The 129,843-nt window shown below is 44.4% G+C and overlaps 3 protein-coding genes and 1 long non-coding RNA gene across 4 annotated transcripts; all 4 read right to left on the bottom strand.

Annotated features, from left to right (window-relative positions):
• Positions 1-18,723: 18,723 nt before the first annotated feature.
• Positions 18,724-21,736, bottom strand: LOC115175942 (uncharacterized). The gene is made up of 2 exons (XR_003872123.1): positions 21,530-21,736; positions 18,724-21,491 (listed from the first exon to the last, which is right to left on the bottom strand). It is a non-coding gene; the product is annotated as an uncharacterized LOC115175942 (long non-coding RNA).
• Positions 21,737-22,348: 612 nt separating this feature from the next.
• Positions 22,349-42,372, bottom strand: LOC115175941 (glycogen synthase kinase-3 beta-like). Its single transcript, XM_029735602.1, has 10 exons — positions 41,961-42,372; positions 28,585-28,772; positions 28,024-28,107; positions 27,715-27,825; positions 27,354-27,484; positions 24,056-24,260; positions 23,756-23,851; positions 23,450-23,636; positions 23,058-23,129; positions 22,349-22,468 (listed from the first exon to the last, which is right to left on the bottom strand). Exons 1-10 carry the CDS (start codon positions 42,133-42,135, stop codon positions 22,401-22,403), a joined length of 1,317 nt encoding a protein of 438 aa, XP_029591462.1. The 5' UTR covers positions 42,136-42,372; the 3' UTR covers positions 22,349-22,400.
• Positions 42,373-43,436: 1,064 nt separating this feature from the next.
• LOC115175940 (protein capicua homolog) lies at positions 43,437-76,464 on the bottom strand. The gene is made up of 19 exons (XM_029735600.1): positions 72,644-76,464; positions 63,501-63,632; positions 62,841-63,009; positions 61,246-61,345; positions 60,665-60,847; positions 58,938-59,070; positions 58,230-58,405; positions 57,790-57,928; positions 56,762-56,844; positions 56,026-56,485; positions 55,058-55,194; positions 54,729-54,889; positions 52,624-53,186; positions 51,165-51,388; positions 50,837-50,982; positions 47,665-47,816; positions 46,682-46,825; positions 46,214-46,339; positions 43,437-46,036 (listed from the first exon to the last, which is right to left on the bottom strand). Exons 1-19 carry the CDS (start codon positions 75,324-75,326, stop codon positions 45,750-45,752), a joined length of 6,198 nt encoding a protein of 2,065 aa, XP_029591460.1. The 5' UTR covers positions 75,327-76,464; the 3' UTR covers positions 43,437-45,749.
• Positions 76,465-91,799: 15,335 nt separating this feature from the next.
• Positions 91,800-120,812, bottom strand: LOC115175939 (ETS domain-containing transcription factor ERF). Its single transcript, XM_029735599.1, has 5 exons — positions 120,130-120,812; positions 99,187-99,421; positions 97,276-97,388; positions 95,404-96,290; positions 91,800-95,295 (listed from the first exon to the last, which is right to left on the bottom strand). Exons 1-5 carry the CDS (start codon positions 120,149-120,151, stop codon positions 94,738-94,740), a joined length of 1,815 nt encoding a protein of 604 aa, XP_029591459.1. The 5' UTR covers positions 120,152-120,812; the 3' UTR covers positions 91,800-94,737.
• Positions 120,813-129,843: the final 9,031 nt, after the last annotated feature.

The raw sequence follows: 129,843 nt of genomic DNA, 5'->3' as shown, positions 1-129,843 counted from the left end.
AGGATGAGCAATGTCGGTGTCCGGAGTATAAATATACAGTGCCTTCGGAAACTATTCAGACCCCTTGACTTTTTCCACATTTTGTTACGTTACAGCCTTATTCTAAAATGGATAAAAAATGTAATAAAATCTCATCAATCGATATACAATGACCCATAATGACCAAGTAAAAACATTTTTTATTTTTCTTTGCTAATTTACTCAAAATAAAAAACAGAAATACCTTATTTACATACTTATTCAGACCCTTTGCTATGAGACTCGAAATTGAGCTGAAGTGCATCCTGTTTCCATTGATCATCCTTGAGATGTTTCTACAACTTGATTGGAGTCCACCTGTGGTAAATTCAATTGATTGGACATGATTTGGAAAGGCACAAACCTGTCTATATAAGGTCCCACAGTTGGCAGTGCATGTCAGAGCAAAAAGGTAGGAGGAATTGTCTGTAGAACTCTGAGACAGGGTTGTGTTGAGGCACAGATCAGGGGAAGGGTACCAAAAAATGTCTGCAGCATTGAAGGTCCCCAAGAACACAGTGGTCTCCATCATTCTTAAATGGGAGAACGTTGGAACCACCAAGACTCTTCCTAGAGCTGGCTAAACTGAGCAATCGGGGGGAGAAAGGCCTTGGTCAGGCAGGTGACCAAAAACCCGATGACCACTCTGACAGAGCTCCAGAATTCCTCTGTGGAGATGGGACAACCTTCCAGAAGGACAACCATCTCTGCAGAACTCCACCAATCAGTCCTTTATGGTACAGTGGCCAGACGGAAGCCACTGTACGGAGTTTGCCAAAAGGCACCTAATGGACTCTCAGACCATGAGAAACAAGATTCTCTGGTCTGATGAAACCAATATCGGAGGAAACCTGGCAACATCCCTACGGTGAAGCATGGTAGTGGTAGCATTATGCTGTGGGGATGTTTTTCAGCGGAAGGGACTGGGAGATTAGTCAGGATTGAGGGAAAGATGTACAAAGATCTGACAGAGCTTGAGAGGATCTGCAGAGAAGAATGGGGGAAACTCCACAAATACAAGTGTTCTAAGCTTGTAGTGTCATACCCAAGAAGACTCGAGGCTGTAATCGCTGCCAAAAGTGCTTCAACAAAGTACTGAGTAAAGAGTTGTCATGGAATATTTCTAACCAAAGGAGAGAGACGTTTAGATTTAAAACTTCATTATTAATTATTGCAATAATGGAGCTGGTCAACAATCACCCGGAGGCGATTGCTGAGAACCCACGAGCAGATTTGGGTTACAGCTCTTTATAGCAAAGTACATCCTCCTGAATGTTCATGACAAACAACAGATGTGTAGAATTACACAAAGGTACATCAAGCAACAGACAGCAAAATGTACATTGTGCCAGGTTTCTGTTTGTAGGTCATTTACTGTTTGTTGATACAGGGTTATCTTCTCAGTTTCGCACTCCTTAACACACAGATACTAATGCAACATGGAACACTGGGTCCACAATTTCTGAAGTCCAGTGTTTATCTACATGTGGGAGAGAAACTGGAGGGAAGGTTCACCTGGCCCTGGCAGACAGGCCAGCATTTCAGACAGGAATCATTCAATGGAATGCAGACTGTAGGTTTTATCACTAAGCCATCATAAATCAACTGCCAGCGTTAAGCTCCAGAGGCCCAACTCAGTCACACAGACACAGATGAGAGAGTACTAATCAAAGCTATTCGATGCATAAACAGTGTTAAAACATAAGCTTGTCATTTTCTATCTTAGGGTCTGAATACTTATGTTATTGTGATATTGAATTTCTTTATACGTTTGCAAAAAATACATAAAAAAAAGGAGGTATTGTGTGTAGAGTGATGAGGAAAACAAACAATTTAATCAATTTTAGAATAAGGCTGTCACGTAACAAAGTGTGGAGAAAGTCAAGGGGTCTAAATACTTTCTGAATACACTGTATACATGGCATGTTTTTGTTTTTGCACCATAGGTTAGGTTTATTGGTGTACCTAAAGATTGTAGCTAAAACGTGAACCCTTGACAATGATCAAAACAAGCACTGTATCTTTAGTCAGGTGACAGGATTCTTGAAAACACCCACACATCTATAAACTATGCACATGATTCTGTGTACATTTCCATTCAACTGACTTGTATCAAACATAACATACAAATTCATAAACTATGCACAGTATTCTGTATGTGTACGGTGTCCTACACAAATGCAAACATTCCCATTTAACCCCCCCAAACATGACACTGTAATATGATTTAGGCAGCTCTTGATTGGATATTGCAATTCAACCCAATTTCACAATATACTATTACACAACCCCAAATGTATGCACACACAAGCTCATATAACTGATCAACTTGGACAAGTTTTTGTGGAAAAGGTGGAAAAACTTTTGTTATCCATCAATAATGATAAGCCACCTAGCTGGGAAACTATTGAGAATGGGAGCAGACTGTATTGCCACCCCTATTTACCATGTCTTTAACCAAAGCCTAAAGGAGTGTGTGTGTCCACAGGTGAGGAAGGAAGTTAGTCATTCCACTACCTAAAATAGCTAACAGCGGCCCAATCATTTTGCTGTCTATTCTTAGTAAACTGATGGAGAGAATTGTTAAAGAACAAGTTACCTACTGACTTTCAGCATGCATATAGGGAAGGGTACTCAACTTGTACTGCGCTGACTCAGATGACTGATGATTGGCTAGAAGAAATGGAAAATAAGATGATAGTTGGAGCTGTGTTGTTAGATTTCAGTGCAGCCTATGATGTTGTTGATCCTAATTTGTTATTAAAAAAAACTCACTTGTTATGGCTTTACATCACCTGCCATTACATGGTTGGAGAATTACTTGTCCAATAGAACTCAGAGATTATTCTTTAATGGAAGCTACTCTAACATCAGATATGTACAGTGCGGTATCCCTGAGGGCAGTTATCTTGGGCCTTTATTCTTCTCCATTTTATCAAATTATACATCTGTCTTACAAGAAGCTAAAATGGCTACTCATGGGGACGATTGCACACTCTACAAATCAGCACCTACAGCCAGTGAGCTCACTGAGACTCTTAGCAAGGAGTTATAGTCAGTATCAGAATGGGTCATTAACAAATACATCTCATATACATCTAAAACCAAAAGCATTGTATTTAGTTCAAAGCATTCTCTTAGACCTAAACCTCAACTGGAGTTGGGACCATTGAACAAGCTGAAGAAGTTGAACTCCTAGGAGTAACATTGGATGGTCAGTTATCATGGTCAAGTCATATTGACAGAGTTGTTGTGAAGACGGGGAGAGGTCTGTAATAAAAATATGCTCTGTTTTTGACACAAAGATCAACTGAACTAGTTGTTCAGACTCTGGTCTTGTCCCATCTTACTATTTGGTAATATGGTCAAGTGCAGCAAAGAAAGACCTAGCAAAGCTGCAGCTGGCTCAAAACAGAGCAGCACGCCTTGCCCTTAACTGCACACACACAACTAACATCAACAACATGCATGATAGTCTTTCATGGTTGAGGGTTAAGTAGAAATTTACTACTTATTTTCCAGTCTTTTTAAGAAACATTTGTGTGTTGAAAATGCCAAACCACTTGTATAAGCTATTTGCATACACTTCAAACATACATACATACATACATACATACATACATACATACATACATACATACCCCACCAGATATGCCATCAATGTGGCCAAACCAAAAACAGATTTAATACATTGCTCAGTTATGTATAGAGTCATGTCATAGTGGAATGCTCTGCCACCAGAGGTTACTTAGGCAAAAAGCAAGTTTAGCTTTATAAAACAGATAATTTTGAACTGTACTGTATATATGAATATTGTGTAAACAGTATTTTAGTTGTCTCTTGGTGTCTTTCCAATATATAACTCTTATTTTGTATTATTATTTGTTATTTAATGTAATACCTTATGTAGTTATTGTCTATAACTGTTCTATACTTCGTCATGTGTTTGTATGTTTTAAGTGGACCCCAGAAAGAGTGGCTGCTGCATGTGCGGTGACTAATCAGGATTCGTATAAACTAACATATACATACAGTCTGATACTGTTTGTCCTAATCTAATTCATTCTTATTTTATCAACATGTGTCTTGTGAAAGGCCACGGGAACTTACAAAAACACTGGTGATCATTAGCCTGATTTATTGGTTGTTGATAGGAATGATTGTGTTGGGGAGAGGGGGGTACTAGCGGGTTCAAACCTGGGTTCCCAATGTGCCAGAAGAGAACATACTGTAAGTCCACTAACCTGAAGCCTACTGAGGTCTCAGGCAAGGTAACTCATCATGCAAGGGTGGTTACCAAACTACCTACATTACATCCTACAGAATGTTGTGCTTTATGGATGTGTGTGTTAGATAAGTGGGTTGCCTATTGTAAAACGTCTTGGGCTGCGTTTACACAGGCAGCCCAATTCAGATATCTTTTCACTAATTGGTCTTTTGACAAATATCTGCTGTGAAAAGATCTGATGTGATTGGTCAAATGACCAATTAGTGGAAAAAAAGATCAGAATAGGGCTGCCTGTGTAAACGCAGCCTTGGGGTATCAGAAAAGTGCTAGTGTTAAACAGTAGTATGTGTTACTTATTATTCGAATCATTATTATAAGTAGAAATCGGCACGGTTGAATGTACTACACACAGAATCATGTGCATAGTTTATGGATGTGTATGTGTGGGTGATGTTGTAAGGGATTCTGTCACCTGACTAAAGATAAAGTGCTTGTTTTGATTCGATTTTTTTTATTTTACCTTTATTTAACTAGGCAAGTCAGTTAAGAACAAATTCTTGTTTACAATGACGGCCTAGGAACAGTGGGTTAACGGCCTTGTTCAGGGGCAGAATGACAGATTTTTACCTTGTCAGCTCGGGGATTCAATCGAGCAACCTTTCAGTTACTGGCCCAACGCTCTAACCACTAGGCTACCCTGCCACCCCAAAACATATGTTCCCTGACCGGGAATCGAACCCGGGCCGTGGCGGTGAGAGCGCCGAATCCTAACCACTAGACAGTGCAGTATGTGATCTTTATTGCTATTCAATCATAATCTAGCAGCCGGCGAGGAAATAAAATCTACAATAATTGGTGTAATTAAAGATTGTAGCTAAAGATAGTGCTTGTTTTGACAATGATCAAAACAAGCACTGTATCTTTAGTCAGGTGACAGGATTCCTGAAAACACCCACACATACACATCTATAAACTATGCACATGATTCTGTACATTTCCATTCAACTGACTTGTATCGAACAACACAAACTGTGCACATGATGTATCGGTGTATGCATTCCCATTCAACCCACCTCTAATCCCTAAAGCTAATTCATTTGTTTTAGAACTCCCAAACACGACACTGTGTAACATGATTTAGGCAGCTCTTGATTGGATATTGCAATTCAACCTAATTTCACAAAGATTAAAGAGATGACTAAAGATAAAGTGCTTGTTTTTATCTTTATTGATATTCCATCCTGATCTGGCAGACAGCGAGGAACAATTCCAAAATAACAAATCAAGGGCTCACCTTTTAATCTATGGTGCAGGGGAAAAACATGCCAAAAATATACAATATCAAGTAAAATAAAAAAATGTCTGATCGTTTCCTTGTGGCCATGTGACCTAACAGTATAAAAGTGCTCTTCTTTCTCCAGCTGAACAGAACCCGGAGAACTAACTTGTGATTCACTGTAATGGGTAAGTCCTCTTCTCACCCTCACACTCTGTGTTGCTGTTTTGATCTCCTTTTCAGTGAGTTCTTTCTCAGAAATGTATTTTAATCTTTTGTTTTGAGAAGCCCATCGTCCTCATCATGGCAATGTTGACCATATCTCTGCTGCTCTGTGCTGCCGTTGCTCTGAGTGGCGCAGCAGGTAAGACACACATCATGCTTACTCCACTTGAGTTTACAAAATAGACACTTTTCTTCAGACAGATCCATTGATGATGTTTTATGTTATCCAGGAGTTGAGGCCCTACCTTCATTCTTTTTTTTGTGTGACAGTTCTTGTTGCAGAACCTTTATCGGAGGGAAACATGGAGCAAACCCCCCCTGTCGGTGTGTGTACATAAGTCTAGATTGTCCTGCAGACATTATTGAAAGTCATCTTTTACATAAGTGCCATGTTTATTCATACCTATCCTTTTACGGAGCCCTTTCTGGAGACTAACATGGAACAGATTCCTCTAGGTGAGTGTTATTTATCAGACAATACCTAGTAGTGGCAGAATGGACATAATGAGCTTCCCATGTCTTTCCCTCCATATGAAACATATTTCAGTGAGGATATGGATGATGAGGGAAACACCTTGAAACAGAACCCACCTCTTGGTAAGTCTTTACCAGGAACACTCCCTTCACTAGATGCTTCCAGTAAGATGTGTTGTGTTAAAAGAGGAGTAGCGATCAAACAAAAAGGCTGTGTAAATATTGCTACGACAGCTTTGATTGAATGCATCCCCTTGTGTTTCACTGTAGAAGCCCTTGAGGAGGTGGACTTTGAGCAGACACTGCCTCTGGGTACGTTAGCGGATATTAATGTTTGACAGTGAAACATGTCGATAGTCGTTTTGTTTTGCTTGTGACCCCCAGCAGTGAGTCAGTCACTGCTATTTGAAACATGCACTTAGAGATATTCGTTTATCTCTGTCTTAAACCATGTCCTGTGGGTTCCAATATACTGGAAGCCTGACTCCACACATGAAAGAAATATTCCAAGCTAATAGAAAATGTAAATTAAACAATAAGGGGAGGTTTAGTATTTTACATGAGGCATGCAGTGCCTGTTAAAAAACGCCAACCACTTATAAGGTAACGTCAAACCAAGTAAGTTGATTTCAATTGAACTTCCCCTTTAATTCATAGTAGAGGATGAGCATGATACCTCTGCTAGGAGCCATGTCCTTGTATTATCGACAAACATGATGCAGCGTGAACCAAATTGGAAGCAGCCTGTGGGGCATTGGCTCCTGCTTTCTGCCTCCTTAGCTCCTGGAAGGACAGACAGACAGGAATTCAAATGGACCAGTCGCAGCAACGTTGTTCACAATCAACTGCCCCCACACACACACTTCTTATTTCGATAAGTGAAGCATCTTCTTATGAGGGGTGTCTACCTAGAAGCACTGCAGATTAATCTACTGACATAGATTTTATCATATGTTACACTTACCCAGATGCAAAGCCTGCTCAGTCTACTAGACTTGGTAAGTGCACACTTGGTAAATGCACACACCAAGTCAAGGGGTTGTGGTTTTCTCCAGCAAAGGCTTTGAAATAAGACCTAACCAAAATAAAGTAAAGGGGGGGGGGGGGGGTGCTGGGGGGGCTCATCATCTAAACAACCAAAATATTCAATAATTGTTTACATTGCGAAGTAATCATCAAGTCTATATTATTGGTTTGCTATGTGTCTTGTCTGCTGCACCACTCAGACTAAAGGCAGCAGAGAGCAGAAGAGAAAAGGTTAACATCGCCATGGGGATGATGGGGTCCTAAATACTAGATAGACAGTCAGAGGAAAATAATGCCAGGAACAATCAGAATTCATTGAAAAAAATTTAATAACAGCAAAGTAAATGTATTATTTACTGAGTAGAGGACTTACCGGTTACATTACGTCACTACATGACACTCACTCGATCGTCATTACTCAAAAAAATCCCCTACATGACACACCCAAAGTCTGCAGTCCGCAGAGAGACCCTTCTCCAAAAATAGCGCAGCAAACCAGGTGAGAAATCAATTTTAATTGATAAGCTCGATTTACACACTTGAAATATGTACTTATTTCTTTATTGGATCTGAAATTGGTTTATTCGGTTGATAGAGCATCCCATGTAGATCGCTAGCTTGGTATTATGGCACCCTATTACCTTTGAAGGTTTTGTGTAATCATATCTCGTAGCACATTCAAGTAAGTGTCAGTTTTAACAAAAGACATTTAAATCACTTGCTGTAGCATTTGTTGCCAAGTTATTCCTATCAGTGGAGGCTCCTCAAAGGAGGAAGGGCAGGACCATCCTCCTCAGTGAATTTCATAAAAATGGTAAAACATTGAAAAACTATGCTAAATATATTCACGTCACCAAATAATTGATTAAAACACACTGTTTTGCAATGAAGGTCTACAGTAGCCTCAGCAGCACTCTGTAGGGTAGCACCATGGTGTAGCCGGAGGACCGCTAGCTTCCGTCCTCCTCTGGGTACATTGACTTCAATACAAAACCTTGGAGGCTCATGGTTCTCGCCCACTTCCATAGACTTACACAGTAATTATGACAACTTCCGGAGGACGTTCTCCAACCTATCAGAGCTCTTGCAGCATGAACTGTCATGCTGTCCACCCAATCAAAGGATCAGAGAATGAATCTAGTACTTAAAGCATAAGCTACAGCTAGCTAGCACTGCAATATGGTGAGTAGTTGACTCAAAGAGAGAGAAAGACAATAGTTTTCAACAAATTTATTTATTAAAAAATGAATGAGAAGCAAGAGAGAGAGATTGTCATTTCTTTTCACTTTCAGTTACACTTACTTAGCTAGCAAATGCATCTAGCTAGTTTAGCCTACTCAAACACCCGGCTCAAACAGAGGGATGCTATGTTAGCTAGCTGGCTATGATTATCCAACACAACGCTGGAACTCTTTCAAGTTAAGGTAAGCTTTTGGTTTTATTAATTTATGGCCACTGGTGTAACTGCTTACTGACTACACACTTTAACGTTACAGCATGATTGTAGAGGGTTTACTAACACGTTAGTTCTATTAGCTATGTTGCCCATTACGTTACTTTAGCTAATATGGTGACAACGATGTAGGCTGTGTGTAGCGGCTATGACATGGTTTGGCTTGGAAAGGTTTTTTCACCTAGTCACATGATGTGTTGTTAATTGAAGTCCACAAACGAAGGGAAAAGGTGAGAGGAGGAGAGTGCAAAGAGGCTAGAATGAATACAATGTGGCTGCTATGATCAGGGGTGCATTCATTCCGCCGATTCTGTTGAAAAATGTTCCTGAAAACGGAAGCAAATGAAACGGGGATAAAAATACTGGAATTTATCCAATAAAAACTCTCGTTTGCAACTGTTGGACTAATGATTACACTCTAGATAAGCTAGATGCAGGCAAGACTGTGCAAGGCGTTATTGAATGCGTCACTGTCTGTCATCTAATTTTTTTCTCTCGACCTGTGTGCACCTACGTTGTAAACGTTCATTCATAGGCTAGGTTGTAGCAACCTCATGATGGGTACAGGGAAAATTAGAGTATCATGTAGTAGCCTAAACCCATCAATTTTACATAGAACTGGGTGAATGGAATATGAATGACAGTCATCCAATATGCTGTAATAGAAAATAAGGCCATGCTCATGAGAAATAAAAATGGTCCTCCATCATTTAAACGGCACCGACCCGCACTGATTCCGATAATATGAGTAATGGAACAGCAGCATGAGAAAGCAGCACTAAGTCACTTGGAATGACTTGTGGGTACATTTGTTTTTTGTTGCCTCATGTTACTGTCTGTGTGGAAGGTGAGGTGCCTTAATTAATAAGCACCTCTCCAAACCAATTTTATGACAGAGTAAAGGTCATTTCCAATTATAGTAAAACAATATATGGACTTTTCTTACTGAGTAAATACACATTTGAACTTAAATGGTAAGGCACTTCATTAAAATGAACAAACACTCCCATTTTCATGTTTGCCTCCCATACACAACATGCGACAGGAACTCACACCCTGTCTTGAGGAGGGATTGTGTTATGTGCGTGGTGATGTGTCAATAGACCATGAGAAGAATGATTCTTTCCTATGTGAGTGATTATTATTTCCTATGCAAACTAGTATTGTGTTGGGTTGGGTTTAACTTGTTAAAAGCTTCAGAGAAGTCTTTACCATTGGCTTCCATGATTTGATGAGCTCATCGTCAGCCAGTCATTGTTTAGTTTATCAGGATCCCCATTAGTTACAGCACATGCAGCAGCTACACTTCCTGGGGCCCACATAAAACATACAAACACATGACAAATTATAGAACAGATATAGACAATAACAACATAAGATATTACATTAAATAAAAAATAGTAATACAAAATAAGAGTTATATATTGGAAAGATACCAAGAGACAACTAAAATACTGTTTACACCATATTCATATACTGTACATATTCATAAATACAGTACAGTTAAATTACCTGTTTTCTAAAGCTAAACTTGCTTTTTGCCTGAGTAATCTCTGGTGGCAGAGCATTCCACTATGACATGACTCTATACATAACTGAGCAACGTATTAAATCTGTTTTTGGTTTGGCCACATTGACGAAACCCATAATGGCGTGTCTGGTGGGGTATGTATGTATGTATGTATGTATGTATGTATGTATGTATGTATGTATGTATGTATGTATGTATGTATGTAGTGCATGCAACTAGATTATACAAGTGGTTTGGCATTTTCAACACACAAATGTTTCTTAAAAAGATCAGAGCCTGAACGAGTACAGTTGACCTTTGTGTCAAAAACGCAGAACATATTTTTACAACAGACAGGCCTCGCCCCTTCTTCTCAACAATTTCAGGGAAGAACCTCCACACACATTCACTACATGCGGCCACATACACATAACACACAAGTAGACCAACACAAAACAAACACACATACATACACATTACACCAGGGGCGTAACTTTCACTGGAGATGGGGGGGCATGGCATCCCCCCCCCAGTTTTATAATTGCACTGTCCCTTACAAAAAAGATAGCGGCCAGAGTGCAGTATAACTGCAGTATGCTGCAAATACTGTATCCAAAATATATATTTTTTTACTGCAATTAGAGTGCAGTATAACTGCAGTTCAACTGTAGTACCACTGTAATACCAACTGTAATACCACAGTCGAATGTACAGTTGAAGTCGGAAGTTTACATACACTTAGGTTGGATTCATTAATTAAAACTCTTTTTTTCAACCACTACACAAATTTCTTGTTAACAAACAATAGTTTTGGCAAGTCGGTTAGGACATCTACTTTGTGCATGACACAAGTAATTTTTCCAACAATTGTTTACAGACATTATTTCACTTATAATAACTGTATGTTTAGAGGAAAAAGGGGGAGGCTTGCAAACCGAAGAACACCATCCCAACCATGAAGCACGGGGTGGCAGCATCATGTTGTGGGGGTGCTTTGCTGCAGGAGGGACTGGTGCACTTCACAAACTAGATGGCATCATGAGGAAGGGAAATTATATGGATATATTGAAGCAACATCTCAAGATATCAGTCAGGAAGTTAAAGCTTGGTCGCAAACGGGTCTTCCAAATGGACAATGACCCCAAGCATACTTCCAAAGTTGTGGCAAAATGGCTTAAGGATAACAAAGTCAAGGTATTGGAGTGGCCATCACAAAGCCCTGACCTCAATCCCATAGAACATTTGTGGGCAGAACTGAAAAAGCGTGTGCAAGCAAGGAGGCCTACAAACCTGACTCAGTTACACCAGCTCTGTCAGGAGGAATGTGCCAAAATTCACCCAACTTAATGTGGGAAGCTTGTGGAAGGCTACCCAAAACGTTTGACCCAAGTTAAACAATTTAAAGGCAATGCTACTAAATACTAATTGAATGTATGTACATTTCTGACCCACTGGGAATGTGATGGATGAAATAAAAGCTGAAATAAATCATTCTCTCTACTATTATTCTGACATTTCACATTCTTAAAATAAAGTGGTGATCCTAACTGACCTAAGACAGGGAATCTTTACTAGGATTAAATGTCAGGAATTGTGAAAAAGCTGAATTTAAATGTATTTGGCTGAGGTGTATGTAAACTTCCGACTTCGACTGTAGCTACTGCACTTTTACTGCAGTTTCAAAATGGCGGGGTGATACAAACATGGCACAGCTGTGCTTTAGGACCATGTGGACGCCTCACAGCAGTCGGGAAGGCTGTTTTCCGATTTCATCCGGCTGGATTTCGGACCACACAGAGTGGTGTGTGGACAGGCTGTGTGAAGGGAAAGCTTCTGAAGTGCTGGTCCTATACGCCAGCCTGGGAGAGATCTACAGAGGCAGCTGCTGTCTGTGGTGCGTTTTGTCTCTGAGTTGTAAAAACGAGCAGAGCAGAAACTGGCTACTCTTTAGTTGACTGATCTAGCTGGCAAGGAAACTGCTGATTGAAAGTTACTGTTAGCTAATGTTTTCATCCCCTCTCAAATGAAGTGAATGAACTACTAGCAGTTAGTTAGCTAGCTAGTAGCTACCACAGCCAGTTCAGCTCTAGCTAGCTATCTGTCAGGTAGCTGTATCTAACAGCTGTTGTGTGTACGGAAATGTTTTGTAGCCTTTTTTCACCTCCCATTTCAACATAATTCAGTTTGATGATGTACCATTGTACCATTACCTAGAGCTAGCCAAAAGTTGGCTAACGTTAGCTAGCTCACTAACTTTAGCTATTATTTTTGCCTCAATCACACTAGACCTGAATCAAATGATGAAACTAGTGGCCAAACAATTGAAGTCCGATATTCTGACATTTTTCAGGGCAATGTGTGTTGATTAGTTAGTATAGCAATGTAACGTTATTGATCTGTCAGTTTCCCTAGTTAATTACCTACTTTTTACACTGACACATTTTAAACAGCACTACAGGCTTCACTGTCATGGTGTACAGTCAGTACACAACACTATGCTCATCATGTCTTAGCAGGATCAGATGGTGACAGGTCTCCCTGCAGGGTCAGGCAGCCAGGGAAGACCAGTCTGTGACGGCGCAGAAGTGAACTTTTGCAGATACAACACTTTATTCTCTACTGTGCAGCAAACACTGGACAAGCAAGAAACGTCCAAGATTGAACTTATTTTAAGGCAGTATGACAAACCTCTAAAGTTGACTACCAAACTGTATCAAGGGTTATTAGAGGCTTTTCCCAATGACACAAAACAGACCTGGGAGACACTATTGATGATGATGAATGGACACAGATAGACTATGTAAACAAAGGTATGTGGACACCCCATCAAATTAACGGAGTCGGCTATATCAGCCACACCCGTTGCTGACAGGTGTATAAAATCGAGCACACAGCCATGCAATTTCTGTAGACAAACATTTGCAGTGGAATGGCCTTACTGAAGAGCTCAGTGACTTTCAACATTGCACTGTCATAGCATGACACCTTTCCAACAAGTAAGTTAATCAAATTTCTGCCCTGGTCAACTGTAAGTGCTGTTATTGTGAAATGGAAACACGTCTAGGATCAACAACAGCTCAGCCACGAAGTGGTAGGCCACACAAGTTCACAAAACGGGACTGCCGAGTGCTGAAGTGCGTAGCGCATAAAAATCGTCTGTCCTCGGTTGCAACACTCACTACCGAGTTCCAAACTGCCTCTGGAAGTAACGTCAGCACAAGAACTGTTCATCGGGAGCTTCATGAAATGGGTTTCCATGGCCGAGCAGCCGCACACAAGCATAAGATCACCATGCGCAATGCCAAGCGTCGGCTAGAGTGGTGTAAAGCTCGCCACCATTGTACTCTGGAGCAGTGGAAACGTGTTCTCTGGAGTGATGAACCCTGCATCACCATCTGGCAGTCCGACAGACTAATTTGTGTTTGGCGGATGGCAGGAGAACGCTACCTGCCCCAATGAATAGTGCCAACTGTAAAGTTGGGTGGAAGAGGAATAATGGTCTGGAGCTGTTTTTCATGGTTCGGGCTAGGCCCCTTAGTTCCAGTGAAGGAGAATCTTAACGCTAAAGCATACAATGACATTCTAGACAATTCTGTGCTTCCAACTTTGTGGCAACAGTTTGGGGAAGGCCCTTTCCTGTTTCCGCATGACAATGCCCAGGTGCACAAAGCAAGGTCCATACTGAAATGGTTTGTCAAGATCGATGTGTAAGGACTTGACTGGCCTGCACAGAGCCCTGACCTCAACCCCATCGAACACCAATGGGATGAATTGGAACGCCGACTGCAAGCCAGGCCTAATCGCCCAACATCAGTGCTCGACCTCACTAATGCTCTTGTGGCTGAATGGAAGCAAGTCTTCGCAGGAATGTTCCAAGGTCTAGTAGAAAGTCTTCCCAGAAGAGTGGAGGCTGTTATAGCAGCAAAGAGGGGAACAACTCCATATTATTGCCCATGATTTTGAATTAGATATTTGACAAGCAGGTGTCCACATACTTTTGGTCATGTAGCATGTGTTAGAATGCTCTGTCACGTTCATATAATCTCAGACATAAATTACTGCAGTTTAAGACCATCTATAGAACAAACTATATGCCAGTGAAACTGAATATCATACACTCAGAAATGTAATTATTCTGCTGGATGTGTAAAACACAAAAGGGAACATATTTTCATATGTTATGGTCTTGTGAAGGCTGGCTGAATTCTGGCAAAGAGTATGTTATTTTATCTCTGCATGGCTACAGATTCTCCCTTCTCCCTATTTTTGATTGCGTGGAAGTGTTGATACTGGAGACTTACCAGAAGAAACTGTGTAACCTAGCATTTATAGTGGCTAAGAAATGCATTGACATTAATTGGAAGGTTGGTTATCCTCTCACAATAGATGGCAGAAATGTCAAGTTATGTATCACTAGATATGATTTATTACAAGATTAAGGGTATACTGTGCAACTGTTATAACGTCTGGATGCCTTATATGGAATACAGTACGACAAAAGGAGACTGTATTGAAAACATGCCCACTTCAGGGGAGATACCTATTTAGGCAATCTGCCGTACAGTTGGTTGTCACTCTGGCCTTGGCCCAACACCTGAAACCAATAATGAATGACTCACTAAGATTCTAAAGCTGAGTGGGGTGTGTTGGGGCACTGCAGGGCTGTGGACTCTTAGGGACAGGACGGGGTGATCCAGCTATATTGTGTGCAAATAAAAAGAGCTCTACAGTAGGCCTATGATGTGAATTATATGGAGGATGTACTGTTTCTGTGTGTTAATGTGTAAGTGTTTTTATAAAACTTTTGTTTTCCAAACCTTTGAGACAAAAAAAAAAAAAAGATGGGAAGGAAGTTGTGTTGGGGAGAGAGTTGAGTTATTGACTAGACTGGTGGGGGTTGTGTGTGCAGGCGGCTCGGACTGGTTGGGAAGGAAGTTGTGTTGGGGAGAGAGTTGAGTTATTGACTAGACTGGTGGGGGTTGTGTGTGCAGGCAGCTCGGACTGGTTGGGAAGGAAGTTGTGTTGGGGAGAGAGTTGAGTTATTGACTAGACTGGTGGGGGTTGTGTGTGCAGGCAGCTCGGACTGGTTGGGAAGGAAGTTGTGTTGGGGAGAGAGTTGAGTTATTGACTAGACTGGTGGGGGTTGTGTGTGCAGGCGGCTCGGACTGGTTGGGAAGGAAGTTGTGTTGGGGAGAGAGTTGAGTTATTGACTAGACTGGTGGGGGTTGTGTGTGCAGGCAGCTCGGACTGGTTGGGAAGGAAGTTGTGTTGGGGAGAGAGTTGAGTTATTGACTAGACTGGTGGGGGTTGTGTGTGCAGGCGGCTCGGACTGGTTGGGAAGGAAGTTGTGTTGGGGAGAGAGTTGAGTTATTGACTAGACTGGTGGGGGTTGTGTGTGCAGGCGGCTCGGACTGGTTGGGAAGGAAGTTGTGTTGGGGAGAGAGTTGAGTTATTGACTAGACTGGTGGGGGTTGTGTGTGCAGGCGGCTCGGACTGGTTGGGAAGGAAGTTGTGTTGGGGAGAGAGTTGAGTTATTGACTAGACTGGTGGGGGTTGTGTGTGCAGGCGGCTCGGACTGGTTGGGAAGGAAGTTGTGTTGGGGAGAGAGTTGAGTTATTGACTAGACTGGTGGGGGTTGTGTGTGCAGGCGGCTCGGACTGGTTGGGAAGGAAGTTGTGTTGGGGAGAGAGTTGAGTTATTGACTAGACTGGTGGGGGTTGTGTGTGCAGGCGGCTCGGACTGGTTGGGAAGGAAGTTGTGTTGGGGAGAGAGTTGAGTTATTGACTAGACTGGTGGGGGTTGTGTGTGCAGGCAGCTCGGACTGGTTGGGAAGGAAGTTGTGTTGGGGAGAGAGTTGAGTTATTGACTAGACTGGTGGGGGTTGTGTGTGCAGGCAGCTCGGACTGGTTGGGAAGGAAGTTGTGTTGGGGAGAGAGTTGAGTTATTGACTAGACTGGTGGGGGTTGTGTGTGCAGGCGGCTCGGACTGGTTGGGAAGGAAGTTGTGTTGGGGAGAGAGTTGAGTTATTGACTAGACTGGTGGGGGTTGTGTGTGCAGGCGGCTCGGACTGGTTGGGAAGGAAGTTGTGTTGGGGAGAGAGTTGAGTTATTGACTAGACTGGTGGGGGTTGTGTGTGCAGGCGGCTCGGACTGGTTGGGAAGGAAGTTGTGTTGGGGAGAGAGTTGAGTTATTGACTAGACTGGTGGGGGTTGTGTGTGCAGGCGGCTCGGACTGGTTGGGAAGGAAGTTGTGTTGGGGAGAGAGTTGAGTTATTGACTAGACTGGTGGGGGTTGTGTGTGCAGGCGGCTCGGACTGGTTGGGAAGGAAGTTGTGTTGGGGAGAGAGTTGAGTTATTGACTAGACTGGTGGGGGTTGTGTGTGCAGGCGGCTCGGACTGGTTGGGAAGGAAGTTGTGTTGGGGAGAGAGTTGAGTTATTGACTAGACTGGTGGGGGTTGTGTGTGCAGGCGGCTCGGACTGGTTGGGAAGGAAGTTGTGTTGGGGAGAGAGTTGAGTTATTGACTAGACTGGTGGGGGTTGTGTGTGCAGGCGGCTCGGACTGGTTGGGAAGGAAGTTGTGTTGGGGAGAGAGTTGAGTTATTGACTAGACTGGTGGGGGTTGTGTGTGCAGGCGGCTCGGACTGGTTGGGAAGGAAGTTGTGTTGGGGAGAGAGTTGAGTTATTGACTAGACTGGTGGGGGTTGTGTGTGCAGGCGGCTCGGACTGGTTGGGAAGGAAGTTGTGTTGGGGAGAGAGTTGAGTTATTGACTAGACTGGTGGGGGTTGTGTGTGCAGGCGGCTCGGACTGGTTGGGAAGGAAGTTGTGTTGGGGAGAGAGTTGAGTTATTGACTAGACTGGTGGGGGTTGTGTGTGCAGGCAGCTCGGACTGGTTGGGAAGGAAGTTGTGTTGGGGAGAGAGTTGAGTTATTGACTAGACTGGTGGGGGTTGTGTGTGCAGGCGGCTCGGACTGGTTGGGAAGGAAGTTGTGTTGGGGAGAGAGTTGAGTTATTGACTAGACTGGTGGGGGTTGTGTGTGCAGGCAGCTCGGACTGGTTGGGAAGGAAGTTGTGTTGGGGAGAGAGTTGAGTTATTGACTAGACTGGTGGGGGTTGTGTGTGCAGGCAGCTCGGACTGGTTGGGAAGGAAGTTGTGTTGGGGAGAGAGTTGAGTTATTGACTAGACTGGTGGGGGTTGTGTGTGCAGGCAGCTCGGACTGGTTGAAATTTGATATGTTTTAAAGACAATCAAAGTTAAGTCTTATTACTTCATTTGTTAGGCTATTGGTTAAAGGTGCGACACAATATTGATTATTGAATTATCATTCATCTAGTTCACTTACCACTTAAACATTTAATAACGATCTCTTAACTAGCTTAATGACTTAAATACTTTGTTCTAAATAGAGACAGCTACCAAGGGCCATATTAGATTGTGTAGAAATGCAGGAAATTAGCTTTAGATGCCCCCAAAAAAATGGGAGGACCCCCAACCCCCCCCCCCCCCGCCAAGTTATGTCCTGCTCACTTCTAAAACCAAAGTCGCGCCCCTGCTTTACACACTTTTACACTCAATTTGCTGTTGCTACTCTGTTCTTTATTTTACTCTTATCTATCCTGATGCCTAGTAACTTTACCCTGCCTTCATGTACATAACTACATCAAACACATTGATTTGGTACTGGTACCTCCTGTATATAGCGCCATTGTGTATTTAATGTGATTCTTCGTGTTACTATTTAAATTGGCTATATCAGTGTTTCCCAACCCTGGTCCTCGAGTACCCCCAACAGTACACAGTTTCCTTGACAAACTGTACTGTTGGGGGTCCTCCAGGACCAGGGTTGGGAAACACTGATATAGCCAACAATTGTGAAGACATGATCAATACAAGTGGATGTCACAGATCCAACACTATTGGTACACACTAGTTGGTTGAGAGATAACCTGGGTCATGTTAGAGTCTCACACAGTAGAAGCTTCATCTTGAGAGTACAATCAGTCAATGTTCAGGTCACTGAGAAAACACATGTCTGTTAGCGTCAGAGACCTTAACCTCACACACGTTTTCCAGATACTGACAGTTTGCACTTGGTGGCCTATAGCAGCACCCTAAGAGGTTTCAGATGAAGCGGGTGAACCTGCAATCACAGCACTTCTACTTCATTTATAATGAGATCCTGAGCTTTACAAAAACACGGCTTTGAATATATACAGCAACACCTTCCCATAGACATTTCTGTATTTTCTAGAATGTTATATCCTTGTATTGCTACTGCTGTATCATCAAAAATGATGTTTTGAGTCTCAATGTGTTCGATTAACAGATAAGACAGTCATCTAATTGTTCCTCAGAAAGCAATGTCCAACTGATCGCCCCGTTCCCCCTATAACAAGTCTCCTGACATTACAACGGCACACCACTTCACCACAGGCTTTCCCCATCATTTAAAATCAATTTTGAATAATGAAAAAGTATATTAAATGCAGAAAAATACCACGCACAAACCAGAAAGTCATTAGATTTTTCACTTTATTAAATGAGACCATTTCATACAGACCGTTTGGTTCTCTCCCTCCTTCACTCTCCTCCCTCATCCCAAAAACACACCAGTTCTCCTGGCCAGGATGACGCAATAGAAACAGGATTGGAATGAAAAATGCCTGATCCACGTCACAGAACAGTAGAAGTGACCTCACTTGGGTTGCTATACATACACATGTTGATACACACACGGTACTTATAGGATAGACACTAGTAGCCTGATACTGCTGAGATTTAGTTATGAAACCAGCAGCTTAGGCAGGTACATAAACACACACTTCCACACACGCTCACGGAAGCACACACAGAAGGGGAGGGGGTTGGTAACTGGCTCGTCGTACTGCAGTCACTGAATTTTGTCCATGGCTGCCATTTTGAAAGCAGTAGAGGTCAGAATTGTCCGTGATGGGCTCAGGCATTGTCAAGGGCGGGAGGCTGGCTGCATCAACCGACTTGTGTCGCCATCATGGCCCTCAGGTTTACCCTTCACATTACACTGGGTAAAAAAAAAGGTATTATGGCTCCTCTGCATCCCAACATGGCACTTTCACACACTTGAAATCTTTTTAGGTACCCATTGTAATGAATGGGGGCAAGTCATTGGCCGAATGGTTGTCTGTTAAACTCAAAACAGCCCACACTCAAATTTCCCTGTCGTAGGTCAGTACATATGTGAAACGGGAAATTATTTAGTTGGAATCGTACCAGAGAGTGATTAAATCTTGATATGTCCAACCAAACACCTTTTCCCCATTCAAAAAAGTAACTTGCTTTAAAATTCCAATGTGTGGGTGCCAAGTACAGTACATTTGACATAATGCCCACAAAACAGTTAGGTGCCTCAACCTGTCCCTACATGAGAGAACACCAAGTGAGCAATAAATAAAGCAGCGAGATACAGTACAATCATCAACCCCCATGTTGATGGGGGTGCACAACCAGAGAGATGGAGAGAGAGAGACATCAACAAATAGGGAGAAGAAAAAAAAAAAAAAATTTTTAGGGGGGTATTTACATCTTAAATCAGGACATCGAAAAGAAATTGTATTTACAGACTTTTGAATGGAAATAAGACCAGTCAGTTACGGACGGCTTCAACAGGTAATGAAAAATAAACGCGAATAAAAATAACGAGGAAAATGAAGAAAAAAAGTGGGTGATATTTACAGATGTGCAATAAGATGAGGGGGGGGGGGGGGGCATGGGTTAGGTAGAGAAGCAAATGGAATCCAAAACGATATGCTACATTTCAAGCAAATCAGTTGGGATTCTGGGCTAGGAAGCAGATGGCTTCAAACGGATAAAGGGAGGGAAAATGAGTTATTTAAAATCAATGTCAGCACATGAGGGTTGTTCATACAAGGGGGTGGCAGAGGTTGTACAATAGCATAACACACCTGCAATAGAAAGCATTCAAGTGGTCATTACTGAGAACTGAGCTAAACCTACAACACTGGCTTTTTAAAAATGGTGCCCCTTTAACTTGGCGGGTACAATTATTCACATGAACACACAAACTCAGCTATTCCCCCACCCTTCAATGTCTCACTTATTCTCATGAACTCCCACAAGCACACAGCAAAGTACAAGCCTGTAGGAATACTATAAACTAGCTATCTGCCCTTCTACACCAGTAACAGAGTACGTCTTCACACAGACCCACCTTGACTCCCATTTCAGAGAATTTATTATAAGGAACTGGGATCATGGTCTGCTTCACAGTCCAAACTGGAATCAACTACTCCATATAGTATTTATTTATGTCCATATGGACGAACCCCCATAGTTGATAATCCCTTCGTTCTCTACAAACTAGATGGGTGACAAAGATTCTTACAAGTGTGCTGCGAAAAGTCCACTTTCTTCACTGCAAATTTCAAATGAACATCTCAAAACACAGCCCGGTTTGTAAATACTTTCAGAAAGCTCCCTCTTTCAAAATCAGGAGTTCTGAAGAGTTCATGCTATGAATGGAAAACAAGCGCCAAATGAACCAAAACCAGATTCTTTTTTTGATCAAACATGTAACCTCACCGTAGAATATATTGATGGTATGCCATTTATTGAAGCCAATAGGAAGGTGACAATTGACTACCGCAGCAGTCTTAAATCATCCATAGCACCTTGATTGTCTTCCCATGGACAGTAAAAGGGGGCTCAGTTTGGGATTGTCAGTGGGAGAGATGCTGCTACATAGATGTGAATCCTGGATCTCTCAGTCACCACAAACACCACCACCCTCAACTTTTCCTTCAGGTCCTCAACACACAAAATGGGAAATTGCTAGCAAGTACGGCTACCAATTATAACTTGCACTCCCGTTTCAATGTAAAAATTCACAGTGCCTTTTCCGAAGCAAATTAAAAAATAAATACATTTACAAGTAAAAGAAAAAAGCAGCTGTCATTTAATCTCTTTTTAAATATCATTTAAAAGTATAAAACAAACACAGCCTCTTCATCACTCTATCTTGCAACCAGCACCATTTTATCCCATTAGAATCATTTGGTCGCATCGTAGACTAACTGGGGAAACACCTCAATTGGCTTCTAGAGACAAACTCCTGTTTACTTTGTGTGTGGTGGTGGCAGGAACTCTTCATGAAGTTTTCAGTCAAATAAATAAAACAGAATAAAAATAAAAAAATACCTTGATTAAAAAAAAAAAAAAAAAATTAATTATACAGAGGACCTGCCCCACCTACTGGAGCTTTAAATGCCACCCCCAACACCAGGAACCTACTGGAGCTTTAAATGCCACCCCCAACATCAGGAACCTACTGGAGCTTTAAATGCCACCCCCAACATCAGGAACCTACTGGAGCTTTAAATGCCACCCCCAACATCAGGAACCTACTGGAGCTTTAAATGCCACCCCCAACATCAGGAACCTACTGGAGCTTTAAATGCCACCCCCAACATCAGGAACCTACTGGAGCTTTAAATGCCACCCCCAACATCAGGAACCTACTGGAGCTTTAAACATCAGGAACCTACTGGAGCTTTAAATGCCACCCCCAACATCAGGAACCTACTGGAGCTTTAAACATCAGGAACCTACTGGAGCTTTAAATGCCACCCCCAACAGCAGGAACCTACTGGAGCTTTAAATGCCACCCCCAACAGCAGGAACCTACTGGAGCTTTAAATGCCACCCCCAACAGCAGGAACCTACTGGAGCTTTAAATGCCACCCCCAACAGCAGGAACCTACTGGAGCTTTAAATGCCACCCCCAACATCAGGAACATGAGTGTTATAAACAGCCGGAGAGAAAGAGAGCTGGGCCAAAGGAGATGCAGCCAGGGAGTGGGATAACACTTAAGGTGTCAGTACATGAGAAAGTGTGTATGTGTCTCCAACTCTTAGCCTGTAGTGCTGATCACATTTCAACTTCATGTAACAAAACTACCTTGTCAGCTAATGATATCCTCATCCACTATGAATGGTTTGTTCAATGTATGTACAGTACAAAAAGGTATGTTTGTAACCAATGGGGGAAAAATAACAAGCAGCAAGGAAGAACGAAGCAATACAGTGTGTGTGTGTGTGTGCGTGTTTAGGCTGGCAGACAGGTGTGTGTGTGTGTGTGTGTGTGTGTGTGTGTGTGTGTCGGGCTGGCAGACAAACAGAGGGTTTGCAGGGACATTTCAGGTGCTGTTGTTTAGTGATCCGGGTACAGAGCTGTGCTGAGAGGAGCCGTCTAACCCAGAGCCATCTACAAAGGGATAGGGGAAGGGAAGTGGTAGAGAAATAGTGTTAGGTATATTGAGTGGATATAATACATTGATTTTGCTCGTCAGGAATACACTGGAAACATAAGCAACTGCACAGCTAATTGTAGTAAGAGGATGTAGTAAGACCTCCACTAAAACTGATCAGAAAACCTTTCCCAGGTTTCCAGTTAGAGGACCTCCTTTAGAATACAAATGTTTACAATGCAGAAAGGTTCAGTTCTCAATGCAGAAAGGTGCGGTTTTCAATGCAGAAAGGTGCGGTTTTCAATGCAGAAAGGGACCAACATGTGTTTCTCTCAGACTGGTGCCCCTTTGGCTGCTGCCTTATAGAGAAAGGTTACTTTGACCAGAAACATGACATTCTCTTTGCCATTTGTAAAAGCAGCATTCATCTTGCCATCCATTTGGATGTAGCTAAGAGCTCCGCCTAACCTAGAACGTCTGCACGCCAATCACTACTTCATAACACCAGGTGCAGATATGGGAATGTATGATTGACAGCTACTCTATCCACTGAAATTACATGTGTAGCCAACGACTATGTTTGGAGACGGGGGGAGGGGGTCATACCAGAGGAAGCAGTCTGTGTGCGGGCATGAGGAGGAATGAGGGTGGAGTTCAGTTGGGGCTGGATTGACAGCTCTGGAAGGAGAGACAAGAGATAGGAAATGGCATTAGTTTTAAAAGACTGTGGAGAGACCAAGGTAATAGCGTTTTAGAATTGGGTCAAAGTCTTACAACACATAGCTATATTACAATACATATCGAAACAAATATATTCTAAACTTCATATTGTAGATATTCTGCACCTACTTTTAGGATATATGCATAGGTCACAAAACAAAGTTGGGGTCAGGTCCATCTACATTCTTGAATTGAAGTTTCAATTGATTCCCTGAATTTAAAATCGAGTCAACCACTTTCAGGTCACAGAAAGTCAGGGGTCAACAAGGTGTACTGACCGGTGGTGCTGAAGTTGAAGAGCAGGGGCAGCTGTCGCCCGCTAGGCAGCCGGGCGTTGGGCTGGCGCAGCTCGTCGAAGAAGGCGTGAGCGCAGGCCTCCAGGGGCGAGAAGCGCGTGACCGGGGTGTATTCCAGCAGGCGCGAGCACAGGGCGACGGCCTCCGGAGGGGAGCGAGGCTTAAACACCTGTAAGAGGTGGTACAAGGACACAGACAACATGAAACAGTTTCATTAAAAATAAGACATTACTTGAAAGCCAAAAATAGAATAATGTTTACATTAAAATATATATAATAACCATTTACCTTAGTCCAGGGATGCGCTTTGATCTGGGGGAATTTGAACTCTGTGTAATTGGGGTTCATTTCACGGATCTGTTCACGTGTTGGAGTTCCCAAAACCTGAGTAGCAGACATACAAGCACACAGTTAGTAGTGTACAATGGGTATCATTTGGTTTCTCTCCACATCACTGATTATGATCTAACTCCCCCCCCCCCACACACACACACGTCCTCATAAGCTGATATGTAATCAGAATGTCAGGTATTTTGTCCCTGTAGTGTAAACCATAAACAAAAACACACCCTTTTCCTATTTACACACCTTGATGATCTCTACTAGCTGGTCCACTCCGCTGTCCCCGGGGAAGATGGGCTGTCCCAGCAGCAGTTCAGCCAGCACGCAGCCCGCCGACCAGATGTCGATGTTGGCCGTGTAGTCGGTGGCGCCGAAGATGAGCTCTGGGGCGCGGTAGTACCGCGAACAGATGTACGACACGTTGGGCTCCCCACGAATCAGCTGCTTAGCACTGCAGGTAGGGGTCAACCGCAGAGGTTAAAGGTTAGACCAGGGGTTCCCAAACTTTTTGGGCCCACGACCCCATTTTGTTATGTGAAAACTTTTGTGACCCCAACAATTAATTGGGGCTATGGCAGTCAATTGCAAAACATTCAGACAGTATTTATGATTGTATTCTCAACTCACCATCATATATACTTGTAATGTGGGGCTATGATGACAAATCGCAAATGAGTTTGACAATTTCTCTTATCTCACCGGCACTAATGAGATGGGTGTGCTTGATGCATGTCACGTCAGAGCTTCTCAAAGTCAGAGGGCGTGGTCAACAGTGCATACCTCATCTCTCCTGTCACATCCAACCTGGATCATTATTTGTTTTTAATGCAGATGAGAGCACTGAATCAGCGTACCATGAGTTTTAATACTCAGAGGGAGACGGCACAGTATTCCCTTTGAGTCAGAAACCAAAACTCCCCCACAGTGACCCGTGAATGCTTTGTCTGCAGCATTCGGTCACATGACAGCTCGATCAGCTGTTCGATTTCACTTACTGGCATGTCAACTGAGCCAGGATCACAGTCAAACGGATTTCGCTGATTCGGACAGTAGTCTATAGATTTTTGGGGGGGTATTTTCCCTGCATGCCTGCGTTCAGTTCGTTCTTTTTCACAAATATGTCTGTTACATAGGCAAGGAGACACCTTTTCTTACACAGAAAGTCAAAGTCTGTTTTTCATCCATTGCGAATGACAACAGTTCCTCTCGCAACTCAAAAAATAATAATTCCAACACTCCCCCTCGATAACCACCAAGCCTCAGAGTGAAATAGAACAGTCATGCTCTGATCCCGTATCTCCGTGTAGTTTACAATTGAAGTTACCTGCTGAATATCTCCAGGTTCTGCGCTCTGCTTTTTTGCCGCCAGTTGCTCTCGTGTATCCATTATAGCTCAGTGGATGTGATGGGGGGGGGGGTCACCTTGGGGTCATGATAGGGGCTGCACAAAATGTTTGGATGTATTATAATAATTGATTATGTTTATGTTGTATTAATAGAAGGGGAAGGGCTTTAAGACCCCTTCCCCACGACATATATAGGGTCCTGGACTATAGATTAACAATATATATATTCATTATAAGGTTTAATATTGTTCCACAGTTCTTTTCTAGTCTCTGCTACTTATAAGAAACGGTCAGAGATGTGTGAGTTATTGCAGTCAAAACAGGGCGTCTGTGAGAAAGCACCTCAAGGTTAAAAGAGATTCATAGACACAGAACCCTGCAGGGGAGTGAAAGAGATAAGAGACTAGTCAGACATACCAATATAAAGCAACTTGGGGAGTGGAAAATTACTGCGGAGCCCTTAGAAAACACTGGAACTATTGTCTCTCCTGCAAGTTTGTACAACTGTATATGCATGGGCTTGGTCTCATGAGTTGAAGGTGTTGACGTAGACAGTTACATCACTAGGGGTTGACTGCAAGCATATTAAAGCAACTTGGACCCTTTCCGATTTTGCAGAACTTCCTCGGAAACATGCGTGCTATGTTCCCGTTGTCAACTTCTGTCTGCAATTGCATTAATTAAGGTTTTTGATTGATTTACTTAAAGATAGTCTGATTGCTGATTTCACCAATAAGCAAATGATTGACAAGGAACATACCCCAACCGGTGTATCATACAATGTGTCCATATGGCAGAGGGAGACATTCATAACTCGGGTGCAGAGGCCTGCCCGCCGTCCTGTGAAAGATGGAGCCTCATCTGTGGAAAAGCCCACCTTCGATCCGAATGAAATTGGTTTTTCGTCAGTATAGCCACGCAGCACACTGAACAGTCCCTGTGCCGTTTCATGCTCAAAACAACGTCCTCGTGAAAAGCACCCCCCGACATGTAGCGAACAAAGGTCAATGCATCTCGGCCCTCACAGCTAACGTCCATTTGGAGAGCAGAAGGTGGGGAGTTTGAGTCGTTCAATCAGTTTCCTCTTGATTGCTAGCTATAGCCTCAATTCTTAGTTTCACAGTGTTATCTGACAAAGGTATTGATGGGAGTTTGTGCCTCCCCACACATTGTTTTCACCATATTAATTGCGGCCGGTAATATCTCCATTTACCATGGGAGTGGTTCAAGTCTAACGACCAAGAGCAGCCTTTTCCCACAATCTAAGGGAGCTCTGGTAGAATTTTTACTTACAGATTTGAATAATTTTCAAAGATTTTTTTTATATATATATATATATATATATATATAAATAAAAAATAATATATTATACACATATACACACACATCCTCATATATATATATATATATGAGGATGTGTGTGTATATGTGTATAATATATGATTTTTTTTTAACAAGGATTTGGGAAATTCTCCCGCGACCCCATTTTCATATCAGGCGACCCAAGTATTCTTAAATAAATCTAGTTTAAGCTAATACAGTCTTCTAAGCTGAGTCTAGGTTATGCTAAGACAGTGTTCTTACAATACTTCCATCTCTAACCACTGCAACAGTAGTCACTGGTAAGAAAAGCATTAGATGCTTAGCAGTAGAGGCGAACACTCAGCCATGCAGGTCTAACCATGTGGTATGGGATTATACACGGCTCTTTGGTGCCTCCTTGAGACCACCTGACCACACTACCCTTTGACGTTTAGCGGAAACTAAGGTATACAGCACTAGATAAACCAATGAACGAGGGGTGGGTCTCCCACGTCTCAGTGTATTTTTATACCGAAGTAAATATCTCTGAGATTTCTACTTATTGATTTACAATTAAGAAGCTCAGTGTATACTTTTTATAGAAAGCAGCCCTGCGTCTGTCTGCACAGTAACAGAAATGGATGTACTATGGGGAAAATACACATGAAGGGTGTGAGTAGGTAACTAACTAAGGACAACTGGATCAGCGTTGCATAGCCCCATTCAAGGGAGGGCATAGATCCATTTCACATTCTGTCTGGTTGAGCCCATTTATTCAACACATTCGGTCAGAACACATAAGACCCAAGTTTACTTCAATAGTAGGCAGCAGTCAGTCATATTGGATCAATAGCATATTAACACACTGTGTGGAGGGAAATATCTGACCAGCTTACCTCCCAAAGTCACAGAGCTTTAGGATGGCCGTTTCAGGGTCCACCAGCAGGTTCTGGGGTTTGATGTCTCGGTGGCAGACACCCTGGGAATGGATATAGGCCAGGCTGCGAAACAGCTGGTACATGTACACCTGAGAAGAGACAATGGCCGACATAAAACAATTAGAACCATAAACAAATCAATAAGAGGGATTCATTCTGTGTCAATGCCAAGCCTGTCTGGGAGAATAAAAAATAAAAAAACATAGTTCATAATTTAATGACTTATACTGGACAATCAAAGTCCAATGAACAGTCGCTGAGGCAAGCAAAAGTGGGACAACAAAAGAGAGCAAGTGAAAAGGAGGGCGAGACAGTTTACCTTGACGTAAATGATAGGAATGATGCTTTTTGCCTTGTTGAAATGCCGGGCAACCCTGTACACGGTCTCCGGGACAAAGTCCAGCACCAGGTTGAGATACACCTCATCCTTCTGTATAGGGGGAAGAGAACTGACAATCACTATATGACTACACTAAATCATAACTCCATACGTCCTCAGATTATTCTTGTACAATGAAAAAGCGCTATACAAATGTAACAAACTTTGTAGTGGGAAGAATGACTCATTTGAAGAGGAAACAGACAGTTCAGGTGCTCAGTGTGCCAAAAACAATGGATGGCAACCTACCTTTTCACCACTAGAGTAGAAGAAGTAGCGTAGCCTCACGATATTGCAGTGGTCCAACTTTCGCATGATCTGTAGCTCTCGGTTCTACATAGGAAAGTTATTAAACAAAGAACAGTGGGAAATGTCAAGGGTTTCTGATTGACCTGTAAGCGCATTGATCTTGAGTATGCGCGTGATACGTGTGTTCAAGTACGTGTACATTTGTCACCTAAAAACTTAGGCTATAATACCAATTTTCTCCCACAAACTCATATGGAAATGTTCCTTGTAAAATTACAAAGCGGTGTCCTGTATTCAGACAAACACATAGCTACTCATAACATTAGTGGGAATTTACAAGACCAATGCAAAAATGGATATTCATATCACTATTATGTGAAACAAATTAGTGTTGTCACGACAAGACAATTTTAGATAGCAAAAACCCCCAAAGAAATCTCAGCGTTACGGTCCATTAAAAAAACAGCTTTCTATAAATGATGTGCTATAGCTTGGAAAACAAACAAATATGACTCTGGGTGACACGAAGCCTGTATGTCTCCAAGAGAACGCCCTCCATACCTTGAACCTCTTATCCTGCAGCACCTTCTTAATGGCCACCATCTCCTGGCTGTCGATGAGGCGCGCCTGGTACACCACACCGAAGGAGCCATTCCCGATCACCTTGATGTCCGTGTAGGACACCTCCTGTGGACGGTCGGGACCCTGCCCAGATGTGGCCACCACCGTAGTCACCTTCCCACTGTCCCCTGGGAAACAACGATAAATTGTGTCAACGAAATAGTTGTCTTTTCAGATTTGAAATGGAGAGGTGACCAGCGTTGTGTTCATTAGGTACGAAACTGAAGAAAACGGGAAGGTAGGCCTATTATCTGAACAATAAGAAAAGCTGTTTTACTATGGTTTGACATAATGAACAAGGACATTGTTGTTAATACAGGCGCATTCTGAAAGTATTCAGACCCCTTGACTTTTTCCACGTTGTTACATTATAGCCTTGTTCTGAAATTGACTTTAGAAATGTTGGCAAATTTATAAAAACTGAAAAACCTTTACACAAGTATTCAGACCCTTTGCTATGAGACTCGAAATGGAGGTCAGGTGCATCCTGTTTCCGTTGATCATCCATGAGATGTTTCTACAACTTGATTGAAGTCCACCTGTGATAAATTCAATTGATTGGACATGATTTGGAAAGGCACACATCTGTCTACAGAAGGTCCCACAGTTGACAGTGCATATCAGAGCAAAAACCAAGCCATGAGGTCAAAGGAATTGTCCGTAGAGCTCCGAGACAGGATTGAGCTCCAGCATTCCTCTGGGGAGATAAGAAAACCTTCCAGAAGGACAACCATCTCTGCAGCACTCCACCAATCAGGCCTTTATGGAAGCGTGTCCAGACAGAAGCCACTCTTCAGTAAAAAGGCAAATGACAGCCCGCTTGGAGTTTGCCAAAAGACAACTAAAGGACTCTCAGTCCATGAGAAACAAGATTCTCTGGTCTGATGAAACCAATATTGAACTCTTTGGCCTGAATGGCAAGAGTAATGTCTGGAGGAAACCTGCCACCATCCATACAGTGAAGCATGTTGGTGGCAGCATCAAGCTGTGGGGGACGGTTTTCAGTGGCAGGGACTGGGAAACTTGTCAGGAGAGGGAAAGATGAACAGAGCAAAGTACATAGATACTTGATGAAAACCTGCGCCACAGCGCTCGGGACCTCAGACTGGAGCAAAGGTTCACCTTCCAACAGAACAACGACCCTAAGCACACAGCCAAGACAAGACAGGAGTGGCTTCAGGACAAGTCTCTGAATGTCCTTGAGTGGCCCGGTCAGAGCCCAAACTTGAACCCGAACAAACATCTCTGAGACCTGAAAATAACTGCACAGCAACACTCCCCATCCAACCTGACAGAGCTTGAGAGGATCTGCAGAGAAGGTCACAAAATACAGGTGTGCCAAGCTTGTAGCGTCATACCCAAGAAGACTCGAGGCTGTAATCGCTCCCAAAGGTGCGTCAAAGTACTGAGTAAAGGGTCTGAATACTTATGTAAATGTGATATTCACATTTTTTCATTTTTATTTAAATGTACAAAAACTTCTGCTAGCCTGTTTTTGCTTTGTCATTATGGGGTATTGTGTGTAAGGCCATAACAAAATGTGGAAAAAGTTAAGGGGTCTGAATCCTTCTTTATAAATGTGCAAACATTTCTAAAAAAAGTTTTGCTTTGTCATTTTGGGGCTTTGTGGGTTTGATGAGAAAATTATAATTGAATACATTTTAGAATAAGGCTTTAACGTAACAAAATGTGGAAGTCAAGGGGTCTGAATACTTTCTGAATCAGGAACTGTGATGGTCTTTTAAATGAATGCATGGCTATTGCGGGTAGCCATGCATTAGTGACCTAGTTTAACATTGTGACGTAAACCAGGGCTCAAGCGATAATAGGCCTTTACATTGCCAAAACAGGCAGCAGGCAGAGAAAATAATTGCTCAGCATAGAAAATAGCCCTACAGGGTCATGTTAAGGAGAAAATGTTTTAAACAGAGTGAAATACTATCTAGACTTGTCCAATAAGATTGTTTGTCGTTGCAAAATGTGTTGCGTCAATGTCCTACTGAACAGAATCCAGGGCTCAAGTTATTAACTACCTCATGGTTGTTTAACCACTATTGTAACCGCCTGCCTTGTCGGAAGACGAGACAAATGCATGCTTTACTGTGAAATCCAATATCACTATTCCAGGGCTATTTGTGCTCCTTTGAACATCATTTGACCTAAGGAACACAAGACTTGCGATTATCCAAATAGGCCCATCATTGAGCTCATCTATTACACTTGAACGCAAACAAGAGTTATCTGAGGCAGGCCTGCTTCATGTGAGCTTCATTCCCTGTATGGAGGACCGAACAGGGCCAGATGGCTGGAACTGAACTGGAGACCTTTGCACTGAGAATGACCCTGCTCTAACATGTGGACCACACCGCTCACATTGCAAAATAAATGTACATGTCAGTCAATCATGTCATCTTCACGTGGGTGATTGAAAGATGAACACTAGTCCATTTGGTGGTGGTAATGCACCTTAAAAAGTTGGTCGGTTCCTCAGAAGGACTACTAGAAACTATTAGTTTCCCCTTTTATCGGTGGATTAAATGTCGGAGAAGAGAACACACAATTTTATGACTCAAAATGGGTCAAAAATTCTACAAAAGATACAGAAAATAACTTTAGGTTGTTATTTTACCTGAAATGCATAATGTTCATATCCCTGGTCAAATTAGCTAGCAATAGCAAGCTGCTGTCCATATTTTTGCTCAATGTTTCACCAAGATTGACTAATACCATGAGGGTTGCGGTCCAATTTATATCATCAAACATAATACGGAATGGCTGCAGATCCTTTTTTCCCCTTGTACTACAGATCTCGAAGCTTCTGCACATGCGTTTATTCTCTACTTTACGAACAGGCTACTCTGGCGAATGGTCGTTTAACAAAGATAAATCAAAGCTGAATCAATGTCCGCAAGATCACAATGATAGTATTCTACATAACAGAACTTAATATAATAGTATCGTATGACCAGTGCTTTACTTGGGCCGGAGCTGTTTGGAGAGCCGTACTGGCACCTCCAATTTTTGCGGAATTTGGGGGAAAACAAAGTAGCCCATCTATTCTGGCCCAGGTTACACACAGTCAAAAATGGTTGATCAACGCGGAAAGGCGGCGGGATCTGCTTGGTTCATGTTTATTTGCCACTAGTTTGAATCTGTGCCTAACAGTAGGCAGTTCAAGATTGCGCAGATTGAAAATGTGCCAGCCTGAATGCGCGTGATGCGCTGTTCCAAGTTGTCCAATTATTTTATTAGGGTTTAAGTTCATGAAGAGTCATGGAAGTTTGTTTCATAATTTATGTAATTAAATTAAATGAAGGCACACATACATATTATCAATCACTTAATCAGCAATCATCGGAATGACCCGTAAATGCGTGTGTGCCAGTGGGCTGTTGCCAGAGGAGAGAGAGAGCTTGACATTTCAGCAGCAGGTATAAAATAAATGACAGACTAACTAGATAGCCAATTCAAAACTTGTAGCATTTCTCGCTAGTTAACTATAGTTAACTAAGCATTAATGTCGTTGTTGCCTTTCCACTGGCAATAGCCAAAATAAATCTGCAACGTTGGAATGCTGAGATTCTCCTCTATTAAAACAGCAGCCATGTAATTGCAACAACTTTCAAAATATTCTAATAGCCTAATTGACAAATAACTTGCTGTGCATAGATCTCGCGTGATACATTCATATTTTAGCCTTATATAAAACATGTCTAGTTAGATACATTGCTTTGAAGTAGCCTACCTTATCCATTTGATCCCTGATTCATTGAATGAGGGAATACTTTTATAAAGACAAAGTATTTGGTTGTAATGTTGCAATATTTTATATGAAGGGTGGCAAACATCCTTTTTGTTCACATTGTAGCCTAAACAACTGCTCAACAGGACCTTGATAAGCAGACGTGGGTGTTTCAGGGCCAGATCAAAAGCCAAGCCTGCACACCCAGGAGCTCTCCAAATGGAGGTATGACCACGTTAAAAACATGTGACTAACAGTGCAGTTCTACTTTGTGGGGGTTAAGTGCCTTGATCAAGGGCACAACGGCAGGAGATGGTAGGCATACATGGGATCAGGCACAGCAGCCTTCGTATCAAAGCTTCCTTTTTCCATGTAGGCTATAATAATAGTCATGACAATTTGGTTAAAAAAAGTCATGGAGAAGTCATGGAAAATGTTTTTGAAACCTTAGCAGTAAATAATCAGGAAGTCTATAGCATAACGTAATTTGTGAACATAGTCTTATGGACAGACTAGGAAAAAGACTGCTCCTGCACTTCTTTCATCAAGTCAAGCACTGAGTAAGAAGTTACTCTAAGACAACACAGCATTTCTCTCATGTGGCAAAAACTTAACAGCGGGTGCTCGCCACTAGGCAAAATACACAGGATGGCTATGCTACAGTTTGTTAAAGTGTAACTGAAACGATTTTTGAAGGGTCCTTTTAATAACCTAATAGGATTACCAAGCATGTTCCAACTCCTTAAATTGCAAAAACTTCAATATGTAAATATTTTAAAGTGTGTATTTTTCCATATATAGATAAGGTGTGTCTGTTTGAATAAAATCAACTTTGTAGGCTACGGAGCTCATCTGACACTTTAAGCACTGTGATTAAAAATTAAGACAAATTACTAAAGAGGGAGCCAGACATCAATATAGCCTAACCAGATGGGAAGAAAAAAAAACGAAACTTACTGACACTCCTTCTCCCACTGCCGCTGGCTTTAGCAGATTCTGCCAATCTGCCGGTACACTTCTGAAGTTGCCGGTAATAGGCTACACCAGCGGTCGCAACCTTTTCCATTTGGAGTGCCAAGTTATCGTACCATGTCTACTGATCTGCGTACCAGATTTTCATATGCACATTGTCATGGAACAGTTACATTTCATTTATAATAATGTCTTCATATGTCAAAACCAATGTCATGTGGTTAAATCAAAATTATACAAATCTAAAAACTAACTTCTATTCCTATTGCCAATATTTAAAAATAGCCTAAATAAAGCCAACAAATAAAAGCATTGCAGCCTGCAGGTAGAATTTGCCTGTCTGCAAGGAACTTGAAACATTGTATAGCAGATGGAAGAATCCCCACATGCATGAACACCCCGATTTGCATGCCGCAATTTGCACCCTTCTCGTATTGGTTGCCGGTCCATCAGTGTTTCCAACACTGTACCCTGAACAGTCGAAGATGGAGAGTACTGCATCTGGCTTCAGGTTGTGTGTCTTCGATTAGCTTCCCAGAGGTATTGAACTGTATTGAACTGAATCTGGGGGCAACCGGTGCTTCATAGCCACAAGCCATTGTCGCAACACTGATAATCTCTTGAGTGGTAGGTAGGGCTGACTCCATTTAGTCGATTGTTTGGTCAATAGGCAGTTGGTCGACCAAGATTTTTTTGGGGGTCGAGCAGTGGCAAATGTATACAAAAAAATGTATGGCACACGAGGCACCTGTCTGATTCACTCCTGTCTCAGTGGACTACTCCATTGCAGAGGCACACCACTAGTACATTTAGCCTACCATAAAATTCACATCATTTCTAATCTACAATGTTTGTTTGGTTACGGGAATTTCTGTAAAAGCATTCAATGTACTGTTAGTTACGGTTGTCATAGGAGTGGACACGTTGTTTGCAGAGTGCACAACCTAGGCTACACTTGTGAGAAGTTTTGGTTTATTTTATTCCATTTACGAGTTGTCAATTTATTCCTTGTCTTTTGTTTGACGCGCTCCTGTCAGTCTTGAGTAAGAACACGCACCTGATTACGCATAGAAGTAGGCCTAGGCTACCTGGCCTGCGCACAAATGGAGGCCTGTAAATGTGCCCATTTGGAGATTGTCTCAACTCACCATCACTCAGTCAACTCACCATCACTCAGTCAACTCACCATCACTCAGTCAACTCACCATCACTCAGTCAACTCACCATCACTCAGTCAACTCACCATCACTCAGTCAACTCACCATCACTCAGTCAACTCACCATCACTCAGTCAACTCACCATCACTCAGTCAACTCACCATCACTCAGTCAACTCACCATCACTCAGTCAACTCACCATCACTCAGTCAACTCACCATCACTCAGTCAACTCACCATCACTCAGTCAACTCACCATCACTCAGTCAACTCACCATCACTCAGTCAACTCACCATCACTCAGTCAACTCACCATCACTCAGTCATTTTTTCTTTGCCTCAAACCGCAAGTAGACAAAATCTGTTTTTACATCAATTTTTAAGAATGACAATAGTTCCTCAACGTAGCCTGTTTGAAAAATCTTTCCAGCTCTCTCCCTTTCGAAAAAGATGCCGTGGAAACGTCATAAAATAGGCCTACCTGATTACTTCTTATCCCTTGGGCAAATAGCTTACAGCTGTGTCTGTCCTGAGCTCACTGGCACCTGGGAAACTGAGGGCTCAGAATATTTTATACAATGTTGTAAGTTTGCTAGCATGAGCTTTAGGCGGGCCCAAGTTTTAAGGAACCCCTCTAAACTTCTATTGGTCCATTTTTAAGCTAGGACAGGAGCGAGTTGGGGCGCTCCAGTACAGTAGGTAGCGTTAATGCACTAACTAACGGATGCCAGCCGCCGATAAACCCCACAGAAGGGGGGGGGGGGGGGGGGGCAACAACGGTAGCTAGCTAGCCGTGCACCGGTAAACAGTGTCCTTTGTCCGCGCCTGTCGGGGACTGTTTTCCCGCAGTTCTGTTAACGACGGTGAGGGCGGGGGGGGAAATCAATGCAGGAATCAATGGGATAGAATGGCACCGGAGGGGATGACCAGGCCCAAATTCCAGACATTGGTATGAAGAGGAGACGCCTTTACAGGAGTCGAAGAGCCAGATGCCTGGCGAGACAGCATCGGTGAGTGGATAATCTGCCTTTACCCTCCGTTCTACTGGCGAAAGTGAAATAACTGGATAATAAACTGGATGAGCTCCGTTCGAGACTATCCTATCAACGGGATATTAAAAACGAATATTCTGTGTTTCACAGAGTCGTGGCTGAACAAGAACGTGGATAATATACAGTTTGCATGGGGAAAACCCAGCTTCGGCAAGACCGAACAGCAGCCTCCGGTAAGATCGGGGTGTGGTGGGTGTCTGTCAACAGCTGGTGCGATCTCTAATATTAAGGAAGTCTATGTTTTGCTCGCCTAAGTTAGAGTACCTCATGATATGCTGTAGACCACAATATTTATCAAGAGAGTTTATCAATATTCTTTGTAGTTGTCTACTTACCACCAAAAACCGATGCTGGCACTAAGACCGCACTCAACGAGCTGTATAAGGCCATAAGCAACCAAGAAAATGGTCAACCAGAGGCGGCACTGCTGAATGTAGGAAAATGTAAATCCGTTTTACCAAATTTCTAGCAGCATGTCAAGTGCAAAAAAAAATAAAATAAAAAAAATATTAAAAAACTCTAGATCACCTTTACTCAACACACAGAGACTTGCACAAAGCTCTCCCTCCAAGTCTGACCATAACTCTATCCTCCCGATTCCTGCTTACAAGCAAAAAAGTCACAGGAAGTACCAGTGACGCGATCAATACAGAAGCGGTCTGATGAAGCGGATGCTAAGGACTGTCGCTAGCACAGTCTGGAATATGTTCCAGGTTTCATCCCATGGCATTGAGGAGTATACCACATCAGTCATCGGCGTCATTGTTTTTTTCCCTCCACAATTTCATGGTACAGTCCTGTCTCATCGCTGCAAATCCCGTACAGACTCAGGAGAGGCGAAGGTCGAGAGCCACGCGTCCTCCAAAACACGACCCAACCAAGCCGCACTGCTTCTTGACAACGCCCGCTTAACCCGGAAGCCAGCCACACCAATGTGTCAGAGGAAACACCGTACACCTGGCGACCGTGTCAGTGTGCATGCGCCCGGCCCGCCACAGGGGTCGCAAGAGCGCAATGGGACAAGGACAATGCCGGCCAAACACTACCCTAACAGCGCTGGGCCAATTGTGCGCTGCCCTATGGGTCTCTCGGTCGTGGCCGGCTGAGACAGAGCCTGGACTCGAACCAGGATCTCTAGTGGCACAGCAGGCAACTGCAATGCAGTTCCTTAGACCACTGCGCCACTTGGGAGGCCAGCTTCATTAATAAGTGCTTTGACGATGTTGTCCCCAGTGACCATACGTACATATCCCAACCAGAAGCCATGGATTACAGGCAACATCCACACTGAGCTAAAGGCTAGAGCTGATGCTTTCAAGGAGCGGGACACTAATCCGGACGTTTTAAGAAATCCTGCAACACCCTCAGACGAACCATCAAACAGGCAAAGCGTCAATAGAGCACTAATATCCAATCCTACTACACTGGCTCTGATGCTTGTCGGATGTGGCAGGGCTTGCAAACTATCATAAATTACAAAAGGGAAACCCAGCCACGAGCTGCCCAGTGACGCAAGCCTACCAGATGAGCTAAATGCCTGCTTTTTTCGATGCAAGCAACACTGAACCATGCATGAGAGCACCAGCTGTTCTGGACGACTGTGTGATCACATTCTCCATAGCAGATGTAAGACCTTTAAAACAGGTTAACATTCACAAGGCCGAGGGCCAGACGGATTACCACGATGCGTACTCAGAGCATGTACTGACCACCTGGCAAGTGTCTTCACTGACATTTTTAACCTAGCCCCGACCCAGTCTGTAATACCTACATGTTTCAAGCAGACCACCATAGTCTCTGTGCCCAAGAACGACAAGGTAACCTGCCTAAATGATTACCGCCCCATAGCATTCACATCTGTAGCCATGAAATGCTTTCACCGTCATCCCAGAAACCATGGACCCACTCCAATTCAAATACCAACAGATCCACAGATGACACAATCTCTATTGCACTCCACACTGCCCTTTCCCACCTGGACAAAAGGAACAACTGTGTGAGAAAGCTATTTATTGACTAGCATTCAACACCATAGTGCCTTCCCATTAAACATTTATGCACTGACTCTCTTGCACAGGCTCGATGTAAACTCACTGGACTCTAACCACACGCACACTACAATGACCCTCCGTAACACACATATTCCTTCACATACTCTGCTGCTACTCTGTTTATTACCTATGCATGGACACTTTACCCCTACTTACATGTACATATTACCTCAACAAACCCGTACCACTGCACATTGATTCTGCATTGTATATAGCCTCGTTATTGTGTTACTATTTTTTCCCTTTAGTTTATTTCACCAATTGTACTTTTACACTACATTTTTATGTTCGGGGGGGAGATGCCCACATGCACTAACGGCCCGAATTGCAGGCTGCAGTTGCACACCACAGACCAATACAGCAACGAGCAACTCTGTTCGATGTGGGAAGAGAGCGTGAAGATGTGCTAGCCAGTTAGTAGAAAGAGAGGTAAGGTCCACAGCCCACCTGTAGCTAGATGTAAGAAAGATTATAGCTAAATAACTGATGCTGTTTTCATGCTCACATTTTTCTCAAGTCAAGTTATCAAACAGAAAGAGCAAGATTTGCTCTCTTATAGCAGCTAGCTCGCAGCAGTATTATTAGCTAGGTCGATGCTAGTCACTGCAATTCTATAGCCCGGCTGTCCATATAGCACACACTATTCAACAACAACAAAAAGACTGCCATGGTGGAGGATGAATTGCACTAACAAAGTGTCTTGTTTACACTGAAAACTCCTGCTGCAATGTAGTAGGATTTCAAATAGTCTAGATCAATCAGCCCAGAATCGATTTCCCCACTGAACTTTCCAAATATGCCATTTCATTTCACCAAAATGCTTTGACCTCAAGATTCATAATTCTCACCATGTAATTGTTTTGTACATTAGAAGCCACTAAGCCCCAGCTAGGCTATAGCCTACACTATTGCAGCTAACCCCACGTTTCTTATCTTCTCTTTCAACTGCCTGAGGGGGCCCTCTACCTGACTGTATGAGGCCACCCCCTCCCACTTTGCTTGGAGCCTGTCCTTTGTCCTGCCACCTTATTTCAAATGTGTTCAGAAGTTATTCTGTACAGTGATCATCTTTGATTGTTTTTCGCCATTGATGTGATTGTAACCCATTAGCTACCCCCAGGTGGTGACATGGGATCACCTCGCCTTTGAGACCACACCTAAGTGTTTACTTATTTTCCATAACTTACACACTGATCAAGGCTCTACACTGAAACATGCGTTTTCTGTGGTCTATACAAAATAAGACCTTTAGACTTAAAAAAACAAGACTGGACCTTGGATTCCTCAAACCATCCAACACTCGTGTTGGACTGTGCCATGTCATGTGCTTGTTTGACAAGACAATACTATCACGTGATAAGATTTCAGTGTTCCACAAATAAACAGTGTTTACTTAGTTGCATTTTTTGATCAGTTATCACAATCCTCCAATCAACGAGAACAACAGGAGTAAATATACTCTATTTAGTTTAAGGTAGGTTTCAACATGGCTATTTACTTAATTAAACACACTTTGCTGCTGACAAACGGTATTAGAGACATCTAAACTCTGAGGGGAAATATGGTGTGCTCCCCAAGAAATGTACAGGGGAAAATACAACAAACAGCGACATGGAACGCAACTTACTGTTCAATAACACACACGAAAGGAACCACTCATTTAACAGTCAGGAGTGCCAATAACTTATGCCACGTTCAAAACAACTGGGAACTCTGAAATCTCCGACTTCCAAGCATTCAAAACAACCGGGAACTCCAGGGGGAGGGAAAAAAAGCTCAGACTTGGAAAAATCATCCAACTCAGAATTCCAAGTCGGAAACTCAAGCATCTTTCTGACCTGAAGAACACTGATTTCATGTCTTCACCTTATTCCCTACCCCGAGTTCCCAGTAGTCTTCAAAGCACCATTAGATCTTTACAATAACTATGAACTTGTTCTGGCACGCACCAGGAGCGTCAGTAGAAGGTACTCACGTGTGCACTGTGTGGGAGAGATGTCATACATAAAATGAGAACAGCTTGAGAGAGGCAGCCTTTCATACACACTCTATAGGGAACAAATTGGTGGTGGTGGAATAAATTAAACTACATAAGACATTTAGCATGGAGAAATTCAAAAAGTCATTGTTATTCATTACACAATTTACTACAGTAAAGAAAACGTAATGTAGGCTGCATAAGCACGTGAAATGTTTCTATCCATTTGGGCTCCCGAGTGGTGCAGCGATCTTGGAAGGGATGCAAGGTAGCCTACTAATAATAGGAATTGAAAGTGGGTTGCATCGCAATCTGTAAAATGTCAAACGCACCTGTCAATACAGTAGCCAGCAGTCACCTCCCTGACCAAGGCCCTTCTCCCCGATTGCTCAGTTTGGCCGGGCGCCAGCTCTAAGTCTTGGTGGTTCCAAACTTCTTCCATTTAAGAATGATGGAGGCCACTGTGTTCTTGGGGATCTTCAATGCTGCAGAAATGTTTTGGTACCCTTCCCCAGATCTGTGCCTTGACACAATCCGGTCTCAGAGCTCTACGGACAATTCCTTTGACCTCATGGCTTTATTTTTTCTCTGACATGCACTGTCAACTGTGGAACCTTATATAGACAGATGTGTGCCTTTCCAAATCATGTCCAAACAATCAAGTTGTAGAAACATGTCAAGGAGGATCAACGGAAACATGATGCACCTGAGTTCAATTTCAAGTCTCATAGCAAAGGGTCTGAATACTTATGTAAATAAGGTAATTGTTTAATTTGTATTAATTTGCAAACATTTCTAAAAACCCGTTTTTGCTTTGTCATTATGTGGTATTGTGTGTTGATGATGAGGATGTGGAAAAAGTGAAAGGGTCTGAATACACTGTATGAGAACAAGATTTTGTTTTAGCTCATTAAAATTAAAATTCACTCACTGCAAACCATTCAAAACAACACCGTAGGCTACTTCGAAGCAACATTATAACTCAAGAAGATCTAAATGTATATCCCCATGAAACTGACGTTTCACCAGTAAAACCTGAAAAATCAGAATTCACAATTGACAGTGAAAAATGTGAAGGGGACCACAAAAATGTGTTTGTGAAGTAGCGGTAAAAGAAACACGGGCAGAACGTGATCTGCACATATGCAGAAGCTTCGGGACTTTTAGTCATGGGGAAAAAGGTCCGGAAAAAGTCGGCCAACATAATATACTCTACATGACTAACATGGATCATCATGGTGGATAAAGCCATCCAATTCGCACTACAAGGGAGAAATTGTAACCATGTTCTATGAAACAAAAACATTTGCAAGCTATGCATGGAAGTTGTTGATGTGCTATGTAAGCAAGTATCTCAGCTTGTCATCTACTAGTCTACTTTGAGAATTATTAGCTAGCTAACATATTATACAGCTGGCTCGGTTACACGTTTCATCACTTTATATCAAGTTCTGTATCACCTGTTAATCAACGGTCAATGTATAGAGGGCTCTTTCAAGGCTGGTTACTTGTCTGGGCTACTGGATAGATAAGTCAATAGTGGATACTTAATTTGATCAATAGATAAGGGTGCTCTTAACATAAATATGTGTTGGAAACGCAAAGCTAGTTATCTGGCTACAAGTAGCTTAGTCAACCGTTATGAACAAATGATTAGGCTACCTAGCCTTAGCGTATAGTACCAACTGACAGCTAACGCTAGCCTGTAGATTGTTGTGCCAGTTAACGCGTTAGCTAGTTCAAAAAACGATTTCTCTTTAACTATCGCTAACTCGTTTGCTTGTTAACATGTACAAACGGTGTGTAAGTAACCTTAGCATAGCTACAGTAGCTAGATAGCCAACTAGCGAAACTAGATCGAATCCCCTTGTAAACTAGCTAGTAACTAGTCACCTAAAACCTATATTAGACGCTAGCTAGCTACTGGTTACAAGTTAGCTAGCATGTCTTAGCACACGTAGTTAAGGTTGTTTGCGTTGCTTATGCTCTCTTTATATTTAGCTAACTAGCTAGTTACGGTACCGCGATGTCATTAACTAGCTAACATGCTAATAGAACTAACCTAGACAGCTGCCTAGTTAAGAAAGCAAAATAAGGTTAGCTAACTAACGCGAATGTCTTGATATTTGGCGTTGGTTAGCAAGTTAACTAGTTTGCTAATTGACGCGTTAGCCGTTTAGCCAACGATAGCTACTCAAGGCAGTTAACTAGCTAGCTAACTTGATTTTTCAAACTAACGTTACAATGTTCACCGTGTCAATCGTGCACAACTGCCCACACTAGCTACAACATTGGACACCGGACTGCAATGCGTGTCTTTTAATCATCCAATACAATATTTTTCATAAAATACATAAACTTACTGGACAGCTTTAAATTCGAGCATCCAGACGAACTGCTCCCCGAGGCCTGCGGGACCCCGGTCTTTCCTGTGCTGCTCCCCACGGCAGCGGCTGATCCAGTGGATGCTGCAGTTGCTCCAGGAATACCTTGTGGCTCAGCAAACGAGCTAGTTCTGGGCCGCCCGCTGCCGCTCATATCTCTGTGCAAGGGTAGCGGGCGGGGGGCTAGGGATTCACTATTTATAGCCAAGTGAGTTTAAATGTTGCCTGTTTTGACTGCAAATGCAATAATCATTGAAAGACAGACAGAATTGACACCGTTCAGATGAGTCCTCCCTTGCACTGCCTGTCTGAGCTCGTAGATCGTATAAAACTGACAGATTACATTTCCTCCTGGGAAATGAAGTTCGACGTGGCTGCTGCTTCCCGTGTCTTTGAAAATACCTATAGAACTACACTGCTAAAATAACGTTGCGTTTCACCAGAGGTGGCGCTCCGTCTGGGATCTCTTCCGTGACTGTAATAATGATGTGTACACAAAAGGGAGAACAGACATGAAAACTACAAATCCAATAATGTTTTAGATTAGAGAGATAGAGTAAGAATTCCACATAAAAATAATGGCGAGTGCAATCTGGACGCAAACCCATAACCTAACCTTAACTCTTACCTAACCTTAACCATTTTACATTTTAATGGGGTTAAGGTTAGGGTTTCAATGGGGTAGGGACGTCCCAAGGGTTCGGTATAGCACACACCTACAAATAATCCTTAATCTTTCTTTCAAGCCCCTTCACATGCCTCTGGTGGCCTCGCAGCAGTTGTCTCCCACTTCTGACACCATTGAAGCAAATCCAGGGCAGTTACTGACCGGGCCTCGAACCCGGGTGTCTGGTTCCCGAGGAATGCACACAATTCACAACAATGTTGTCAGAGGTGGCAAGTGACTAAAATGTAGTGCCTGATGTCAATTAATCGATGATGCAAAACGTGTCATCCAGGTATCTGAATGGTCTGCCAACTGTAGTTGCGGATGAACGATCGGGAGATTATGAGTTCATATCGCCACCTGCCTTGGCAGGAAGGATCTTTGACATTGTAATTGCAGGTAATTCCAGGTAATCCCACTTTAAAATGACCGATGGCACAGGCGTGAGATGTCTACTTGTGTATGGAAAATCAATTAACAAAGGGAATCTCAAAATACTGGTGATTTCACTTTGTGGAAGCAACCATAGTCGACTGTGTTGGGGAGTCACTGGTTGACGTTCGCTGAATTCAGATTCTCTTGTAGTCATCCTTTCAATTATCAGTACGGCCTCACACCTTTAGGCAAAACATGGGGGTGTCTACATCACATAGCATAAAGTAGTTATTTGTTATTACAGACCTTACAGGGGTAATTCCGTTGGAATCTTGGGTCAGTTGTACAGAGATGGATTCCATTATACCAGCACACTCACATTCACTAATCTGACTCAGAACAAAGACAAAAGATATTGTGTTAGGTCTTTAATATTTTCAATATTTAGTTTTTTTTGTGTGTTTTGTTTAGAAATATTGCACATGGTCAACATGCCTGTTTATGAGCTAACACTCATCTCTCTCATTCTAAAATCCCTTCTCCAAAGTAAGGACAGTTTATTTTAAGCACAATCATACAGTGTACACGCATACACGTGCGTGTATGTATGTCTGTGTGTTTGCGTGCGCACATGCATGTTCATGGAATCATTTCAGACCTCACCTTTGCAAGATTCAACAAATCTTTGATAAATTCTATGTCTTTGATCTTGGACTATCTCATTAACATAACAAATCAAGATGTCATATAATAGTCCTTGTGACTGTAAAAATACTGCCTCTAGAATACCTGAACAACATATGATTGATAATGTCTTATTGTATGGTTGGTATGTGAAGGAATCCGGGTGTGGCTGATTCCATACATGCATGTGCGCAAACACACACATCATCTATATGGAAATATATATATATTTTTCACACATCCAACTGTATACAGAGAAATAAAGGTATATCCATAACTACCCCAACTCTTCCCAAAACAAGTGAAGAGGCAAAAAGTGCTATTTGAATTTCTTTGACTTTAGTTAGTTAGCTACGCTCTATCTCTTCAAATATAGTAATCTCAGCTCATTCTTCTTATGCCATTGTTATTAGAATGGGTCTTCTGACTGTACTGTAAATATCTATGGCACCGATCCACATAACCCACCCATTCCAAATATCGTATTGCACCATTTAATAAGGAAAAAATAAAGTGGCAGAGAGGGAAGAGAGAGGGCTCCAGAGAATGCCCTACTGGGCTGGTCTAGGATCTGCTTTCCCTGAACTAAACCCTAACCAGAGCCATCTTGAGCTACATAACAGAACTGACCCTGGACCAGTGCTTAAGGGCACTTTCTAACAACACTTGGATAGAGGGGCAGGGAGAGGAAGCAAGGGGGGAAGGAAAGGGGCTAGAAATGGAAGAGGGGGGATTGATAACAACAAGGTTATTTCTATGAAACAATCTCTAAAAACAATACTTTCCTGATTTAAGTTGCAGTCACAAGACCACACATTGTGCAAACACCTGATTTCAACATTTAAAAACAAACTGCCTGCCCCCTCTATGTGTCTACTGAGAAGTCATGGGAGAGGGGAAATGGCCCAAAGTAAAATTTAGAAGAGGGGTCGCGTGGGCTTTTTCAAAACCCCTTTTATATAAGTTTATGCTGGAGAAACACCAATAAGAGCCACAAGAGAGAAAACAGGCCACATAAAACGTGTTATTTCCACTGCAACAATACAAGATAAAACAACATATCCACTGGGTGACTCCTAGAAGTTGATTCAAAATCTACTTTTGCTTGTGAACTGTCACTTGGGAGCCAAGTGAGCCATGTCGCATCATCTGCTTCCGGTGGCCTTGGTGGAATCCGCAGCCTCCACTCGAGTTGATCAATGAATGGACGATCGTCTCGTTCAGCCTTTCTCTGTGCTCTGTTACAGCCAACCATTGTTGAGTTTGTTGCTTTGTCACGCATCACCCTTCAATCTTTCCATATTTCATATCTCATAATGGCGTCCACAAGGGGGGAAACCCCAATATACAACATCCTCTCCAGCCAATAGGAACTCAAGTCTGTCTGTGACAGTGATAACTGATTGGGCCAGGGATTGGGTCAATTGTCACACTGAGTCCCGCCTCCCTTTATCGGGAGCAAATGGTATCCATGCTTGACTCACTTTCTACAATCGCTAAAAACTATGCAGGCCAATGGCTTGGTCAGGCGAATGTTGAGTAGACTGACAGACTGTGTGTGTGAGTCCATTTCAGTGCTGTCTGTTGTTGCAGCATAGAGGGGCTGTGGAATTTCAGTGGAGGTTACATTGGATACATCCCAACCACTGTGCTGAGGAGTGGAGGGAGGGAAGTCAAGTCAATGGCAAACTGCATCCGCACAAATTGTTACAACGTGCCGTTGTGTATGGTCATCTTTCACGTGACAGTGCTTGTGACTGCCACCCAAGAGTAACAGTCTGCGTTGGTGGGGTGTGTGTGTGTATGTGCGAGAGAGACAGAAAGAATTGTGTGTACCACAGGATGTTCTGTATCAAACTACAAATGTGCCGAGAGTACGGCCAGTACAGAACTGTGCCGACGAGATACTGAAGCCCTGTTACCACATGTACAAGGACATGCAGTGGGTCACAACAACCCTCTCTCTCTCTTTTGTCACTTTCTCTCCATCTACTCCATTCTCTTGTTTTTCTCCTTCTTTCCATCCCTCTTTCTTTCCATTCCTACAATTTACCCAAACTCCTGGGCTCCTCGGGACTCCTCCCTCTTTCTCCAGGCTCCGTCCCTGTACCATCTCGAGTGTTAGTATTTGAGGAGCCGTTGGCGGCGGAGGTGGAGTCTGTTGACCCCGGGACCTCTGTTGTTGACCCGCCGAGCTCAGAGATTCCAGGGGTTCCAGGTGTGGCTGTCTGCATGATCTTCTGCCTCACTTCCCTGATCTTCAGCTGCAGACACCCCTTGGAGGGAAAGGTGTCTGAGTAGCGCGCCTGGAAGGCTGCAGTGGCCTGGGCTAGAGGAGGACAGGAGGGAAAGCAGATGAGTGCAGCATTCGCGTGGTTGTATCAGAGACTAGTTGGTTGGAATCTGGTCTTGCTCAACCGCAAAGCCAGTATACAAAGTGACCAATGAGAGTCAACAATTCTGCTACATTAGTCAATGAGAGAAGCAGATGGTGCCGGGTGGCTACCTGAAGGGAAGAAGCCGTGTTCCTGGAAGAGCTGCATGACGAGAGCCCTGCGCTGGTCCAGAGTCCTCCGGAGAGAGGAGTACGGCCCTCTGTCCATCCCCCCCAAGACATCTTCAGACTCAGCACCTACAGAAGGATACATGAGATGCGAGAGAGATGAGAGGGGGAAAGATGGTGATTGAGAGAAGTGAGGGATGAGAGAGAGATGAGAGGAGTGAGTAACATGAAGAGGGAGTGAGAGGAGAGACGGGTGATTGAGAGAAGTGAGGGAATGGAAGAATGGAGAAAAGAGGAGGTAACGAAAAAATCTAAAGTAATGAGTGAGAAAATAATGCAAGGAGGAAGGGAGTAACTAAGGAAAAAGCTATTGGGGTCTACCAAAAGTAGTGCACTATGTAGGGAATAGGGTGCCATTTAGGACACAAGACATAACCTATGACAGACTGCCGTACACTCCACACTATTTACCAGCTCTGTCAAAGGTGAAGATGTCCCCCTCACACTTGACGTCGCTCTTGGGTGTGTTGGGCTCCGAGCTGCAGCTGGAGAGACGGCTCCGAGCTGCAGTCTTCCTCCTGGGAGAGCTGGGGTCCTCTGCAGACGAGTCCAGGTCTGAAGGGGAGGAGGAAGAGAAGAGGAGAGGAAGAGAGGAGCAGGAAGAGAAGGAGAGGAAGAGAAGAGGAGGAGGAAGAGAAGAGGAAGAGAAGATGAGAGGAAGAGGAGAGGAAGAAAAGGGGAGAGGAAGAGAAGAGGAGAGGAAGAGAAGAGGAGAGGAAGAGAAGGGGAGAGGAAGAAGAGAGGAGAGGAAGAGAGGGGGAGAGGAAGAGAAGAGGATGATACAGAAGGGGAGGAGGAGGAGGAAGACAGAGAAAGAGGAGGGGAGGAAGAAGATACAGAGGAAAAGGAGGTGGTGGTGAGTGAGTGAAGAAAGAGGAGGCAGATATAGAATGAAGAGAAGGCGTTTTTAACCCCAGAATCCAATAGAACATGGAATAATATTATAATGTACCTCTGGTCTTGACGGAGGAAAGAAATCCGTTCAAATTCATTTTAGTGGCTGTGCTAGATTCTTTATACATTTTCTTTTGAATATGTTGGACAAATCTCTCCCTAGTCATGCTATGAAGGAAGTTGGAGGTACTTTCGCGAGCCATTGCTAACTAGCGTTAGCGCAATGACTGGAAGTCTATGGGTATCTGTGACTAGGTGGAACTGCCACCTAGTCACAGCCTTGCCTGACATGAAAGTACTACCTTTTTGTGTGGGTGGGGAGGGAGGGTGTATGATGGGGTGTTATTCTCAATTGATTCTATGTATTTCTGTATGTATATGGAAGAGGCTGCACTCTCTATTGTCCAAGTCAAATTTCCACTATAGCGGACAGGCTAAATTTGTAAATCCATTTTTCATTTTTAATGCTATCTCTCTGTCTCTCTCTGTCTCTCTCTCACCTGTGGAGTTCCTCCTCTTCTTCCGGTAGCTGCCCAGTATGGCTCGGGGGGAAGTGGCCAGACTATGGAGGGTGGGAGAGGGCAGCACCTCTTCTGGTCTGAACTCTGGCAGCTCGGCAAAGCGCTCCTCGAAATAGGACCCCGACAGAGCCCTGGTACAGTTGAAATATAGTTAGATTTTATGAGGCCCATGTTGGGATCGAACCGTACCCGACTCCACCAGGGAGCTAAAAAGGGCTTAGCCCCCTCACTTCAAATGTGTGTCTCCTTCGTTTCTCTGAATGGTATCAGCACAATGGACAGAGCGCTGCGCGGTGTGTGTAGGGGGCTATGTAAAGCCACTGAGGCGGTTAGGTTTGACTCCTCTGGGTTTCCATAAAAAGCGTAAAAAAAAGGCTTCTCATCTCTGTGGTAGGCTAAGAGAATAACGTGATACGCCTCCGCCTGTAATATTTCATTTTGATTTATAAAAGGCGGGGTCAAGTTTAACGGTCGGGTGCCATATTGAATGCAAAAATGTCTCCTTGCTCCTATGATGGGGGTGTGTGAGGTTTTCGTCCCGACACTGACTGACACTGGATTGATTATGACAAGCTCTCTCCCGAGCCCGGAGAAGACAGGGCGTTCTCTGACCCATTCCCCGGGCTTGGAGGAAAAATGACATGGCAAAATGTTCCTGGGTGTGGCATGGAAGTTTCATCACCGCTGAGGGGCTCTGGAGACAACCCCCAGTGTCCGCTGTTCATCGTTCGGGAGAGGATGCTTCCTTAACTGCTTCAACAAAGCCCCCGATGAGCCAAAAGGTTAATGGACAGTGTTAAGGTCCTGGGCAAAGTGTTCATCTAGCTCAGGGCTATGCTATGATGTTCCTTTATTTGCTCTGCCAATCTACATTCACCAAATGGACATGACATGTTGGTCAATACGTATCACGTACCCAGTGCTCGTTTGGAATGTTCCATTCTGCCTTGCTGTAACATGCCCATTAGTTTGGGTAGTGTGTGCCTTTAATGTGGGTGGATAGAAATACTGAGCGGTAATGATTTCAGTTGCAGGGGGAATGTCCACTGCTACGTCCTGACAATGTTTATGAGGTTACTGCTTATGAACGAGGAACGTGAGCATCCTGAAATATGTTGGGGCCAGAATGAGGAGGGGGGTGTGTGGCGAAGAGGTGCTATAGCAACGTCTCTCTCCTCTATTGCACAATGACTCGCGCCAATTCTGCCGCACTATTTGTTTTATTGTGTCAATTGTTTGTCAATGTTTAGCAATGGCCTGTGAAATATACACAAGAGTGTACAACATTTTAGGAACACCTTCCTGATATTGAGCTGCACCCCTCCGTTCTCCCTCAGGACAGCCTCACTTTGTCTGGGCATGGACTCTACAAGGTGTCGAAAGCGTTCCACAGGGATGCTGGCCCGTGTTGACTCCAATGCTTCCCACAGTTGTGTCAAGTTGGCTGGATGTCCTTTGGGTGGTGGACCATTGATACACACGGGAAACAGTTGAGCGTGAAAAATCCAGCAGGGTTGCAGTTCTTGACACACTCAAACCGGTGTGCCTGGCACCTACTACCATACCCAGTTCAAATGCACTTACATCTTTTGTCTTCCCCATTCACCCTCTGAATGGCACATATACACAATCCATGTCTCAATTGTCTCAAGGCTTACAAATCCTTCTTTACCCAGTCTCCTCCCCTTCATCTACACTGATTGATGTGGATTTAACAAGTGACATCAATAAGGGATCATAGCTTTCACCTGGACTCACCTGGTCAGTCTATTTCACAGAAAGAGCAGGTGTTCATAATGTTTTGTTCACTCAGTGTATATTTATCAGTGAAGTAACTATTAATGTCTACATATTCCCCCATTCATTTAGAATGTTTGGTTACGGAAATGTTGATAATTCATTCAATATAATATATATTCATACCATTCTCCAAAAGGAAACGTTGTTTGGAGAGCTCACAAACTGCGCAATACTTGTGATAAAGAACTTTAGGTTTATTTAATTGCATTTACCAGTTTACTGTCAATTTCTTCATTGTCTTTGTTTTGTTGGAGAGCATGAGTCCGGTTTCTCTGTCATGTTTAATGTCGTGTGAACGTGCTTTAGCGTGCATACAGTGCATTCTGAAAGTATTCAGACTCCTTGACTTTTCCCACATTTTGTTACATTACAGCCTTATTCTAAAATGGATTACATGACGTTCTGTCCTCATCAATCTACACACAATACCCCCTAATGACAAAGCCAAAACAGGTTTTTAGAAATGTTTGCAATTTAAATTGTATTTAACATTCTTAAACAGATATACCTTATTTACATAAGTATTCAGACCCTTTGCCATGAGACATGAAATTGAGCTCAGGTGCATCCTGTTTCCATTGATCATCCTTGAGATGTTTCTACAACTTGACTGGAGTCCACCTGTGGTGGACATACCTGGCCTGCATGCCAAGAATAGGACAGGCCAAATGTATTTAAGCGCCCATTTGGGGATGTTCTAGTTAGTTCACGTTTGGGTAACTCAAGGGGAGGTTGTATTTGAGCCTGGTGGACCCCACCAATGCTTTATTGGTTAAGACAGGTTTTGCCTGATGAGATTCTTTTTATTTTGAACTTTGTATATATATTTGGAAATACCACCGTCATCTTTCAAACACCAGCGCTGTGTAAATAAATCCAACACTCATTTACACCTCTACCTGCCTGCCTCCTGAATATTTGCGCTTACGACTGCTAGAAAGCCCCTATTTTACGCTGATACAGCGCAGCAGAGAGAGGGGAGATTTCCAACCTGTCACTTCAAAAGCACTCAGTGATCTCGGAGTCTCTGCATGTGAACGTTATGTTTATTGTGGTGTGGCGTGATATAAGCGGAATTCAATACAATTCCAATGCAAGAACCCCCCCCCCCCAGAAATGTAGCCCTCTCGCCGATTATAACTGCCCCCTTAGCCACTTTATCCTGGCGCTGGGTCTGGATCGAGCCCTCAACGTTACTGATGTAAGCAACAAGCTCCAACCAGCTGATTCCCTGGCTACAAAATCTTCTCCAATTGGTCATAACTGTCAACTGTCAACACACGTTTACTGTCAACTATGGTGACGTTTTAATTTCCTCCCATTGCCCCCTCCCCCAATCCCTGCCACTCACTTGTCAATGGAGTCGGAGGGCTTTCTGAGTGGCGGAGGGCGGAATTTGGTCTTCTTGGCTGAGGGGGGCGCGTCCCTGTCAGTCTGTGGGGCAGGCGGAGGAGTGTCCTGTCCTGTGGGAGGGTGGGGAGGTTCCCTCGGTCCAGCCTGGAGAGAGAGAGAGAGAGAGAGAGAGGGAGAGAGAGAAAGAAGGAAGGATCAATAACCATACCAGCAGCCTCGTCCTTGATAAGTGTTTGCGATAATTATTTGCGTCACAATAATCGTTTGCAGCACGATGAACAAATTAATTGCATTACTCTTGCAATATCTATAGAGTCGTCTCTTACCCCTTTGCTGTGGCCCCCGTTGCCGCTGTCCCCTTTGTTGTGGCCCTCATGGGGCCAATCATCTGTCTCCCTGGACCTCTCTGGTTCAGGTGTCCCACATTCCATCTTTATCCCCCTCTCCCTCTCTCCATCCACGTCTGTCTGTTTCTCTTTGGCATAATCTCTGGCATCGTCTGTGTTCTCTTCTTTCACGTGGCTGGCTCGACCACCATTTTCTTCACTCCCTGCAGGAAAAGACACGACAGTGGCTCATGATTCCTAGTAAAAATACACTACATGACCAAAAGCACCAGCTAGTTGAACATCTCATTCCAAAATCATGAGCATTAATATGCAGTTGGTTCCCGCTTTGCTGCTATAACAGCCTCCACTCTTCTGGGAAGGGTTCCACTAGTTTTTTAAACATTGCTGCGGAGACTTGCTTTCATTCAGCCACAAGAGCATTAGTGAGGTCGGGCACTGATGTTGGGCAATTAGGCTTGGCTCGCAGTGGGCCTCCCAATTCATTCCAAATGTGTTCGATGGGGTTGAGGTCAGGGCTCTGTGTAGGCCAGTCAAGTTCTTCCACACCGAATTTTGACAAACCATTTCTGTGTGGACCTCGCTTTGTACACGGGGGAGATATCATGCTGAAACAGGAAAGGGCCTTCCCCAAACTGTTGACACAAAATTGGAAGCACAGAATCGTCTAGAATGTCATTGTATGCTTTAGCGTTAAGATTTCCCTTCACAGGAACTAAGGGGCCTAGCCCGAACCATGAAAAACAGCCCCAGACCATTATTCCTCTTCCACCCAACTTTACAGTTGGCACTATGCATTGGGGCAAGTAGCGTTCTCCTGGCAGCCGCCAAACCCAGATTCGTCTGTCGGACTGCCCGATGGTGAAGCGTGATTCATCACTCCAGAGAACGCATTTCCACTGCTCCAGAGTCCAATGGCAGCGAGCTTTACACCACTCAAGCTGACGCATAGCATTGCGCATGGTGATCTTTGGCTTGTGTGCGGCTGCTCGGCCATGGAAACCCATTTCATAAAGCTCCCGACAAACAGTTCTTGTGCTGACGTTGCTTCAAGAGGCAGTTTGGAACTCGGTAGTGAGTGTTGCAACCAAGGACAGACGATTTGTATGTGCAACGCGTTCTGTGAGCTTGTGTGGCCTATCACTTCGCGGCAGAGCCGTGGTTGCTCCTAGACGTTTCCACTTCACAATAACTGCACTGATGAAAGGAACAGCTCTAGCAGGGCAGAAATTTGAAATAGCCAAATCCACTATTTTGAAGGGGTGTCCACATACCTTTGTATATATAGTGTATATAGTAGCATAGTTAGTTATAAAAGAGGCAACTATAGCAGAAGAGGCCATAAGCAGAGAAGTGAGGAGAGGAGAGATGGAGGTGAGAGAGGAGGGGAGGTGAAAGGGTACAGAGTGAGGGCAGGCGGACTACAGTTTTGACGTACCTGTTGGTGTGTTGCTGCTGGACGTACCCATTGAGTTAGCACCGGGTTTGCTATGTGCCTCGACATCCTCCGTCATCTTTTCTTTCTTTATGCTCTCTTTCTTTATCTGTGTCTTGGTCTTCCTTTGGGCCTGGCCCTCCACCTGTGGCTTGTGCTCCATCTCTGCAGTCAGGTGTGGCATTCCCTCTTCATGTGACCGGGTCACGTCCTTTGAACCCTGGACGCCGACAGCTGAGCGTGATGATTGGCCGGACAGTTCTTGAGCCAAATTGGCTGGCACGGAGGTCATGGAAACCACATCTGGCGCCAGGGTGACGTTCTGGGCCGGGTAAATGGCGGTGAGGTGTTGACGTCCGGTCCCCGGGGCTCCAGGGGAAAGGGCTGGGGCTAGCCAGGGTGGTTGGCCTGCTACGAGAGGGTGCACAAGGGCTTGGCCGGCCGGGGCGATGGCAGTGAAGCCCAGGGTCGCCAGGGACGACGGCAGGTAGGCGGGGCCTGGAGAGGGAGGGGCCTGGACTGTTGCCGTGGAGACCACTCCGGTGCCTGACTGGACATAAGTGATCCTAGAGTAAAGGAGAGCCAAAATGCAGGAGGGTCAGCTATGTACACATTGTTCTGATGAAGGTCAATTGACAAAGGCACAGCCACAATAAACTAAAAGTCTGCAGAGGTTCTGTTGTCATTAAAACCACGTGAAAGTAATAGTGGGACATCTACACTGAACAAAAATATAAACGCAACATGCAACAATTTCAAAGATTTTACTGAGTTTCTGTACATTTGAAGATATCAATCAATTTAATTAAATTCATTAGGCCCTAATCTATGGATTTCACATGACTGGGAATACAGATGTGCATCTGTTGGTCACAGATACCTTTTAAAAAAAGGTAGTGACATGGATCAGAAAAACCAGTCAGTATCATGCTGTGGAACACATCTCCTTTGCATAGAGTTGATTATGCTGTTGACTGTGGCCTGTGGAATGTTGTGCCACTCCTCTTCAATGGCTGTGAGAAGTTGCTGGATACTGGAGGGAACTGGAACACGCTGTGTTCTACGTAGATCCAGAGCATACCAAACATACTCAATGGGTGAGCTGTCTCCTCAGTTTGCAGGCCATGGAAGAATTGGGACATTTTCAGCTTCCAGGAATTGTGCCCAGATCCTTCCAAAATGGGGCCGTGCATTATCATGCTGAAATATGAGGTGATGGCGGCGGATGAATGGCACGACAATGGGCCTCAGGATCTCGTCACGGTATCTCTGTGCATTCAAATTGCCATCTATAAAATGAAATTGTGTTCGTTGTCCGTAGCTTATGCCTGTCCATAACATAACCCCACTGCCACCATTGAGAACTCTGTTCACAATGTTGACATCAGCAAACCACTCACCCACACGACACCATACACGTGGTCTGTGGTTGTGAGGCCGGTTGGACGTACTGCCAAATTCTCTAAAATGACGTTGGAGGCGGGTTATGGTAGAGAAAGGAACATTCAAATCTCTGGAAACAGCTCTGGTGAATATTCCTGCAGTCAGCATGCCGACTGCACGCTCCCTCAAAACTTGAGACATCTGTGGCATTGTGTTGTGTGACAAAACTGCACATTTTAGAGTGGCCTTTTATTGTCCCCGGCACAAGGTGCACCTGTGTAATGATCATGCTGTTTAATCAGCTTCTTGATTTGCCACACCTGTCAGCTGGATCGATTATCTTGGCAAAGGAGAAATGCTCACTAACAGGGATGTTAACAAATTTGTGCATAAAATGTGAGAAAAATAAGCTTTTTGTGCAAATGGAAAATTTATTGAATCTTTTATTTCAGCTCATGAAACATGAGCAGCATAGCCTAGTGGTTAGAGCGTTGGACTAGTAACCGAAAGGTTGCAAGTTCAAATCCCCGAGCTGACAAGGTACAAATCTGTCGTTCTGCCCCTGAACAAGGCAGTTAACCCACTGTTCCTAGGCCGTCATTGAAAATAAGAATTTGTTCTAAACTGACTTGCCTAGTTAAATAAAGCATGTTGTGCTTATGTATATTTTTGATCAGTATAATATACTGCATAATCAGACGTTTCTCGTAGGTTAAAGTGAGTACCTTGTTGGAGGCGAGGTTAGCAACACGGTCTGAGGGGGTGCGATGCCCGGAGTCATCACAGTGGCTGTTGCCATGGATACATGGAAGGGACTCCCAGGATGCACTGCTCCAGCAGAGTGGACATTTGTCTGGCCCATCGGCATGGGGGCGATCTGGATAATCTGTGCAGGATAACACACACATCAACAGGTCAGCCAAGAGGCTAGTGGTCCCCATGCATCAGCTGCTTGGAGGATGGGTTGTGGGACATTACTCCCGCAGTAGCAACACATTTTTTCGGGAAAGTTGCTGTTATATTGTATGTAATGCTTGTGTGTAATAATCGCTACCTTGCTTCCTGGTAGAGCACCATTTTGCACAGGAAGGGGAGGAGCCACCAGGGAGCTGGGCTGAGGAGTAGAGCTGGTTCTCACTGTTGCCATGGGAACCAACATCTTGCTCTGCAAGACTGGAGACTGGGCTTGGACTGGTGAGAGAGAGAGAGAGAGAGAGAGAGAGAGAGAGAGCGAGAGAGACAGAGAGAGAGAGAGAGAGAGAGAGAGAGAGAGAGAGAGAGCGGGAGCGAGAGATGTTGGTTTAGGTAAGACTGTGTTGACATGATAACTAATGACAACCATAAGGTGATGAATCTCTCACTGACAGGTAACATTAAAGGGCTAGACTAAACAGAGGGTTACACTTATTCTGGGCTTGAAGGAGCATTCAACTAACTTCCCCCCCAAAAAATAAAACTTAGACTTAGGAATTTTGGATTGTCGTAAACATATCCCCTTGTATATAACAAAGTACCATCCCCTTTTCCGTAGGTCCTCCCCTTTTCCATCCCTGTCAGCCAATCTCTCCTCTCTCTCACCTCTTTCTCCAGGGCTGACCCCTCCCACTGTGGCATATCTTATCTCCACTCCTGCCCCCGAATGTATTCCATTGGCCAGGGAGACATGTGTGGGCGGAGTGGAGGGCAGCGTGCGGACGCCGGTTGGCTGCTGGGTTAGCTGGGGGGAGGTGCTCTTGGGGTTGGCGCTGACAGAAGACAGGGTGGGCAGGATGTACTGCACCTGGGTGAGGCCAGGCTTGGCACCGCCAGGGGGGGTGAGAGAACCGGCAGGAAGGAACTGGGGCTGCAGCAGGGGGAGGGGGAGTGGCAGGCTGCTGTGGGTGGAGCTTAAAAGAGGCTGAGGCGGGGCTATGAGCTGTATAGACTGGTTGGGGAAAGCACCTCCCAGCACTAGACTGGTGACCTGCAGCCCCCCCGGCCCCACACTCACGGGATTTGGAGAGGACGAGGACAAGTACCCACCCCCTGCTGTGAAAGGCCCGCCTCCTGCTCCCGGTCCTCCAATCAGAAGCGTGGCTTTGTTCTCCCCAGGCAGGGCACTGAGGGTAATGGAGCCTTCCATTGGCTTGCTGGCGATGGGGATGGGCATGCTGGTGATGGGGCATACCGTTTTGGTCACCATGGCGGGGGCCATCCGGACTGCACCGAGCACCTGGGTGAGTCCATAACCCAGAGCAGGGGTTGAGGTGTTGGGCGCCGATCCAGGGATGGAATTAGAAGGAACGTGCCCCCCTCCACCCCTTCCTCTTTTGGATTCTCCACTTCCCTCTTCTCCTCCCTCCATCCCTCGTTTTCTCTTCCTCTCAGAGCTCTCTCCGTCGCTCCCCCTTGTGTCCCCCTTGGTAGAGTCGGAGTGAGAGTCGGCGTAGGAGGTGTTGGTGGAGGAGGGGAGAGAGGAACGGACCACTGGCTGGAAGGCTTGCTGGAGGGGGAGAGATCAAAGAGAAATGTTAACTAAGGTTCCTCCTGAATTAACTCTCTTAGTGCACCAACGTAGAATTTAAACTGGATCAGACTCACACCACCTTAGCATGGGTGAGAAGAAACAGTAGGAATCGAACCTACTAGATATCTGTTAAAATTCAGTAGGACAATGCTACTTCATTTGGCAGCTCCATTACCCATGAAACCTAAATTGTACCTAGTTAATAGCACCTACAGTCCAAAAGGCTAAAGAGGCTATAAACGTGTAGGGTACCTGTCCATCCGGCTCATCCTCGTCACTGTCAGTCACTCTCTCTTTACACTTGAGGTCTATGGATCCTTCAGGGCACGAGTCCTCTGGACATAAAGAGGAAGCAATAGGTCCAATCAGACGTGATAGGACAGTAAAGACAGTAATGAAACAATAGGGAATGTGCCATTAAAAATGGACGAATATGAGACAGACAACCAACATCCCAGCTAGGGGGAAATGAGTTACCTGTAAGATGATTCCCGTTGTGAAACATCTACAGACTCCATGTGCAAGACATTGAGGAGCCATAGAACAGGAACGGTATTAAAACCGTAGAAACAGAATAGGTCATCTATTATTTTTCTATGAATGCGACAGTGGACATCATAGAGATCCTATTAAATGACTAGAGGAGCTATGTCATTAACCCTCAACGTTCCAGAAAGGGATGATAATGGCAGCCATTTTGGTCAGGGAGAAATCCAAACCAGTCTAATTGGAATTAATGGCAGTAGAGGCATTGGTGATGTATTTCCTGCATTTATTTTTTAAATTCTAATTCCTAATTCTATGGTAGCCACACTAAGGGTGCGTTTGTAAATTCACTCCGGCTATCTACTCCGATTTTAGAGCACTCTCGTCCTAGTGTGCCAGAGCGCAGAATAACTGATGAACTTACGAATGAGCAACACCCAATGAATATGAATGGTGTCGGCAAAAAAAAGTTATTTAATTGTTGCAAGCAGCACAGTTACAGTCACCAAACCCTCTAGAGTAAAATGGTCAGAGTGAGGTGTTCTCTCATTTGTGTCTGGAAGTAGCTAGCAAGCTAGCCAACTTTAGCCAGTTAGCTTGTGTGCTTGACTGCCGTTGTGAGGTCAGAACGCTCAGATCATCCCTACTCCTCGGCCAGAGCGACCAGTGTGCGCTCTGAACACTCCGAGAGCGAAAACGCTCTGAATTTACGAACGCCCAGAGCGCCCTCTGAGCCCACTCCGGCACTCCAGAGCGAATTTACCAACGCCCCCTAAATATGACTGTGACCTCACCCATGACATCATCGTCCCCCTCTTCCTCACAGATAACCATGCGCTCCTCGTCGCTGGTCACGTCCTCGCTGCCCCCACACTGTGCCAGGGAGAGAGTAGGGGGGCGGCTGCGGAACGAGCCGGTCCCTTCTTGACACAACTGGGTGAGAAATGCAGAGCCAGAAGTTAGCTCCACGGCTCCATTGACCGCCGTGCATCACCTGGGTGTGGGTGCCATACAGTGGTAGTAAAAGTGGGTGAGTTCCCTTGTTACTATGCTAAGTGCTTTGAGATACACTGTAACGCAGTCTGTTACTGTAGAACTATTATTAAACAGAGAGAAGAAAGATGGAAAAATATGAAAAAAGAAAATACAAAAAAAAAAGGATCAGTGGAAAATGGCGCACAAAACAGGTAGAACAGAAGAAAAAGGGATGCCACTAACTATATCAGTCCTGTACCTTCTCCACGTCTCTGGCCCGCTCCCTCCTCTCCAGGCTGTGTACTGCACTCTGGGAGAAGGCCCGGGGGCGAGGGAGCTGGCCACTGTAGGCCCCCGCATGATGCTCAGAGCCCCCAGGCCAGCCCGGGCCTGACGTACCCTTCAGCTCCATGCCCTGAGACACTAACTCGGGCTCTGTGGAGGAGGAGGGGGGAGAAAGAGTCTTAGTAAAACCACATACACATTAAACAAGGCTGGTTTCCCGGACACACATTAAACGTAGTGCTGGACGAAAAAGCACATTCAATGGAGATTCTCAATGGCGCTTGCCATTTGGTCCAGTGTCCGGTAAACAGGCCAATAGCGTACATTGCACGCAAGACATTTAAAAATAGTAAACGCACTCATACAAGCACACAATCATACAATTACACACAACCAAGATGATTAAAAATAGCTTGTACAAGCACAGGGAAAAACAAACCCACCCACACACATGCACCCTCAGAGGAGTGGAGCACAGACACATACCAATAAGTAGGTAACACTTTTCATTACAGTCCTCGCACTACTATGTACATGTTCCTGTAAGTAAAGTGTAAGACCTTAAGATGATAAATAAACATGCACAAATGCAAACGCACCTATGGTGAAAAGACACACACACACACACACACACACACACACACACACACACACACACACACACACACACACACACCCTGACCTGCGCTCTCCGACATGCTCCTCTCGCGTGCTTCTTTGGCCCCTGGGGTCCCTCGGCCCTCAGAGATAGACTTCCTCCTGTCCTTGTTGCACCACTTCCAGTCTGGGTGGGCCCTGAAGTGAGCCTCCTTCACCTGGGAGGGAGGAATGGAGGGAGAATAGAGTCAGTCACAAGGAGTCATAACATGAAAAGGATAGAGGAAGGACAGAAAGAAAACCGAATATCCTATTCTCCGGTTCAAAGTCCTTGGGTGTATTGAAAGGCACAATAAACAATACAATCTTTTTATATTAACATAATCATTATTGCCTGGTCCCAGATCTGCTTGTGCTGTATGGTCTATGTAACAATAATGTGTATAAACCCTGGATTGCTGATGCTATGTATTGGCCATTGAGAGGCTTTGAAGCCACCGGTCAGCCATATTGGCACTCCCCAGTAGCAGCAGTCCTCCATAGGAATGAATGGAATTATACAGTATTTCAATTCAATGTTTCAAGAACAAAACTACATGAATTTAAGTCATTTTTTTGCTGTAGTGGGGACAGTAACATTAGAACTCTCTTAAAAAAATACTTTAAGGAAAATGTTTTTATACCTTTTTTTAATAACTTTTTTATATTTAGCCAACATAATATAATTTAAAAGTATACATTAGGGTGTCTGCAATTGAATAAGCGTGCAAAAAATAAATGTAGACATGAATTTCTATAGCTTCCAAAATCTTTTTTACACTGGAGGAGAAACCAAGCTGACTGGGCAGTGGCTTCAATACAGCGCCCCCTGTCAGTCATCCAGGGTTTATACACAGTGCCTTCGGAAAGTATTCAGACCCCTTGACTTTTCCACATTTTGTTATGTTACAGCCTTATTCTAAAATGGATTAAATACATAAAAATCCTTAGCAATAACCCATAATGACAAAGCGAAAACAGGTTTTTAGAAATGTTTGCAAATTTATAAAAAATACCTTATAAGAATTCCGACCATTTGCTATGAGACTCGAAATTGAGCTAAGGTGCATCCTGTTTCCTTTGATCATCCCTGAGATGTTTCTACAACTTGATTGGAGTTCATCTGTGGTAAAATCAATTGATTGGACATGATTTGAAAAGGCACACATCTGTCTATATAAGGTCCCACAGTTGACAGTGCATGTAAGAGCAAAATCCAAGCCATGAGGTTGAAGGAATTGTCTGTAGAGCTCCGAGACAGGATTGTGTCGAGGCACAGATCTGGGGAAAGGTACCAAAACATATCAGCAGCATTGAAGGTCCCCAGGAACACAGTGGCTTCCATTAAGCACACAGCCAAGACAACGCAGGAGTGGCTTCGGGACAAGTCTCTGAATGTCCTTGAGTGGCCCAGCCAGAGACCGGACTTGAACCAGATTGAACATCTCTAGAGAGACCTGAAAATAGCTGTGCAGCGACACTCTCTATCCAACCTCACAGAGCTTGAGAGGATCTGCAGAGAGGAATGGGTGAAACTCCCCATATACAGGTATACCAAGCTTGTAGCGTCATACCTAAGAAGACTCAAGACTGTAATTGCTTCCAGAGGTGCTTCAACAAAGTACTGAGTAAAGGATCTTCGTCATTATGGGGTATTGTGTGTAGATGGAGGAGGATTTTTGTTTTTTTTAATAAGGCTGTAACGTAACAAAATGTGGAAAATTTAAGGGGTCTGAATACTTTCTGAATGCACTGTATATCATTGGTATGTACCTGGAAGGCGAGGTCATGGTACTTCTGCTTCTCTTGTGGCCCCAGGGCGTACCACCACTCGCCCAGGATCTTGCTGACCGTGCGGTTGTCCTGGTTGGGGTGCCTCTGGTGCACCAGCGCCCGGTGACGCTTGCTAAAGATCATGAACGCGTTCATTGGCCGCCGAATGTGGTCCTTTTCCCTCTAAGACAGAGAGAGAGAGAGAGAGAGAGAGAGAGAGAGAGAGAGAGAGAGAGAGAGAGAGAGAGAGAGAGAGAGAGAGAGAGAGAGAGAGAGAGAGAGAGAGAGAGAGAGAGAAAGAGAGAGGGGTAAGAGGGTGCATGGAAGCGATGAGCCACAAGGAGTAGTTCGAATTTGACCCTAACCACTGATACAGGGTCAGATATTCTTTATCCCCCTAATGGTAAGATTGACATTGGGGGTCATGTAATCTGATCCTTGATCTGTAGATAATGGCAATTTCAAGTTTGAGCTAATGGCACACAGAGCGAGGGACACATAATGTTTGTGAGTGGGAGATATTGGACTGAGAGACACAGCTAATAAAATAAAAGCCAGAGACAGACAAGCAGAGAGCTCACCTTTCTGTCTCCATCTTTTGGAAGAGCACTGAGGGACTGAGACCGCCTCTTCATAGTGCCTGTAGACGGGGCAGTATCATTTGCTACACCTGGAAAGAACCTGTCAATAAGAAATGCAATGTGAATATGGCCTGCCAATCAGAAACTTCATGTGAATATGGCCTGCCAATCAGAAACTTAATGTGAATATGGCTTGCCAATCAGAAACTCAATGTGAATATGGCCTGCCAATCAGAAACTTCATGTGAATATGGCCTGCCAATCAGAAACTTAATGTGAATATGGCCTGCCAATCAGAAACTCAATGTGAATATGGCCTGCCAATCAGAAACTTAATGTGAATATGGCCTGCCAATCAGAAACTCAATGTGAATATGGCCAGCCAATCAGAAACTTAATGTGAATATGGCCTGCCAATCAGAAACTTAATGTGAATATGGCCTGCCAATCAGAAACTTAATGTGTATATGGCCTGCCAATCAGAAACTCAATGTGAATATGGCCTGCCAATCAGAAACTTAATGTGAATATGGCCTGCCAATCAGAAACTTAATGTGAATATGGCCTGCCAATCAGAAACTTAATGTGAATATGGCCTGCCAATCAGAAACTCAATGTGAATATGGCCTGCCAATCAGAAACTTAATGTGAATATGGCCTGCCAATCAGAAACTTAATGTGAATATGGCCTGCCAATCAGAAACTTAATGTGAATATGGCCTGCCAATCAGAAACTTAATGTGAATATGGCCTGCCAATCAGAAACTTAATGTGAATATGGCCTGCCAATCAGAAACGTAATGTGAATATGGCCTGCCAATCAGAAACTTAATGTGAATATGGCCTGCCAATCAGAAACTTAATGTGAATATGGCCTGCCAATCAGAAACTTAATGTGAATATGGCCTGCCAATCAGAAACTTAATGTGAATATGGCCTGCCAATCAGAAACTTAATGTGAATATGGCCTGCCAATCAGAAACGTAATGTGAATATGGCCTGCCAATCAGAAACTTAATGTGAATATGGCCTGCCAATCAGAAACTTAATGTGAATATGGCCTGCCAATCAGAAACTTAATGTGAATATGGCCTGCCAATCAGAAAAACATAATCATGTGTTAATGTGTAGGAGAACCAAAAAAGGGCAGATTTTCCTATCTTTTTCAATTCTGTGCTAATAGCTATTTCTTCAAGAGAATATGCCCTTAGAAACCTACCTCGATTAAGAATTGATGAGTGGGGCAGAAAGATTTATCCTTCTTCATCACTTAATTTCTAAGCCCATTTGGGGGTTTAAAGTGGTACATTCTACTGTATACAAACACAGCTATAACATTTGCTCTATGTAGGTCTCTCCATCAAACTAAATTTATTCAACAATAATAAGCTAGAGGAATTGAAAGAGAACAGGTCTTTCCTGGTTCCTACTGCAACGCAAGCCTTTGTGAAAGACTATTCTAGAAAGCCCTAGGGGGGCTTTCAAATATTACAGACAACATTAATTCATTTTACATCCCACTTGTAGTGTGTCACCTGCAATACAACAGATGACACACTTTCGAACGACCATTAGACAACCTATAAAAAACGTACGGGTCATCTGCATCGCTTTCCGTCTCGCTGTCGGCTCCGCCTCTTTCTGCTTTTTCAGCTTGGGGGTTGTTGTCATTGGAGGAGGTCGGTGGGCGGGATGGAGACCCTCGTCCTGCATCTGGTGGGCCCACCCATCCGTCACTCACTAGGGCCACCCCACAACGAGGCTCTGACCAAGAGAGAGGGGAGTTAGCTGGTGGATGCTGGTTGGTTTTCATCCCTCATCTGTAATTGGTTGGTAATTATCACTCTGCTCTGTGTCGTGGCACCCACCTTCTGCACAGTGCATTATTTCCAGAGAACGCATAGCCCCTTGTTGACTATCCCTTACATTAAGTAGCTAAAATGGTTTCATAGGGAAATTATGATTCTTGGACTCGTTAATAAACTCAATGTAATCCATGTAATTAAATCTCAATGTAAAAACAGGCAGGTTGAATGTCACCAACATAAACGTTTTAAAAAAAATGTGTACTGTTATTTGTACTTATTTGAGTTCAGTTATTTAAGAGTTATTTATTTATGAAGTGATGCAGCAAATAGTGAAAGATGCAATACGGTATACTGTACACTTTTCCTTATAAATATCTTTACAATATAAGTACAACACATATGAGTTGTGTATGCAACCTGATCAGAATAGGCCAATTTATTCCTCACCGTTGCTCTGATTGACAAGCTGTTGGCCATCAGTGGGCTGGGCAGCCGCACTCGATTGGCTGGGCTCCAGGAAAGGGACCAATGAATGCCAAGGAAACACTGGCACTGACCGGGGCTCCACATTGGTCCATACTGTGGGAGGAAAAGGCGGATTCAGAAGGAAAATATTATGAATAGTTGGTGATTTAAAAAAAGGGTTAACTGCAGTGGTTCCCAAATTGTCTTTGTGCCATGACGGCGTGACCATACTGAATTCCCCGCCATTTCAATTCTCTTGTGACCCTTAAGAAAAACAAAATATTTCCTGTTAGAGCCCAGTCTTTAGTCATGTCCATCTCAGCCCCATTGGGAAGTGACCCACCATGTTGGAATCCACACTGGTTAACAGTCAAACAGTCAAATGGAATACTAATATACAGGGTCTTATTGGAAAAGGAACATAGGTCTTGGTTAGTATATAATATACTTCAATTGATTCAGATATTTCTCCAAGTACATAGAGAAGAAATGATATTCTACAATGACAACCTAGTTGGTGAAGAATAACATATACTGTACTTACAGTATATGGGGTTTCACATATTGCAACTTCTTTTACGATTTTTGAGTCACATTGAGATCGTTCCCCTGACATTTTCAAGTGACCCCGGAGTATCCACATCACTAAGGATCTATCATGGTCCACACACACCCATACAGTCCCGAAATGGGGACGACAACGCCTCTACCCCCTCAGGAGGCTGAAAAGATTTGGTACGGGCCATCAGATTCTCAAAATGTTCTACAGCTGCACCATTGAGAGCATCTTGACTGGCTGCATCACCGCTTGGTATGGCAACTGCTCGGCATCCGACCGCAAGGCGCTACAGAGGGTAGTGCGTACGTCCCAGTACATCGCTGGGGCCAAGCTTCCTGACATCCAGGACCTCTATACCAGGCGGTGTCAGAGGAAGGCCCTGAAAATTATCAAAGACTCCAGCCACCCAAGTCATAGACTGTTCTCTCTGCTACTGCATGGCAAGCGGTACCAATGCACCAAGTCTGGAACCAACAGGACCCTGAAGAGCTTCTACCCCCAAGCTAAAAGACCGCTAAATAGTTAGTTAAAAAGTTAACCAAATAGCTACCTGGACTATCTGCATTGACATACTTTTTTGGGCAAACTTTTCTGACTCATCACATATGCTGTTGCTGCTATTATTATTTGTCACTTTATTCCCAGTTCTATGTACATACAGTATCTACCTCAATTACCTCGTACCCCTGCACATCGACTAGGTACTGGTACCTAGTTAAATGTCTGCAAAGCACAAACATCCCTGGGTCGCTCCTCTTTTCAGTTCGCTGCAGCTAGCGACTGGAACGAGCTGCAACAAACACTCAAACTGGACAGTTTTATCTCCATCTCTTCATTCAAAGACTCCATCACGGACACTCTCACTGACAGTTGTGGCTGCTTCGCGTGATGTATTGTTGTCTCTACCTTCTTGCCCTTTGTGCTGCTGTCTGTGCCCAATCATGTTTGTACCACGTTTTATGCTGCTACGATGTTGTGTTGCTACCATGTTGTTATTATGTTGTGTTGCTACCATGCTGTGTTGTCATGTGTTTCTGCCTTGCTATGTTGTCGCCTTAGGTCTCTCTTTATGTAGTGTTGTGTTGTCTCTCGTGTCGTGATGTGTATTTTGTCCTATATTTCTATATTTTTTATTTTTAATCCCAGCCCCCGTCCCCGCAGGAGGCCTTTAGCTTTTTGGTAGGCCGACATTGTAAATAAGAATTTGTTCTTAACTGACTTGCCTAGTTAAATAAAGGTTAAATAAAATAAAACCCTGTGTATAAAGCCAAGTTATCTTGCTCATTGTGCATCTATTAATACTTTCATTACGTGTTTTACTTTTCTATTATTTCTCCATGTTCTTTCTCTCTGCATTGTTGGGAAGGACACGTAAGTAAGCGTTTCCCTGTTAGTCCACACCTGTTGTTTATGAAGCATGTGACAAATAACATTCCATTTGATTCGATGTTGGTCTGGTGAGACACTGTACATGAGGAAGGATGAATGAGTTGTGTTTACGAGAGAGAGGGGTCTCTTCTCAGAAGTGTTTGAAGTGGTTAACTTGCAAGCCCTCCTCAGATAATCTCATGACACGCGGAAGGGGTCATGGGGGGAGCATGTCATTTCATACACACACGTTGAGACTACTGGTCTAGACGGGCTAGCTCTGAACTCTGGGGTGTGTTGAGAGAGTGTTACAATGAAAACACTAACTGGTGTCTATGGGGTTTTAGATTCTAGAAGAAAGTTAGGAGCGAAAGCATAGGGGCGAATCCTAACTTCCATTTAATCTACATGTTCACTTAATCTCCCATTGACTTCAATGGGACTAAGTGAAAATTTGAAGTGGAAGTTAGGATTCGCCCCCATAGAGAATAACTGATAGAACAGCAGAGAGAAGCACGATCCAACAAGCAGAGAGAGTTCTAAGCTTAACTGCACTAATTCTATGGAGAGACAAAGTATCCATGACAACACTGCAATATGATTACTCCTTTTCAGTTCAGTGGGATAAAAAAAAACACTGGATTTGCCCTTGGTGCTCTGCCCGAGGTTGTGTATTGTCTGCTATATTGAAAGCTGTGTGTGTGTGTGTGTGACTGTGTGTGTGTGTGACTGTGCGTGTGTGTGTGTGTGTGTGTGTGTGTGTGTGTGTGACTGTGTGTGCATTTGTCAGCAGCCTTGCATGTCTAGACACATTCCTTTTAAGAGTTTAACTGAAACTGAAGCACGCAGACCAACACCCTGTATCACACACCCTGCACCAAACCACACACCACACACACTCAAACACACACACACACACACATTCTGAAAGACATACCAGACCAACATTATATTTAGCTGCCTACTACGTAATGCCTGACACAGCATTCTTGCGGCCATGTTGCAAAAGTACAAATGTACATTTCTTGTCACTGATGTCACTCATTTTTACACACAGGTAACTGCCAAAATAAAGGAAACACTTGAGTAAACGAGGGTTCTTGGCAGCTCTGTTACGATGTGGGAGTGCATTCTCCTGGCATGGTTTAGATCCACACAACCCCTTACAGGGCAAGGTGAACGCCAATAAATACACAGCCATTCTGAGTGATCACATTCAACCTGTGGTGAATCGTTTCTACCCCGATGGGAGTGGTCTCTTCCAGGATGACAAGGCCCCCATGCACAGGTCACTGAATGGTTTGATGAGCATGAAAACCATGTAAACCATATGCCATGGCCGTCTCAGACCAGATCTCAACCCAATGGAACACTCATGGGAGATTCTGGAGCGGCGCCTGAGACACCAAATGATGGAATTTCTCATGGAAGAATAGTGTCGCATCCCTCCAATAATAACTCTCCCCATTTCCCTTTTCACTGATGTATGTCACTATGATGTCTATATACCCCTAACCTCTACATACCAACCCCTATACACATCTATATACTAACCCCTATTCACATCTATATACTAACCTCTATACACCTCTATATACTAACCCCTATACACCTCTATATACTAACCCCATACACCTCTATATACTAACCCCTATATACTAACCCCATACACCTCTATATACTAACCCCTATACACCTCTATATACTAACCCCTAACCCCTCTATATACTAACCTCTATACACCTCTATATACTAACCCCATACACCTCTATATACTAACCCCTATACACCTCTATATACTAACCCCTATACACCTCTATATACTAACCCCATACACCTCTATATACTAACCCCTATACACCTCTATATACTAACCCCTAACCCCTCTATATACTAACCTCTATACACCTCTATATACTAACCTCTATACACCTCTATATACTAACCCCTATACACCTCTAAATACTAACCCCTATACACCTCTATATACTAACCCCTATACACCTCTATATACTAACCACTATACACCTCTATATACTAACCCCTATACACCTCTATATACTAACCCCATACACCTCTATATACTAACCCCTATACACCTCTATATACTAACCCCTATACACCTCTATATACTAACCCCTATACACCCCTATATACTAACCCCTATACACCTCTATATACTAACCCCTATACACCTCTATATACTAACCCCTATACACCCCTATATACTAACCCCTATACACCTCTATATACTAACCCCTATACACCTCTATATACTAACCCCTATACACCTTTATATACTAACCTCTATACACCTCTATATACTAACCCCTATACACCTCTATATACTAACCTCTATACACCTCTATATACTAACCCCTATACACCTCTATATACTAACCCCATACACCTCTATATACTAACCCCTATACACCTCTATATACTAACCCCTATACACCTCTATATACTAACCCCATACACCTCTATATACTAACCCCTATACACCTCTATATACTAACCCCTAACCCCTCTATATACTAACCTCTATACACCTCTATATACTAACCTCTATACACCTCTATATACTAACCCCTATACACCTCTAAATACTAACCCCTATACACCTCTATATACTAACCCCTATACACCCCTATATACTAACCCCTATACACCTCTATATACTAACCCCATACACCTCTATATACTAACCCCTATACACCTCTATATACTAACCCCTATACACCCTCTATATACTAACCCTATACACCCCTATATACTAACCCCTATACACCTCTATATACTAACCCCTATACACCTCTATATACTAACCCCTATACACCCCTATATACTAACCCCTATACACCTCTATATACTAACCCCTATACACCTCATATTACTAAACCCCTATACCCTATACACCTCTATATACTAAACCCCTATACACCTTTATATACTAACCTCTATACACCTCTATATACTAACCCCTATACACCTCTATATACTAACCTCTATACACCTCTATATACTAACCCCTATACACCTCTATATACTAACCCCTATACACCTCTATATACTAACCCCTATACACCTCTATATACTAACCCCATACACCTCTATATACTAACCCCTATACACCTCTATATACTAACCCCTATACACCTCTATATACTAACCCCTATACACCTCTATATACTAACCCCTATACACCTCTATATACTAACCCCTATACACCTCTATATACTAACCTCTATACACCTCTATATACTAACCCCTATACACCTCTATATACTAACCCCTATACACCTCTATATACTAACCCCTATACACCTCTATATACTAACCCCTATACACCTCTATATACTAACCTCTATACACCTCTATATAGAAACCCCTATACACCTCTATATACTAACCCCTATACACCTCTTTATACTAACCCCTATACACCTCTATATATTAACCCCTATACACCCCTATATACTAACCCCATACACCCCTATATACTAACCCCTATACACCCCTATATACTAACCACTATACACCTCTATATATTAACCCCATACACCCCTATATACTAACCCCTATACACCTCTATATACTAACCCCTATACACCTCTATATACTAACCCCTATACACCCCTATATACTAACCCCATACACCCCTATATACTAACCCCTATACACCTCTATATACTAACCCCTATACACCTCTTTATACTAACCCCTATACACCTCTATATACTAACCCCATACACCTCTATATACTAACCCCTATACACCCCTATATACTAACCCCTATACACCTCTATATACTAACCCCATACACCTCTATATACTAACCCCTATACACCCCTATATACTAACCCCTATACACCTCTTTATACTAACCCCTATACACCTCTATATACTAACCCCATACACCCCTATATACTAACCCCTATACACCCCTCTATACTAACCCCATACACCCCTGTATACTAACCCCTATACACCTCTATATACTAACCCCTATACACCCCTATATACTAACCTCTATACACCTCTATATACTAACCCCTATACACCCCTATATACTAACCCCTATACAACCCTATATACTAACCCCTATACACCTCTATATACTAACCCCATACACCTCTATATAGTAACCTCTATACACCTCTATATACTAACCCCATACACCTCTATATACTAACCCCTATACACCCCTATATACTAACCTCTATACACCTCTATATACTAACCCCTATACACCTCTATATACTAACCTCTATACACCTCTTTATACTAACCCCATACACCTCTATATACTAACCCCTATACACCTCTATATACTAACCCCTATACACCTCTATGTACTAACCCCTATACACCCCTATATACTAACCTCTATACACCTCTATATACTAACCTCTATACACCTCTATATACTAACCCCTATACACCTCTATATACTAACCCCTATACACCTCTATATACTAACCCCTATACACCTCTATATACTAACCCCATACACCTCTATATACTAACCCCTATACACCCTTATATACTAACCCCATACACCTCTATATACTAACCCCATACACCTCTATATACTAACCCCTATACACCTCTATATACTAACCCCTATACACCTCTATATACTAACCCCTATACACCCCTATATACTAACCACTATACACCTCTATATATTAACCCCTATACACCCCTATATACTAACCCCTATACACCACCATATACTAACCCATATACACCTCTATATATTAACCCCTATACACCGCTATATACTAACCTCTATACACTAACCCCTATACACCTCTATATACTAACCCCTATACACCCAATACACCCCTGTATACTAACCCCATACACCTCTATATACTAACCCCTATACACCCCTATATACTAACCCCTATACACCCCTATATACTAACCCCTATACACCCCTATATACTAACCCCTATACCACCCTATATACTAACCCCTATACACCCCTATATACTACCCCTATACACCCAAATACACCCCTATATACTAACCCCATACACCTCTATATACTAACCCCATACACCTCTATATACTAACCCCTATACACCTCTATATACTAACCCCTATACAACCCTATATACTAACCCCTATACACCCCTATATACTAACCCCTATACACCCCTATATACTAACCCCTATATACTAACCCCTATACACCCCTATATACTAACCCCTATACACCTCTATATACTAACCCCATGCACCTCTATATACTAACCCCCATACACCTATATATACTAACCCCTATACACCCCTATATACTAACCCCTATATACTAACCCCTATAAACCCCTATATACTAACTCCTATACACCCCTATATACTAACCCCTATACACCCCTATATACTAACCCCTATATACTAACTAGCGGTCGACCGATTAATCGGCATGGACGATTAATAGGTGCCGATTTCAAGTTTTCATAACAATCGGTAATCTTCATTTTTGGAAGCCAATTATGGCCGAGTACATTGCAACCCACGAGGAGACTGCGTGGCAGGCTGACCACCTGTTATGCGAGTGCAGCATCAAAAGGACCTTGTGGCTGCAAGAAGCCAAGGTAAGTTGCTAGCTAGCATTAAACTTATCTTATAAAAAACAATCAATCTTAACATAATCACTAGTTAACTACACATGATTGATGATATTACTAGGTTAACTAGCTTGTCCTGCATTGCATATAATCAATGCTGTGCCTGTAAATGTATCATCAAATCACAGCCTACTTCAACTTCGCCAAACGGGTGATGATTTAACAAAAGCGCATTCGCGAAAAAAGCACAATCGTTGCACAAATGTACCTAACCATAAACATCAATGCCTTTCTTAAAATCAATACACAAGTATATATTTTTAAACCTGCATATTTAGTTAAAAGAAATTCATGTTAGCAGGCAATATTAACTAGGGAAATTGTGTCACTTCTCTTGCGTTCTGTGCAAGTAGAGTCAGAGTATATGCAGCAGTTTGGGCCGCCTGGCTCGTTGTGAACTGTGTGAAGACCATTCTTCCTAACAAAGACCGTAATTAATTTGCCAGAATTTTACATAATTATGACATAACATTGAAAGTTGTGCAATGTAACAGAAATATTTAGACTTAGGGTTGCCACCCGTTCACTGAAAGAATAAACGTTTTGTTTTCGAAATGATAGTTTTCGGATTTGACCATATTAATGACCTAAGGCTCGTATTTCTGTGTGTTTATTATATTATAATTAAGTATATGGTTTGATATTTGATAGAGCAGTCTGACTGAGAGGTGGTAGGCAGCAGCAGGCTCGTAAGCATTCATTCAAACAGCACTTTACTTCGTTTGCCAGCAGCTCTTAGCAATGCTTGAGGCACAGCGCTGTTTATGACTTCAAGCCTATCAACTCCTGAGGTTAAGCTGGCAATACTATAGTGCCTATAAGAATATCCAATAGTCAAAGGTATATGAAATACAAACGGTATAGAGAGAAATAGTCGACACGTCATAATTCCTATAATAACTACAACCTAAAACTTCTTAACTGGGAATATTGAAGACTCATGTTAAAAGGAACCACCAGCATTCATATGTTCTCATGTTCTGAGTAAGGAACTTAAACGTTAGCTTTCTTACATGGCACATATTGCACTTTTACTTTCTTCTCCAATACTGTGTTTTTGCATTATTTAAACCAAATTGAACGTTTCATTATTTATTTGAGACAAAATTTATTTTATTTATGTATTATATTAAGATAAAATAAAAGCGTTCATTGTTCATTCAGTATTGTTGTAAATGTCATTATTACAAATATATAAATATATACAGTATCTCACAAAAGTGAGTACACCCCTCACATTTTTGTAAATATTTGAGTATATCTTTTCATGTGACAACACTGAAGAAATGACACTTTGCTACAATGTAAAGTAGTGAGTGTACAGCTTGTATAACAGTGTAAATTTGCTGTCCCCTCAAAATAACTCAACACACAGCCATTAATGTCTAAACCGCTGGCAACAAAAGTGAGTACACCCCTAAGTGAAAATCTTTTGTCATACCTGAGGTCTGATATACCACGGCTGTCAGCCAATCAGCATTCAGGGCTCGAACCACCCAGTTTATAAACCCCTTTATATTAACTCCTATATACCCCTATAATGATTGTGGTGTTACCTGTCCCGGGCCGTCCCATGATGATGTCCTTGCGGGGTGCAGGTTGAGGGGACTCGGCTGGTAGGATTAGGGGCAGCAGGGCAGTGGGCGAGGGGTGGCAGGCTACCGGCTGCGGCAGTGTCCCTCCAATGGCGTCCTGATGCCCTCCGGACTTCCTCTCCCACTCCCTACCGCCTGATCCAGAGCTGGAGAGGGCGGAGCCAGTAGAGGACATGGAGGCGGAGCCACCACTGGGGGCTGGGCTGGAGTGGACAGGGCGTCCTGTGACGGCTGGGGTCAGGGACTGGGTGGAGGTTACAAGGACCAGGGTGGAGGCGGGGTTTCGCATGAGGACCGCTCCATTGGTGGCGGCGCCGTTGATGGGCACGGGTGCTTGGAGGCCGGTGGCAAGGTGCAGGGGCTGGCTGTGGTCTCTGGAGGAGCAGCCCCCTCCTCCCCTCCTCCCTAAGGGTCCCTCTGTAAACTTGGCCAGGGGGATGTCGGGGTTCCTCACGATGACGGGGGAGTCTCGCAGGGGCACGATGCGGCGGGGGCTGGGGTCCTGGGGCAGTGGGGAGGGAGGGGTGGGGGACACCAGCATGGGCGGAGGGGTGGAGGCGGCGGAGGACGGGGGGCGGCTGGTGGCGCTCCGGGGCCGGGGGAAGGAGAGCGAGGAGGGGGTGGTGGGCTGGCTCTGAGGGGAGAGCACCCTGAAGGTGGCTGGCCGGAGGCCTATAGTCTCCCCTAGCTGCTGGTCGGGGAGGGGCAGGGGCGGAGGAAGGGCATCCAGTTTCCGCTTGCTGGGGCTCATGGGCACGGTGAAGGTGAGGTTGGTCTGGAAGGTGGGTACGATGCCCGACAGGTGGCGCTCCGAGCCCGGCGTGCTCATCTTAGTGCCGCTCAGATGGCGGTGGCGGCGAGGGGTGAGAGAAGGCGGGGCCGTGATGGGGCTGAAGGTGGCCGGGCGGAAGCTGAGGAGCGGGGATGGCGAGGGCGACGGCGTGGGCGAGAAGGGCGACTGGTTGGAGATGGGAGAGTAGGAGGGCGTGCCCGAGCGGGAGCTGCCCAGAGACACCATTATGGTGGCCGCCTCGCACTCATCAAAGTCGAAGTGTGATAGGTCCTGGGGCAGGAACGAGGGCAGGACCATGCGGGGGCGTGAATCCCCTCCCCTACTGCTCGCTTCGCTGCTGTCTCGCGACGTGTTGTCCCAGTCGAACTCCGAACTGGTCCGGCCGCCGCCCAGCCTCAGGTCTGACGGGGTTAGGGTGCCTGTACTGCTGGCCCCGCCACGGTCTCTGCCCCCTCCGCTGGACTCCATCTCTTTAGTTCTCATGGAGAGATGACGCGAGCAGTAGCCTCGTCTCTGGGACTCCTTAGAGCAGCCCTCTCTGGAGCACAGCCTCCTCCACTGCTTGCCGTTGAACTTCTTGCGGATGCCCGTGGGGGTACACACCACATCGCCCTTCTTGTACTTCTGCTGGGCTGCTGTGAGAGGGGTGCGGGAGCGCGACGAGGACGCCGAACCTGAGCCTCCACCCCCTCCAGGTGCACCGTGGGAGTTGGCGTTTGACGAGGGTGGCTTATCCAAGGAGCCGCGGGAGGACGAGGAGGGCAGAGGAGGGAGCTGAGGGGTGGCGATGACGGCCGCCCCCGCTGCCAGGGCTCCCGACTCCAGGCCCATTAGCACCGTGGGGGAGGCAGGGGGGTGGGGGTTGAGGGCCAGGTGGGGGCCCACCAGTGGGGTGCCTCCGAGGCCCCGGACCACAGACAGGTGGGGGCTGAGGTAGCCCGGGGGCGGCTTGGAGAGTATGTGCCTGTGCTGGGACACCGTCAGGGCCTTGGCCGCCCCTCCCGTCGCCCCCATGGGCACCATGCTGAAGTGGGACACCTCTATGTCCTCCTCGGGGGTCAGGGGCATGAAGTGGTGGTGCTGCTTGGCCCTCTCTCGGTTATCTCTCTCTTGTTTCCGCTCTCTCTCCACCAGGTCCTTCTCTCGCTCCCAGTCTCTTCCGGGCACCAGACTCAGCACCGAGGCGGGGGTGACGGGGGAGCTGACAGTGGAGGAAGACGAGGAGGCGGGGGCCGTTCCAGGGTATGAAAGCCTCCCCAACACGGACCCAGCCACAGCTGCGCTGAGCCGCATCCCATGGCTGATGAAACACAGCTCCTGCTCCACTTCTATTTCGTCCCTGTCCTCTCTCTCTCTCTCCCTCTCTCTCCCCCTCTCGGCGGCAGCATTGCCCTCCTCTCGCCCCCCTCCGGAGGGTCCAAGGTCCAGGTCCCAGGGGGGCACCAGCAGGCGGAGGCTCTGACGGGACACCCACACAGCCGTAGGTGTGCCCACCCTGCCATCCCCCTCCTCATCCCCTGGGGGCGCTCTGTCCTCTAACAACACTCTATAGGGGTAGGACACAGCCGGGTGGGAGTCCACCTGGGTGACCAGGCCCTCTCGGTACCACTGGCGCTGGGCTTTTGTGGTGCCGCCGTCCTCATTGCCTCCGAAGGGCACGCACACAGGGGTGCCAATGGGCACGGCCTGAGAGCCGGGCGGCGGGGCGTCCATGATGATGTCCACGGGCCCCTGGGGGCCCTCGCGGAATGGGTAGCAGTACAGCTCCTTCTCGCCGTTCAGCTGCACCTCCAAGCTGCCGTGCTCGCCGCTCACCCGCCGCACCACGCCCGCTCGGAACACTGAGTCCATGCTCTCCCTCCCCCCTCCCCTTCCGTTCTCCTCTTCCCCCTTCCCAGTCCTCCTCCGAGCCTGCCTGGCTAGCACCCGCTGGTTCTTTAGACCTTTGGCCAGGGCGTCGGCTAGCGCGTCCGACAGGCTCTGTGGGGTTGGAGTGCGTGGGGTGCTACGTTGCACCAGGGCCAGGGTGTGTGCTTCGGTGTTGGGGTTGGTGTGGGGAAAGTCGGGGCAGCGTGGCTCGCTCACGTCAGGGTCGTGTTCGCTGGCCGTGTCTGTAGAGGAGCAGCGGACAGGGCTGGGGGAGATTTCTCTGCCTCCCTCTGGGCCTCTCCTGTCTCTGTCCCCTGTGGGAGGGGGTCCAGGTGTGTTGTCCCTGTCCTGTGGTGGAGCTACAGTGGTAATGTAGTCCTCCACTGGTCTCCTGGTATGACTGTTGATGTCAGTGAGCGAACCGCCCTCACTCGCCGTCGACCCAGGCCCCGAAGATACGCCCGACGACTGACTACCGGTGTTACTGCCACAGTGAGCACTACTGCTGTTCAGTGGGGGCGTACCGGGGTTGCCGTGGCATCCGTGGTTGCTGGCGGTAGCAGCTGCAGCAGCACAGTGCTCAGAGGTGTACTTCTTCTTGGGGACGCGGGCCTTGAAGGTGGCCGTCTTGCGGTTGGACGAGGGGTTGGGGCTGTTGGCGGCGCTGCTGCTGCTGTCTGTGCTGTGGGCGCTCAGCGGCTTGACACTCCCCGGGCGGGAGTCCTCCGACTTCCCAGGGAGGGACCCTGCTGCTGCGGCCGCTGTCTCTGGGAGCCGGGGCCCCTCTCTGTGGACCTCCCTCTCTGGCGTGGCCCTAGCCGTAAGTGTCACCGACTCTTCCTGAGAAGACTCTGAGTGAGATGAGGTTTGGGGTGAGGTCTGACTTTTGGGGGATCGGTCTCTGTTCTCGTCCGAGTCTCTTTTCTCCCCACTGTCCCCCGCCCCCCGTCTCTTCCCACCTTTGGCTCGGGTCGACGGGGGCGAGCGCCTTCCTTGCTTTTTTAATCGGCTTCATCTCTGCATTGGCGTTTCCTTTACGATTTACAGTGGCTTATTTTCCAGAGACCAGATTCTCAGTTCCACTTCTCCTCTCTCTACTTCCCTGCTCCTTTCCAGCCCCTCTCGCTTCTCCTCCCTGCTATTTCCCTGCATCTTCCAGCCCCTCTCGCTCTCACTCACCTCTATTTCCACTGCCTTCTTCCAGCCCCCCTCTCACTCTACCTCCCTCTATTTCCCTGCTCTTCCAGCCCTCTCTTTCTCCTACCCTCTATTTCCCTGCCTCTTCCAGCCCCTCTTCTCTCCCTACCTCTATTTCCCTGCCTCTCTCCAGCCCCTCTCACTCTCCTCCCTCTATTATCCCCTGCCTATTCCAGCCCCTTCTCTCTCCCTCCCTCTCATTTCCCCCTGCCTCTTCAGCCATTCTCTCTCTCCTCCCTCTATTTCCTGCTCTTCCAGCCCCTCTCACTCCTCCTCCCTCTATTTACCCTGCTCTTCCAAGCCCGCTCTCACATACTCCTCCCTCTATTTCCCTGCTCTTCCAGCCCCTCTCACTCTCCTCCTCTATTTCCCTGCTCTTCCAGCCCCTCTCACTCTCCTCCCTCTATTTTCCCTGCTCTTCCAGCTCCTCTCTTTCTCATCCCGCCCTTTCCTCTTTCTGTGTCTCCAGCTCTTTCCACCTTATTCCAGACCCTGAAACACAGCAGAACATAAAGAGGACTGGATTATTCATGTGTTAAATGCATTGTGACATTATAAAAAGCCCATTCACCGGACAATGGCTGAGGTGGGGTGAAGTGGCTGTCAAAGTAAAACGGCCCATTTTTTAAAAATAATTTCAAATATAGGCCTATTCTATAAAACTATGTATTTTTTTGTCCTTGGTAATACATTCATTATTGAATGATATATCACCCAACATAAGAAGTAATGGGTATTACTATTTTATTACAAAACATTAGGAACACCTACTCTTTCCATGACATAGACAGACCAGGTGAACCCAGGTGAAAGCTATGATCCCTTATTGAAGTCACTGTTAAATCCACTTCAATCAGATTCTCCCGAGTGGCGCAGCGCGGTCTAAAGGCACTGCATCTGAGTGCTACAGGCATCAATACAGACCCTGGTTCGATCCCGGGCTGTATCACAAACGGTCGTGATGGGAGTCCCATAGAGCGGCGCACAATTGGCCCTGCGTTGTCCGGGTTAGGGGAGGGTTTGTCCGGGTTAGGGGAGGGTTTGTCCGGGTTAGGCCGGGTTAGGGGAGGGTTTGTCCGGGTTAGGGGAGGGTTTGTCCGGGTTAGGGGAGGGTTTGTCCGGGTTAGGGGAGGGTTTGGCCGTGTTAGGGAGGGTTTGTCCGGGTTAGGGAGGGTTGGCCGGGGTGCCGGTAGGGGAGGGTTTGGCCGGGTTAGGGGAGGGTTTGGCCGGGTTAGGGAGGGTTTGTCCGGGTTAGGGAGGGTTTGGCCGGGTTAGGGGAGGGTTTGGCCGGGTTAGGGGAGGGTTTGGCCGGGTTAGGGGAGGGTTTGGCCGGGGTAGGGGAGGGTTTGGCCGGGTTTGGCCATCGTTGTAAAATAAGAATTTGTTCTTCACTGACTTGCCTATTTAAATAAAGGTTAAATAAATAAATAATCTGTGTATATTAAGGGAAGGAGACAGGTTAAAGAAGGATTTTAAAGCCTTGAGACAATTTAAACAATGATGTGTATGTGTGCCATTCAGAGGGTGAACAGGCAAGACAAAGAATATAAGTGCCTTTGAACAGGGTATGGTGGTAGGTGCCAGGCACACCGGTTTGAGTGTGTAACGAACTGCAACGCTACTGGGTTTCCCTTGTGTATCAAGAATGGTCCACCGCCCAAAGAACATCCAGCCAACTGTGGGAAGTATTGGAGTCAACATGGGCCAGCATCCCAGTGGAACACTTTCGACACTTTGTAGAGTCCATGCCCGACGAAATGAGGCGATTCTGAGGGCAAAAGGGGGTGCAACTCAATATTAAGAAGGTGTTCCTAATGTTTTGTATACTCAGTGTATAATGCGTACATTCCATAATGTAGCCTATATTACTTAGAATTATACACCTAACACTGTGTGAATCCAAATTAAACCATAATGAACCAATCTTATATAACGTGTAAAGTAATATAACAATATAGCATAGCAGAATAGCGGCAGGCACATTTGGAAGTGCTCGTCCAGACAAGTCTGCACCCACACACACACACACACACACACGCGCGCGCGCTGGGTTTCTTGGCTAAGGCAGTGGAGGGTGGGGGAATTCCTTCTTGTTCACTCGTATTTCTCTCATTCTCTCTCTCTTACTGAGGCGTTCTTTCCCCTCTCTCTCTCACTCGTTCTCGGTGGTGACCTTTATCTATTTCGTAGCCGAACCAATCCGCCCCTACAATCCACACTTCCTGTCATGGACCATTACCTAACTTCCTGCTACTTTATTACCCTGTCTCTTTAGCCCTCTCTTTCTCCTTAGATTTCATACCAACCACTCGTTTAGAGGCATTTGTCACTGCCAGGGAAAACATCCATGTTGTTGAACGCTGACCTATGTGGATGAACGAAACTATCTGAAAACCAACAGTTTTGCTTTGGGTTTTCCTTTTGAAACAGGCAGCGTCAAGTGTTGTAGGCCGATCTTTCTTACATTACGGGTTGTTTTTTCCAGTACACCGTTCCCATCGGCCTCAGTTTCATACAACACCGCAAAGTGATTCAACAAAAAACCTGATCATCTTTTTGAGCACGACCAAATACAAACATCAAAGTCTAGACCAAATGATTTTGCACAGTACGACTTTTGCTTTAATCACGTGGAGTTTAATGCTACATGTCATGGTATGTTTGAGACATATACAACATGTCTGGGACAAATTATGATATTTATTGAATATTAGGTTGTTACAATGTCATGTACGTCAAGTAATTGAATACGTTCAGCTCGACAGAACTCCCAAGGCATGTACTTGTAATAAGAAACTACAGACCTGTATTGTTGTGACCACACAACATGTAAACTGCTGTTTGATCATACACACAGTTACAACCCAGTATCTGTCTCATGCAAATTCTATTCGGGAGACTCGAGATTGCGTTCAAAGAACTGTCATCGTAAAATAATTTGTTGCCTCGCTTTTTTTCAAGTTGGAAGTGTGCACATTGTTTACTCAATAGTGCATTATGCACACCAGCAAGTATGTGGGTGTGTCATAATGATAACAACTTCGAGAGAAGGCACAACCGCATTTCCATTCTAAATGTATGAGCCTTATCCATTTGTCAATATTGCGTTCATGTTCAATCTTGTGTTGATTCAATGTTCAATAAATGTTGCCATATCAACGCCGTATAAACCTAGCACTGCCATTTGTCACCATTGGAGAACTTGTTGTAATGTCCTATTAGAGCATTATGAAAATCCATATTAGCATAACATCCCATTGGGCACAGACGTCAAATTCAACGTCTGTTCCACGTTGGGTTCAACATCATTTCATTGAAATGACGAGAAAGCAACATTAATTTAACCAGTGTGTGCCCAGTGGGATGAATTTACACCTCGACAGCTTCGATGCATAAATATAGAACTATAAAACTATGATAACTGTTGGAGTATGGACCTACAGTGCAACTACCGGCTAATGTACAAACGTCACGTACTTAAAGTAGACTTAGGCTGAATTTAGATTAATAAAAAAATAAAAAATAGAACCCTAAACTGAAGTACTGTAAAATGCAAACGATTGCAGGAATGTGGTCACTGTTAGTTGTGCTGAGTAGTACGTGCGGGGTATGTGTGAAGCACTCTTATGGTCCGAGTGCTTTGTGATTACTATCAGTTTACTACACTACAGGGCCGTGAAGTCCAGTGACGCAGGCCAAACAACACAAGGCCGCTTGGAAAAACCTTCTTCTTGCGACATTTACACGTGAAATGAAAAATGTAAAAGGCCCATTCTTCCGATATACGGTGTTGTGGAACGAATCGCAATGGGGTGTTACAAACAGACAGTAAGTAGGCTTAGTTCAATCAAACAATATGTCATTACATCGCGCGACAGAAACCAAAGTAATTGTGTTGTAAATTCACTCGTGTGACAATTGATGTAAATGTTGACGGATAATGGATGCAACTTAGTGACACATTTCCCGACGTGTGCAAACTGCAACGTTGTACATTAAGTTACAATAAAAAGTAAACAATTGTGGACACAAAGTACAAACGAGGGCCCACAAGCCCAGACGAAGGACAGATGGAAATATACATTTGTATGACGAATAGTAGCCCATGGAGAGATAATAATGCTAAAAACTCTTATGTGGTGATTCAGACGACTTCAAGGTTTTGCATTCAATCGCAACGGAAGAAAAACACTTCTAGGAAGTCTCAATCTTATAATGGCAGTTATGACGTTGAATATTTTCTGGGAGAAAAGTTTTAGACTGACAATCCACTCGTACCGCTCCCTTTTCAATGAAGTGTGCCACCCAATCCTCTCTTTGCTTCTCTCCACGGTGTATTATAAACAAGGACAATTACATTTCATTAGTAGTTTCAAAGGGCGCTTACTATAGACAACGTCTACAACGTAGCATCTCGATAAAGCAAAACAGGCTACTGCAGTGCTGCAGAAGAAAGATTTGTAGGTTTTACTCACCACAAAAATTATTTTCAATGCAGATATTTATCGAGTCAGTATCAAATTGATAGTTGGCCAAAAAGTCGGAAATCCAGGGTTGACAATTAACCGGACTGTCATATTACCTTTCGTCTGTAAAGCAACTTAAAGGAGGTAAAACTACTGCTCGGTACATTCTACACTACAATCGCAAAATGGTGAATGAAGCCCACTAGCCTGACAACTAGTCCATGTAGCCAATCAGAGGACACATTTGAGTACAGTAGCCAGTAGATTTCATGAATCCAAGGAGCTACATGGCAGAGTCTAATTTGATTGACCCGTGTTTAGTCGAATCGTGCTGTTGGAAAACACCAAACAGCTGTTTAGGACAGGGCTGCGGCATCCAATAGCTCTTTAGGGGAGGTCTGCTGACAGGGAGTAGGCGGGCGAATGGAAGAAAAAGAACTCCTCACCAATCTACAAACGCATACAGCGGCGCTGACAGCGGAGGTAATGGTCCTATAAAAATGGTACTTTGGGATTTGATGTTCTTGAACGCTCGCTTTTGCAGTTGTGGTAATGTAAGGACATCTGCTGCAAAATTATATTTAACCTGTAGTTTAACCTGTACATGGCGAGTATAAAAGAGGAGGCAAATGAAGTTCAACCAGCAACTAAATGGGGAGGGTAAAGTTAATGGGATAGAAAAAGTTTAGAGCTGTTTATTTGCGCTGATCGATGCGCTTAAAGCAAGTAACATAGAAAACCTAGACATTATGAATGTCCATTTCTGTTATTTATTCGAATATAAGTATTTGAATCCATTGTTATTTTTCTGTTGTATACTTTTGATATTTCTTTCTTCTCCTGTACATTAGCCAGTCTAGCCAACCACTGCGCTATATAGACTATCGTTGACGTCAGCCTGCGCTTTGTCCCGCCTCCCTATCAAACCTGATAGACTTTAAAGCTAACGTCACCAAATCAATCTACGATTGGCCAAATGATAGAGGGTCTCTAGGCCAATGACCAAGTACTGCGATGAGGTCATAATGCTTGTTGCCATCAGCTGAGCCAAACAGGAAGGGTCCAGAGTAAATTTGACTAAACCTAAGGATTCCTGTTCCTAAGGGAATTACCCATACATTTTCCTCTATAGGCCAATCCTCAGTTAACATTTCACAATGTTGACATGTATCCTGTTTGTATGGATTGGTTTGTAGCAGTGCACCACACTGTGCATTGTCAGCCTGCATGTACAAATGGTGAGCGGACTGGTCTTGGTCAACACTATAGTTCTGCTTTCTGTGGCATTGCAGTGTGTTTGTTACACATGTACCATGTAGTTATAAACATGCTAGGGCGTTACGGATCCTTTGCGTGTGGAAGTAAACACACACATAGACACACACACACGCATGCATGCATGCAGACACACACACACACGGATATGCAAGCCTGTTCCACACCCGGATGGGTAGAGCACTGCAGTCTCTCAGCAGTCTGCATTCATTCACCCCATCGACGCATCATCAGAAATGGAAGACAACAGAATATGAGAGAAGTAACTTCGAGAAATGATTTCGTAAACCAATGATATAGACATGGAAAGTTTGAGAGATGCAAACACCATACAGAATTTCTCGTTTTTGAAAGGGCTTGTTGAGTAATCCGGTAACATTTTATTTAAAGCCTGCAGGTATAATAAAATAAAATTACATTTTATTAGTCACATACACGTATTTAGTCATTGGAATTAAGAAATATATAAATATTAGGACGAGCAATGTCAGATTGGCATTGGCTAAAATACAGTAGAATACAGTATATACATATGAAATGACTAAAGCAGTATGTAAACATTATTAAAGTGACCAGTGATTCCATGTCTATGTACATAGGGCAGCAGCCTCTAAGGTGCAGGGTTGAGTAACCGGGTGGTAGCCGGCTAGTGATGGCTAGTTTGATGGCCTTGAGATAGAAGCTGTTTTTCAGTCTCTTGGTCCCAGCTTTGATGCACCTGTACTGACGTCGCCTTCTGGATGATAGAGGGGTGAACAGGTCGTGGCTCGGGTGGTTGATGTCCTTCATGATCTTTTTGGCCTACCTGTGACCTAATGGTTTTTAACTCAGTATAAAGTATTTTTAATGTCTTACAATAAGGAGTATATTATTTCATATCTCTGTCAACATTTCAACTAATTGTCTAGTATTTAGTCAAAATCATTATAAGACATTACAAGGGGGCTATACGTGCTCATGACAAGTCTTACAATGCATTATAACTGCATCATAACTGCATCATAACCCATTACACCTAATCCTGCAATCCTGTTCCTATCTCAGAGCCCTTTTAGGAGCATGACAAATACTTCATGTAGGATAGCAGAAATCCTATATCCACATTACATAAACGCATGGCTTTGTGGGAAAGTTTAATCCCTCTGTGACCCTGCCTCACTGAGGATATCTGCACGGACACGGAAGAGCGATACCATACAGTAAACATGCACTAACATGCAACGCTGTTACTGTGAGCAGAGTTCAAATGGTGAGTCTAACCAGGCTAGAAAAGCAGCTCACCCATTCATGACACATTAGTAATGAATCCCAATTACAGAGATCTGGCTCACATGCTGTCCAGGCTAATCTCTCTCCCTAAACACACACACACACACAAAGTAACTCTTGGGCTTTGAGTTTCTGCTGAGTTCCTGTTTACAAAAAGGGCCTGATGCAGTCTGTGTCTTTAATTGGTTGCAGGGACCCTGGATTAAAATGACTTTAACTGGAAACAGTACATTGAACATGCTTTGTACTCGGATGAATGACACGCCAATGGGCCTCAGGATCTCGCCATGGTATCTCTGTGCATGCAATTGTGTTCATGTTCCGTAGCTTATGCCTGCCCGTACCATAACCCCACCGCCTGGTCTCAGACGATCCCGCAGGTGAAGAAGCCAGATGTGGAGGTCCTGGGCTGGCGTGGTTACACATGGTCTGCGGTTCTGAGGCCAGTAGGACATACTGCCAAATGATCTAAAACAACATTGGTAGATTATGGTAGAGAAACAAACATTCAATTCTCTGGCAACAGTTCTGGTGGACATTCCTGCAGTCTGCATGCCAATTGCATGCTCCCTCAAAACTTGAGACATCTGTGGCATTGTGTTGTGTGACAAAACTGCAGATTTTAGAGTGGCCTTTTATCACCCCCAGCACAAGGTGCATCTGTGTAATGATCATGCTGTTTAATCAGCTTCTTGATATGCCACATCTGTCAGGTGTATTATCTTGGAAAAGGAGAAATGCTCACTAACTGGGGTGTTAACAAATTTGTGCACAACATTTTTGAGAAAAAAGCTTTTTGTGCGTATGGAACATTTCTGGGTTCTTTTTTTTCAGCTCATGAAACATGGGACCAACACTTTACATGTTGCGTTTATATTTTTGTTCATTGTAGTTCCCTCAATCACAGAGAAGTTCTGTCAAATAAAGCAAAATTTTTCACAATTCAAATATTTGTTTGCACAAAAGCAACATTAATGTATTTGCTATCCCCACTAGCTGACACACAACATTCTCTGTCTGTGTTGAGTTAGAGAGAGTATAAAAGAGTCGGTACTACGGCGACACACACAATGAAGGATAATTAGCCTTGTTCTTTGGGGTCCAGCCTCCATCTCTTCTCAAGACGTTGACCTCAGCCCTCGCCCCCAGAGCCAGGCAACAAACCCTCCCAGCGGGTGGCTTTAAAGCGCCCTGTCAATCAACCTTTGTGGGAGGCAACCCCCAGCCCCTCCCCCCGCTCTAATGAGAGGTGACAGTCAGAGGAAAGAAGAGATACGTCTACACCAGGGGCGCAACTCTCACTGGGACGGGGGGGGGGGGGGGACACATTCTGGAAATTGCATTTTTGGTCCCTCCCAGTTTTGGCATTGGAATGTAATACAAAACAGGACAACGGTGTTCCTTAGGACCATGCAGACGCTGCCGATAGGTCCGGTAGGCTGTTTGGAGTGTTTATCCGACTGGATTTAGGACTGCGCTGACACCACAGAGCGGGCTGACAGGCTGTGTGAAGGCAAAGCTTCTGGAAGACTGGCTGGACCAGCACGGGAGAGTTGAGCATGGTTCAGTGTGTTCGTGTTGCACTCTCACCGAGTTGTAAAAGGTAGCAGAACAGAAACTGTCTACTCTTTAGTTGACTGATGTAGCTGGCAAAAACGAAACAAGTGATTATTCGCAGTGCTGAGCTGGTATTGTAACTGACATGTGACGTTAGCTAATGTTTCATCCCCTCTCGACTGAGGTGAATGAATAAGCTACGCTAGCTAGTAGCTACCACAGCCAGGTCAGCTCTAGCTTCTAGTTATCTGTCAGATAGCTAGTAATAACAGCCACCTCGCTAACAACAGTTGTTTGTATGGAAGTAAATAAACTTGGCAAGCTTTCGCCAGTTGATGTACCATTAGAGAGAGAGCTGTCCAAAAGTTGGCTTACATTAGCTACTATTTTTGCCTCTATTGAACTAGACCTGAATCAAATGATGAAACAAGATTGATATCTGACTTTTTTTTCACTGCAATGTGAGTTGTATAGTCAAATCAAATCAATGTTATTTGTCACATACACATGCTTAGCAGATGTTAATGTGAGTGTAGTGAAATGCTTGTGCTTCTAGTTCCGACCGCGCAGTAATATCTAACAAGTAATCTAACAATTTCACAACAACTACCTTATACACACAAGTGTAAAGGAATGAATAAGAATATGTACATATACATTTATGGATGAGCGATTGCCGAACGGCATACGCAAGATGCAGTTGATGATATATACAGTATAGACATATGAGATGAGTAATGTAGGGTATGTAAACATTATATAAAGTGGCCTTGTTTAAAGTGACTAGTGATACATTTATTACATTCAATTTTAATTATTAAGTGGCTAGAGATTGAGTCAGTATGTTGGCAGCAGCACTCAATGTTAGTGATGGCTGTTTAATAGTCTGATGGCCTTGAGATAGAAGCTGTTTTTCAGTCTTTCGGTCCCAGCATTGATGCACCTGTACTGACCTCGCCTTCTGGATGATAGCAGGGTGAACAGGCAGTGGCTCGGGTGGTGTTGTCCTTGATGATCTTTTTGGTCTTCCTGTGACATTGCTGTAGGTGTCCTGGAGGGGCAGGTAGTTGCCCCCGGGGATACGTTGTGCAGACCTCACTACCTCTGGAGAGCCCTGTGGTTGTGGGCGAAGCAGTTTCCGTACCAGGCGGTGATACAGCCCGACAGGATTCTCTCGATTGTGCATCTGTAAAGTTTGTGAGTGTTTTTGGTGACAAGCCGAATTTCTTCAGCCTCCTGAGGTTGAAGAGGCGCTGTTGCGCCTTCTTCACCACACGGTCTATGTAGGTGGACCATTTCAGTTTGTCCGTGATGTGTACGCTGAGGAACTTAAAACTTTCCACCTTCTCCACTACTGTCCCATCGATGTGGATAGAGGGATGCTCCCTCTGCTGTATCCTGAAGTCCACGATCATCTCCTTTGTTTTGTTGATGATGAGTGTGAGGTTATTTTCCTGACACCACACTCCAAGGGCCCTCACCTCCTCGCTGTAGGTCTTCTTGTCATTGTTGGTAATCAAGCCTACCACTGTAGTGTCGTCTGCAAACTTGATGATTGAGTTGGAGGCGTGCATGGCCACGCAGTCATGGGTGAACAGGGAGTACAGGAGAGGGCTGAGAACGCACCCTTGTGGGGCCCCAGTGTTGAGGATCAGCGGGGTGGAGATGTTGTTTCCTAACTTCACCACCTGGGGGCGGCCCGTCAGAAAGCCCAGGACCCATTTGCACAGGGCGGGGTCGAGACCCAGCGTCTCGAGCTTAATGATGAGTTCGGAGGGTACTATGGTGTTAAATGCTGAGCTGTAATCGATGAACAGCATTCTTACATAGGTATTCTCTTGTCCAGATAGGTTAGGGCAGTGTGATTGCGTCGTCTGTGGACTATTGGGGCGGTAAGCAAATTGGAGTGGGTCTAGGGTGTCAGGTAGGGTGGAGGTGATATGATCCTTGACTAGTCTCTCAAAGCACTTCATGATGACGGAAGTGAGTGCTACGGGGCGCTAGTCGTTTAGCTCAGTTACCTTAGCTTTCTTGGGGACAGGTACAATGGTGGCCCTCTTGAAGCATGTGGGAACAGCAGACTGGGATAGCGATTGATTGAATATGTCCATAAACACACCAGCCAGCTGGTCTGCGCATGCTCTGAGGACGCGGCTAGGGATGCCGTCTGGGCCGGCAGCCTTGCAAGGGTTAACACGTTTAAATGTTTTCCTCACGTTGGCTGCAGTGAAGGAGAGCCCGCAGGTTTTGGTAGCGGGCTGTGTCAGTGGCACTGTATTGTCCTCAAAGTGAGCAAAGAAGTTGTTTAGTTTGTCTGGGAGCAAGACATCGTTGTCCTCGACAGCGGTGGTTTTCTTTTTGTAATTCGTGTTTGACTGTAGACCATGCCACATACGTCTCGTGTCTGAGCCGTTGAATTGCGACTCTACTTTGTCTCTATACTGACGCTTAGCTTGTTTGATTGCCTTGCGGAGGGAATAGCTACACTGTTTGTATTCGGTCATGTTTCCGGTCGCCAGAAAAGCAGTGGTTCGCGCTTTCAGTTTTGCATGAATGCTGCCATCAATCCACAGTTTCTGGTTGGGGAAGGTTTTAATAGTCACCATGGGTACAACATCACCGATGCACTTGCTAATAAACTCGCTCACTGAATCAGCGTATACATCAATGTTGTCGTCTGAGGCTATCCGGAACATATCCCAGTCCACGTGATCGAAGCAATCTTGAATCGTGGAATCAGATGGTCGGACCAGCATGAACAGACCTGAGCATGGGCGTTTCTTGTTTTAGTTTCTGTTCTAAAGGCTGGGAGCAACAAAATGGAGTCGTGGTCAGATTTGCAAAAGGAGGGCGAGGGAGGGCTTTGTATGCGTTGCGGAAGTTTGAGGTAGCCAATAATCCAGAATCTTGCACTGCCCGGGTAGCGCATTCGATATGCTGATAAAATTTAGGGAGCCTTGTTTTCAGATTAGCCCTGTTAAAATCCCCCAGCTACAATAAATGCCGCCTCAGGATATGGGTTTCCAGTTTACATAGAGTCCACATGAAGTTCTTTCAGGGCCGTCGAGGTGTCTGCTTGGGGGGGACTATACAGGGCTGTGATTATAATCGAAGAGAATCTCTCTTGGTAGATAATGCGGTCGGCATTTGAGTGTAAGGAATTCTAGGTCAGGTGAACAAAGAACTTGAGTTCCTGTATGTGTTATGATAACACCCACGACTCGTTAATCATAAGGCATTACACCCCCCCGCCCTTCTTCTTACCAGAGAGATGTTTGTTTCCTGTCGGCTCGATGCTGTGAAGAAACCGGGTGGCATGTACCGACTCTGGATAACGTATCCGAGTGAGCCATGTTCCGGTTGAAACAGAGAATGTTACAATCTTTGATGTCCTCTCTGGAAGGCAACACTTGCTCGAATTTCATCTACCTTGTTGTCAAGAGACTGGGACATTGGCGAGTAGTATACTCGGGAGCGGGAGCCCGTCTACGGAGCCTGACCAGAAGAGCTCTCCGTCTGCCCCCTCTACGGCGCCGTATTTTGGGTCGACTACTGGGATCGATCCATTGTCCTGGGTGGTGGTCCCAAACAGAGGATCCGCTTCGGGAAAGTCGTATTCCTGGTCGTAATGTTGGTAAGTTGACATTGTTCTTATATCCAATAGTTCTTCCCGGCTGTATGTAATAAGACTTAAGATTTCCTGGGGTAACAATGTAAGAAATAATACATAAAAAAAAACGAAATACTGCATAGTTTCCTAAGAACGCGAAGCGAGGCGACAATCTCTGCCGGCGCCATCACATATGGCAATATAACTTTATTCATCTGTCAGTTTCCCGATCGAATTCCCCTACTTTTCACACAGACACAGTGAGTAATAAACAGCTCTAACTTTACAGGCTTCACTGTCATGGTGCACAGTAGAGCCTTATATGGAATACTGCATGACAAAAGGAGTCTGTATTGAAAACATGCCCACGTCAGGGGAGATACTTATATGGGCAGTCCCTAGCTACTGGGCTGCTCAGTCCTGGCCCTGGGGGTTTGTTGTACTGTTGTCACTCTGGCCTTGCCCTAACACACCTGAAACCAGTAATGAATTGTTCACTAAGATCCTAAATCGGTGTGTTGGGTTGAGGTGCTACATGGCTGTGGATCCCTAGGTGCAGGACAGGGTGACCCAGCTATATTGTGTGCAAGTAAAAAGAGCTCTACAGTACTATTAGCCCTATGATATGAATTATATGACGGATGTACTGTTTCTGTGTAGGTGTGTGTGTGCTTTCCCTTAAGACATTAACAAAAAATATGGGAAGGAAGTTGTGGTGGGGAAAGAGTTCAGTTATTGACTAGACTGGTGGGGGTCGGGCATGTAGGCGGCTCGTGTTGGCTGGGCGGTCTGGCTGAAATTTGATAAAGAGGATGTCTTAAAGACAATCAATTATCATGGATCTAGGTCATCCTTATCAATCACTTAAACATATTTAATAATCTCTTACCTAGCTTAATGACTGTGGGGATTTTTTCTTACTTTTTGTTGTTCTCAACTGATTTGCCAGGTCGCAGTTGTAAATGAGAACTTGTTCTCAACTGGCCTACCTGGTTAAATAAAGGTGAAATAAATAAAGAAAAACTGTCTAGAAGGGCCATGGGTCATATTAGATTGTGTAAACATGCAGGAAATGTTCTTTAGATGCCCCCCACAAGGGGAGGACCCCCCCGACTCCCTGCCAAGTACATTCTTTAATTACAATATGTAGAATCTACAGATAGAAAGCTTCAGAACTTTTGTGAAAAAATCACAGCACAGTTGAGCAATATATGGCAAATAGAAATCAAACCTGGATGGTGTTCAAAGATAGATGGGAGGGTTGAGTGGAGCTGGAAAGAAGGGACTAAAAACAAACAAAAGATAAATATGGTAAAATATATTGTGTCCTTAAATGTAAAAAGAACAGTCCTCTCCTGTTAAGGCGTTGATTTCAGCAACTTAACATGTGTAAATATTTGTAGAACATAACAAGATTCAACAACTGAGACAAACTGAACAAGTTCCACAGACATGTGACTAACAGAAAATTGAATAATGTGTCCCTGAACAAAGGTGGGGTGGGGTCCTGTTGGTCCAGCGACAGTGGGTTCTGCCCATAGGCGACGTTGTTGCCGGTGAATGTCTGGTGAGGACTGCCTTTACAACAGGCCTACAAGCCCTCAGTCCAGCCTCTCTCAGCCTATTGTGGACCGTCTGAGCACTGACGGAGGGATTGTGCGTTCCTGGTGTAACTCGGGCAGTTGTTGTTGCCATCCTGTACCCTGTCCCGCAGGTGTGATGTTTCGGATGTACCGATTCCTGTGCAGGCGTTGTTACACGTGGTCTGCCCCTGCGGAGGACGATCAGCTGTTCATCCTGTCTCCCTGTAGCTCTGTCTTAGGCGGTCTCACTGTACGGACATTGCAATTTATTGCCCTGGCCAAATCTGCAGTCCTCATGGCCTCTTGCAGCATGCCTAAGGCACGTTCACAAGATGAGCAGGGACCCTGGGCATCTTTATTTTGGTGTTTTTCAGAGTCAGTAGAAAGGCCTCTTCTGTGTCTTTAGTTTTCATAACTGTGACCTTAATTGCCTACCGTCTGTAAGCTGTTAGTGTCTTAAAGACCGTTCCACAGGTGCATGTTCATTAATTGTTTATGGTTCATTGAACAAGCGTGGGAAACAGTGTTTAAACCCTTTACAATGAAGATCTGTGAAGTTATTTGGATTTTTACTAATTATGTTTGAAAGACAGGGTCCTGAAAAACGCACGTTTCTTTTTTTTGCTTGAGTTTGTGTCTCCCGTGGACATTACTGGTTAAACATGGACATACCACACTAATTGAACTAATCTCAAAGCAATACCATAAATGACCAGTAGAGGGGGGGGGGCAGTCTCCAAGTTAAGGCCATGGGAAACTCCTAGGACAGTTACTGCATCTTTCAGTGCAGCTTACTCTTGGTTATGAAAGTTTGGTTGGTCGTGATGTTCACTGGCCTTCAACAACAAGAGCTAGTTGGTCGTGATATTTACTAGCTTACAAGTATGACAGCTATTTTATTTATGGATGGGTTTTAAAATGTTACAATCTGGGGGGGGGGCGGAATCTTAAATGGAGGAAGCTGTCCAATGACACCCAAGACGATGGTATGGGGTTATTCTATGGGAATTTAAACAAACCGTTAGGAATACACACAATTCCTACTGCATGAGCATTTCTATCACAATAGCTACATTCCATTGTTCAAGGACACTTCGCATTGGCGGTCAAGAGTCATTTGCTAGACGGCATTTTGTGAGCTGTTCAGGAGAAAAGTGTAAATATTGTCATTGTTGATCTTGGAGAATGTGTTTGCTACACTTCAGGTTCCTAGACAACACATTCATAAAAAGTTACATCTGCACAGATCTCAAAAGGGCACAGAGTAATTGTTAACCAAGTTGTGAAACTTTAGAATACAATTTTGAATCAAAAGGTTCACATATCTCTGTGACTAACACATTCACAACAGTGCGGCAGTAAACGTGTCAAGGTGAAAGAAAAGTTGCTCACAAATATAGTACAGCTAATGAGGGTAAGGGCGAAAGGCATTGCCCTGAAGCGACAAATGAATATAATAAACTCATGTGTAGCTCATATATAACAAATAAAAAGACACTTTTCCATTTTTACCTGTTTTAATTAACCCTGATTACAATTTAATTACAAATAAGGGGGGAAAATACAAGAGAAAAAGAAGGTATAAATGTTGCCTCATGGTACGGAGTCCTCATCTCTTGTTTGAGTGTTAAGTAACCACTGAAAGGAGTGAAAGAAAAGAGTGAAAGGAGAGTGAAAGGAGAAAGACGAGAGTGAAAGAAGAGGGAGAACGACACCATTCAAATAATACAATGTCAAAACAATAGAATGTATTTCTTACCGAGTCCTACCCAAAAATAAAAAATAAATCTATATACACACACAAAGACCCCAAAGATAATATTTCAAAACAAAGGTAATGTGATAGGATTATGTGAGCTCCTCTTTTCCATGTCTCCATAATTACAACTACCTCAGTTGAAGTTACAACTACTATTTCAGTTCAGCTACTAGTAAGATGGAGGAGTTGTCGTTGTCTGGAAAATACATACTGAAAATATAAAATACAAAAACACGAGAGATTCAAATAGCCATGGAAAAGAGGTAGGCCCAGAGGGGTACAAAATAATCAAATAGTAAATAATGTTAATAATAATAACAATGACCGTAATAATCATTTTGGACAAATAATAAAACAGCAATATTGAGGGGAAAAGTAGGAACATTTTTTTCAGATTCTTTTTTTTGAAGCAACAAGGCAGCTGTCAGTTACAATGCAAGGCAGGACAAAAGACTTGCTGGGTGGCTAAGGCAACACCAGCATCTGCATACAGACACCCACTTATACCATACTAGTGCTATGAAACAGACTCTGAGCGAGTCTTTTTTTTTTTTTGTTGGCCCGGATCTTGTTGAGTTACAAAGGCTGGAGGGACCTAGACGGCACCCGCAGAGCGTCTCTCAGATTACGGGAAGTCCTCTCTGAGGTTTTGTGATGTCATATCCTGCATGGGCGAGGGTTGTTTCTTTGGTTAAGAGTCTTCCAAGCCAGACACTAGTACGGGGGTGGGGGATCATTTCGCTAGTGATGTCACCTTCCTTTTACTCTAGGTTAACCCGCATTACAGCCCTCTTAGACCAGGTCTACCTCAAACATGTACATATTCAGGAGTGTTACTGCTGCATTCTCCTAGTATAGTTCATGGTCCAAGACAAAGGCTAAGTCCAGCCAAACGGTGGGTTCAATAGACAACAAAGGTGCCTTGTCCTTGTGTTTCCAGGAGAGTTTGGGTTGCTGAGAGGGGGGGTGAGATCCTGGTTGGAGTTGGGGTTCGGTGGGGGACAAGACAAGCGTGTCTGTTCTTTAGTGATGGCCAGAAAAGGTGACCCCCAAATCTTAAAGTGTCCACGATGCAACATTTCTCCATTATTTGTTCATTCACTGGTCGCTTTTCACCCACCAATCTTCAAGCCCCCCCCCCCAAACAGAATACTTGTTTTTACATTATAAATCTAAAATGTGTCCTGATTTCTCTTGCACAAGAACTCTTTCCGATTCAGCTCCACTGTCAAGAGAGGTGAGAAGAGGGTCCCTCATATATATGCCCAACATAGTTATCATTCAAAAATAGCATTTCCCCATTCATATCTAATTATTCTTTTTTGAATTATAACATTTGTTTTTAATATATTCAAATAAAATATGTGTAGGATTGGTTTTAGTCATTCAGAATCTGTTTCTTGGTATAAAAAAAGGCAAAGTGGCAGTCAGTGTATAAGGTCACACCAACAAATTTCAGTACGGTATGCTCGAGGCTTCTATAGAGTGCGTGTGTGTGTGTACATTATTTGGCCAGGGTAATTCATTTATAGTCGCCTGTCAGTTTAAAAAAAAAACACAATCTCAATTTGTCTTGTTTGTTCAATAAAATAGGCTGCGTATTTTTAAAATACAGAAAATAAAAGGAATTAAAAAAGTCACTAAAAGGCTTTGCATGAGCTCACCTGGGTACTCATTCATTTCACGGTATACCTTTTTTAGGGTGCGAGGGAAAAAAAATAAAAAATAGATTCATTTCAGTTCAAGAACATTGTATATACAGAGGTACTTCTAACCCTCCGTGCACTGCAAATGCCCCACCGTGTCTCCCCAAATACTGTCCTTTTTTCTTTCTCTCTATGGGAGAAAGAAGCGGCTCAAACCAGGGGAACAGAGGAGACCTCTAAGATAATCTTTCAACACCATTTCAAGCAGACAAATCACCAATCTCCTCGATTCACTCTCCTTATAAGATTGTGCAAAAGTCATGTAGGGTCCCCACATTAATGGCCCCTAACTTGTAGGGTTTTGCTGCTCCCCCTTTTTGGACCCTGCCCAGTACACGTGCTGTCCATTAAGGCCTGGTTGCACGCCATTTTTGTTTTTTGTCCCTAGTCGGTGGGGGACGATGATCAAAGAGAGAGCGCTGACTCAGACACAAATTCAGTCCTAATTCTCTAAGTCAGTCCCAGTGATTAGACAGATATGGACAGGGAAGTCTCTTCGTTGTGACTCCTGAGGCTCCCTTCCCAGTCAAAGGTGATAGAATAGTTGACAAGAGTTGGTACGAGGCCCCTCGCTTTCCTCTGCTTTGGAAACCATTGTACGTGAAGACAGGCACTTCTGTAATCTCTTTTCAAGTCTGTGGAAGATAAGGGGGGGGGGGGGTGTTACTGGGAGATGTTGAGGGGAGATGGGAGGCACCTCAAGGGAGTGTACAGGTCTAAGGGATGGATCCTGGATTTAGGCCCTGGGGGGTCTTTCGTTTAGAGGGGGTGTCAGTATTCATTTGTGTCTATGACCATCCTTTAGTGTCTCAGTCACAGCATGCTGAGCTATTTGTTCATGTTCTGGATTTAACGTGTTGAAAATGGGAGTAAAAAGGCTTTTTGCCCAGGCACTTGTTTCTATGTGCATGCTTGGTTATATGAGTGAATGTGTATGTAGGTACGGGCATGTGATGGTGCGTATCCCTGCCTCAGCAAGCTCCATGGCTCTCCAGAGAGAGCTGGGCTGTGGCTCTCTGCAACTCGGAGCTGGCCCTGCGCTGGGCCGGAGGGGGAGGAGCGCGCAGACTCAGGGATAGGCTTCTCCTTGGCCCCTCCCCATTCTCTGACTCCCTTGCTGGCTCCACCTGTTTCTCCGCCCGCACTTTCTTGTCCTCGGCCTCATCGCGCTCGCCATCGGCCTCCATCTTCTGGTCCTCGCTCCAGCGGCGTTTGAAGCGCAGCTTCAGGGGGATGCAGAGGGTGCCGCCGGGACTGATGGGAGGGCCTTGGCCCGGCTCGCTCTTCAGGCCCAACAGGGAGGGGGTTAGAGGGGCCATGGGAGGGGCGGCGGGGGTCTTGAACACATCCTCGTCCAGGTCGTCCTCGACGATGGCGCCCAGGTTGCCGTTGGTGATGGCAGCGGTTCCGTTGGTGGGATGAGGGGGGGTGAAGACGTCTCCCTCGTCGTCGTCGAGCAGCTCGTCCTCCTCGCTGATGTCGGTCACCTCCACCTCCTCATCGGACTCGACGTCGGAGACGGGCTCCACCTAGACAACAAGAGACAACAGAGGAGTCATTGTTGAGCACATCTCTTTTACATTAACAAACTGCTGGTTAGTCACGCTAATCTTGATTCTGGTTAGGGATTGGCTCACCTTGATTTTTGGGCCCACTGAGGAGGAGGAGTTAGAGAGCAGCCCTGAGGCAGCATAGGAGGAGCCTAGGCTAGAGGAGGAGCCCCCGGTAGAGGAGGTGGAGCCATCCTTCTGTTTACGCCCCAGCGGAGGCGGCTGCAGCTTGAACTTGAAGGGCGAGGGGTGCTGCTCCTCCCCTTGGTGGTGGTGCAGCGAATGGGAGTGGGGCATGGGCGGGGCATGGTGGTGGGCTGTCATGGGCTTGTCAGGGGCGGCAGAGGGCCTGTGGGGCTGGGGGACCACGATGTTGGGGTAGTGGAAGAAGGCTCTGGGGCTGAGGTGGTAGTTGTAGACGCTCTGGTGGTGGGCCTGCAGGTAACGCTTCATGTCGTCTGGGTTGAAGGAGAAGTGGGAGCCCAGCATGGGGCTGAGGGAGGGGGACGGGGTGTAGGGCAGGTGGGAACCAGGGGTCATGGAAAGGCCCGGAGACAGAGTGGGGCCCAGGAGGCCCCCAGGGCCCGGTAGGGGGGACACAGGGAACGGGGACATGGGGTCACCGTGGACCCTGTGGCCGGGTGGGGGGCGGCCTAGCCCGCCAGGGCCTCCGTAGGTGCGAAACAGTGAGTCGTGGGAGAGGCGGGGGTGGAGCAGGCCGCGGAACGCCCGTTCAGGGCCCGCGCCGCCACGATCTTCACCCCCCACGCCTTCCTCCAGCTCAGAGTTGGTGGAGGTGCCGTCGCTGCAGTCGGAGACAGAGCCGCGGCCCAGGCGGCGGGCCACGCTGCTGAACACGCCCGGGCTGCGCAGGTCCTCACTGGGGGAGAGCACGTCGGACGGGGTGCAGGGGGGAAAGCGGAAGTGGCTGCCCCCAGTCGGCACGGGAGGGGCGCTCTGGGGGACTCCCCTACCTGGAGAGACGACGAGAGGACGAGTGAGTTAGAGAGGGTAGGAATGAAACTGAGGTGATCAGAGAGGGTAAAATAGAGAAAGAGAGACGAGGAAAACAGTAGAGGAAAAAACAAATGTGAGGCACTAGGTGACAGAAGGATGATTGACTGAAAGTGAAACCAAGCAAGAAGAAGCAGGTGAGTGAGAGGAAAAGTCACTGTATACAGAAACAGAGACCAAGACCGAGAGGGAGAAAAACTCTGCTCACACTGGCCATGTGTTACATTCCACTTTCCTACGCTGCCATGCCAAACTGTGGCACACAAATTCTTGGCACCCTCGTGCGTGCCAAAATTAAATATTGGAAAGTTGTTCTTTTTTGCCATCACAAACATGGGTCGGGTTGCTCCATTTTCCTAAAACCGCTGAGTGAGTTAACGTCGGAGAGGCACGGGTGTGTGTGTGTGACCGTTATATCAAAACACACGTCAAAGACCCGGACCGCATCACATATGGAGTATAATAAAAACGCCAGGCAACAGTTATGCCACATGGTATCAGGATTCAAGGGTGCTGTATTTACACTGTGGTGGCTGCGGTTACCGCTGGAGGGGATTTAAGGGAAAACACTTGGTATGAAGCGGATAAACACATATGCAGTCATCGCTACGCTACGTAAACCTGATGGGGATGGTGTGGTGTTTTAGCGTTTAGCCATTACCCGTCAGCCGCTGTAGCCGTTTCCATTACAAAACGGCGCTACTATGGGTTAAGCACTCAGATCTCTATTAGCGTGGTCTTTGATACGCTTGTAATTGGACAGATGCATAAAAATAAACAAAAAATACAATTCATTCTCTGTAAATACGTACGAGGCCTTTATGGAAACGCTTTAATAGTTAAGACTTCCCAACGTATTCTTCTAGACAGTGCTCGAACTGCTAACAATGTTGATGTCTCGGATCACTCTGTGCCACTGACGGTCTCTAGAGACGGAGTACTGACCAGAGCCCATGTCGATGAAGGGGTAGTTGACCAGCACCAGCTTGTTGAAGTTGAACTTGTAGGTGAACCTCTTTCCTTTGGTCTTGTGGAGGATTCTCTTGTTGTAGTAATATCTGGGGGGGGGGGGGGGGTCAAGGTTTGCATGGTTACTAACCCTTTGTTTAAATAAGGATTAAATACATTCAATTACATACTTTTCAGCATTACTGAGTGCAATACACAGAAGAAAAAAAACCCAAAAAACTTGCAGTATCCATCACTGTGTAGTTGTTTATCTGAGGGTATCATTATGCGCCGTAACCAACCATGCCACAATATGAAACGTAATGAGTGGACTCTAGAATAGTACGTCTCTCTTGCAAGATGCGTTTTACCTCAACGGAGACAAACATTCACAAACAACGGTTCAATAAAACACACAGGGAAACTCATTCGGTCTTGAAGAACTCCTGTTGCACCGAGTGGGAGGAAGTCCTCAGAGACTGAGTGCACTACCAAAAGGCAGATTGTTCTAGCCTTTTCATTGCCGATCCTATCACTCAGCGTCCGCACCGACTCGATGAATGAAGGGCCTCTTCCCGATTGCCGCGACTACAAATTATGACTAGAGTGGGCTCCCACCTACACACTTGCTAAATGACAGTGATAGTAGAGGGCTGCCTGGTGCTTGCTTTGATATAGACGATGTGAAGTGGAGACGAGGGGTTTGGACTGGAACATAATGTTCACAGGCGCAGAAAGAGAGGACTCGAACACGTGGGGGGGTTGGGGGGGCAGGAAGTACCACGCGAGCGCCAACACAAGCACACACTGTGTGATACGGCGAGTGACTTTACTGGAGTTGACACACACACACACACACACACACACATAGCTAGGCGAAACATGCGAGGACACACAAGCTCACACACATGGGCTACGGTGCTTTGAAGAACATTTGAACTCACTTCAAACAAAGCACCAAGGGCTAACGTTACTACTGCCTGAATGCCACAGCTTTAAAGCAGCCCATTTTGAACACTAACGCAGCCCGGGCAGCCCCCGAATCAAAGCCTGAACCCTAATGAGGAAAGAACATTGCAGTCTTTCAATTACTTCAGAATGGAAAACGACTTTCATTGAAGAGTTTTATGATAGAACAAAAGTACCATAGGAGGTCAGAGCGGTCGAGGAGACTAGTTTACTATAGAAACAAACCGACAAGGCGCAGATGGGATGGAGGAGGACTGGCAGAGAAAGCAGCTGTGACGAGTCATTGGTAGGATGAGCACTAGCTGACCCACACCAACCTACGACTTGAAGGTGACGCTGACAAGCCAGTATGTGGCCAGCGCTGGCTGCTAAGTGTGTGTGTGTGTGTGTGTGTGTGATAACCAGAGATGTGTGCGATTGAGTGAGTACAGACTGAGGACTAATTAAAAGCTCTCCTCCTCCCACGTGCTCTGCGGTGTGCGCGCGTTTCTAAAAGACAAACGTTCTCTAAATGAGCCGTCACATTAAAACGAGGGACCTTGACGTACATCGGAGATCAACAGGTCGTGATGAACTGCGCTCCCTGCTTGCTCCTGCGTTCTCCTCCCCCTCTCATTGAAAGAGTAACGAGGAGGGAGCCACTCCAGAGCTCTCATTATTCCGGCCCCAACTTAAATCAGCTAAAAACGGTCTTCAAATGGAGAGATATTAGTTGAGTTGGGTGTGTTAGAGCTGAAGCAGAAGTTTAAGCACTCTGCAGCCCTGACTACAGACTTCCCCCACTCCTGGTCTAAGAACAAAATACCATTCAACCTGTATTTATACAGGTTTCTCACACTGATATAAAGTCTATTTTGCAAGAGAGATTCGCTCACTTCCTTCTTCATCCTACAATACCCAGAATCCCTGAGTCGAGCGACAGTTGTTCCCGTTTCTTACCTAAGCGCCCTGCTCAGCTTGTCGTAGTTCATCTGAGGTTTGCACTTGCGGGCGCCCCACAGTCGGGCCACCTCTTCGGGGTCCTTGATGACAAACTCTCCGTAGTCGCCCTGCCAGGCGATGACTTCATGGTACTCTTCCTTCCGCAGCAGCTCCAGGATGAAGCACCACAGCTGGATCTGTCGCGAGCCGGGGCTGGACTCGGGCTTGTAGGCCCAGTCGGGGAAGGCGAACCCTGTTGACGGGGAGAAGGAGAGAAGGGGTTAGATGGAGGTGTAGTGTTTATACGCTGGGGTTGGTAGAACATGGGGCTGAGGAAATCAGAGGCAACAGGGAAAGGCGGGTAGTGGAGAGTCGACAAAGGGTTGAAGAATGGGTTAAAAAACAAAAAAAATACAATTGTGTGTTTCATTCCCATGTGGCGGGTCACAAGAAGATTACTGACTAAGTCACTTTGGATAAAAAGAGTCTTACAGAGCTGTGCTGGGATCAGTGTATAAAAGCACTGGGGTAAATTTGTTTTGAGTTTGAAATCAAAGCTGTACAGGGATTGGGCCTGGTGCTTTCCTATCAGTTTCATGTTCATCGTATATCAGCCTTGAGCGTGAAGACAAAATAAAAAGATAGAACGAGCATTAGACACAGAACATGTGAGAACAGTGAGAGCGAATATGTGTTTTAGCGATGTTGGTTGTCCTTAAAGACTCAACACCACTTCAATACAAGACCAGGCAGACTAGCAGAGACATAAACACCCCCCCCCCCCCACACACACACACACACACACACACACACACACACACACACACACACACACACACCCCCCCCCCACACACACACACACACACACACACACACACCTCAGGACTAAATGTGCTCTAGCAACCAGGCCGAGAAAAATCTCTCATAGAAACATATGGGCACAACACAACACATAAAAACGCCCTACGGAGTGCATACCAGAGGTATTTATGTTGCCATAGGAAAACATTAGGACATATCTAGAATACTAGAGTAAACACTTAGATAAAAAAACACACACACAGTCCGCAATGCAGACATTGTCCCATTGAACCCACCTGTTGGGCCGAAGTCCACATTTGTCACTATAAATCTTCATTCCAGGTCAAATGCTGCTGCACCAGAATGACTGCGATGCCCCTCGTCACTAAACCTCTTTGTAAGCCTACACGCTGAAACCATGAAGGTAGATTCCATTTTGCAAGTCACCCAGTTAAAAGCCAATGACACGCGACTCATTCAAAGCAATAGGATAGGCCAAACCACTGAACTGCTTCAATGGTCTCATCTGAAATGACTAAACAATGAATGGTCCTGATAGCCATCTGATGCTTCACAGCCCATAAAGCACACGCATATCATTCCCACATCGTAGACAATAGGGCCCAGATCAAATGGCGCCGCTTCAGCATCTGTACCACTTGGGCAGATGCTGGGAAGCTGGTGCCGACGCACAGCAGGAACAGAGAACGTGAAAGCAAGTGAGCAAATTGAACAAACACGCATGTACGGAAAAGGTAAAGTGGGTGCAGAGTGCTCGCACACACACACACACACACACACACACACACACACACACACACACACACGAAGAGCAGCAGTGCCCACTGAGCGTGCGTCAGTGCTGACTCATGGCCTGTTCTTGTTTGTCATTCAGCTTTCACATGGAGAACGCCTTTCCCCTCCGCGCTGCCATCCCTTTCTTTTCTCCGCTCCCTCTGACACCATCGCCTAGCAACAGGGTACTTTTAGCTCTATAAATAAACACAACGAACAAAAACTAATTCAATTAAAAGGTTCCTCGTTTTTTTGTTCAGAAAGTAGGTGGGGGGGGGAGGACAGAGGTAAGAGAGAAATTGGGCGAAGAGGGGCCAGGGAAGAGGAGGCGTCAAAGGATAGAGAGAGAGAACATCTTGTCATCTGTGGTTTCACTGATGAAAGTTCCCGGTTCCGTTGTCCATTAGCCGGCCGCCTTGTGAAAACGACAGACATTCACCGGTGTCCGTCACGTACAACAAATCTCCAACACCCGCAACGCTGCTCCTATCTAGACAGAGGAGTGCATTACAAGCCTGTTTTCTGCTCTGTTGCGCTAACTACCAGTGGTCCTGGTGGGACTGCTGCAGGTCCTGCGGGTGACAGTAACTATGATATGAATAACACACAGGTAAACACGCTCATAGCGCAGCGCCATAATAACACGCGTGTGGTGTGCTGATGCCTGGGACTAGTCATGGAGTTGGCCCTAATGACCCAACGAACATCAAGTGTATGAGGTCAGTAAGAAGGCACAGTCGTCCAACCATTTTCCCTGGGTCTTTCAGAGAAAGAACGGAAGGAGTAGTGACAGAAAGTGTATTTTTAGGACCACCACCAGAGAACCTATTATTCCAGGAACCTGAATTTCCCTTCCAGCAGAACACACAGGATCTTTACACGAGAACCATTTTCATACGCGGCTTTCAATACAGCTACTTTTATTAAAACGGCCCTATGACGTTATGTGTTTATAATAGTAGCTTTATTAACAGGTGTGCATTGTCCTGAACGCCAACTGCTCTGAGACCAGTGGCTCCGTCTCTTTCTCACCCTGTTCCCGCCATCAATTCCCCCTTTTCCCTCCCTTCCTCCTATTCTTTGCTGGCTCTATATTTAACTTCAGGAAAAGGTTGGCTGGCCGTTTGCTAGTGATGGCTGTCTGGCCACAGAGATGGGTAGGTGAGGGCACGGGGGCGAATGGACTTGTTCTCCGAGTGAGTAGAGCGTCGCCACTGGACTTAACCTCCATTGACTTTCAACAGGGACATGCCACGGTGCACTGTATTGACAAACACCGTTTGTTATATTGCGAGAGGGCGAACACTGTCAAAAAAACAAGAAAGTAAGCACAAAAGCTGCTTGATGCTAAAAAGTGGATGCTAACATTGACTCATGCTAGCATAAGGGCTAATAGTTCCCGATCCTAAAGACATGGACATCATCACCAACTCATGATTTTATTATTTAACTAGGCAAGTCAGTTAACCTCTCTAGGGTAGGTGGCACCAAATCGTCCCACCTACGTAACAGCCAGTGGAATCCTGTGGCGCGTTATTCAAATACCTTAGAAATGCCATTACTTCAATTTCTCAAACATATGACTATTTTACAGCATTTTAAAGACAAGACTCTCGTTAATCTAACCACACTGTCCGATTTCAAAAAGGCTTTACAACGAAAGCAAAACATTAGATTATATCAGCAGAGTACCCAGCCAGAAATAATCAGACACCCATTTTTCAAGCTAGCATATGCCACAAAAACCCAGAAGACAGCTAAATGCAGCACGAACCTTTGATGATCTTCATCAGATGACACACCTAGGACATTATGTTATACAATACATGCATGTTTTGTTCAATCAAGTTCATATTTATATCAAAAAACAGCTTTTTACATTAGCATGTGACGTTCAGAACTAGCATACCCCCCACAAACTTCCGGCGAATTTACTAACAATTTACTAAATTACTCACGATAAACGTTCACAAAAAGCATAACAATTATTTTAAGAATTATAGATACTGAACTCCTCTATGCTCTCGATATGTCCGATTTTAAAATAGCTTTTTGGTGAAAGCACATTTTGCAATATTCTAAGTAGATAGCCCGGCATCACAGGGCTAGCTATTTAGACACCCAGCAAGTTTAGCCTTCACCAAACTCCGATTTACTATTAGAAAAGTTTGATTACCTTTGGTGTTCTTCGTCAGAATGCACTCCCAGGACTTCTACTTCAATAACAAATGTTGACTATGGATTATTTGGGACCAAACCATGTTCAAACAGCGGCGTTTTGTTCGTGCGTTCAAGACACTATCCGAATGGTAAATAAGGGTTACAAGCACGGCGCATTTCGTGACAAAAGAATTCTAAATATTCCATTACCGTACTTCGAAGCATGTCAACCGCTGTTTAAAATCAATTTTTATGCCATTTTCCTCGTAAAAAAGCGATAATATTCCGACCGGGAATCTGCGTTTAGGTAAATAGACAAAAGAAAATAAAGCACGGGATCAACTCGTGCACGCGCCTAAGCCCATTATCCTCTTATCGGCCACTTGCCAAAAGCGCAAATGTGTTTCAGCCTGGGGCTGGAATGACATCATTCAGCTTTTTCCCGGGCTCTGAGAGCCTATGGGAGCCGTAGGAAGTGTCACGTTACAGCAAAGATCCTCAGTCTTCAATAAACAGAGACAAGAAGAACAAGATCTTGTCAGAGAGGGCACTTCCTTTAAGGAATCTTCTCAGGTTTTTGCCTGCCATATGAGTTCTGTTATACTCACAGACACCATTCAAACAGTTTTAGAAACTTTAGGGTGTTTTCTATCCAAAGCCAATAATTATATGCATATTCTAGTTACTGGGTAGGAGTAGTAACCAGATTAAATCGGGTACGTTTTTTATCCGGCGTGTAAATACTGCCCCCTAGCCCTAACAGGTTAAGAACAAATTCTTATTTACAATGACGCCTACCCAGGCCAAACCCTAACGACACTGGGCCAATTGTGTGCTGCCCTATGGGACTCCCAATCATGGCCGGTTGTGATACAGCCTGGAATTAAACCAGGGTCTGTAGTGACTCCTCTAGCACTGAGATGCAGTGCCTTACACCACTGCGCCACTCGGGAGCCCTCAAGCCAGATAGGTCCAAGTATTAAAAGTGAGAGAAGGGGGTGGCTTAAAAACCCAGGAATGAGACAAAAGTAAATTAACGTGTAGGTGAGAAGAGGGGGGGTATAAGGAGATGAGAAGAGTAAAGAAACTCTTGATATGCGATCGTCATCTTTACATCAACAACCGTCAATGTCGACGCCACCGAGATGAAAGCGAGTTAGAATGCGACGGTGGTTGGACCGTTGTGGGGCTGGACTGCGACGGTGTAATGGATCCCGAGGTGCGCCGGCCAACTGTGCCCAGACAGAAACCAGACGCGTCTAGGGGAGTTCCGTGCAGTGCAAGCTGTGATTAAATCAGCCCTAGATGGTTAGACAGAGCGCGTGTTTGCGCCAATTTCCCTGCTATGTGAGAAACTGTGGAGTATGAGTGCAGGTCTGGCCTCGTGCGGGGAGGACTCTGAGCCAGTGTTTATAAGCACGCCTGTGCAGGCCCTGCTCAGTCTCAACGCTCAGCAATAGATCCCTGGGACAGACTTCCTAAATACTAGTCTTGGAGACCTGAGGTTAGGAAATGGAGTTGTGTTGATCTCCATAATAACTTGATTTGTGCGTATATTATTAGCAACTAAAACAGCACTCATAATTCACTATAAATTATTTGGTAAACCTCAACCAATTTGAAGATTTGAGTAGGAATTGTTTGACCAGGCTTGACCCTTAACACTAGAACCGCTAAAGCAGTCATTTGGACTGTTCATGAATAAAAAAATGTAAAAAAGTATAACTCATTTTTAAAGTCATGCCCCCCTTCTGTCCTTGACTTTTCCTAAAATAAGTCTATATAAACACACCATTGTTGTTAGAATCTTAATATCACAAACAGTTTTAGGAGGGCATGTCATTTTATGAATGGTTTCCTTTGTCCCTCCTTTACCCGACAGTAGGGCCCTGCTCCTCTCCTCGACAGCCCAGCTGATAATCACCCTGATAATGGTCTCAAACCTGAACTACACCGAACATTATTTCACAACAGATGAAATAAATGAAGTATGATGAATGAGAAAGGAGAATGGGTGAGTTGATGAGCGAGGGGAAGCGAATGACAATTATGTAATCACTACATTGTGAATGAACAGGGCGGGCCATCCTATTGATTCAGTCTACCTCAAAATGTTATGTACCCTATATCAGTCCACCGAATCTAAGCAGTCTCGCCAGCCTACTCGGTGTACACAGTGAGAGCGTGAGTCATTTCCAAAATGGCAAGAAGACCAAGACGAATGGATGCACATGCTGTGTTAGGGTTGCTACAAAATCTCAAATGTAAACGCTCAGATGGTGGGGGAAGAAGTGAATCATGACACCGGATGATTTTCTTCTGATTCTGAGCCTCAGCCTGATCCCTACACCTTTGAGGCCTAAGCGCAAAAAAAAAGGCACAACAGTGCACACAAAGCAGGTGCACGGCACCGCTCGGATTGAACCCGCCGGTGACAATGCTATGGCCCAATTGTCAGCACAAAATGTAATTGAGAGAGCAGGCGCCACATCTTAAGGGGAAATAAAAACACACAAAAACAAAATCTGTGAAGCACTCACCATCTTTCGTTGTTTATGTGACAACTGATGCCATTGCGTGAAGATGCTCTAACTGGCTGAAAAACATTGAAAAGTTCACTGTTGTGATAGACACATTCATTAGAAATGCCAGAATTGCTATTGTGCGGATTTTCACGATTTACCAAGCACACTTGGCGCGTATCCTGATGTTTAGGCTACTGAGGACATCACTTGACCTGGCGTCTTAGAGGTATGGGGCTTTTTTTGTTGTTATCGTAAATACATTTTTTTTTAAACTGTTACCGCGTTCCAACACATATGCTTTCCATTTCATAGTTGTAACAAAGGCATTCCAAGAATAAAATCGATTGAACACTGGGGGTGTGACCCGATGCCGAGCAGTTCTAGTGTTGAGGGAATGGTAGAATAGCAACAAAACAAAAAAACACTTGAGAGGTATTTGCACACACTTAAGCCTGATCACCCCAACGTCGGTAAGACTGCTGTGAACCATGTGACTTCGTAGAGAGTAGAGCCAGTGACCTGGAGAGGTCCTGGAAGCGATCAGAGGGAACATGGAGGGTTGTCGGCTGGGTAAGCCTGGCTCAGTGCAGGCTTTTTTCCTCCATGCTCTGGGCTGGTACTAAGAGGGTCATTTGCAAGACCCCTGGACTAAATCAGGTCCAGCCCAAGTAAGAGGACGACATGTATTTATTGTCTAAATCCCCACTACCCCAGAGAATCAAATCAAACGTTATTTGTTACATGCTCAGAACACAACAGGTGTAGACCTTACCGTGAAATGCTTACTTACAAACCCTAAACTCTTTATTTCTTCTTAAAACTGCATTGTTGGTTGAGAAAATATTTTCAAAATAAACTAAAGTAAGAAATTAAATAAAAATCTAAAAAGTAACAATAACGAGGCTATATACAGGGGGTACCGGGTCAGTGTGTGGTTAATCGAGGTCATATGTACATGTAGGTAGGGGTAAAGTGACTATGCATAGATAAACAGTGAGTAGCAGCAGAGTTAAAAAAAGGGGCAAATAGTCCAGGTAGCCATTTGATTAATTCTTCAGCAGTCTTATGGCTTGGGAGTAACAGCTGTTCAGGAGCCATTTGGACATAGACTTGGCGCTCCGGTACAGCCTGACTAGGGTGACTGGAGTCTGACACTTTTAGGGCCTTCCTCTGACACTGCCAGTTATCAAGGTCCTGGATGGCAGAAAGCTTGGCCCAAGTGATGTACTGGGCCGTTCGCACTACCCTCTGTAGCGCCTTACGGTCAGATGCCGAGCAGTGTCCATACCAGGCGGTGATGCAACCGGTCAGGATGCTCTCGATAATGCAGCTGTAGAACTGTTTGAGGATCTGAGGACCCATGCCAAATCTTTTCAGTCTCCTGAGGGGGAATAGGCGTTGTCGTAGCCTCTTCACAACTGTCTTGGTGTGTTTGGACCGTGATAGTTTGTTGGTGATGTGGACACCAAGGAAGCTCTCAACCCGCTCCACTACAGCCCCATCGATGTGTATGGGGGGCGTGCTCAGCCCTTCTTTTCCTGTAGTCCACAATTAGCTCCTTTATCTTGATCGTGTTAAGGGAGAGGTTGTTGTCCTGGCACCACACTGCCAGGTCTCTGACATCCTCCCTATAGGCAGTCTCATTGTTGTCGGTGATCAGGCCTACCACCTACCACAGACACTGTGGGGCATGCTGCTGAAAGAAGTCAGCTCTGATTGGCTTTTTCTCATAGACAAGCATCCTGGCTGTGACATGGAAATGGGCCTATCCAGAGGGCAGTGGTCTGAAGGTGGGTTCTGACTGGTCTGTCCAGACAGCCTCCCAGTGGGGTGGACCCAGATTGGCCTGTTTGCACAGTTGGCCCTTTCAGCCCCCTGTGGGTGACAAAGACGGAGACAGTCGTCTGGGCCCCCAGGTTATTGGTGGTGGTACAGGGGCCTGACAATCACAAGCACACCATGGGGAGAAATGCAAGTGAGTTCCATTGTCTTAACTCCTGTCAGTTTGTTATATCTTACCCCCTGCTCCTCTGGTATTTGTTCTATCTCCTGGCTGTGCTCAGATTCGTATTCTGCATCATTCCGCCAAGGAGGGAGATTCATGATATGGTGCACTAAAGTCGGCTTCTGAACTCAGGGGCATCCAGGCAGCACAGATTAGAGGTATGGCCTGTGCTCTGTTGGAGACAGACGGGGCTTTGGCCTCTGTAGACCGCAGCAGTGTCTGGCTTCTTCTAAGCCAAATATGTCTCTTCAAATCCTCAGACGGCGCACGCTACAAAACTTCACTCAGCGAGGTATGAAATCTCACGTCTGTGTTCGCAAAAACACAAAGACTTGCTGGATGATGGGAGAGATTCTGGAAACGTAAGAGCAAACAGAGCAGGGGAAAGTGAAGGGGGGGCGAGAAAGGTGACATGGAAGAGAAGACCAAGAGCTAACATGGACACTGAGACATTCAGAAAGTCAGTGAGATAAAGATCAAGACATAGTAGGCCAAGACCGAGCAGGAGATCAAGGAAACGTTAAGGGTAAAGAAAGTGGACGGGGGGGGGGGCTACACGCAGTGGAAAGGGGACTGGAAATGGGGGTGAGGGAGTAAGAGTCAGAGAAACAGATAGAATGTTCTAAACGGGGCAATCTGTGTTGTGGTTAGGTCTCGAGACAGTCTTTACTTTCATTTTTGTTCAGACAGCGGCTGACGACAACTTGGTGGCTCCAGCTGTGAGATTAGCGCACAGTCGACATCAGGGCTCCCTCCCCTAACCGGCGGCTGTCGCCACAGCCCAGAGTAAACCACCAAACCAAGGGAGCCAGATGAATCAGTCAGAGCTGACGCTGCCAATTCCTTCACTGACGGCTAATGCATCTTTCATTTTCCATCTTTCCGTAGAGACTAAAGGTCTTCATAGTCATAATTAATAGTAGTCATGGTGGCAGTACTCTACGTGCTTCCACTCAGAGACCTCTCGTAATCAATAACTAGCTTCAAATTGACTTGATACAAATACCTAAACAGATTAGGCCACATGGGAGCATTTTGCTGTAATTTCAGAGCCATGTTCAATAGCAGGGCATCATTAAATGATGTTTACACAAATCGGTTTTAGGTAGCCTGCATACAGGCTACTGGAATGTGTACAGTCCCTATTTCAGCAGAAACGAACTCGACCTCACGAATGCCCGGCCGCCCCGTCTTTAGTCAGCTGTTCGTACACACACACACGTTTTATGGTTATTCATTTCGTGATGGTCTTCGTCCATATCCGCCGGTTGCGCAGTTATACGGTAATTGTGCCAGCCCTAAATGTAGGCTGTGTGCGAATCAAACTTTAGGAAGGCTACATTGTTTATTTTAGTGGGACATGCAACACATCTACGGCAGTAGGCCGTCATTGTAAATAAGAATTTGATCTTAACTGACTTGCCTAGCTAAATAACAAGGTTAAATATTATTATTATACATTGTTTTTATCTACTTGTGTGTGAATGATGATCGGCTGTATGCAGAAACACTATGCCTGAAGGTGACTATTTTAACCATCTCAGCGTTCACATTTTCCTCATTCGGTTTAATCTAAGTCTGCATTAACGCTGGATCCTCCTCCGAGACGACATTTTGTGCATGAAAATAGAGGGAGTCGATGTGGCGTCGCCACAAAGACGGCAACCAGCATCAGCACTAGCGTGAGAATTGAGAAAGAGTGTGCTGCATTTGTCTGTGTGAGCGCGGTGCGCGTGTGTAATGCAACACATTCAGCCATTTAACTGCTGCGTGGGGGATCCGGCCCGGTAATAAACCGTCGTGTGTGTCTGTGTTCAGCAGAGCACAATACAAAAACGCAGAGTAAATCTTCATTCCCCCTCTATATATTGTAAGTAGAGGCGGTCTGATAGAAGGAGCATAATTGATCTTTAAAAAAAAAAAGTGTGGGGGGGGGCCTTGGTGACATTCAGGGGGGTTCTCACTCGAGTCAGGTAAAAGAACAAATGTTCTGCTGAATTAACTCTGATCTGTGGTCTCTGGCTGTAAAGCTGGCCAACTGGAGAGGAGACGGGGAGAAAACAGACATACCGAAGGAGTTTTAACTAAACCTCCCCTGATAAGATGGAACCATTTGAAGACAAACAGGAACAAGGCCGAGATTCCCTTCTGTTCGGTCGCGGCCCGTAAAAAATGACCAACCCTTCTGCTTTCTCCTTCCTCACACCTCACACGCTTTGATCTGGCTTCTGGTGAAGAATCGGGTGCAAGCTGTCAAGTTTGTGTGAAGTAGCGTGAGAAAAGGATGGAGTCCACACTGCTGTGTTCTCACCAGTCCAGCCTTCACACAGGCTTATGTTCAAGGAGACGCGCTTCAGAATCTCACTGAGAGTACACCACTAACACAAACATTAGCTTGAAGTAAAACACACTACCACACACACACACACACACACACGGAAAAGCCAAAGCCACAAGGATCCAGAGAGAGTTCTGACAGACACAGGCGAGACAAAACCTCAGGGTTCCCACCAAATCCAGGGCTGGAGCAGACAAACAAAAAAAAATACCCATGGTGCTCCCCTCCGTCCACAAGCCACAGGACAGAGCGACCAGCACTATTGACAGCTTGGGGGGGGACAGATTGCCATGGGTGAATGATGTGATGGTGTTAATTGTGTCCAAATGCAGTCCTTTTGCATTAAAACAAATATTGTACTAGAAAAACTGTCTACAGATCTGTTAAACACCAAATGGTATACGTTAACTGATATGTCAGACATGTTGGTCCCTTTGACACAGTGCGTGTGGCATTGTACTTCAAAGTTCATCTTTCTCTGATTATGCCCGTTTCATTTAGGCTAGACTTAAACCTTTAAAAATGTTAGTTGAAGAACAAAAGACTAGATTTGAAAGCAAATTGTTTTTAAAGTAAAGGCTGTTCAGATTTCAAATGGGGTAGAAAAGCCCACCATATAAGCCTAAGTATTCGTGACATTCTAGAAAGAAATGCTCCTCTTCCAGAGCAAAACGTACCCAAGTTGACTTAAAATTGACGGGTCACATCAAGCACTGAGTTTGTAGATTTGTGTAGAAGGCGGAACCTCTGTATCCTGTCAGGTGTTCACAGATCGAGAAGCCCTGACATGGTATCTGCTCAGCGGCCCGACTATTATTTGGTTCCACTTGGGCTACCCTGGCGTTTCATCACACTGCAGGGGCCCTTTCAACCATGAAGCCGGGGAGAAACCTTACTGTAGTAGTACACATAGTCCACTGTAGTCAGTCAGTGGGTAATGGACTATGGTGTGTGCTTTTGTTTGACCTGCATTACCTGTGGGCTTGGTGTGTGTGTGGGCCATAACCAAAGCACAGTTCCAGGCAAAAACATCACGGGTCAGAATACGGAGTTCACTTGCGATGGTGCAGGTTGCAAATCAGACGCTTGAAGTCTGACGACAGTCATAACCTGTTTATTATGGGTTTTCCACAACCGTCATCCATTACTCGGTCAGCTAGGCCTAGCCAACATGTTGGGGATACTATCAGCCTAGGCCTAGCCAACATGTTGGGGATACTATCAGCCTAGGCCTAGCCAACATGTTGGGGATACGCCATCAGCCTAGCCAACATGTTGGGGATACGCCATCAGCCTAGCCAACATGTTGGGGATACGCCATCAGCCTAGGCCTAGCCAACATGTTGGGGATACGCCATCAGCCTAGGCCTAGCCAACATGTTGGGGATACGCCATCAGCCTAGGCCTAGCCAACATGTTGGGGATACGCCATCAGCCTAGGCCTAGCCAACATGTTGGGGATACGCCATCAGCCTAGGCCTAGCCAACATGTTGGGGATACGCCATCAGCATAGGCCTAGCCAACATGTTGGGGATACGCCATCAGCCTAGGCCTAGCCAACATGTTGGGGATACGCCATCAGCCTAGGCCTAGCCAACATGTTGGGGATACGCCATCAGCCTAGGCCTAGCCAACATGTTGGGGATACGCCATCAGCCTAGGCCTAGCCAACATGTTGGGGATACGCCATCAGCCTAGGCCTAGCCAACATGTTGGGGATACGCCATCAGCCTAGGCCTAGCCAACATGTTGGGGATACGCCATCTGCTAGGCCTAGCCAACATGTTGGGGATACGCCATCAGCCTAGGCCTAGCCAACATGTTGGGGATACGCCATCTGCTAGGCCTAGCCAACATGTTGGGGATACGCCATCTGCTAGGCCTAGCCAACATGTTGGGGATACGCCATCTGCCTAGGCCTAATTCAATCCACTACGCTTACTAATTTGCTTTCCTGACAGTCATGTTTGAAAATGCAGACAGGAGCCATGTTGAATATTCCCACTGACAAACATGAGCACCCCAGCAGTCACATGCAGTGGCCTGTGCAGGCTAATTGCTCATGTATGGGTCCTTTCACTTCACACACAGGAGAAGACAACAAAAAAGTGCCCGGCGACAGCTGTGATGTTTTACGTGGCGGGTTGACATAATGAGTAACACGAGTGGAAAATTGGAGCTAGCGAGCCACACTCCACTCGCGTCCTACCAGGATGGGAGCGGTGTGACCCATTTAACTGGACTCCCAGTGCAGTTGACAAGGCACCGATGCACTGTTTCACCTGGACCAGTCAGCCAGGAGCGCGCAATGTTCCCAATGAAACAGACTTCACTCTATGTGGATTTGAGAACCATGTAGACCTATATGACATTCTATAATCTACAACATAAATATGTGCCTGAATATCATTACCTATAGAGAGAATTATTATTATTATTTTGTAATCACACTATGAATATTTCCTGGAATGTTGGCATGAGGCTATATTACAATATTAACACAGAGTAGCATAAAGTAACGCCCGTGTGGCATAATGACAAGGGCTGTCTCAGACGAAAAAAAAATATTGGTCGACCAAGAGTCTGTTCTTTCAACCAATCGATTGGTAGAAATGTTAAAACGTGTATTTTTCCATATATAGACACATCCTATGTGTTTAAATCAAATCAACTATAAGCACTGAGCTTGTCTGATGCTTTAAGCGAACTGTTTGATTAAATAATTTTTAAAAAAGACACAAATGACTAGAGGGAGTCTGACCACAATTGATTTGATTGTGCTGGGCCTGGCTCAGACTTGCGGCGCTGTGTAATAATAAAACTTTTAAAAAAGTGTGACTGTGACTAGCACCCGTTGTCTCCCTCGCCTCCCTGCTGCAGCGACCACCACAGAACATCAATGTGTATCGCGCTGTCCGTGTTGCTGAAGCTGCAACATAATTACATCCATTTCTGACTGAAAAGTTATTAGGAAAAACATTTGTTTAGGAATAACATTCCCTATTCCCTCAACCCTTGCTCTCTTTAAGTGACACATGTATGCATCGTATGCACATGACCAATAGGGCTTGACCTAGAGCATATCATAATTACATTAATAAATTGGTTATAAACTGAACACCGTAACACACGACAGCAAAATGGATGGAGAGGATGTAACAAACTCAAAACGGGGGAATATTTACTGGTTGCTCAGGAGATAAAGGATAAGTCGGATATGTGGAATAAATGTGACTAGTTGTGGAAAATATGGAGATCAAGAAAGAGAAGGAGCAAGCGCCGCGTGGATATTACATTATACCAAACAGGTGCTGTTAGAGTACAATCATTTTTCTGGCCGTTTGGAACAAAGTAAACAGCTCTAAATAAATAAGCTAATAAGAGTGTTGTAAAAAAATATATATATATAAAGCATTTATTACAGCAAAGAGTAAAAACAGTTGCATTTATTTGTGAATGCAATTTCCAAAAACGAAATGGTTTAGGCCTATATATTGTTTACACAAATTATTCAATGGTCACTTTATTTTAAAACTAAAATGCTTGGATTGCATTTCAAATCATGAATGACTCCTATGCTGTGTGATGACATTAACGAATAAATGATTGATTGATACAGTAGCCTATATGAGTATTGAAATATGCGCCCTAGTAAGTTCTGGTATTAAGACTAAACAGGATGTGCTCTTAAGCCTACATCTTAATGGTGGTTATACAAGGATACAATACTAAGCCCACTAATGATAACCACATGACTTATTGTTATTATTAGGGTCATTATATTAATAAGGAGATCAAGGAAAAAGGAGGGTTATTATCATCATTATTAACAATTTTAGTTCTGACAATTTGGAGCAGCGCAAACACTTAATAAATGATAATACCAGAGAGGCTGGTCTAATTAAAATAATAAAAATAAAAATAAAGTGTTAAGCCTTTATTACAGCATAGCATAGATTAAAAAGGGAAAGGGGGATACCTAGGCAGTTGGAGAACAATGCATTCAACTGAAATGTGTCTTCTGCATTTAACCCAACCCCTCTAAATCAGAGAGGTGTGGAGGGCTGCCTTAATCCACATCCACGCCTTTGGCGCCGGGGAACAGTGGGTTAACTGTCTTGCTCAGGGGCAGAACGGCAGATTTTTTACCTTGTCAGTTCTGGGATTTGATCCAGCAACTTTTTGGGTGACATGTTGTGGTTGCCTGAGGCTTGGTGCTCATAGAATCAATAGGCTACTAAACAAACACTCAAACAGAAGCATAATCTGTCTTATGTATGTTGATATGATTTATAAAGCCAGGCACATTTAAAAAGTTAGGTTATTGATTATAGGCCTAATTAAGTTGGAGTTTCTGCTCTCCTCATTTTTCTTAGACAATGAAGTCGAGGGCTGTTTTCTCATCCAACTCCGCTGCTGTCTCTGCGGTGTTGTTCTCAATACTAACATGCTGGCTAACTGTGCTATCATGCACATAGCAACATGGTCTAGAAGACGTCAACTCAACAATTCACTGGTGTGTTTCAGAACTCCAGACAGGGACCATTATCCAACGCGGGAGAAGGCGCATTTGTTATTAAATCATCTTATTTGTTGCACAATTGTTCTTACATAATATAACCATATACAATTTACATCGCAAATGTCTTCTTCGACTGGATGGACTGTGCCACGGCCTCCACAATGGTTTAGTCCAAACAGACAGGCACGAACCAGACAGGTGTCTTGTACACCAGGATTATTTTTTTGTTACTGCTCGACTAAAAGGACTCTCGGTCAACCCGACAGCCTATCGGCCAGTCGACTAAATGGGGTCAGCCCAAATAATGACCCAGTTGGTAGACAGCGGAGTTGGGACACAGAGGTGGGAGGACAGTGGCTGAGCCTACAAGATGGATTCCCGAAATGTGACGCATTCAGGAACAAATTGAACCAATGAGTGGAGTGCACGCCATGAAACTACTTAGGAACACTAAATCTGCCTTGGGGGATGTACAACTGCTCCTCCTGCAATCTTTCTTTTCAGAGGTAGTAAGAGATACCTGGAATCCTGCACAATAGAGGAACCTGGGTGGGGTGCTGACTGAAGGCCCAAGGCCAGAATAACAGTTGGTGTATGAAAACAAAATCCACATTTTACCTCACCCTTTAGCTTCCCAGTTCCCACATCCCATTAGTCACCTTGTCCACATTTTGTGGTGTTACAATGTGGGATTAAAATGAATTAAAGTAATTTACTGTCAACGAACGACACAAAATACTCTGTAAAGGTGGAAGAATTCTAACATTTGTAAAAAAAAAAAATAATAAAAAAAAAAACACTAGCTAATATATCTTGATTAGATATGTTTTCAACACCCTGAGTCAATACATGTTAGAGTCACCTTTGGCAGCGATTACAGCTGCAAGTCTTTCTGGGTAAGTCTCTAATAACGTTCCAGACCTGGATTGTGCAACATTTACCCATTATTCTTTTTAAAATTCTTCAAGCTCTGTCAAATTGGTTGTTGATCATTGCTAGACAACCATTTTCAGGTCTTGCCATAGATTTAAGTCAAAACTTAACTCAGCCACTCAGAAACATTCAATGTCTTCTTGGAAAGAACCTCCAGTGTAGATTTGGCCTTGTGTTTTAGGTTATTGTCCTGCCGAAAAGGTGAATTCATCTCCCAGTGTCTGGTGGAAAGCAGACAACACATTTTCCTCTAGGATATTGCCTGTGCTTAGCTCCATTCAGTTAATGTTTTTTATCCTGAAAAACTCCTGAATGATTACACGCATACCTGTAACATGATGCAGCCACAAGTATGTGTTATATTGGATTTGCCCGAAACATAACACTTTGTATTCAGGATAAAAAGTGAATTGCTTTGCCACATTATTTTGCAGTATTACGTTAGTGCCTTGTTGCAAACAGGATGCATGTTTTGGAATATTCTTATTCTGTGCAGGCTTCCTTTTCACTCTGTCAATTACGTTGTGGGGTAACTACAATGTTGATGCATCCTCAGTTCTCCTATCACCGCCATTAAACTCTAACCGTTTTAAAAGTCACCATTGGCCTCATGGTGAAACCCCGGAGCGGTTTCCTTCCTCTCCGGCAACTGAGTTAGGAAGGACGCCTATATCTTTGTAGTGACTGTGTGTACTAAATACACCATCCTAAGAGTAATTTATAACTTCACCATGCTCAAAGGGATATTCAATATTTGCTTTTAAAAATGTTGACCCATCTACCAATAGGTTCCTTTCTTTGCGAGGCATTGGAAATTCTCCAGTCTTTGCGGTTGAATCAGCGTTTGAAATTCACTGCTCAACTGAGGGACCTTAGAGATAATTGTATGTGTGGGGTACAGAGATGAGGTAGTCATTCAAAAATCATGTTAAACACTATTATTGCACACAGAGTGAATCCATGCAACGCATGTGACTTTTTACACAAATGTTTAGTCCTGAACTTATTTAGGCTTGCCATAACAAAAGGGGTTGAACACGTATTGACTCAAGACATTTCAGCTTTAATTCATTTGGAAAAACATACACAGAACAAAAATATAAAATGCAAAATGTTCGTCCCATGTTTCTGAAATAAAAGATCCCAGAAATGTTCCAGACGCACAAAACTCTTCTCAGATTTTGAGCACAAATTTGATTACATACCTGTTAGTGAGCATTGCTCCTTTGCCAAGATAATCGATACACCTGACAGGCGTGGCATACCAAGAAGCCGATTAAAAAGCATGATCGTTACACGTGCACCTTGTGCTGGGGACAAATGACAACTCTAAAATGTGCCGTTTTGTCACAGAACACAATTCCACAGATGTCTCACGTTGAGGGAACATGCAATTGGCATGCTGACTGAATGTCCACCTGAGCTGTTGCCAGAGAAGTTAATGTTAATTTCTCTACCAACTTTGTTTTAGAGAACTTGGCAGTACGTCCAACAGGCCTCACAATCGCAGACCATGTGTAACCACATCAGCCCAGGACCTCCACATCCAGCTTCTTCATCTTTTGGATCGTCTGAGACCAGCCACACGGACAGCTGATGAAACTGTAGGTTTGCACAACGGTCAGAAACTCATTGTCCTTACCAGGGTCTTGACCTGACTGAAGTTCGGCGTCATAGCCGACTCCAGTGAGCAAATGCTCACCATTGATAGCCACTAGCACGCTAGAGAAGTATGCTCTTCACAGATTAATCCCGGTTTCAACTGTACCGGGCAGATGGCAGACAGCGTGTATGGCGCCATGAAGGCGAGCAGTTTGCTGATGTCAACATTATGAACAGAGTGCTCTATGGTGGCCGTGAGGTTATGGTAGGGGCAGGCATAAGCTACGGACAACGAACACAATTGCATTTTATCAATGGCAATTTGAATGCACAGAGATACATTTATGAGATCCTGAGGCCCATTGGCATGCCATTCATCCGCCGCCATCACCTCATGTTTCAGCATGATAATGCACGGTCCCATGTCGCAAGGATCTGGACACAATTACCGGAAGCTGAAAATGTCACAGTTCTTCCATGCCCTGCATACTCACCAGACGTCACCCAGTGAGCATGTTTGGGATGCTCTGGATTGACGTGTACGACAGCGTGTTCCAGTTCCCGCCAATATCAAGCAAATGCACACTGCCATTGAAGAGGAGTGGGACAACATTCCACAGACAACAATCAATTGCCTGATCAACTCTATGCGAAGGAGATGTCTCGCTGCATGAGGCAAATGGTGGTCACACCAGATACTGACTGGTTTTCTGATCCACACCCCTAGCTTTCTTTTCTTTTTTAAAGGTAACTGTGATCAACAGATGCATATCTGCATTCCCAGTCATGTGAAATCCATAGATTAGGGTCTAATGAATTTATTTCAATTGACGATTTCCTCATTTGAACTACAACTCAGTAAAATCTTAAAAATTGTTGAATGTTGTGTTTTATTTTTGTTCAGTGTAATTACACTTTGACATTAAGGGGGTATTGCGTGTAGGCCAGTGGCAATTTTTTTTCAATTGAATCCTTTAAATTCAGGTAGTAGTAACAACAAAATGTGGAAAAAGTCAAGTGGTGTGAAAATACTTTATCAAGGCACTATTTAGGCTGGTTAACATAGCACCATGCTCTGAAATACAGTGAGTAAACCAAACTTTAGAAACACCTTCGTAATATTGCGTTGATACTCAGTGTGTATTGTAATTATATATATATATATATATATATTATTTAACTAGGCAAGTCGGTTAAGAACAAATTCTTATTTACAATGACGGCCTAGGAACAGTGCCTTGTTCAGGGGCAGAATGACAGATTTTTACCTTATCAGCTCGGGGATTCGATCTAGCAACCTTGCGGTTACTGGCCCGACGCTCTAACCACTAGGCAACCTGCCAACCCTTTGCAGTGTGACATGATGCATGACACACCTATTTGTATTAAACTAGAGAAGGACTCGATCTGCGAACCTGACCTACTCAGGGAGGCAGAAGGGTGTGATTGCGGCCCGCAATTCAGGGTGTTCCTGCAAATATACTTCTATAGGCCCATTTTTAAACCACAAACAAAGGGCATAGGTAATTTGCAAATGACTGGAACTACAGTAGCTACTTTGCTAAGGCTTCAACAATTAATAAGAATAATAATACAAATACAGAAGCGTTCAATTGCCTAGTGTTTGTTGGCTGGCAAAATTTTGGATTAGCCAAAATATTGCCGAATTTAGGGCACACTCACAAGAGATATCGGACCAATGACAATGGTATCGGACAGGCATGTCCCCCATGATGCATGTAATGTTGGCATTAAACAACTTAGCTACTCTAGCTAGCTAGTTAATGGAACTTTGAAAAGTTGTGCCCGAGTTAAAGGGGCAATTCTGTCACTTTTCAACCTTACTCATTATATCCAGCACCTTAACGAATTGCAAAAATCACTGAAGTTGGAGACTTATATCTCCCTCACTAACTTTAAGCATCAGCTGTCAGAGCAGCTTACCGATGGCTGCAGCTGTACACAGCCCATCCAATCAACTGCCTACCTCATCCCCATATTCGTTTTTCTGCTCTTTTGCACACCAGTATTTCTACTTGCACATCTATCACTCCAGTGTTAATTGCTAAATTGTAATTACTTCGCCACTATGGCCTAACCTCCTTACTTCATTTGCACACACTGCATACAGATTTTTCTATTGTGTTATTGACTGTACGCTTGTTTATCCCATGTGTAACTCTGTTGTCACACTGCTTTGCTTTATCTTGGCCAGGTCACAGTTGTAAATGAGAACTTGTTCTCAACTAGCCTACCTGGTTGAATACAGGTGAAATAAAAAAATATATATATGATCTGTGGTTAAAAAGACAAAGATCCTAAAAAAATGCTTCTCTGTGACGTCACAGGGTAGAATGAAAAATTGTTTAAATCTTTGATTTTCAAAATCTGAAAAATGTCTATCTGGGTGGGGGGCATTTATGCTCCCCACTTCATTGGGAAACTCAGTGTTTGACATGTTTTAAATTGATGTCGGCGAGAACAACTTCTACTTCATTAATTTTTTTCTAGAAAAACGTAGAAAAGTTCTCACATATGTGATGCTTTGTGCTGAAGATAATGAAAACGGGTCTGAAAACAGTGGCTAAATGTCGAATGCGTGTCCTACAATGCCCAACTAACATCCCTGGTTGCTAATTAGCTAATGGAGAAAACTAAGAAAATAAACGAACTATTTTGTTCATCAACAGGTCAGTAGTGCTAACGTTACCTTGGGCTAATGTTTCTCGCCAGGAATGTCCATTTTGGGCGAGTTAGCGAGTTAGCTAGTCAAGTGTGGAAGTTTGAAAGTTGGTTAGCTAACTGCCTCGACTAATAATAGCCATGTAAACTTCGCTATCAGACACCGATATAGTAAACGGGTTGCTAACAAATAGACAGTGGTGTGAGCAACGGATGTCCCGTACTTACTTCAAACTTCCCCTGACAAGTTAGCTAGCTAGCTCTGCATGGTACTCGAGTTGGAAATTGCGGCAATTCATTTCTAACGTTAGTTAGCTAACTAGCCTAGTGCGATAGCTTGTATGGATTTAACGTCTCATTACGCAGAGTTCTCACTAAGTTATTAGTACGATAACCATGGGTCATTTATCACACAATGGTAGATCATTACAAGTGTATCATTTGCCATGAATGTATCCAGGTGAGATTGTGTTGTTACGTGAAACAATAACAAGTGCCAGTCGAGCGCCATAGAGTATCAAGCACTTTCCAGTGGACAACAGGGACAGACGGTTCCCTTCGGACAATAGTTGGTCCGCGAACATGATCGTAACTTACCCGTATCCCCCGGGGTTTTCATGGTGACTCTGGTCAATTCAGACAGTTTCCCGTTTGATTTCGAGCTCCGACACCCGGACTTCGTTGTTCTTCTTGATATGTTGCAAAATTCCTCGTTAGCTTTAAAACTTTTCCGTTTCTAAGCTTAGCCTAAACCCCCCTGTTCTCAAGCGCTCTAAACCCCTGCCCCCCTACTGTTCCCGAGTTACTTTTGAGCTCCAAGTTGTCTTTTTTTCTGTTCTTTTTCCACAACTCGCTGAGACGAATGATGTTCTAGCTTTGTATAAATCCAATCGTCAGCTCTGAATGGCGTTGAACTTTATGTCCGTCGTGCCGATAACGGGGGAATGCCTTGTAACACTCGGTTCTAATTATTTAGCTCATCAGTTTAACCGCGTTACAATGTTGCATGGTCGAATCTTCCACATCATCATTCCAGCAGTCAAAACAACGCAAGGAACATTCTCAATCTGAGTAGTATGGAACCACGTTTTTTTTTCTTCTCTTTCTCTTTCTACAGACTTTTCATTTTCCACTCACTCCGTATTCTCTACCCCCCCTTCCTCTCTAGGGGTGTCGTGTTTCGCTCTCCCTACCACACGGGGCCGCCCACGCGGACCTGGGAAGGAGCTACGCCTACTTGCCATCCGCCTGGTTGGCGTCACTACACGGTGCGACGTTGCTGTGGAGACCCGCCGCCCGGTAAATTGATGTATCCTCTTTTGCCGCGAGTATGTAACCGCGTCAAATCATAATCAGTGATTATTCTATAGTCTTCCCACTTACTGGACAAGCAAACATATGGTTTCAAAGTGGTGCACCTGTAAAGCAGGATAGCATCGGAAACCACCAAATCAAAGTAAGTATCAACAAACTAAACATACATTTAAAAAAAAAAAATACCTTGCATCTGTGTGTCTCTGGGCCGTGGCTCCGGTGGACTTGCTATCAAGTGGGGCCAAAGCCAGACCACTAGTACTTTTCAGCTTTCATTTATTAAACAACAATGGCTAACTGTGAACTTTAGCACCTTCTCACAAAGCAACTGTTTTGATTGTGCTCTTCACTGTCAGCCCTAGCTATGAAAACACAATTTCCCTTGTATAACATAAGGGTAAGTATACACAATGCACTAGTGTCACAGTCGAAAATCAGCATATATTGTGTATTGATGGTAAGATATTGGCTAGTGCAACATTGTGGACTCAATTTGAACCTGAATGCATCACCAACATGTCCTGTTATCCTTTTCAGTCATAGTTTTTTTTTACATTTATTTTTTCTTTATTTAACTAGGCAAGTCAGTTAAGAACAAATTCTTATTTCAATGACAGCCTAGGAACAGTGAGTTAACTGCCTTGTTCAGGAGCAGAGTGACAGATGTTTACCTAGTCAGCTCAGGGATTCGATCTTGCAACCTTTCAGTTCCTAGTCCAACACTAGGCTACCTGCCGCCCCTGAACCAAAGGAGTCTGCTGGGTCTTTCTCTAAAAGGGGGGCTGAACTTCCTGATTTAGCCTTGGTTTCAATTCTCGTCATTAGGAAATGCGAATGAGATTTGGGTTTTGGAGGCATGCTTTTACATGGGTGTCTCTCGTGTGTGTTTGTTCGAACCAGAGGAGGCTGGTGGGAGGAGCTATAGGAGGACAGGCTCATTGTAATGGCTGGAATGGAATAAATGGAATGGAGTCAAACATGTAGTTTCCATGTGTTTGATATCATTCCATTAATTCCATTCCAGCCATTACAATGAGCCTGTCCTCCTATAGCTCCTCCCACCCACCTCCTTTGGTTCAAACGTGGGAAGCTATTGTACTTTCACTCTGCCAAAACAATACACAGTTACAGTCACTCACCCATCTAGATAACTTGAAACCAGGTCTTGTTTCTGTAAGTAGCCTAGCTAGCCAACTTCCTTCAACAATTAGGTTCAGCCACTGATGTGGGACCATGGCAAAGTTGGTTTAACTTTGGATAGTCTATCTCTGGGGATAGATAGCGACTCAATAAATTACACAATGTAAATGGGACAATATTTTCATGTTGCACATCTTTTAGTTGTCTTATTATATTAATTTAATTTTTTTTTTTTTGATTTGAGATTTTAAAGTCATTGAAATTTGGAGCTATTGACATTTTAAAATATTGTCCTATGTGCATTGTGTCATTTACTGATGGCCCCTGACTAGCTCCATAGGGATATCGAATGTCAAACCAAATTGACCATCATGGGCAATTGATGATTACTTAGGTGCTACCAGCTGTGGGCATTGGGCAGGGTTGAATTAAACCCAACTCAAGGAAAACTGTTATGGTACCCTTCATTCCGTGACATACAATTGTTTCCTAATTATCTCGCAAATCTCTGTTTTGAACGAGACTGACTTTATGACCAAAGTTATCCTATTTCCACTTTGTACTCAATTGACACTAGAATAAATGTATCTGACTAATATCAATGCCACATAGGCTGTTTTCTACCAGAGAAATTGTTTATTGCCTTCAGTTGCTCTTTAATTGCATTCCTCCTTCTATTTGGTCTAATGAAGGATCCTTCAGACTTTTCGTTATAGGAGTATTTCTTTAGAGATCCGGGAGAGACCATAAATGAGATTACGGGAGAAAGAAAAAGTTGATGAGACCCGAGAGGAGGGTTGGAGAGGAGATGATATGTGCGCCGTTGAAGAAACCGATGGAGGGGAAATTGAAGTGGAGAACAACAAGGGATCGTAGGTGGCCTTCCCTTTCTTTTCATCCAACTCTCTCTCACTCTCACTCACTCGCGTTGCTCCCACTCCCGCCCCTGTTCTCGTTTCCTCTGAGTGGTTGTGTGTGGAAACTGAAGGGTAGTAGGTGACATTTCATAGGCTGTCATACACAAGCACCAGAGTAACAGAACAGTGTTAACGTAGCCGAAAGCAGTCCTCCACCACTGCGCCAAGCATCTCTGCCTTTCTTCTACCAGCCATTGGCATCATATGTTTCCATATACTTATTATTAATCCAAAACCTCAAGCCATATTCCATTATTCTTTTCATCCCTCACTCCCATTCCTTCTCCAAAGAGTGTGAAGAAACTGTGACCCCCAGTAGCCAACTTGTCTAGGGTGAGGTAACAGTTTTGCTGTTATACACAATAACGTAAGTAAGTAAGCACACTATATACAGGAAATATTTAAAAGTTAGTTCCAATACCATATTTACAGTTGAAGTCGGATGTTGACATACACTTAGGTTGGAGTCATTAAAACTTGTTTTTCAACCACTCCACAAATTTCTTGTTAACAAACTATAGTTTTGGCAAGTTGGTTAGGACATCTACTTTTTGCATGACACAAGTCATTTTTTCAACAATTGTTTACAGACAGATTATATCACTTATAATTCACTGTATCACAATTCCAGTTGGTCAGAAGTTTACTGTGCCTTTAAACAGCTTGGAAAATTCCAGAAAATTATGTCATGGCTTTAGATGCTTCTGATAGGCTAATTGACATAATTTGAGTCAATTGGAGGTGTACCTGTGGATGTATTTCAAGGTCTACCTTCAAACTCAGTGCCTCTTTGCTTGACATCATGGGAAAATCAAAAGAAATCAGCCAAGACCTCAGAAAAAATTGTAGACCTCCACAAGTCTGGTTCATCCTTGGGAGCAATTTCCAAATGCCTGAAAGTACCACGTTCATCTGTACAAACAATAGTACACAAGTATAAACACCATGGGACCACGCAGCCGTCATACCATTCAGGAAGGAGACGCGTTCTGTCTCCTAGAGATGAACGTACTTAGGTGCGAAAAGTGCTAATCAATCCCAGAACAACAGCAAAGGACCTTGTGAAGATGCTGGAGGAAACAGGTACAAAAGTATCTATATCCACAGTAAAACAAGCCCTATATCGACATAACCTGAAAGGCCGCTCAGCAAGGAAAAAGCCACTACTCCAAAACCGCCATAAAAAAGCCAGACTACGGGTTGCAACTGCACATGGGGACAAAGACTTTTTGGAGAAATGTCCTCTGGTCTGATGAAACAAAAATAGAACTGTTTGGCCATAATGACCATCGTTATGTTAGGAGGAAAAAGGGGGAGGCTTGCAAGCCGAAGAACAACGTCCCAACCGTGAAGCACGGGGGTGGCAGCATCATGTTGTGAGGATGCTTTGCTGCAAGATTGACTGGTGCACTTCATAAAATAGATAGCATTATGAGGAAGGGAAATTATGTGAATATATTAAAGCAACATCTCAAGACATCAGTCAGGAAGTTAAAGCTTGGTCGCAAATGGGTCTTCCAAATGGACAATGACCCAAAGCATACTTCCAAAGTTGTGGCAAAATGGCTTAAGGACAACAAAGTCAAGGTATTGGAGTGGCAATCACAAAGCCCTGACCTCAATCCTATTGAAAATTTGTGGGCAGAACTAAAACAGCATGTGCGAGCAAGGAGGCCTACAAACCTGACTCAGTTACACCAGCTCTGTTAGGAGGAATGGGCCAAAATTCACCCAACTTATTGTGGGAAGCTTGTGGAAGGCTACCCGACATGTTTGACCCAAGTTAAACAATTTAAAGGCAATGCTACCAAGTACTAATTGAGTGTATGTAAACTTCTGATGGCTCAGTTTGGCCGGGCTGCCAGCTCTAGGAAGAGTCTTGGTGGTTACAAACTTCTTCCATTTAAGAATGATGAAGGCTACTGTGTTCTTGGATACCTTCAATGCTGCAGAAATGTTTTGGTACCCTTCCCCAGATCTGTGCCTCGACACAATCCTGTCTCAGAGCTCTGCGGACAATTGGTTTTTATATAGACAGGTTTGTGACTCTCCAAATCATGTCCTATCAATTGAATTTACCACAGGTGGACTTCAACCAAGTTGTAGAAACATCTCAAGAATGCTCAATGGAAACAGGTTTCACCTGAACTCAATTTCGAGTCTCATAACAAAGGGTCTGAATATTATGTATAATGGCGCTGGAGGGGATGGCTGCCATTTTACGGGCTCCTAACCAACTGTGACATTTTTTGTATTTTTTTTTCGCATTGTTTGTAACTTATTTTGTACATAATGTTGCTGCTACCATCTCTTATGACCGAAAAGAGCTTCTGGATATCAGAACAGCGATTTCTCACCTCGAACTGGACAAAGATATTTTCTTTAACGAGTCCGACGCGAAGGATGTATTGTTTCTCCGAGACCAGGCCCAAATCCTCATAATTTGTGTCAAGAAAAGACGAAGATCGTGGTGCCTTGTGAGAATTACCCGCCTCTACCATCCGTTCTATTGGCCAACATGCAATCACTGGAGAATAGAGTAGCAGATGCTTGCATGTGAGTGGGTGTGCGGGTGTGTTGAGTCAGTATAAATGTATGTGCATATTATGTGTGAGTGAGTGTTTGTTTGTGTGTTGGAGTGACAGTGTGTATGTAGGGCCCTGTGAGTGTGGATAGAGAAATAAAAGGTCAATAAAGATACAAGCTAAACTCAGTCCATTTAGCTATTTTGTTAGCTATCTTTCATTCATATTGCTTGGGGATAGAAGCTGTTCAAGAGCCTGCTGGTGTCAGACTTGATGCACCAGTACCTCTTGTCGTTTAGCAGCAGAGAAAATAGTCTATGGCTTGGGTGGTTGGGCTCTTTGATGATATTTTTCTGGCCTTCTTTTCACTGGGCTGTCGCACAACCCTCTGTAGCGCCATGCGATCGAGGGCCGTGCTATTGTCATACCAAGAAGTGATGTAGCCAGTCAATATGCTCTCAATAGTACAGCTGTAGAACCTTTTCAGGATTTGAGGGCCCATGCCAAACTTTTTCAACCTCATGAGGGGGAAGAGGCACTGAGGCACGACTGTGCGTGTGTGTTTGGACCATTTTAAGTATTTTGTGATTTGGACACCGAAGAACTTGAAGCCGTCTACCTGCTCCACTGCCGCCCCGTTGATGTGGATGGGGGCGTGCTCCCCCCCCCCCCTTGTTTCCTGTATTCCACGATCAGCTCATTTGGTCTTGCTGACGTTGAGGGAGAGGTTGTTGCTCCGACACCACACTGCCAAAACATTAAGGGTTCTTCTCCTCCTTTGTGAGGCGACCTTGGCGTCCCTAATCAGAGTGACAGACAGACGCTGGAGGCGAGAAAGGGGGGAGACGGAGAGACGGGGTATATTTTCAGGACCTACTGTGCCTTCAGAATGTATTCATACCCCTTGATGTATTCCACATTTTGTTGTTTTACAGCCTGAATTCAAAGTGGATTAAGTTTATTTTTCTCTCTCTCACCCAGCTACACACAATACCTCATAATGACAAAGTGAAAACATGTTTGTATAAATGTTTGCAAATATATTGAAAATGAAATACAGAAATATCTAATTTATATAAGTATTCACACCCCTGAGTTAATACTTTGTAGAAGCACCTTTGTCAGCGATTACAGTTGCGAGTCTTTCTGGGTAAATCTCTAAGAGCTTTCCACACCTGGATTATGCAACATTTGTCCATTATACTTTTCAAAATTCTTCAAGCTCTGTCAAATTGGTTGTTGACCATTGCTAAACATCAATTTTCAGGTCTTGCCATAGATTTTTTAAAGTAGATTTAAGTCAAAACTGTAACTCGGCCACTCAGGAACATTCACCTTCTTCTTGGTAAGCAACTCCAGTGTAGATTTGGCCTTGTGTTTTAGGTTATTGTCCTGCTGAAAGGTGAATTCATCTCACAATGTCTGGTGGAAAGCAGACTGAACCAGGTTTCCCTTTGGGATTTTACCTGTGCTTAGCTCCATTCCGTTAATTTTTTTTATCCTGAAAAACTCCCCAGTCCTTAACAATTACAAGCGTACCAATAACATTATGCAGTGACCACTATGCTTGAAAATATGGAGAGTGGTACACAGTAATGTGTTGTGTTGGATTTCCCCCAAACATGACACTTTCTATTCAGGACAAAAAGTGAATTGCTCTGCCAATCTTTTTGTAGTATTACTTTAGTGTCTTGTTGCAAACAGGATGCATGTCTTGGAATATTTTTCTTCTGTAGAGGCTTCCTTCTTTTCATTCAATTAGGTTAGTATTGTGGAGTAACTACAATGTGGTTGATCCATCCTCAGTTTTCTCTTATCACAGCCATTCAACTCTGTAACTGTTTTAAAGTCACCATTGGCCTCATGGTGAAATCCCGGAGCGGTTTCCTTCCTCCCTGGCAACTGAGTTAGGAAGGATTCCTGTATCTTTGTAGTGACTGTGTGTATTGATAAACCATCCAAAATGTAACTAATAACTTCACCATGCTCAAAGGGGTATTCAATGTTTTTTTACCCATCGACCAATTGGTGCCCTTCTTTGTGAGGCATTGGAAAACTTCCCTGGTCTTTGTGGTTGAATCTGTGTTTGAAATTCACTGCTCGACTGATAATTGTGTGGGGGTACAGAGATGAGGTAGTCATTCAAAAATCAAAAGCGTTGAATACTTATTGACTCAAGACATTTCAGCTTTTCAGTATTAATGTATTTGTAAATATTTAGAAAAACATAATTCCACTTTGACGTTATGGGGTATTGTGTGTAGGCCAGTGACAAAAAAAAAAAAATCTAAATTTAATCCATTTTAAATTCAGGCTGTAACACAACAAAATGCGGAAAAAGTCAAGTGGTGTGAATACTTTCGGGAGGCACTGTAAACGTCGTACCATACACTTTTCATCTTCTGTCTTAGTTTAATTAAAACACTGTTGCTTTGTCTGTTGTGCTTACCAGTATTACAACTAGCCTAAATGCAGTCTTGGAATCAAACTATAGGCCTATATACAAAGTATAACTAATTATGACTAGTTCATTTATGGTACAAGGAAACTAGTTTCCACAACAGGGTCTTGAGATCAGGGTTTCAGGTGCATACCTTGTGGGTGAAGCTTATTGCTTGTCAAAAGAAATTTAATGAAAGCTAGATGGGGAATCTTGTTCTGTAGTTGTGAACTGTTGTTTGTGATGGAGGTAATTGATAATGAGGCTCATTTATTACTGACTTGTTAACAACACGTCATTGTTAAGCTGCAGTAATCAATCAATCATGATGAATAGTTAGTAATGGTTAATCAATGTTAGCCTATCTGTATTGTGAGATCTGAAATATAGGGTAAGCAACCTGATGATTGGCTAAGGTTTTATAATCTGACCAGGTTACATAAAATGTATTTGATTTGTCCCCCCTCTCCCCCTTATTTTAAACCGCAGTATTGTAATGAGGAAATCTATTTTTCTTTCCTAAGTGGTGCTGAATGGCATAGGGAACCACACTGATATGGGGAGAGTCCAATTCACACCAACACATCTGCAATTATTAAAAAAACACACAGGCACACACTAAAGAGCCATTGAGTAGGGGATCAAGGAGAGTTAAGTGAGGATGGCATTTGTCACTCACTACCATTGCGTGTCAATGATGTTATGATGAAGATATTTTTAAATTGACAGTCTCCTCAACACTCTACAGCTCTCTTCCCCTACAAGATGATAGGGGGCCCCATATCTTCAAGGCCTTTTAAAAGCCCAAAGACAATATCAACTGAGGCCCTCAAGTCATACAAGTGACAGACACACAGTTGAGGCACAGCTCCAGAGGAAAAGAGAGGTGAAATGGAGGGAAGAGAGGGAGGAAGGGATTTTAAAGGAGGAAAGGGGATTAATAAAGAGAAGGGTCAGAGGGAGAGTGGAGATTTAATGGCCAGAGTAGCAAGGGTAAGTGGAAGGCTCAGAACGGAGGGGGGAGGGGGAGACGCAGAGGGAGACGGAGTGAATGGGGCCTTTGTGATCAAAAGGCTTGTTTATTTTCTTGGTGCTTGAACTCTTCAGGAAACACATTGGGTCTGTCTCTGCTGTCTAGCGTCCCCACCTTACAAACCCTCCCCGAGCTAACCTCTACTATGCCTGCCTGTGCCCTTTCGCCTCTCACCAGCACTGAAATACTTCCAACATTAGATTACATACTTTACACTGAGGAAAGTGGAGAAGTATACTATATAGACACACACACTGTTCATTTTCTCCTGTCTCCCCGCTCCTTCCCTCTCCCAGCTGGTATTCACACATGTGTAATGGGATTACTACGCTCTTGCACTGGGGAAAGGGGGCCAAAATGGAGGGAAGATGAGGGGATGATGAGGCCATGGAAGATAAGAGCCGGGGGAGGAAGAGGGTGGGGAGGTTATAAAGGGGATGGTTGAGGAAAAGACGAAGGTACAGGGGGCGGAGATCGGGGTGCCTTGTGAGGATTCATCGGGGAGTAGGTAATCGGCCTCTACCATCAGTCCTATTGTCCAACATGCAAGCATTGGATGACAAAATGGATGATCTCCGATCAAGACTAACCTACCAATGGGACATTAAAAACTGTCATATGTTATGTTTCACTGAGTTGTGGCTGAACGACGACATGGATAGCATACAGCTGGCTGGGTTTTCTGTGCATCTGCAAGATAGAACAGCTGCCTCTGGGAAGACAAGGGGTGGCGGTCTGTGTCTATTTGTAAATAACAGCTGGTGCACGAAATCTAATATTAAGGACATCTCAAGGTTTTGCTCACCTGAGGTAGAGTATCTCATGATAAGCTGTTGACCACACTATTTACCAAGACAGTTTTCATTTAAAAAATGTTTTAACTGTCTATTTACCACCACAAACCGATGCTGGCACTAAGACCGCACTCAACGAGCTATATAA

The sequence above is a fragment of the Salmo trutta genome, chromosome 36 (assembly GCF_901001165.1).
Source record: "Salmo trutta chromosome 36, fSalTru1.1, whole genome shotgun sequence".
Taxonomy (NCBI): Eukaryota; Metazoa; Chordata; class Actinopteri; order Salmoniformes; family Salmonidae; genus Salmo; species Salmo trutta.
This window is presented reverse-complemented; position numbering and strand designations above follow the sequence as displayed.

What these genes read in the sequence shown, in the direction of transcription:
- LOC115175941 (XM_029735602.1), bottom strand. Translation starts at nt 42,135, where the DNA reads ATGAGCGGCAGCGGGCGGCCCAGAACTAGCTCGTTTGCTGAGCCACAA. An exon ending in AAGCGCATCCCTGGACTAAG is followed by an intron (nt 23,637 to 23,755) that starts GTAAATGGTTAT and finishes CACCTCTTACAG; the next exon opens with GTGTTTAAGCCTCGCTCCCC. An exon ending in CACACAGACTGCTTCCTCTG is followed by an intron (nt 22,469 to 23,057) that starts GTATGACCCCCT and finishes ATCCCTTTGTAG; the next exon opens with ATGGCTCTGGGTTAGACGGC.
- LOC115175940 (XM_029735600.1), bottom strand. Translation starts at nt 75,326, where the DNA reads ATGGACTCAGTGTTCCGAGCGGGCGTGGTGCGGCGGGTGAGCGGCGAG. An exon ending in GAGCATGTCGGAGAGCGCAG is followed by an intron (nt 58,406 to 58,937) that starts GTCAGGGTGTGT and finishes CCTCCTCCACAG; the next exon opens with AGCCCGAGTTAGTGTCTCAG. An exon ending in CCCTCCGACTCCATTGACAA is followed by an intron (nt 47,817 to 50,836) that starts GTGAGTGGCAGG and finishes CAACTGTACCAG; the next exon opens with GGCTCTGTCGGGGTCCTATT.
- LOC115175939 (XM_029735599.1), bottom strand. Translation starts at nt 120,151, where the DNA reads ATGAAAACCCCGGGGGATACGG. An exon ending in GAAAACCCCGGGGGATACGG is followed by an intron (nt 99,422 to 120,129) that starts GTAAGTTACGAT and finishes CCCCGTCAACAG; the next exon opens with GGTTCGCCTTCCCCGACTGG. An exon ending in CAGTGGGCCCAAAAATCAAG is followed by an intron (nt 95,296 to 95,403) that starts GTGAGCCAATCC and finishes CTTGTTGTCTAG; the next exon opens with GTGGAGCCCGTCTCCGACGT.